The sequence below is a fragment of the Xenopus tropicalis genome, chromosome 8, assembly GCF_000004195.4.
Source record: "Xenopus tropicalis strain Nigerian chromosome 8, UCB_Xtro_10.0, whole genome shotgun sequence".
Taxonomy (NCBI): Eukaryota; Metazoa; Chordata; class Amphibia; order Anura; family Pipidae; genus Xenopus; species Xenopus tropicalis.
In genome coordinates this window covers 63,747,108-63,891,286 of record NC_030684.2, presented here as the reverse complement: position 1 = coordinate 63,891,286, position 144,179 = coordinate 63,747,108, and the positions used below count along the sequence as shown (strand labels likewise).

At 37.6% G+C, this 144,179-nt stretch overlaps 1 protein-coding gene and 1 long non-coding RNA gene across 2 annotated transcripts; one reads left to right on the top strand and one right to left on the bottom strand.

Moving 5' to 3' along the window:
• Nucleotides 1–95,948: 95,948 nt before the first annotated feature.
• LOC101733301 lies at nucleotides 95,949–119,161 on the bottom strand. The gene is made up of 4 exons (XR_208918.4): nucleotides 118,444–119,161; nucleotides 105,819–105,912; nucleotides 97,652–100,188; nucleotides 95,949–96,223 (listed from the first exon to the last, which is right to left on the bottom strand). It is a non-coding gene; the product is annotated as an uncharacterized LOC101733301 (long non-coding RNA).
• A 708-nt stretch (nucleotides 119,162–119,869) lies between these two features.
• pou3f4 (POU class 3 homeobox 4) lies at nucleotides 119,870–122,569 on the top strand (the record flags this gene model as incomplete). The annotated part of the gene is given in 1 exon segment (NM_001097259.1): nucleotides 119,870–122,569. A coding segment is annotated over 1 exon segment (1,083 nt). The 5' UTR covers nucleotides 119,870–119,885.
• Between the last annotated feature and the right edge of the window lie 21,610 nt (nucleotides 122,570–144,179).

Genomic DNA, 144,179 nt, shown 5'->3' with positions numbered 1-144,179 from the left:
CTCACCTAGAACTCAAATGTTTACAATGATAAGCCTAATGCCAGCAGCTTTACATTTTTTATTCTTTGGTATGAGCATAAGCAGAATATATTTATGCACAGAACTTGGCAAAATTACCCCAACCCTCCCAGCGTCATAGAAGGCTTAGGGGGAGATTTATCAATCCACGAACGCTCCGAGTGTTCGTTCGATCAGACCGTTCATATTTTCTGCGACATTTTCATACCTTGCGTATTTTCGCCGATTTTTGCGTTATTTTACGTGACTTTTTCATACTGTGTGTTAAAAATTACGCGACAAAATCGTGTTGACGCAACGAGTAGGAAAGTTTCGGATTCATTCAAGCTTCGTTATTGTGACTTTCCTTGGGCCAGGTTGGACCTGCAGAGTGCCATTGATTTCTATGGGAGGCTTCCAAAATCGTGCACAGAAGGATCAAAGTCGGAAAGGTTTTCCTGCATGTTACGATTGTTGAATTTTACGATTGAATTTCGGATCGCCAATACGATATTATCGTGACTAATACTTTTTTTACGTAAGCATATTTGTGATATTTGCGATCTTCAGAAATTATTGTATCCAACTCGAACTCTTGTTTTAATGAATCACCCTTATGTGTAAAGAATAATACAAGAAAGAAGGGCAAAGGCTTTGTGGGGCTGTACTGCAGCATACTATTGGGTGGCTAGGAATTCAGTGGTGCATCAATAGGGATGCACATGGATGCACAAATCCAATGGTTTCATGTATACAGATTCATTGATAGGCTTGATTTTACATCTGTGACACCTAACACCTAAGCTAGATATCTATTTATCCACAAAGTATTTGTATGGCATTCCCATATAAGATATGTCTTCATAACTATTTGTACCTTTCCTAACCTTGGGCAGAATAATTAAACCCTTAGCTGCCTGCTGAAGCCCCATTCTGTTTATTTACTTCTGCCCATTTGCCATTTGTTTTACGGCCTGTCAATTAAGCCTTTATCTAACCTCCCTCAGCAACATTGCTCAGTATTGCAAGGATTGCAGATGAGCCTCATGCTTTGAGAAAAGCCTTCTATACACATGGGACCCATGTAAACAGTAAGAGATCAGCCTAGAAAAAATACATTGCTACTGGGTTCTAGGGATTGGACTTCAAAATTAGAATTGCATTAAGGTCAACTGTGTAAACAGAAACATTTTCTTGGATTTATCTCAGTGTCCTCTTAATGGAACACTATACCAGTAAAATCACTATGATTTTCCTCTGTGTTTTCATACATTTATATCTTGAGGCAGTGTAGCAGTTTGAGACACTGGAGACTTCTAACTTCCCAGTGGCCTCAATACCAAACTAAGAGGCAGATTTATCAACATTTGTATTTTTTCCAGCAATTTGCTTTTTGTTGCCTTAAAAATCGCAAATTTGAATAATAATTAACAAACATGAATTTTCAATATTAAGTGGAAAACATAAATATAAAACCTCGGCATCTAAATGCTTGCAAGTAGTGATGAGTGAATTTTTTCACCAGGTATGGATTTTCAGTGAATTTCCGCATTTTACCATTGACAAAATATTTTGCGAAACTTCCACAGAAATTTGCAGCAGAAAAATTTGTTGCACGTCAAAAAAAAGTTGCGATCGTGTCTAAAATGGATGCAGTCACGTAAAAAATAGGTGCAGTTCCGTAAAAAAGGTGCGGTTGCGGCAAAAAAAACCCATGACAAATGTGTTTCGTGAATTTTCCTCTCATTTTGAGAATTTTTCAGTGCAGCGAAATGGGACAGATTCGCCCATCACTACTTGCGAGGTCATGTCGAAGTCAATGGGAGCTGTCCTGGATAAAACTATTTAGTCTATTCAATTTTTCTGAAAACATTTTGTAGCATTAATAATACATAAGTACAAAGTATTACAATAAACACAAATTAATAAAAGATACAGTTGCAATAAGATAAGAATCAAAGACACAAGAGGATGGAGGTCCCTGTCCCGTAGAGCTTAAAATCTATATGGGAGGGTAACTTACAGACACAAATAGGCAAATATAAGTGCTGTAGGTCACACTACAATGTGACACTACAATATAAGTGCTGGTTCCCAGACCAGGTGCTAGGTGAGCAGATTTTTACTGTATCTGGTAACAATTCTCACCAAGCCTTAATTTTTTTTGACAAATTTTCACCTGTTTTTACTGATTCTTCTTGTAACAGTTTTGACATACTCAAATAATTATTTTTGTCATCTTGCAGCTGTTAAACACTTTTAGATGTGTGTGTATTAACACAATTTACACAACTTGTCTTTTGATAAATGGATAAAAAGATTTGCACTTATCACTGTTTTTGCTGATATCTTACTAAAAAATGTAATGTTAAAAGTGGCTCCATAAAGTTTAAATAGCAATACTAATGTGCGGAATCTTTGTGTTATTTCATGTGATACTCAGCAATAAGTATTTTATTTTCCTAAATTTCAGTGGTATATTTTTCAAGAGTACTAAAAGCAAATTGATGGGCTGTTGTTATTATTTTATCTTGTCCTTTGGTCAATAGTTTTTAACAGTTGGTAGAGGGACCTCTTCTCATTATCTCATTCATTATTTTTATGGGTTAGGGTTGTTTATGCTATGAGATACATTTATCAAAGGTGATGAAAAGGGAAATGAAAAAGGAGATGAAAAATTGAGTTTGATATTTGCAAGAATCCTGATAAATGAAGATTTTTAGATATTTATCAATTTTTCTTGCATCTTTTTACTGCTGACTTTAAGAGAAATATATTCAGCAGCTCAAATCTTCTGAGACTCATTCAAATCAATGGACACATCAGGCATGTGAGTTGTTATGGTCAACAAAATACAAAAGGACGAATGATAAAGCTCGACAATGAAAAAAAGTGAGAAACTTTACATTTCTGATGGGTGAGATGCACCATGAATTTAGAAATTTTGATAAACTTGCCCTTATGAGTCTAATATACCCTTTGGGCATGTAAAGCGTGGCCTTGCCTTTGCTAGTGTGGCCTTACACTTGCGAGGATACCCATTATGAAAGTAGCACATCTAATAATCTGGGGTGCTGACATATATAGTTGTTTGGTTTATATATCACACTAATTGTAAGAAGTAGTGATGGGCAAAATAATTCACCAGGCGTTTGTTTTTAAAGATTTCTGAAATGGGACAGATGCACTCATTACTTGTAAGAAACCTTCTAAGTTTCTAGATCCTTTTATTTTACATGCAGGTAGTGACGCAAACAAATTACAACTAGCCCAATATCCTACAGGAACCAACTGTAGGATCAAGTAGTAACATTTAATATTGCACTTTAGTTAGAATAAATGATTGATATAAACGCCACATAGGATTTCATCTTGTTCCTGTTACTACATAAGACCTAAAACATATCCTTGTAATATGCCAATAGAGTCATGTCCTGTATATGTGACAATTAGTGGATTTAAATTTTACACACAAATTTTACTCTTCACAGTTGGTAACTAAGGGACTGCAGTTTTAGGTTTGGAAAAGTGGGTGGGGCCACCCACAGTCAATCACCTATTGAATTTTATTGGTTTAATGCCAGGATTCCCAAACTTTGCACAGTTTGTCACTGGGAGACTATGTCCCAAGTTTAGAAAAGTGGGCAGAGCCAACAACAGCCAATCAGATTTCACCTTTAGACTTTCATTGGTTTAAAATGAAACTGCTGCCATTCTTTAAAAATTAATACTAAGGTCCCCAAACTTTGCAGAGTTAGACACCAGGTAACTGCAGTTCAAGGTTAGAATTAAAAATGCTGCCATTCTTATACTATTTACGCCAGGGTCCCCTAAGTTAGTCACTGGGTGACAATAATTCAAGGTTTCATCAGATTTATTTCATTGATTTTAATGGGGAAATTTTAAATGCTGCCATTCTCACACATTTAATGCCAGTGTTTCCAAACTTTTCACAGTTGGTTACTAAGGGACTAAGGTTAAAGGTTAGGAAAAGTGGGTGGAGTCACCAACAGCCAATCCATTTCCACCCATTAAATTTTATTGGTTTATATTTAAACTGATGCCACTATTTAAGTATTAATTCTACTATTGTTAAACTTTGCAAAGTTAGTGCCTTGGTGTTTGCAGTTCAAAGTTAGAAAAAGTGGGTGGAGCCACCAACAGCCAATCATATTTCACATTCCAATGGTAAAATGTAAAATGCTGTCAGTCCCACAAACTTTGCAAAGTTGCCTGTTTTCACAGCCAAATAGGGGTTACACACTATTACAACCAGGGTCCCCAAATTTGCACGGTGGTTTTTACTATATAATTGTGGTCCAAGGTTAGAAATACTGGGTTCAGCCAACAACAGATCAGATTTCATTCAGGAACTTGACATTTTTCAAACAAACATGAAGTTCATTTTCAAACTTCCCTTTCTAATTATACTGTACATCCTTTGAGTAGTATGAAAAAAATATATTAAAATAACACATATTATCAGTATGCAGTTACAGTATTAGAACCTTTCAAGACATCTGTCTGCTTGTTTATAACTTTTTATTAAATTCTATGTGCAATTTTTAGATAAATCAGGGGGACAAAATATTGTATTTTTGCATAGTCTTCAAAAGACATAGAAAGGAGATTTTCAGCATCTCTCTGTGGCTTTAATTGGTTCAGTAACAGGTCTCTAGAGATAGACTAACAAGAAAAGATATAAGCTTTTGTAGCATCAGGCTGTAAAGCTCAGCTATTAATTATAAATGCCTGTAGAGCGCATGGTTGTATAAAACCGTTTTCTGAATCTTATTTGTAATTCAGTGTTCTTGGGTGCTCCCATATGTGTTTCTTTGCTGACTTGTATTTTTGGATGTCATTTTCCTGTGCTGGTGTCTTGTTTTTTTTAACTACAGATGGGACTCTTTCACTCATATGTTGTGTCAGTCTTGCATGATTTTGCATAATTTGTCACTGTTTAAAATATAACTAACACTGCACTGTACTGATTTACCCTTTGCTGATTTGGTCTGGCAGCGTGATAGCAAAAGGAGTAAAAATTGCCTAAATTTCAAGACGATGAACCAACAATAAGAGTATTGTTTAACTTTAAGAGTAGAATAACCATTGTCCAAAGTAACTAAATTTAATGTAAGTGGTATAACTTATAAAACATTTAGGCAGTGCTTATCTATTGCTTTATATATTTTTGTTTTAGTTGTTTTACTCAATTTAAGTTATGGGGCAATTTGTAAGAAATATATCTGTTCTCAAGAGAGTTTCTAAGTTTGTACTAATGCAAGATTCAGAGTTTTCAGCTTTGGTATAGAAGAAACTTGGTTGTGTTTTAAAATACCGTTTGAATGTGACATGTATGCTCACAAACTAACTGGACAGTTATATCCCATGTGGCCCCCTCAAGTCGCTGACCAACTAAAAGGTTAGATAGCTGAAAGGTGGAAGCAGTGTTCTGGCTATTATGTTAGACATCTGTTCACTCCATTCTTTAAATATTCTTTAAATGTATTATTGGAAATAATTTTTATTTTGCACAGCCTATTTACCCAGTTTTATTTTTACACTAACCTGTTCCTTTAAAGCCATTAAAGGAATTTGTTATGCCAACATCCTATAATTTTTAGACTGATAACTGGATCACTTTAAATAATGGCCATTAGCAATTTGCCTATCCCTTGGCATCATACTAGACATCAAAGAACCCTGGATGATTAAGTAATGTGACTTGGCAACCACAGAGCCAAGCTCTTTTAGTACCCTTGGGGAGAATACAATCAGGTCCTGGAGCTATGTTAACTTTCACATGTTCTAGTCTTAATCTGGTATTAATGATTACAGGATCCAAAAGAGCATCTTTCCTTCTAGGGTACTCAACTGACTGAGGCAAAAAATGCCATATTTACAAATGTATGTGTTTATTTCTACTTGACTACACAATTACTCCAGTCAGTGTATGGATTGCTCCTAATTACAATTTGACCTAACTGTTGCACTTTTCAATTTGTTATAGTAGTTGAGTCTTATTCTTCTCAATTTTACTAGGAGGTTTATAGCATACAACCATGATCATTTTCTTAGCAATATTATATTCAAATGATAGCTCGATCCATATGTCCTCTACACACACCTCCAGTGCTATCCTTGGAATTCTCTTTAGTGCATAGCTTTAATTCTGATTTTTTTTATAAAGTCATATGCCTCCGTCCCTCCTAAAAAAGTATAGATGTTTAAAGTCACAGACGAGTCATATATTTCACACCACAAGAACTAAATAATAAAATTGTAATTATCTGTACATGTAATTAATGCCAGCTCTGTTATTTGGCCTGTTATTCATTGGAGAGTTATATCTGTAGTTACTGTTCAATAGATTTATTTATAACAGTGGGATCTCCTTATAGAACATTATAGAACTGTTAGTTTGACATTTGGGGTAGGAAAGCTTTTGAAAGGAGGAAAGAATATTAGAATAGATTTCAAATTACAATGCTGTGATACAATACAAGTGAATTAGTAAATTGTCCTAATGGAAGATGTTAGGATAACAAATTCTACTATTAATGACCAGCCATGCTAATCTGTCTACCACATCAATCAACCAAATGCAGAACTGAGTCCTTAGGCCTAGGCCTTGTCTCATCCCCAACACTACTTGAGGGACTGTTCTCTATGGGGCATATTTATTATGCTGTGTAAAAAACGGCGAGAAACTTTGGCACACATCGCAAGGCTTCACCGTGTCAAAACGGCGTAAAATCAGCATAATTTTTTTACATGGTTTTTCTTCCACCGGCAAAATATCCGGCGTTCAAATGGCAATCTTTTACATTTATTTTACAAAGCTTTTTAAACCAATTTTTAAACGAAGTAGTTTTACACAGCATAATAAATATGTTGAGTTCATAAGTAGCACTATATAAAATATATATATATACAGTATATATAGACAAATATAGACAATACATCCTAACCTATACTCCTAACAAGCTCAAACATATAAACTAGTATTAATACATACTCCGTTTGGAATGAATCTAACTATGGATCAGGACTCAAGTTGCATACTGTATAAAATGAGTACACAACTTAAAAGAAATCTATACCCTCAGAATGAATACTTAACCAACAGATTTATGTCATATTAAGCGGCCCATTAAAGAATTTTACCAAACTGGAATAAATATTGCGCCATAGCATGTTTTCCATTGAGCCACCATTTTTTGATGGTCTGTGTGCTCCCTCAGAAATCACCTGACCAGAAATAATGCAGCTCTAACTGTAACAGGAGGAAGTGTGGAAGTAAATGACAGAACTTTGTCCATGAATTGGCTGATGTGACCTAGCATGTATGCGTGACCTTGGTTTGTTTGTGTGCCCCGCGAATCATATGATCTTGTGGGTGGCCCTTAGTTCTTAAAATAGTAATTTTCTATTTAGGATTGCCCAATGGCACATACTACTAAAAAATAATATTTTTATGAAAAAGATTTATTTAGATGAAGCAGGATTTTACATAAAGGCTGCTTTATGCAAAATATTTGTATACAGACCTACATTGTTCGGGGTATAGCTTTCCTTTAAAAACAATTACATTTCTCCCTACAATAGACAGCAGTAGTTAGACACATATGGTGTTTGCCCAGGTGTAGTAACCAATAGCAACCTCAACTTGCCATTAGCTGGCATACAAAGTCTTGTGCTGCAACTTATGCAACAGTGTAGCCATACTTTATATTGTATGTGTAATTAGCTGAACACTCTGAGTTAAGCTATGTATGTAATTAGCTTAGCCACTCTCTCAGCTAATTTATGTATATACTGACAAGCAAAGGCTTTCTGTACATGGCTTCTGTGAAAATGATTATCCTATACTAAATAAATTGAGATGAACACATTGCTGCTTGAGACCAGGTAGAAGCTCACCATGTGTACAGTAATGGCTGCTAGAGGCCGATTTATATTACACATTGCATTAAAGTTTGATAAGCTTTAATCTTTCCAGAGCTAAATAATTAAAGTTGGAATTTGAATTACAGAACAGGTATAGGAACTGTTATCCAGAATGTTTGAGAACTGGGGTTTTCCAGATAAGGGGTCTTTCCTTAATTTGGATCTTCATAACTTAAATCTTCATAAAAATCATTTAAACATTAAAAAATAGTATTGTTTTGCCATCAGTAAGGATTAATTATATCTTAGTTGGGTTCAAGTACAAGGTACTGTTTTATTATTACAAATAAAAAGGAAATAATTTAAAAATGTGATTTTTTTATTAAAATGGACTTTCTGGATAACAGGTTTCTGAATAACAGATACCCACACTTGTATTTAGAATGAATTATTTTTTTTTCTTTCTTCTTTTTGTCTAAATATTGGTGTATATTTCTAAACTATATTGATTATACTCAGATATGGATCCTTCTATGCAAGGGGAAGCATGTACCATACACCTTGTAAATGGAATTTGCAAAGCACCACACTCGCATTACTATACGCATCAGGCCCACTGGAGGTAGACACAAGAAAACAAACATGCAATTTCCTAATTATAAGCCATTTTAGTCAATGCAAACATGCATGCAATATTGCACTTAGCACTGCATCTGCTAACAGTAAATATTCCCTGTGGGAATATTAATAATATAATTCAAGTTTTTAATTTTGTTGTTTAATAAGCAACTCTTTTTAGATAACACAATGACATTTGTTTACCTAGCAATGTATAGTATGATTCCATTGTAACTGGTTACAATTTATTAAGAAAATACTACATTACCCAGCTAATATTTAAACACTATGTAAATCCTATCACATCAGCTGATAATTGTATTTTATAATCACAAAAGGTCAGGCTGTGGATCATAATTCATCTGTATATATTTATATTTCAGTAAAAAGAAAAGGAAAGAAAGAAACACTCGAATCCCAACCTTCTTAGTACACCAATAAAAAGCTGCAGGCTAGCAAGATCTGCTGGATTGCCTAAAGCTAATTCAATCAGAGGATGATAAAATATTAATCATATTTTTTGTTCTCCCAGAGAATGAATCGGTTTCTTTAATGCGCCCTATGCAAATACTGTTAACAGAGCCAGAAACTACTGCAAATAAATGTTGTTGCACAATCTTTCAGGAATAAAGAAGAGGAGAAAAATCCTTATCAGAAAAAAAAATATGAAATATAAATGAGAAAAACTACTTAAAATAATAGTATCTTTGTCATTTATATATAAACACAATTGTTGTGATGAAAGTGCACATCTCAGTCTAATCCGTGTTGGCAATTTCATCTTTGTATGAGCAAGGCCATATGTTATTTGCTGTGGAATCACCAGTTAAAATAAAGAGACAAACTGCAGTATCTCTATGATTCCATTGGCTCTGGGGGTTTCCAGCCTTAAGCCGAGACCATTTTTACAATTCTAACCACATTCTATTTAAATACCAGTAAGACCACACTCTATAAGCCACCTTTACCACTTCATTGCCGCTGAAGTCTTCTACATCTGGCAACATTCGTCTCACTATACGTCAGCAATAATTCAGTTAAACAGCTGTCTTTTTTTGACAAGCTTAGTGTCAGACTCTAAAACGAGAGGGTGACAGTTTTGCTTTTCTCTATAGCAAATAGTGCACATTAACCATTTGGTGTATGGATGTTGAATGAACCTAGCCAAGCAGTTTTGTTTCATACTGTTCTGAAGATTAAGGATCTGGTTGTGCATTAAGTAGAGCTGGGAGCCAGAAATTCTATCATCATTCTTCAACGCCACTCACTTTATGCAAATATGGAGACTCACAGGTCTGAATGACTTCTGCTTCAGTTCAAACACACAGTACACAAAAACAGAGAGATAGAATGTTTCATATTTTGTTATACATGCACATGCTGATCTATCTGACTATAAAAAGGCCATAACAAAAAAAAGTGTTATTTAATAAAGTTTGGTAATAATAATACTCTCAAATTCATCCCGTCATTAATTATCTGGGGGTTTTACAAGTCACCGGAAAGTATATTTCGACCCATCTGTCAGTGGAAATAGTGCACACTATATAGTTTGCCCCAGTGCAGAGTGTATGGAAATAAAATTTCCTACAAAGTAATTATATTTGCACCAAAACAATATGCCACATAAAGCGTTTCTTTAAAATGTGCCATGTGCAGTTAACATTCACAAAGTAATATCTGTCTAATGAAGAATTATACATTGAGAAATGCAGATTTTTTTATTACTTATGTGATTATTTTTTTCCGTTTATGACTTTTATGATGTTTCCCTATTGGATTCATTCAACGACACGACTGAGAGCGATCATTCTTGTTCAGTGTTTACACCGATAACGAAATAATTCTTCTGTCAATTAAAAGGTCTTTCAAAAAAACACTCCCTCTGTGTTTTCTGATAAAATACTGTCTTAAAGGGATACTGTCATGATTTTTATGGTGTACTATTTATTGCTAAAATACACTGTTTACATAGCAAATAATTCTTTCTACCATTTAAAATGTTATTCATGAACCAACAAATGTTTTTTTTAGTTGTAATATTGGTGTGCAGGCAGCCACCTGCCTGAGCAGTCTGAGCTTTCAGAAGGAGCCAGCACTACACATTAAAACTGCTTTCAGTTCACTTTTCAATCTATTGTTTCTCCTACTCTCATGTAACTGGAGGAGTCCCAAGCCAGACTTGGATTTGTTACTATTGAGTGCAATTCTGATATCTACTGGGAGCTGCTATCTTGCTGCCTTCCCATTGTTCTGCTGATCGGCTGCATGGCTGTGGTACCCTGGAAGATGAAGAATATGGCTAGCCCGATATGACATTTGAAAATTAAATATATAAAAAAATCTGTTTAAGTTTTTGGAAAATGGATTTAAATGCAGAATTCTGCTGGATTTTGAAAAAAACATGTTTTCCCATGACAGTATTCCTTTAATGTCCAGTAAATAGGAAGTGGAGGAAAGTCAAATGTTGTACCATGGACATTAGTCACTAGGATTATCAACACAACTGAAACACTATTTGGGACCTTTTTAGGGCTGTTACACACTGGCACTTTATTTGTATTTATACAAGCGTGCTAAGTGCATAAAACCTTAACACAAATATATAAATGTAACCTTAAAGAATATAATGGAATTAATTAGCTAATGCGTTTAGGTATACTAAAACCATGCCCCAAACTTGTATCACTCTCTATGCGTGTAAGAAGCCTGAATCCCCAAATAAGACAATTTAACCATGAGTTATATGTCAGGCCTTATACAATTAAACTGAGCACTTTAGTACAGTCAATAGCAATGTACTCACAATATTTAATATCATTGCCACTTTTACACCATCTATAGGGGTCATGTCCTTTGTATTGTTGGAGAACATGAGATTACCAGGTCCCCAGCATAGACTTCCTGTTCCCTGTGGCCTTCTGGCCAGGGTTGTGAAGTTGGTACATAAATCCTTTGACTCCAACTCCTCAGTTTATGGTACAGGTATGGGACCTTTTATCCAGAATGCTCGGGACCTTGGGGTTTCCAGATAAGGGATCTTTCCGTAATTTGGATCTCCATAACTTTTTTTTTTGCAATGTTCCTAGCAAAATTTAGTAGTGGTTTGCAAGAAAATTTGGAGATGGTAAAAATTTCCCTCAAATCCATGCCCGGTGAACAATATTGCTCACCACTAGATGCGATACTGAATAAAAACTACAGTTTTTTACAGTGATATATAAAAGATATTAAAATAACACAACATTGATGAAGTTAAAGACAAAGAGCTATTTAAGATGTGCAACAAGCATGAGATCAGGTTTTGGAGACATGAAGTTAACCAAAGTTAAGTGATTATTAAACTTTTTCATCTTTTGTAAGCAAAAGTCTTTTTATAAAGGAAGGCTTCCATGTAGAAACAAATATAGGTCAAATAAACAGTTGAGACAGTTCTAAAAAAAACCATCTTGTTGAAAATGTCAATGGCCACCCAAACTTTGGGGACATGGAAGTTCAACAATAAAATCTATGCTTGAATACATCAAATGGCACAGTGGAAAAGACAAGGGCTGCAAGACGCCACACAAAAAGACATCAGAGGAATTAAATAAGGCACATCTGGTACTTTTGCAATTTACATTCCTTTTCTATTTTAAGTGGTTTATAAGATATTAGGAACTCAACAGCTTTTTGAAGGCCCAGAGCGTAGGTGACCCTAATTGTCTATGCACTTTCTGGATTCAGTTAACCCTTAAAGGAGAAGGAAAGGCTAATAAAGAGTTAATCTAAAGCTGCAGGCATACCTTCAGTTGTCTCAATAGTGCCCTTAAGTCTCCCCATGTTTCACCTGTTCAGATGATCAGAAGCCAAACAGGAAGAAAAAACGCTGAGCTCCTGTAAAGAAAGTTCCCTTAATGCCTCACTCCTACACCGAGACCGATGTGTACATGCTCAGTTTGTAAGACTATGAGCAAGCTTCCTGCTGATTGGCTCAGATCCACATTCCTAAGGGGGGGGAGTGAGTTCTTAGCATTCTTGAGGGAGGGGGAAGCAGGAGAGGGGAGAAAGCAGAGAGCTGCATGTCTCTGGCACATGAATTACAGACACAAGAAATCTTTGGACACAGCATTTCTGTGAATGCTTATGGCTGTATTTACATAGACCTTTCTGATAAAGCTTACTTAGTTTTTACCTTTCTTTCTCCTTCTAGTTACTGACTCCAGTTAAGCTAAATAGCAATCTAAAAATGAAAATTTTTCAGAAAGCACTAAAAACACAAAATGAAAGTCACTAGCTGATTAGCATAAATTATTTTCTTTGGGGGGGAGGGGGCAGGCTTTATATTATTGTTTTTTCCTGGAAGACAGGACATAACCTAAAGGGCATAACAATACATTTATAATACCTGTTTTAAACCTTATTCTACTCATAGCCATCATTAAGCCACAAGTTGATCAATTACAGCAATTAGTGGTAGAGGTTAGTGATTTTAGTGATCTCTGTAGCTGATGAGGTTTTTAGTTTTAGTGTGATGTAGAAAATGGTATTCCAAGAAAATTTGCAACTGGTCTTCATTTTTTGTTTTTTGTGGTTTTTGATTGATTTACTTTTTTTTGTTGCGTAGCTGTCATACTTGGAATTTTAACTGTTAGTTTGCTTACATTTGAGAATATTCCTAAATCAAAACATTAACTGCTGTTAATATTGCCTGCTGAATACACAAGGTTGCCACTGCGCATTCATTGCCCCCACAAAATACTTGTGGAATTCTGGATCAATCTGCATTATTTCAGGGATTAAACAGTCGGAGTTAATTCTTTTTATTTTCTCATACTATTGCCTCTATACCGTTCCCACTTTATTTGATGCTTGTTGCTGCTTTTTTATCTTATGCATCGATGCTGTGAACCACTCTAGAATGCTACTATAAACAGTAATCAGCAAAACAAATGGAAACTCCTTCTAATGCAGTAATCAGATATCTTAATGTTAAAGACTATTATTTACTTTGCATCTGATAATAAGTTGCGTGATAGCATACACACAAACATGACTGTCATGAGCAAAACTACAGTAACTCTCTTTCACAGTGATCCAAGGGCTGCTAATACTAATACATCATCCTTTCTAAATAGTTGCCATGTAAACTGAATTGTTGTTAGGTGATGCACATTGTAGGGAAACTATTGCAAAAAGGAAAATATAATATGAGCTTCATCTTATGGAAAAACTATTATCAATTAAAATTCACTGTCATCTCTGAAAAAAATCACAATAAATGTTAGTATCCCCGTCCCAGCAACGTTTCTCTCTTTTTTCACTTTTCATGCAGAAATCAGTCAGATTTTGATTGACATGTAGCTATACAGTTAGCTCTGATATATCAATTTGAATTCTGACTCCAACTCCTGCATGAATAAAGAATGAAGTGAGACAGCTTCCTGAGAAGGGGATACTAAAATGGTTTTTTAATAATTCCAAAATTGATTAGAATTTTAATTTATTTACAAAGTGTCTTATTTTTATCAGATTGTGCTTATATTAAGTTTTCATTTTCACAATAGGTCCACTCCATATGTAATAACCAGTATACTATACCTTGTCCTTTGCATTTGGGCACTAATATATCTGTTTATTTATTTATATTTCTATATATACATGTGTTCTTCCCTGAATCCACAATGCTGGGTAAAACACTTTTTAAAAAAATTCTTATTTGTAGCAGTATATTCCTATTCTCTTTAAATCCCTAATATACTGTACATGACCTTTGCATTTATGCAAATATTAAAGTAAAACTATGACCCCAGAATAATTACTTAACCAACAGATAGTTTAAATTATATTAAAGAATCTTACTTAATCTGAATATATATATATAGCTCTGTATCAGGAACTGTGTCCAGTCAGTGACTGATGTGCCCTAATATATGGGGCACATCAGTCACTGACTGGGGCCCATTTATTAAACAATTTTCAGATAAATTCATACTTTTTTTAAATTATAGAACATTTCGGAATGTATGCAAAAAGTTTGTTAAAATTCCACAACTTTTTTGTGGTTTTCATTAAATTTCCACACAAAAACGTACTTTGCACAAAGAATACGAACAGTTCGGAATTTTGTTAACGCTTTGGTTACACTTTCATCTGGACTATCTTTTTGCAGGTTTGATCTGTGGAGTGCCATTGAGTCCTATGGAAGGCTTCCAAAGCCAGACATGGAAGGCTTCAATGGAAGAAAGGTTTACGTGGCGTTTATGAACTTTACGGTCCAAAAATTTGTGACTTTCTGAACTTTTGTACAAACGATAAAAGCATTTTAGAGACATTTTAGAACATCAGAAATTATCATGGTTACTCCAAATTTATACCATATCGTGTTTTAAGCCCAGAAAATGTGTGCCTAACCTTTACTTGAATGAAAGGTTAATATAAATTAAAAGTAAGCATAAAGGCATTCTTTTTAAGTACTTACTGCATATCTAAATTCCCAGATCCCTGCTTGCTTCTCTGAGATATGGTGCTGGCAGCCTACAGCAGTGTGAAGACTACAGTGACTACAGTGACATCACTGAAATCTCTTTGTCCTTCCTGTAGGCTGCCAGCGGCAGCCTTCCTATTCTCTGAGCATGTGTGTAACTTGATCCTGTCTCCTGTTCTGAGCTACATATGCCCACCAGCCAATCAGAAGCGGATCTGGCAGAGGGGAGGGGGGAGGGAATGAAACACACGTGCAGTATGAAGCAAGGAGGGAAAGGAAGGGAGAATACCTTTTTAGAGATGGCTGCCTGTTCTAGAAAATGTGAAGTAAGTGTGACTGAGTAAATATTTGATTAGGTGAGCCAAAAGTGTGGCGTTTTTACTAAACAATAAGACCCAATATACTAGGCAGGCTGCTTCTTGTAAATTAATTTTAGTAATGTTTCTGTTTGTGTATCAGATTTTAGTATCCTTTGTTCGATAGCTGGGCTGTTGGCATGTATTAGGAATTGTTTCGAACTTCTATTGCTTCAGCGGTCAGATTTAGGAAAGGCTGTACTGAGGCAAATTAAAACTGAAATATTAGATTGCAAAAAAAGCCCTGGAAAGCTGCTTATACATATTAGTACATTTTTAATATGTGGATGTGTAACTAATTCCGCTGTCCTTTTTTATTTTTATTTTTTTTGCCTGTCTTCATTGTACGTTGTCCATAACTATCCTTATTTTCTCTTTTATACCATATATAGTATATATACTATACCCTCTTTTTTTTAGCCTTACCATATAATTTGCAAGTGTAGTCTGCCTATATGAAGCACCAGAAAGCAGGCCCCGGCCTGAAGACCAGTTAGGATAGGAGTCTGGGTGAATGATTATATGATTTTGGCTATACAGGAAGCCCTGAAGCTATAAACGCAGGGGCTGCATGACAAGGGATCCGAATGACCGGCAGCCAGATTATACTGGTTTATGTTTAAAGATTGGAAAAATCAGATGCAGCTGTGATTGGGTGAGAAGCAGAAAGTTAAGGAGGGGGAAAGCTGGGCCGGGGGGTGGAGAAGGATAGGGATGTGATGTCACAAAAGAAGGAGTTCACTTCCTAATCTTCTGAACAGGTAGAAACATATATATATATATATATATATATATATATATATATATATATATATATATAAACACTATACAGTATGAATGTGAGAGTCTGCATGGTATTAATTTTGTTAAATAAAAGTCAAATCCTTGATCCAGGGAATTTTCCGATCGCCAGGTGGGGTTAGGAAGGAATTTTTTCCCTCTTGAAGCATAATTGGCACAGGCTGGGTTTTTTTGCCTTCCTCTGGATCAAAACAGTGGATATATGTTAATGTATTTTAAGTTGTTTCTGTCACAGCAGCGGTAGGACCTTGCCAGAGTACTGCACAGGAAATTTTAGAAGAGGGAGAAAGGAGCTTCTCTCCTTTGACTGCACGGTGGGTTGATTGATACAGACGCTACTACTGCTTGTGCTAGGTGACAGCCTGCTTGGATTTCCTATCATCGAGGCACTGCAGATTCAGGACCGACAGCAGGGCTGCTGAACTTCTCTCATGGTGAGAGATGCAGCTCCTGCTGGTAGCAGAGCTTGGGGCCATCCTCTCTGTAGGTAGAGGCAGCCTAATACTCAGTGGTGGATATAATGACATAGTGCTGATCTCTCAAGTCTTCAGTAAGGAAGAGCAGAGCATAGTAGCGATCTCTTATGGAATTCTGGCTTTGAATATTGCCTTGGGGTGAGGCTGGCAAGGTCCTATTTATTTGATAAAATGTAAATAAATGCTGTGGCCTCTTTTTACCCATTTCCGGCTCCTGGTGTTTTATTAATGTATGTAACAATGGGGTTCAGAGGGATGGCTGAAGGCGAAGGGAAATTGAGGAGTCCCCTTGTCATGAATATTCTTGCTACTAAACCACCTGTGCGATTTGTGTAATACCCAAATGCAATAGGCAATGATTCTGGTGTAAGTGTATAGTTCTCACACAATTGCATGGATGTTGGGCCTGAGAACACTGTCCAAAAAGAGAAAGCCCAATTAACTTTAGTTGTTAGCCATTAGTCAACATAATTAATATGCACAGTGGCAACACTTTATTGTTCTTTCTCTTGTTTTCTAAACTTTTTAGGGGATCACTAACTACCACTACATTTAACAACTAGATCGGTTAATCCAACAAATAAGCAAGCAGGAATTAAGTACAGGTATGGGACCCGTTATCCAGAATGCCTGGGGCTTTCCAGATAAGGGGTCTTTCTGTAATTTGAATCTCCATAACCAAAATCCACAAAAAAAAATCATGTAAATATTAAATAGCCCCAATAGGATTTTTTGCCTCCAATAAGGATAAATTATATCTTAGTTGGGATCAATTTTAAGGTTCTGTTTTATTATTACAGAAAAAAAGGAAATTTTTTTTTTAATTTGAATTATTTGATTAAAGCGCAGTCTATGGGAGATGACCTTCTTGTAATTCAGAGCTTTCTGGATAACGGGTTTCCGGATAATGGGTCCGATATCTGTACAGGGCCCCCCCAACCCCTTACGTCAATAGATGCTCCTGCTAGGCACATGCAAGTAAGAACCACACACGTATGACCTTTAAATTGTACGTGTTTTTCACTCAAAATGAGTCCTTATTGTTTCTATATTTATAAAGAAATACTGTATTTACAGCACTTTCCCTCAGCTCCAAAGATGAATGTAAATACACCTATAAATATGCATCATTGATTTGTGGTGAATATGAACAATAGGATGATGCAGAGAAATAACAATATACATTTGTGCTTTTTATTAGCGATGAATCTGTAGTTTGAAAATGAGATGCACTAACAGGTACAGGTATATGATCTGTTATCTGGAATGCTTGGGACCTACGGTTCTTGGAATAAGGGGTCTTTCCGTAATTTGGATCTCCATACCTTAAGTCTGCTAAAAATCATTGAATACATCATTGAATAAGAATCACTGAAACATTAAATAAACCCAATAGAATTGTTTTGCCTCCAATAAGGATTAATTATATCTTAGTTGGGATCAAGTACAAGGTATTTTATTATTACAGAGAAAATGGAAGTCAGTTTTAAAAATTAAAATTATTTGCTTATGATAAACTCTATGCTAGATTGCCGTAATTTGGAGTTTTCTATATAATGGGTTTCTGGATAAGAGATCCTGTATTTGTACCTGGCATACTTTGTACAATTTACTTAAAATAAAAACTGAAAATAATACCCTTCCACCAGGGATACTGGACATCTTAATGAATGTACCAAAAAATAAAGCGAAAGGATTTAGAAAATAAACTTTTTTTTTTTTTTTCTAGTGCAATATTCACAGAGCAAGTGTGTAAAATCATTGCAGCGGCTTAAACTTTGGCTACAGATTTGTATTCTACAAAGCCTGTTTAACGGGATGAAAAAATTCCTAAATTTTAGATTTGACTGATTTTTTTCTTAAAGGAATAATATGCCACAAAAGCTATTGATGCGAAATGACAGCATCATTAATCATCCTTATTCAGGGCACAGAACTAATTTTAAAATTAGACCAATATGTGCTGTACCCATTGAAATTAGATCTGCTCTTTTTATTTTACGGGAAATTTTGAATCATTCCTATATTTGACATTGAAGTTTTTGGCTGTTTAGAAGGTTCTATAATCTGCTCTGGGCATAAAAGGTAACTTTATACTGTCAAGTTTCATATCTCTCATGAAATTAAAATCCTTTTTCTTTGGAGTTCTCAGTCAATCGGGCTGATTTATAAGCCTTTGCTATCTCTGAAACAGACTTTGGTGGGTTAAAAGCTTTGTACTTGATGTAGTCTCAACATTCATTTTCTCTGCAGTCTATTTGCTTAACTTTAACTTCCTTCTAACTTTTAGTCCGCACTTAATATAATAGGTTGTTAACCAAGATTCTTATGCTTCATGCAGAGAAGCTCATCATATATTTGAAGTATTTTTTAGACGAAAAGAAGAAAAATGTAGGTTCTATGTTATACATGAAATGCAATATATCTTTTTCTTTTTCTTTCTCTGTGTATCCGTTCCCTGAATTAATCAGTGACACAGTGGATGGGGAAAAAAATCACTTAAAATTTGAAGATAGAAACACACAATGATTCTGACAATTTGCTGGTCCATCTCTCTTGGGTTTAGCTTTATATCACAAAACTCTTTTTTTTCTCTTGTACTCGAAACATTTATAGATAATTATATATGATTACACAGTTTTTCTTTAATGATTATAACAAATTTTGTGTGTAATGTATGTATGTATATATAACTTTATTTATAAAGCACCACAAGGATACAAAGTGCTGTACAATCTTACAAAATACAAAATTAATCACAGGGAGGACAAGTGTTATAATAAATACAATAAATATATATAAATGCACAGGGAATAAGTGCCATGTGGTATGAGACACAGTAGGAAGGAGGTCCCTGCCCCATAGAGCTTACAATCTATCTTACAGTAATGGATGTGCTCTACCTATTCCAGTACTAGATAAAAATAAATCAATTTGGATGATGTTCCTTTTGGCCAGGTTGGTTTTAAAAAAAAGTACTGCCTACTTTGTACACACACACACACACACAAACACACACAAACACATATATAAAAAAAAGTGACTTTTGGAAGGATAATGCCAGGAGATAGTAAAAGGCAGGCTGACAAATCCAGTGCTTTGGTTATCAAAGAATAAAAGAACCAGTTTGGGATATGCTTTTAGATCCTTAGGTGAATATAGAAAGGAGGACCAAAACAAAAGGGTTAAGTGAGAATTCTTGATCCAGTTTTAACCCAGTTTTTTGGCTAGTATGTATATATCTTCTTTCATAATTTCTTTAGCCAATTTTCTTGAGCACAACAATGCCCAAGAAAATTCTTCTCCACTTGAGGGAGGTCCCTATAAACTTCTATGGTAATGCAACTTCTTCAGACTCTGGGGAGACACAAATATCTCATATCAAAGTTATGCTGATGTGGCTGCTGGACCTCAGGAGTTCTGTGAAGATATTGGCAAAAAGATGTGAGACAATTTTAGGAGTGGTCAAAAATTTCAATCTGGGAATGAAATGCTTTCTATTACTCAAGATTTAGGGGCAAATTTATTATGCTGTGTAAAAAACGACAAGACACAATTCACCACACATCTCCAGGCTTGTTCCCTCACATGCGATTGAACTGGATCAGTAAGTACTCACACCCCTTTAAAATGAATGTTTTTAACTGCCCAAAGCACTTGAACACATTCCAATGAACTGTTACGTGTATGGCATAGTCATTAATAAATGTGCCCCTTAGTATTAAAAACTAAAAAGATTAGCCTGTTTGTTTGTATTTTTTCCTTTGTATACCTCAAGGGGGAGAAATTGGCATTCAGAAAACATGGCTGGATAGCATTGTCTTTAAAGCTTCCAAGATTTTATTGTCTGCTTCTTAATTCTCTAAGCATGGAGTTTTACCAGGGAATGATGTAGGGTGATACAGTTCCTGGGGCAGGCTTCAGGCTATAAACAGGCCAGTATATCATTTGTTTTAAATTCTCTGGGGAATTTAAGCAGAAGAAGCATAAAAATAAATTGATGGAGGGAGGATAGAACATAGGTCACTCTCTTACCATTTAAGATGTGCAGTTGTTCAGGCAAGTACTCCTGCATTTTTTTCTATGTTTTTTTTACCCACACACATTAGGTGTATATTTCATGAATAAAGCAGCTGGATATGTCCTGTATGCAAAAGCTGTATATTTCCTTCAATTTTATTTTCTTTTGAGCAAAACACCTAGAATGTATTGATTCATTTCCAGTACATTTAGAAGTTGTTTATCTGCAAGTGAATCTCCTGCATCCCATCAGTTTTATAAACAACAAGGTGTGTTAATGGGAGCCTTTGCCTACATTGTTCTGATTAGTATTCAGTTGTTGTATGTCAATAGCTTGTATCTCCTCTGTTACTGCAGCATTTCTGCATTTCACTTTTCTGCATTTTCCACTTTCTCGGTGGTGTTTTTATGAGGGAAACCAATGTGTCTCCTCTTTCAATGTATTTTGTGGTTTGGTAAATTATCATATTTTAAAAAATCATATACTTTTCAGAATAAACAACAAGTGAACATATTATAACATTTTTGGTTTCTACTTTTTACCCTTTCCATAGAGGACATTACATAAGAGAACTTAGTGTGTGGCTTTCATCCTGCAATGGCTGCCAAACCTCCTAGTGCAGGAAGTTCTGCCGTCTGTTGGCTGCCTTAAATTGTGAAGTCATAATATACCCATTATAAAACAGTTGTTGATGTGTTTTGCAATACATTTCATTATAATTAATAACTACTTGAGAATATTAAAAGCAGATGATGGATATTACATTTAAGTCATTCTAAATTGTCAGAGTGAATGGCTGCTGAGCTTTGCTTGTCACTCTTTACTTTTTACATGACTTTCAGAAAAAATAATGCATAGTATAGACCCAGCAGCAGTGCAGCATGGGGATGGCAAAATACAGTCTGTAACTAACAACCAAAAATGTATTATACAATATCTTATATGTTAATCAGGTAGTTCTCCTTAAAATCTACTTTTTAACATTTTATTTCTTTTATACATTTGTAAATCAACAAGCAGAAAAACTGTCAGGTCAGTTGGGCAGGAAATTAATACATGAGTTACCATGGATAACATCTTTAGCTGAGAGCGAATAAAGGGGAGTAAAAGTGCGGACAAGTATACATGTTCATCCCTAGTAACTGCAGCTTTAACATCATACAAGGTACTTGACATATCATTTAAAGGAATACTGTTATAGGTGTTAAGGCTGGGACATTGGCAGCCAGGAGAGGAGATGGGACAGGTTGCAGATGGGACAGGGGTGGGAATGGCGAGGGGTGGTAATCTGCCCCTGGCTGACATCAAAGCGAAATCAGTTAAGTCTATCAATTGGCAGAAACTCATTTTAAAGGAGAAGGAAAGGCTAACTCACTTGGGGGTGCTAAAATGTTAGGCACCCCCAAGTGACTTGAATCGCTTACCTTGTAAGGAGAATTGCCTTGAATTGCCTACCTTTTACCCCAGGCTGGTGCCCCTGTTAGGAGAAAACAGCACCAGCCCGGGGTACCTGGAGCGATGCGCTTGCTCCTTCCGCCTGCGTTACGCTAAGACTAACACAATAGGCGCATGCGCAGTAGAGTTTGCTGTTAAAGTTCGGCTTTTCACTCTACTGCGCATGCGCGCGCGAGCGATGCAGGAAGGAGGAAGCGCTGCAGGTACCCCGGGCTGGTGCTGTTCTCTCTGTACAGGGGCACCAGCCTGGGGTAAAAGGTAGGCAATTCAAGTCACTTGGGGGTGCCTAACATTTTGGCACCCCCAAGTGACTTTGCCTTTGCTTCTCCTTTAATCAAATAATTGTAACGATTTAAATGTATCTCCTTTTCCTCTGAAATAGCAAAACAGTACCTTGTATTTGCTCCTAAATAAGCTACATAAATCCATAGTGATTGCAAAACAATCCTATTGATTTTATTTAATGTTTTAATGTGTTTTAGTAGACTTCAAGTTTGGTGTGATCCAAATTACAGAAAAATCTCAGTCCTAAGCATTCTGGATAAAAGATCAAATGCATGTACAAGGATATCGTTATGTACAAATGTAACTGTGGGTACCTCTTTGCATGATTTATATACTGGTGAGGATTTTCTACCAAGGCCACATTCCAGAATGTAAATCTGACACTTTGGTCATGGCCTGATTCACTCAAACCTGGCTAGGTCAGGACTCTATTTGCCATTTTTGCCCTGGGAAGGTGTTTTTTTCCTTTCTGATTAAGAGTTGTATCACTGATGAGAATTCATTGCTACAGAACATCAATATACTGCAAACTGTAAATTAATTCACCCAACCTGATTCACAGTCATAGCAGCAGTTCACAATTTTCTTTTCTACTTTCTTTTCCAATATGATGTTCATCCTCTGTCGCTGCTGGGGTCCTTGTTCAGCTTGTAGTAATTTTTTCCCTGCCATCCCTCCCGCTGATATAATTAAAATTACCATTCATAAAGGAAGGAATTGCATGCATGATATTTTTGCACAAACTTTACAGGGACATCTTTGGTTTACACATCCACAGCTCTTTGTTTATTGAAATACATGTTAATACACGGACCATTTCTTTATCTGTAGACCATATTACATGCCAACCTGATTTTCTTTATCTACACTTTATACATTTTAACAACCTGGATTAGGTAGAAATAGACGTACCAACGTGCCATCTCTACCCATGTGTAAATGTTACAACAGTTCTTTATTGATGGCATGGCTAGAGATTTTTTTATTTTTTTTAAATGAACTGCTATTCTGCATTTTTTCAGTTCCCCCAGAATTAGTTTTTTGACAGTGGAGAATTGAAGTTTGCCACACGCCACAATCTGAAAGGCCCCAGGCCAGCAAATGTTCTTAGCAAAATGTAATGACTTAGACTTACTTTACTTACTTGGTTTGATAGGCTTGATAAAGGGTCCAGGAAGGGCCCAAAACATTGCCTTCTGTATTTGTATATGGGCTAAATAAATACCCTTTTCACTTTATAACCTACTGATGTGCTACTGGATTTGCTCTATATCCTGTGACCTACAGCTGTAGCTTAACCTCAAATTTAAACATGCCACCATCTGGTAAAAAAGAGAAGGTACTGGGAGTTGTTGTTAAACAGCAGCTGCATGGGGCTTTATTGAGTAACATAGAGCTGTAGTTCACTGAAGATTGGACACTCTTGGTTTAGACTGCTGGGTGGGGGTAAACTTCCATGTTCCATGTCTCAGTCCTCTATTCTTTAACATGGGGTGCAACTTCAGCACCTGTGGGAGGCAGCAGTTAGCAAGGATAGGTTTAACCAACTTGGAGGCCGATGGTTGATTGGTGGACCATCGAGGGATTTTTCTGACCCCCTGTCTAGTATATGCAAATGTATATTATAACTAGAAATAAGAAAGCTTATGGAGCCTTTTGTAAAAATATTGCTTAGTGATTTCTTGTTTTCTAGTACAAAGCTCAATGCATATTATCTCTCTGAACTTTCTGAATCTCTCTCCATGGAATGTTATTGAATTCTATATGATAAATGTATATGCATTCATGGAAAAGAGCTCACACATTCAAAATACCAACCATTTCCAAAGTTCAGACAAGCAGTAGTGCACCAGTGCAGTAGCCCATAGCAACCACTCGGCAATGAGCATTGATTAGTTTAGTGAAATTAGAGTAATGAAAGCCAATGTATGTTTGTCTGCCATGAATCACTGCACTCCAGTAATTCTTAGCTTGTAAATAAGCCAGACAGTGCTTTTCCTGTAGAAGGACAATTAGCGGTTGAAATCAGCCTGTGCAAAGATTACGATGGTTAGAGAAAATCGACAAGCATTACTTTATTACCTCATCTAGAAATCTGTTCGGGGTCTGAGGAATTTTTTTTTCATAAAAGTTGATAAATGAATCAGTATACAAAACCTTTTCATTCCAGATGCAGGGATGTGTGGTAGCCAGTGTAACAGCTCCTGCGGAACTGCATTTTATGTCAGAGTTGAGAGTCCAACATGGCTCCTTGACAAAACCCTGAGTAAGGTAGTGTATTTTCAGCATGGTTCATAATTAAGACATACAGGTATGGAACCTGTTACCCAGAATACCTGGGGTTTTCCAGATAAGGGTTCTTTCCACAATATGGATCTCAATAATCTAAGTCTACTAAGAAATCATTTAAACATAAAATAAACCGAATATAATTGTGATGTCTCAAATAAGGATTAATGGCATCTTAGTTGGGATCAAGTACAAGGTGCTGTTGTATTATTATTAAAATCATTTTTTGAATAAAATGGAGTCTATGGGAGATGGCCTTCCCATGGGCATGTTTCAGCATACCAAAGTAAGTCACACTGATTTGTCATTTAGTCTAACCGGGAAATGCTCACCCACATTATATTAGGCTGCAGTGTATTGCTGTGTAGCAGTGGTACCCACATAGCAACCCCAAACAGTAGCTGTAAAGGTTCTGCACTAAAAAACAACTAAAATAAGGTTTGGGGTAGATTTTTATTAGCAATACTGGATGCTCCTGAAGCTATAGCAATGTAACTGTGCCAAATGATGGTTTCATTTGTAATGATTTATTATTGTATTTTATTTTTCATCTGTTATTTATGATCAAATGTTGTTGATAAAAACTCATTGAACTCTGCAACTTTCGTACTAGTGACATGGGTTCTGCATTGTTTGCAGGCAAAGGATTAATGGTTACCTCTTATCTAAACAATTTACTTGTGGGGGAAAAATTGCATGCACAATCATAAAATGTAATAATTGTTTGTATTATCCTTTGTATGGCGCTAAGTGCCAAGCTTCTGTAAGTTCCATTTGATTCTTTTTATTTATTGGAAAGAAAATTAGAGTTGCCATTTTCCTTAAAACTCTTAAAATCCAGTGGCAACATTTACAGATTATTTGCTATAAGAATAATTTCATTTAATGAAATGTTAAAATGAACAAAAAACATGACTTGAATGAATAATTTGTACATGTAAAAACTCCAGATCTGCCTTTCACCGACTAGACTGTGCAAAGTGCATTAATATCTCCATTAGAGAGGAAATGCCCTAATTTCTGCTGTATAAAATGACAGTGTATCATTGCTGTGATGATGACATTTAAATGTTTCTTCCAGTTAGCAAAAAAAAATGCATTTCTTATTTAAGTAAATGAGGTTATGCGAAGTAGACAACATTTTGGCAGAGAAAGTGCAAAAATAGTAGGAGTCATATATCAAATGCATAGGATTTAAACTGTCATAAAACCATGCATTATAACTGTGATTTACTACCGACCTTCAGCATATGAATCAGATATATTAGCATGAAACATCTGACAACACTTCCTAAAGTAAAAGAAAAGTTGAAGGTGACACAAAAGAGTTGAGGTAATAAACATTACACAGTAGCCAAAGCCAGAAAAGAGATATATATCAGTAGTCCTTACAGCAATTTCAAATGAGTAAAGCGTAGTGTGGTTGTGTATGTATTAGTGTAGTGGATATTCTACATGCAGAATTGATGGAATGTAATAACAGGTGCAACAGGTTATTATGGGGTTTTAAACACTGGTAATTAATAGGGATTATGTAATAAATAAAAACTAAATTTGGCCTGGAGCAGTAACCTAAAGCAACCAATCAGCATTTACTGGTCACCTGAAAACATGTTATTGGTTGCTACTGGGCAAATTTAGTGCCTTTTATTATATATGGGTAAGCAAGATGTTAATTTAATAAAAATAAAAGATAGAAACTTTGCATTAGATCTAGTAACCTTTAGCAGGTAGAATTTACTGGTTACATATTTGAAAGCAAATATCTGATTAGTTGCTACAGTGCTACTGGTTATTAGACCTGGCATAATCTATTGTGAATAATAAACAGGTTATATACATATATATATATATATTTTTTTTTTATTTTTTTTTCTATAAAATACTCTTGTGCTGTTTAAAAAGCAGACATCAAATAAGTTGTTTTGGGTCACTTTAATCTGAGTATACTTATGGTGTCCTGCCAGCAATTTACCTTGAGAAGGTGAGAAGGAAATTGTGAATGTGCTAGAGGAGATTAAGCATGGACAACACAACTTCCTGTGTAACAGAGAGACCTTTAACCAACAGGGAATGCAAGTAGAAATAAAAGGTAAATGCTGTCACCAGAGGGTGATACAATGGTACCAAAGTACTCTATAAATGTTGCCAGTCACTGAGCTATAAAAAACCATGAGGTACAAATATGAACAGGTTACCAAGATGTGGGTTAGGATGTGGGACATATTATATGGGATCCAGGATATGGGTTATATTTGTCCCAACCAAGCAGCCCCCCTGACCGGGGTATTTATATAAGCAGCATTCTTAATTTTTTAGTTAAGAATGGGCACACATTTTACTTGTAATCTAGCTATGCCCAATCACATTTGCTACTGAAATTTTAGTTTTAAAGCAGATACTGATGTATCTAGAATGCTAATAGGTACTCAGTCAAGTTCAATAGAATGCAGATAGAACCTCAGCACAAGGCAGTTATCTGAGTTACAAGAGCATTTTTAAGACAAACGTTTAGACCGATCATTGAAAACATTACAGCATGTCTTTTTAGATTTAGATGATAATGATGTTATTTTTAGTTATTAGCAGGCTCCTTCTGTTCTATATTTTAATTTTTTAAGCTTCAGGGACTTCAGAGACCACTGGGAACTAGGAGTCTCAGGGGGACCCTTGGGTATAATGAATTTGCTCCTTCTGTGGTAGAGGTTCCTTTACAGATTTTACTGACGTTTGTACGTGTAGGAAAAATCGGCTTACGTTCTTATGGCAGAAAATAGTTACTATTACAGCTTAATTGTAATATAATGTGCAAAATTTGCTACAGTTAGTATACACCTATAGCAACCAATCAGCAGATAGCATTTCCAAAGCAAACATCTTACTGGTTGCTATGGGTTGCTGCACCTGGATAAACTTTGTGCCTTTTATTACATATATAGGTAAAATGTTTAATCCTTAAGGAAAACATGGTTTCTAATGGTTTAACCCTAGTTTTGCCATGATCAAAACAGAAAAAAATATTTGTAATTTCTGAGAACTGTTTAGGAAAGGAGAGAGACACAACAATGAGAAACAGAAAGATAGAGATTTTTGTGTTGGTCAGTAGAAGTTGGAAAAGACAGAAAAGAAGATATGACAGATATCTCAGGAAATCATGTTAATGCCATGGGGGGGGGGTAATTTATAAACTTTCACCTTAGAAGGTTAGTCCTAGCAACTAGTCACACTTGCTTTTTCCAGCCAGCTCCAGGTAGAACAATGAAAATAAAATTGTGATTGGTTACCGTAGTTAGTGCAAGGTGCATATTCGGCCACTGACAAATGGCTCCATGTAACTCACACATTCATATGTCACACATTCCCATTAGAAGTGTAGGAAATTTGCATTATAAAGTGCCCAGAGCATAATTATGCACACATAAGTTAGGGATAAGCAACCCTTTTAAAAAATATTTTAAATGATAGTGACTATCACTAAAAATGACATACATCTCACTCAACCTCAGTCTGACCTGTTTTCCAGCAGAGATCGTCCATTTCCTGTTCCAGCCTGAAGCTCCACCCCCTTTATGTTTGCTGTGTTGTCTTTACTGAGCTGCCTAAATAGCCCTCATGTCAGATGTCTCTGGAGAGACCTTAAGCAAGCCAATGAACAGAATCCTAGCTATGAAACCAATATATTTAGTAACTGCACAAGTTTTAGGTACTAAACAATAATTCAGTTTACATCTCCTTTCTGTTAGGGCTCTGTTATCTGCTAAACCATGGCTAGATGTAACTGCCAAGTTTTGTGAATAAATTACATCTGTTTCACACGTATAAATTACTAAACGGATCATTCTCATGTCTCAGTATAGTATTTTAATTTTCTAATATGTTTATAATTTTATACAGACACATTAAATGGAATGCCTGTTCCAGCTGGAACTTTCCTTTACCTTTTAACTTAATGGTGCTCTGACACATGCAGGGCTGTCCCTTGGCTTTGCTCAACATCCCAGTTTCAGTTTCAAGTTTTATTGTCATATACAAATAACAATGAAGCATCATCACTGTAATGAAATTTTTTGACCCATGTTCCTCCCAACTTTACAAAGACAAAAAAAAAATACAAATATGAAATATAATAAAAGTGAGCAATAAAGGTACAAGTATTTACAATAAAAAAATGCAATGAAATATTTGAAATTGTGCAGTGAGGAGGCCACATAAATGGGTAGGAAGCCACTTGTTTTGTTTATCCATATTGTTTAGTGAGTTATTTGTGCTATGCACATCTCACTGCTTATTATCAGATATCTATGTGGTAACACATTCATATACTATGTTGTATTATCTGCATGCAAATTTTCAGTCTGCGACTTTAAGTTCAAGGGGCCATTTAGCATTGAGACAGTCCTGAAGCTCTGCTCAGATTTTATCTGTGCATAGAAGGGAAAATACACATTAAACTGGTAAGACTGGCTTCCCTACATATTGCTACTCCTTTGAACTTTTCTGTGATTCTAAACCACTAAAATGAAAGAGGCCATGCAGTCCTGCTGCTGTTCTGTTCCAGTCCCTGCACCACCCTTGCCGGCCTTGCTAAAATAAATAAAATAAGGTGCAGAAACTAATTGAATTTTGCATTTTTAGATTTTACTGAGCGTGTAACTGAACCCCCCTGCTGAGTCACCTCCTAGCTTTCTCCGTTATACAAGGTCACTTTAATTCCTGTGTTCAATCTATTAGAGCCTCAGATAGATTGGTAAGAAAATAAAGATACTAATTGTATTTATGACTTGTTGACATGTTGTTTTATCTGGTGAATTATTTCTAAAGATCCTGTAAATGTGATAAAGGCCAAACCTATTGCTTTTGCCACTGTTTATATTCCACAATTTTACTCACAACAGCTGTCTCCTTTAGGCAATCAGGTTTCTTAAGACTGATTAAAGTTACAGACAAAAGAACAAGACAAAATATTGGAAATAAAGTGCGTCTGTGTCTACATTTCAAATGACAACATCAAGGGGATTCATGATGTCTATAAATAGTGATTAATGTATTAACAGGTTCTTTAACATTTCTTTACAATGAATTTGTGAGCACAGAAATTAATTTTTTGGCCATCACTTTTAATACTAACGGAAAATCTATTGGAAAGCCCCAAGGAGGAATGATCTATGGAACCCATTAAAGATGGCTTTGTTGTAATGAGTAAAATGTTATAAAGTATACAGAACATGAAATATATTTTTCTCACCGGCTTCTCAGCCTGTGAGCAACTGCCTTTCCCTACATAAATCTACACCTTTGGAGAGGAGTATTCAAGCAATTTTTGCTTAAGTTATCTAGTACAGACCTTTGTTTATTCAAAAATCTTCTGAAAAAGGTCAAAATGGTTAAAATCAGCTCAGTGCCATAAAGCAATATTTCTGTTATTTATTTCAGCAGTTTAATTAACATGCACAGTACTGCCCTAATGGAGAAGGTAATGGCCACATTTTGGAGAAAATGCAGACAATTTATCATTGTTGATAATATTTGGCAAATGTGCCTGGTTTCCAGTGCTATGTTAATAAGACCAAAGGTGACATCAGAATGGCCTTTACTAGCCTACGTAGTCTGTCATACATTATCTATTAGCAGAAATAAGTTTGTTCCTATAAGCCGCATCCCTCCATCAGTACACACAAATGAAGAAATTCAGAGGCTTTATTCCCTTCTACATTGATGTTCTCTAATACAGGTATGAGACCTGATATCCAGAATGCTTTGGACCTTTAGTTTTTCAGATAAGGGGTATTTCTTTAATTTAGATCTCCATACTTTGTCTACTAAAAATCATTAAAACATTAAATAAACCAGGCAGGATTGTTTTACCTCCAACAAGCATTATTATTTTTGTTAGAATCAAGTACAAAGCACTGTTATAGTATTACAGAGAAAAAGGATATATATTAAAATTTTAAATTATTTGATTAAAATGGAGTCTATGAGAGATGACCTTACCGTAATTCTGAGCTTTCCAGATAACAGATTTCCAGATAATGGATTTCATACTGGTATAATAACACACACACATGTAGATGTTAGATGCAGGCATTATTGCAGAAGAAGGTAATATTGGAGAGAAGATATTATTAAAGGCAATGGCACAGGTGGCAAGTTAATGTTTACTGTCCCTGTGGGTGGAGGACAAAACTATCCAAATTATCCTTTATTTAACTATATTCAATCACCTGCAATTGCTTATCAGTCAGCTGTTGTTTAGAAACACAAATTTTCTCATAACTGAGGCTACTGTTCCCTGTCCTTGGATCTACTAATTGCAGTGGGGTCAGTGATCATTTTTACAGAGAGGTAGTGAGAGTTACGTCTCTGTACTCCACTTAGTGGAGGGGAGTGGATAGTACAGGACGCCTAAAGCAATGGAAGCATCAGGGAAGAAGACAGGACCAGGAAAAATGCACATCTCAGTAGAAGAAGTAAAGGAGGGAGCTCCTAAAAAAGGGATTACACACCACTGAAGAGAGTAGACTTTTTAGTATCCCAGGTATAAGCCACAAGTTTAAGAACCCCATTGTTGGAGTACTCTAGCTGAATCACCTGTGTCTGTAACATTTATGAGCTATTAATTGCTTACCATCTGCAAATAAGATATTTTACAACTAGTGGAAATGTACCTTAATGGATTAGTTAATGAACACATTTTGAAGGAAATGAAGCACATTTATTTGTTTTGTTATTTTTAAAGACCACTGGTGCCCACATACTGTGGGCCCATGGCATCAGGGTGGAAACCCATTCTCTAACATCATATGTCTGTCTGTGTTTTTTCTTTTTTGCTTGATAATTTTTTGTTTTCACAAATACAGGCATTTTCTTATTTTCCAGTAATCCTGTGATTTGTTTTTTTTTCCTTCATAAGAAAATCTTGCTCCGCTTTAGCCTTGCATTATAATATAGTTGGGGTATAATTACTGAAAATTATTAGAATGCACAGACCAAAGAAGGAAATCATCATTCATTATTTATATTGGGTTATACGTGCAATGCAGCACTTTACAAAGATTGCTTATTGTCCTAATCAGTCTCTGACCCAGTGCAGCTTAGAATCTTTGTTCCCTTTCACATTCATACAACACACACCCTACATCAACTTTTTTAAGAGCCAATTTACCGGGCTGAATATTTTTGGGGGGGAAATGCTTGCAGGCACAAAGAAAGCATGCTCCTTGCAGAGGGCACTTCAGCCTCCCAGGACTGCCAGTGACCACTAGACCACTGCACCCCTCCTAATATAAAAGGTTAAATTCAATGCAAAAATATACACATTCATGTAAAACTATACTTTTATTAAAGCTTATACATTATTGGATTTTATTTCCAGATGTTAAACAATTTGGTGTCTCTATTATATTGGTTGGATGGTTTGTCATTGCTGCATAATTATATGTCCAGCACTTTACATACCTTATATTTCTACTGTCTTGCTCTTAAGCAATGTTGTTAATTTTCATTACGTTCCTTAAGTGACTATTTCAGCAGCAGTTTTATTGGTATTCTCTAGTTTTGCATCAGGTCAATTGAAAGCAAGTGGAAAACACCCTGATCTTATAAGTAGTGGACTGCCTTTTACTTGTATAATCTTATATGGATGGGTGCCTGAATGAGCAATAGGCATGAATATCAAATGGGCCATGTGCTGATGATCTACATTATGCTCCATCCTTTTAACATCATGTGATGATTTAAATGATTTGGAAATCACCTACAGTGCTTACTTCATACTTTCTAGTGTCCAGAAATAATATCCAGATCTATTCATGTCCCAGAGAGCCACATATTTGTTACAGGGTCCATCAGGTGCCTTTTATTGTGAAATATTGTTCCCAAACAGGGAAACTACATATCTTTGAATAAGCTGAACACTGGAAATGATTGATATATTGCAATCATTTCTGTTATTCCTTCAACAGCTATGCCTCAATCTCTTCCCAGTGGTATTGCACCACCACTTATATACATAAATCAATAGTCATGCTCTGTCATGAAAGGTCATGAACACAGGGGTATATGAAGTGAAACTCATATATACAGCAGGACTCACAATAAAGTTACAGACCATGCCACTTTGTGTGTTCAGCTTTAGAAATAGCTTTAACTAGGTATCTGCCAACATCTATCTATCTATCTATCTATCTATCTATCTATCTATCTATCTATCTATCTATCTATCTATCTATCATCTATCTATATATTATTTCTGTGGAACAATTTTTTTGTTAGGAAAAACAAAAGGATTTTATCTAGAAAGTTAAAATAGCTAGGTATCCTCTGTCTACCAATTACTACACATCTAAAATAAATGACTGGCATCTTTTGGTCTGCAAACGAAATTGCTACTTTTCTTTGAAAATCAAAAACTCCCAGCTCCCATTTTTTTATTCTTAAGTGGAGAGCTATTATGGTATTGTTTTATAGAACAAAGAACAGAGGTGCAAAGTATTCTATCAACTGTAATGGTAAGTTGTTAATGTTGCCCTTTAAATGCATTCATAATATAATTGTTCCTAAGGGAAGCACAACATATACAAACTGTCAGATGCAAATTTCCACCCGATAATGACATCATCATTTCTCCAGAAAAACAAGATCAACCTGTGATGCTAAAAGCTTTGCAGCTTAAGAAAATCTATTCCCAGGCAGGTAACATTCCTCAAATGTATGATTCCAAAGAAAAGCTTATGAGAGAATACTGTTCTCCTTGTCAAGGGCAAAATATTACATCTTCTGTTAAAATATGTCACAGAAAATTGTTTGCTGTGTGCTTTTGTTGTAATTCTTACTTCTAGTTACCATTACTGTAATCTGTAAAGTTCATGCAGAGTTATTAACAATAGATATGGCCTGTACCCCTGGTTGAGACTGATATATTCTGCACATTGTGTGCTGTGTATATTTTGGAGAAATACTGGATGTTGCATTACGAGACAATAACACTATTTCACATCTTACACATGGTGCTGTTCAGGTTCACCAGTTGTGGGCAATATAAAGCTCAATTTAAATAAGTGATGCATACATAAGGAATGCGCTTCCCTGCACAGAGCAAGGCATGCAGACAGCCCTGTTTACTAGTTCATTCATTCACTTTAATGAATCTTGTGTGCCACAATATTGTAATGTCATAAAAATCACTGACTCATGTACCCTTTATTGCACTATAGTCTGTAGTCACCTTGTGGAGCTCAGTCTGTTTTCTACTTCATTCAGTCACTGGAAATCATGCTCATATAGTTCTGTATTTTGCAATGCCCCCCACCCCCAGCATCACTATGTCTGTTGATGGACATTTATAAAAACAAATGTCTGACAGTTTAAAGAGACCATTTATTAGTATAAAGGTGTAGGCAATTTGGTCTTTGCATTGTGACAAGTAACTGTAATCCATAATGCACTTGTTTGGGATCATATTCTTTATTACAAATTGATGATGGTTTCTAGGCTGTGGTACATCTCTACTAGCAATGCTGCAGCGCGGTGAGAGGCTTCTGAGGAGCATCAGATGCTGCAACCCTCAGGCTGTCTTGTACAAACAAGCAATGGCTACATTTCAACAGAGCAATTGTACAGAAATTATTTATATGGGAAAAATGCTGATAAACAGCATTGTACTGTTTCATATGTCAAACATCCATTTCTGCATTGAAAGCTGTCACTATTATCATTCTGTATAAACTGATTTTGTACATGTACATGGTTTGCCCAGTACTCAATACTCATTTGTACTCAGTAGTGCTCATTAAAGATTGCACCCAATCTACTATGTTAAGCATGCTTGCACAGTCAAGGTGACTTCCGCAGAATAAAGCAGTTTCTGATGCAACTTGTGATACAACTTGTGCATGGTTTACCAACACTGATGCTATTTTGTGTCTGCTCTAAAAAACCCCATGTAATCTGCAGCCCATGTTGTTTTGTACTCTAATACATAGTCACATATTTAAGTTAGGTTAGAGAGAGACCAAAGTCCATCCTTTCCAAACTAACCCTACTGCATGCATACTTATACAGACCTACGTGTATCTATACACTTACATATATAAACTATGTATTCCAGTAACTCACATATAAAAAGGTAATTTTGGCAAATAAAGATTCATTTATTAATGCAGCAAATCACCATGTTTTTCCCATAATGCAGTGTTTTTCCCAAACAGCTGCAATCGTGCACAATGTCTCAATATGTGCATGTTTTTCAATGAATTATAAACTGGTATGTTCAGAGACAAATATCCTCCATTGAAATTGTATGAAATAATCCTTAGCGTAAAAAATATCATGAGTTTCTTCCTTGCTAGCTTCAATAACATCAGACCGCTCAACAACTAGCCTTGACTAGTACATTCTATGGAATGAGTTAACAGAATTCACATATAAGATATGCAAAACAATTATTCCAACAGGCATCTGTAAAATATATCTGACATAAACTACACCCACAAATAAAATTACATTGTGGAGATGTCTCTGCATTAACAAATGTTATTGTGTGAAATGAAACCTTCCCAGGGATTTTATATTTTATACTGTAAGCTTAGTGAGTCTAATGCGTTGAACAATGAATATTCATGTCATACATGCACATTCCTCCAAGACGGCCGGCTACCCACAAGAGGTTTGTAATGTCCTTTCCAGTCTAATTCCCCCAGGTCTGTGGCTATTTTTTATCCCATCCAATTGGAACCCATCTGTAGCATGGGCAATTAATGTGAATAAAACTGATTTGGTGGCATTACCTCAGAATATGCATATACATAAATAACACTCTGAGCCTTTTATTTATCCCCACGCCATATCCATTGGGAAGATAAAACGCCCCTTTTGAGCAATGTGTCAGAGTTTGCAGTGTAAACAGAAGCCCCAGCAAAATAGGGCTACAGAGACCATGTTGGATCACATACAGAAAATTCATTCAAATATGTCTCAATCACAGTGTTAGGTTTGGATTTCCCCCAAATTTTTGCAGATGGAAAGTCAAAGGATATGCCAGTGTGTGGCTGGTATGGATACTGTGTTTAACCACCCTATTAAACAATGCCTACAGGAAAGGCTGGTTTAACTAGCGCTGTGCTGAACATGCCTGGCACGTCCACAGCACTGAAAGTGTTAGAATCATTACAGCTTAACGTGAAAGCTCATGCTTCCTACTGCTTTGTAACAAAAAACCTGTTTATTTCTCAATATGGGATATTTCATTTCCACCTGAGTGCATTTAAAAATGTAACAGTGGAAATGTAAATCTTTGCTTTCTGCTCCCCTTTATCATTGTTCTCGGGGAAATATTCCCGTGCAAATGAACAATGGTGGTGTTTAAGTCTTGCATGGAAAAGCTTCTTCAGCTGCTTAGCTCACAGCATAAATTTGATCTTCTAATTAGTATTCAACTCAGCATCTTGGATAGAAACCAATGTTGCAGCCAAGAGGTGGTTTAAATCACATAAATCATAGATCAATGACAGAATTCTAAGCAATGGATATATTACAAAAGTAAGCTTTAGTTAAAAATAGATTAACCATTTCCCGGCAGAAAAGCATTTGAACTATCTAGAATGGAAGACGCATTTAAAAAAAATGAATAGATTTTTATATTTTCATTTTCTGTAAGCTAGACACTATGCCCATTATTATCAAAGAAAAATAGAAATGCAAGGGGAAAAAATCAATAGACATTTAAAAAAAGGCTAATTTCCCTTTTTTGTACACCTAGAAAAATTCCTGATTACAGCTTCCCCATTCTATGTGCTATCAGCAAATCTTAATTAAATTGTTTATTATAAGGATTTAAATTATTTTAGAATAAGCAAATTATAAATTCTGCCAAGATAAACAATTGGATTATTTTCCCCTAATGTAGTCACTGCAGAAATAGCTGTAGTTGGTAACATTCCATCTTAGTCCCATTCAGTTAGAAGCCATTTTGCCAAGAAAACAATATGCTCACTTGTAAGAAAGCTTAGAGCCTCAAACAATTTTGTTTTATTACCTTTCATTTTGGGGGTTTAAAAATATTCACCAATGTTAGGTAAAATGACCTGTTCTGGTATCCTCCCAAGATGTTTTGGGTTCTTCTTGCTGCCACATCCATAAGTGTCTTGGAATAAACATAACTGTAGAAAGCATTAACCTGAGTGCCCTTGGATTCTTTGAATCAGTCACTTAGCGTATGTCAGACAGTAACGACTTTCTCTCACTTTTGACCTATACTCGATTTCCTTCAGACACGTGAAGGTGCAGGATTATCTTACCTGAGACAATCCACTTATAGTTTACGATCAATGAAATCCACGTGGCTCAAAAAATATTAGAAAACTACCATACTATGACCAACATATGTTCAGAGTTTTTAGTGTTCTATTAAGTGTCTAAGCAGCACACCCACTTCATTGGTTTTTAGATTTATCACATCTTTTCACTTTGCAGAAAAGTAACAGAACTTGGGCTGGTTGAAAAATGTATTAGAAATCATTCTTTTTATACTAGTCAAATCTATTTGTCAGTCAAACCTAAATGGTGCAGTTCTGCAGGTCATAAATCTCTGAGATTGGAGACAACAATTAGTGATGATTGAAAGTGGTGCATTTCGCTTTGGCAAAAAATGTGCAAAACTGTGGAAAAATTAGCAGAACGGCAACATTTTGCAAAATGCAATGAAGCCAGTGGGAGTTCCAGGTGCCACTTTTTTTCTCACACTAAATGCATTGGAGTGAATGGATGTTATTTCTCGTGTCTTTTCTTATGCCAAATGCATTGGAATCAATGGCCATTTTTTCTTAAACTTTTTCTCATGTCAAATGTATTAAAGTCAATGACATTTTTTCTTGCTCCAAATCCACTGGAGTCAATGGACATATTTTCTCAAGTATTTTTTTTCCTGGCTATACAAAACACATGACAAAATTTATACATAGCATGAATTTAGCTGTGACTCTGTATCAGCTAAAAAAAATTGCTCATCGCTAACAACAATAGTTTTCAAGGTAACTTAGAAAAATTACTTATTTAGAGTTCATAAATAAGAATTAGTGTTGAAAGACATAAAGAGACAAAACAGCAAATAATATGACATGGGATTTCTCTAATATGTATAACATTGGGATCCTTTTAGAATTTAACTTATGCATTCTTGAGAAGGAATGGTAGGGGATTATACAGGCACTTTTAAGTGCCTCCAGAGTTTAATTATAGTAGAGAAGTCAAGGCTTTTCTAAAGGAAAGGAAATGCTACAGGGCCTAAATCAGAATAAGGTTAACTTGGGCTATGAGAATGCTATTCACAGAATACTAAAATGAAAAAACAGCTTCCCAAAGAGGCTATATAATTAATATTTTTTTTAAAAATTGTATATGTACAAGACAGCAGACTGACCAGGTCTTGTAGGATTCAGATGGATCCATGATGGCCAATGCCACTTGATAATGAATAATTCTCTATTGGTTTTATAAACAAAACTAATTTGTAGCTAGTTTTTTTTACCATTATTCATGATTACTTTTATTTAATTTTATTTTTTAATTTGGGCCATAAAAGGAAAATAATTTACAGACATGGTAACAGCTCCCTTATACTTTATAAATAATTATATTAAGGTCAATACATTGTGCACATTGTATGCAAAGTAGTTGGAGAATGATTATGATTTATTGATAAAACTATGGCAATCACAGAAAATTAAATAAATTGGAACATTACCTCCCTTTGTGCACCAAGCTCTTTGAAAGAGTGGGTATGATTTGTTTGGGGTAGGTCTAATGAAAATTAGACACAAACCTTTTGGTCAACTACAGGTAAGTTGTGAATACAAACTTCCCACCAGAACATCAGATATATGCAATGGAATACAAACTTCCCACCAGAACAAACTATATATATGCAATATGCAATGGCAACAAACTAATTGCTGATTGTTTGCTATTGGCAATTGCAGTGATAAATTTAGCTCCTATCTTTGTAAATCAACCCTTTTGTGTTTATCATAGTTACATATGTACATAGTTAAGTTGGGTTGAAAAACATTGCATTAAGTTCAACCCTTCTAAACCAACCCCAGTACACATATATACTCATTCATATTAAACCAGCTCATTAACATCCTTATTAAGGATTGGAGCCCAAAACTGCACTGATTTACCAGGGACCTATAAAGAGGCAAATTTATGTTTTCATCCCTTGAGTCAATGCCCTTTTTTATGCAAAACAGCACTTTATTTGCTTTAGTAGTCAATAAATGACATTGCCTGGAATAAGGCAACTTGTTACCTACAAAAATTACTAGATCCTTCTCTATGCTGGCACACAGGCAGCATAAGGCAGGCAGAGTATTGCCTGTGTGTGCCATACTCTGCCTGCCCTATGTTGCCTGTGTGTGCCATACTCTGCCTGCCCTATGCTGCCTGTGTGTGCCATACTCTGCCTGCCCTATGCTGCCTGTGTGTGCCACACTCTGTCTGTCCTATGCTACCTGTGAGAGGTGAACCTGGCATGAGTTTGTTCTGGGAGTTTGTTAGCAGATGGGAATAGTCATTATATGGTCCCTAAGGTGTGTAATTATGTACTGGGGGTTGCTGTGCTATCTATAGGGGAGGAGGAGGCATATGGATTTAAGGTTATGTCCTAATATGACATAATATAATTATCTCACATATGAATGAAGGGTGATATCTCTACAGTGAACACCAACCATTTGGGTTTTGCTGCACTACCACCATTAATGTGGGCATGGTCTTAAAAGCTCTTGTGATAACATGGGTGTGGTTTGAACTGGCTGTGATTTAAAAAAGAGATTAGTTACAACTGGCTTCTTTTAGTGGCCCTCCTCCATGTAGGCCAGAAAAATTCCGGCCCTCGGTACCACAGAAGTTGCACAGCACTGATTTAGTGTATTACTCGCATTTATATTATCAAGGGGGATTTAAGAACCTCTATAGAACTGCCCCACTGCATCCCTAAGCTTTCTAAAGAAGGTGAGCAAAAACGTCATTGCAAAATACAATAGAATTGACCAATGGGAATTCTTACCAGTACTTTGTCATCCATCTTGCTGTAATCATACTTAGTTAGTTAGTTAGTTAGTTACATAGGGTTGAAAAAAGACCATTGTCCATCAAGTTCAACCCATCCGAGTAAACCCAGCACACAACCTATACTAACCAATCTATACACTCACATACATAAACTATATATATACAACCAGTAATACTAACTGTAGATATTAGTATCACAATAGCCTTGGATATTCTGCTTGTTCAAAAACTCATCCAGGCCCCTCTTAAAGGCATTAACAGAGTCTGCCATTACCACATCACTAGGAAGGGCATTCCACAGCCTCACTGCCCTCACCGTGAAAAACCACCTACGCTGCTTCAAATGGAAGCTCCGTTCCTCTAATCTATAGGGGTGACCTCTGGTGAGTTGATTGTTTTTATGGGAAAAAAGAACATCCCCCAACTGCCTATAATCCCCTCTAATGTACTTGTACAGAGTAATCATGTCCCCTCGCAAGCGCCTCTTTTCCAGAGAAAACAACCCCAACCTCGACAGTCTAACCTCATAGCTTAAATCTTCCATCCCCTTTACCAGTTTAGTTGCACGTCTCTGCACTCTCTCCAGCTCATTAATATCCTTCTTAAGGACTGGAGCCCAAAACTGCACCGCATACTCAAGGTGAGGCCTTACCAGGGACCTATAAAGCGGCAAAAATATGTCCTCATCCCTTGAGTCAATGCCTTTTTTTATACAAGACAGCACTTTATTTGCTTTAGTAGCCACAGAATGACACTGCCTGGAATTGGACAACTTGTGATCTACAAAAACCCCTAGATCCTTCTCCATTAAGGAAACCCCCAACACACTACCATTCAGTAGATAGTTCGCGTTTATATTATTCCTACCAAAGTGCATAACTTTGCACTTGTCAACATTGAACCTCATTTTCCAGTTTGCTGCCCAGTTTTCCAATTTTGTCAAATCGCTCTGCAAAGCGGCAGCATCCTGCATGGAACTTATAGTTTTGCACAATTTAGTGTCATCAGCAAAAATAGAAACAGTACTGTCTATGTCCACCTCCAGGTCATTAATAAACAAGTTAAAAAGCAAAGGACCAAGGACTGACCCCTGCGGTACTCCACTAACCACACTGGTCCAATTAGAAAATGTTCCATTTACAACCACTCTTTGTACTCTATCCTTCAGCCAGTTTTCTATCCAATTACAAATATTATGTTCTAGGCCAATATTCCTCAATTTGATCATTAACCTTCGGTGAGGTACTGTATCAAACGCTTTAGCAAAATCTAAGTAGATGACATCAACTGCCATTCCAGCATCAAGGTTCCTGCTCACCTCCTCATAAAAGGCAACTAAATTAGTCTGGCAAGATCTGTTACGCATAAAACCATGCTGGCACAAACTAATAGTATTGTGAACTGCAATGTATTCAACTATCCTATCCCTTATTACCCCTTCCAGAAGCTTTCCTACTACTGATGTCAGACTAACAGGCCTATAGTTTTCAGGCTGAGAACGAGATCCCTTTTTAAATAATGGCACCACATTAGCAATCTGCCAGTCTCTCGGCACCATGCCAAACCTCAACGAATCCTGAAAAATTATGTGAAGAGGCTTGGCAATCACAGCGCTCAGCTCATTTAATACCCTGGGATGAATCCCATCCGGTCCTGGACCTTTGTTTACCTTTACATGTTCAAGTCTCTTTTGAATATCCTCCTGAGTGACCCACGCGTCAGTAGCTAAATTACTAGCACTGGGTATATTAAAAGGGAAGCCTTCATTATCTGGCTCCTCAGATGTATAGACAGATGAAAAATAAGAGTTCAAAATTTCTGCTTTTTCCCCGTTCTCATCAACCAACGTACCCCCCCCGTGATAATAAAGTTCCCACCCCTTCTTGCTTCATTTTTTTACTATTCACATAATTAAAAAATAATTTTGGATTCTTTTTACTCCTAGCTGCAATATCCCTTTCCATCTCTATTTTAGCTTGCTTGATAGCTTTTTTGCATGCTTTATTTGCTTCCTTGTACCTGATGAAAGTTTCTGCTGTCCCAGCTAACTTGAATGCTTTAAAAGCACGTTTTTTATTACCAACCTCGACCTTAACTCTTGAGATGATACTTGTATGTATGTATGTATATTTTTATTTATAAAGCGCTACTTATGTATGCAGCGCTGTACAGTAGAATACATTAATACAAACAGGGGGTTAATAAGATAGTAGATAAATACAAAGTATAACAATAAATACAAATAAATACAAGATACAGTTACAATAAGTTAAGAGTCAAAGACACAAGAGGATGGAGGTCCCTGCCCCGTAGAGCTTACAATCTATATAAAAAAGATTATTGTGTTCCCATGTGTAAACATGGGAAGGGAGGACATATTTCTTCAGTGCTAGGAATAGAGTTTAAAACTTCCAACAACAATTGCAGAAACAAAACAAAAACACGTCAACCCACATTTACCCAGGTTAGGTAGGAACTGTACTGGAGGATTATATTGCATTTTAATGTAGCTGCTGGTTATAGAGAGCTAGGGATATGTTTCATACAGCAATGTGTCTTTAAAACCTCTTATGTTGCTGGATGACAGCTCATGGCATGTTTAACCCATGCAAATATGTCACTGGGATTTGTAGTCCACCAGCATTAATGTGTTGTTTAAGTGTGGTAATTGTTTTCATTTAAAGGAAAACTATACCCCCAAACATATGCTTATATTGAAGGAACATTTTGTAGGACAAAATAAAGCTAAATTAAGTTGACTTTGTTCTAAAGCACATACCAGCTCAATAATTATCACAACGGTTTAAAAGGGAAATTAGTTGTGTTCCTAAGTTTCCTGCAAGGTACATGCTATTGTATCATAGAAAGCATGCAAGATAAGTTTAAAAACCTAAATGGTTTCACCACATTGTCACCTATAACTAAATGCTTAATACTAACATTCTGCTGAGCCAAAATTAATTAACAAAAATGAATGTGACCCACCTTTTTGATTGATAATTGTTTCATGTTATTAAACGGACAATTTAAAGATATAGAACATGCCAATGTTTATTGATTCTTAAATGTAGCAGTTAGAATTACAAACCTATTGCTATACCCCAAGTAGCTCCTCTTGCTGCATTAGTTATACATCAGTCACTTTAGATTGCTGGCTCTGAAACAGATACATGGTACAACTTCTTATTTGCATGCCATTTTGTCATCACCAATTTTAGAATGTGGTCTATAGGAGGCTAGTATATATATAAATATATATATACACTTACACACACATATATATGTATATATATATATATATATATATATATATATATAGCAGCGAAGAGATCCGCACTCACAGGACTTATAGAATTAATCTGGTGTTTATTGAGAAGACTAACGTTTCGGCTATATCACTAGCCTTTTTCAAAGTGTATATATATATATACACACACGCACACAATCGGCAAGAAGTTGTTCTCCTTTGTTGACCATGGTTTCCTCCCACGTTCCAAAAGGGGACAAACAGGTCAGCTGGCCACTGATTAAAATGACCCCAGTATGTATGTATATGAGTATGTTAGAGAGTTTGGAGTGTAAACTCCACTGGTCTGACCTCTGTATATGGAATATAGAATACAGAGTATGGAATACGTTGGTGCTATATAAATAAAAGAATAATAATAATTACCTGTATATGTCTTGAATTAAGAATTTATTTTAAAATAAATATAACCCATAACAAAATACATTTAGGCATCAATATGGCAAAATGAATTCTAACGCTTCAATAAGCATAAGGAAAGACAGATGAAGGGAGCTTATAAAAGATGTGCTCTGAAATGTACATGTATGGAATCAAGAACAATTTCCTGCCATTGTTTTAACTACAGAGACAACAGAGTCAAGAACCAGCCTCCTCCAGATCTGCACTCTTACTAAGGTGAAATGTTTTGATTTGTCCTTGTACTGAAATTAGAGATGATGGTAATCTTGTTGTCCTTGAGTCCACATTTATCAAGGTAATTCATCTGTGGTAGGTTTTCCTCATGACTGCCTTTCACGTACAGCAAAAACAAAGTCCAGAACTGTATTTGTCACCAAATATCATGCTTTTAATTTAAATTAGATATTTGAAATATAAGTTTAATATGAGAATGTTTAACGTGCCAACATACTCTGCAGCAATGTTTAATAGAATAAAAGTATGCAACAATGAGTGTTACAATGCAGAATAAAATACAGATTTCTGTAAACCAAATCCCACATTTTATTTAGTATGTGTTCTTGATTTAAGAAAACAATTAGAGGCATATTTATTAAAATTCACAAGTGTATAATTTTCATATTTTTGTTGATTAACCTCAAATTGTAAAAACAAACTAATGTTACCTTATTTATAAATAAAACAATAGATTTCAATTTTTTTTAAAAAACCCTCAAATATTTAAAATTCAAAATTTCCACAAAATTTGAATGGGTCGCAAAGGTCAAAAAAAAGAAAAAAAAACTTGAATTTACTAAATAGTTAAAATTTGGATACACTGATGAAATCGCCTGTAATTTCCATATTCTAGATAGAAATATACTGTAAGTGTATAGGAAATATGTATATATTAAGATGCAAAAGAATGACTCCCTTGCTGTCTGCTTTCTTAGATAATATAAACATTTATGCTCATTCGGGGATGAGCTAAGCCAATGATAATACCAGCCCAATAATATATTTATCACCTCCCAAGCATTCTGTACTTGTGCCTAGATTGTACAATGTGTGCCTAGCTGAAGCTACTCTTCCTGATGTCAGGTATCAAATGCATTGGTTAGGCAGAATACCTACTTTTTGCTGAGCGCAATTATCCAAATAACGACAGTGGCATCTATTAAAATGGCAAACAAACAATCATTTAATATTGTCAATTTGAACATGAATGTATTATTGCAGTTAAAACAAACATTTATAGTCTTTAGATAAGTAGCTCCTAGGAAAGCATTGTACAAGTGTACTTAAATCATAATTCACCAGAATTTACAATGAAACAATGATTTATCTTACTTTTAGTATTTAATTTATTAATAATGATTAGATGAATATAAGGCCTTCACTTTGCATTATTGTTTCTACTGTAGTATACAAGCATTGTTAATATAGAAACACCAGCAAACAGTGGGAATCTCTATGAAAATAATATTAAACAACTGAGGTGCAGCTTAGCTCTAAATACTGCTCTGAAATCAGTAACTTGACATTATCTAGTGGGCAGAATTATTTAATTAAGAACCTTTATAAAATAAAGATAATATTTAACTTTGGAAAGAGTGACTGGTAAGGCAGTAGAAGAATAATGTTCTTCCAGTCAATACCGAACTGATCTTCCATAAAGAAGTTTTTTTCTGGGGAATCTAAAAGTTGCTTACACACAGAACATAGAGCAAACAACGATCAGTGAGCAGTTCTGCCTTAGGCCTAGAAGGTAGGATTCCCATTGAGAACAGCTGACTCAAGTGGAGCTCTGTCTTAGGCTTCATGTGCCACCAGCTTTAGGCTAAAACTGATTTCAAAGGCTATGAATGTCTATGAATGAGCATAATGAAGAGAGCCTCAGAGTGCAATGCAAAAGGGAGTCAGAAAATATGTCATTATTAGAGTCACTCACTAAGGGTAATGTTTATTTTTTTTCTTCTAGGAAACCCAGTATGAGTGCAGTTCGGATAAAGGGCAAGGAGCAGAACAGTACTGCTTCCATGCCAAAGGAATAGTTTGTCTATACACAACATGTACAGTTATAACAGAGAGGATGCATCTGTAGGGAAGGAGGCATTTGATTATGTACTGCTAGCATGGGCCAGCTTGGGTTACAGAGTACATGTCTCAGCACAGCATGAGGTAGTGGGCATCGGCATGTGTGTATAGTAATGTGATTCTTACTTTGGAGAGGGCATCATGAATGGACAGGGGAGATGATATCTGCTGCTGAGAAAAATGACATCACTGGCCCAAACTGGAGAATTGCCATTTTCAACATATCCTCGGGTTTTAAATATACTAATATAATATGAAAATACATAAAGTCATTAAAGAATATATGTTTTGATAATGGATTAATATTCACTGCCTGTGTGATTTGGATTATCACTTTAGTAACACCAACAATTTTTCCATCTAATTAGTAGAGATGATTACTTCTTTCTCTTTTACTCTATTTCCTGGGCTCAGGTTGCTATATACAAGTTAATGCTCTGGGTAATTTGGTATAGGTACTTTTCAAACCAAACCTTTCCATTGGGTGTTTTAGTTGCAACCACTAGAGAATGATCTTTTATGGGACATAAATATAAAAATAAAATAAAATATAGCTATGGGTAGGTTTGTCTAGGATACTACAGAGAAATACTAAGGGGTTAAATCTGTATGTTCCCATGTAAGCATGTAATTGCTAATGTTAGGGGAGTGAAATATCTTCAATTTGATTTCTAGACCAGTGTCTTTAATGAAATGGTTTAAGATTCATACAGCTGAACCTGCAGGGCATTTTATAATGTATTGCACATGCATGCACACTGGCACATTGGAGAACAGACCTAATAAAACTATTGATATTACAAGAACTTTTGAAGCACCTGGGGTTATAGTGCAAAAAAGGGATGTTATATTGCCACTTCATAGGTTACTTTATCGGTCACTGTTGGACATAACCATTAAAACTGTTTAACTCTGCAAGTCCTCTCTATAGAAGTATGTTGATAAAACATCATCATATTGTCTTATATCAGGTTAAATAAAAAAGGTATACAGCAGAAGACAATAGGACTATCTATCTATCTATCTATCATCTATCTATCAATGTGCAAACAGTACTGTAGGAAGAAATACATTAAGCTGGCTGTGATGATATGCATCAATAGCTGAGAGCAAAAAAAATATACTGTATATAGTTGATTAAAAATTGATATTTTACAGCCTCATTGAAAATGAATGAAATAATCACAATTATTCTGTCTGGTTTTTTTGTCTTAGTTTTTCTTAGGCATCTGAGCAAAAAAAAAAAAAAAAAGTTGTGTTTTTTTATTTTCCAAATATGCTAATGTTTTCCCCCTCAAATTAAAAAATCCATAAAAATGTCCCTCCAATGCAAAATCACATCCCCTCCTAGCCATCTGGATGGTCTCCTGATTTCACAATAATCAACTACAATAACACATTATACAATACTGAACAGCTAATGAAAACCTCTTAAGGGTATTAATTAAGGTTGCTTTGCTATTTGAGCCACCAGTCAATTTTAACTTTATAAAATGTTGGAGCTGAGGTTTGCCCAGTAACTCAGGGCCATAGCTGTAACTGGCAAAATGACACCACAGTAAAAAGGGCAGTCTGTGGCACTTTGCTCCTTTTGCAGAGTGATGCTCCTTTGGTAGAGTGACAGTCAAAGCAACTATGACAATACATCACAGTTTAGGGATTCTGCTGCATATAAAAACTACTTTTTAATATCATGTGCTATCTAAGCATACAAATATATAGAAGTATATTTGTACATGCAAAGAAACATGATATGGCAAAAATTTTCCTTACAGTGAGACAAAGTGAAAGGAGCACCCTGACTCCCTGCTTTTGTTCTGTTAGGAGATTGGCCTCCTTATACTAAACTCATTTTCTAGAGGATGAACTTCAGGATATTTTTTGTTGCAAGATACAGTATGTCCATAGTGCCATAAACAGAGAATCTGTGATAAAATGACTGACAGAGATAGCCTGGGAGTGCATATAAAGATCTCCTAGGTAATTGTTAAACGCCAGGGGCAGAAAATTATAAATAATGATATTGTATCAAATAAACTGACAGAACTCAATATTCTGGATTAGACGTTCAAACAAAGGGAAGAATAAGTACTTGAAAGATATTATGAAAAATTGCTGATAAATCTAATGATAAAATAGATGATGCCCAAGGTGTTCCAATGTGTCCCAAGTACTCAAAAGATATAAAAGTCGGCTTCACAAGCATTCAGCTTTATTCTAATTTTCTATCATTTTGCAGCTGACTTTGCAAAGTCAAAGTAGGTTTTTAAATCTGCATACTAAACACTGACTTTCAGGAATGAGAAATTAAAGATGTTATCGGTTGGCAAAAAGTAAAGTAGAAGCAGCACTTTTTATATTCAATCTAAAACATGTTGCTCTAATTATCTCTCTCCTATGTTCTTTGTGTAATCTCTGATCTTCAACAGTAGTAACCTCTTATAATGACATCCAGCTGGTAATCAGTTAACTCTACTAGTAAGGCTGATGTCAGACGTGGTGTATTCTCGGCAAGCCGAAAAACGCTTGCCGAGAATACGCCCCGCTACTGTAAATGCATCCTACCTGTGCCTGCACCCGAATGAATGAGATACGCTTGGGTGCAGGCACATGTAGCTGAAATACGAATAAAGACGGGAGACTTTACATTCTCTATAAATAATAATAAAAATTATACTATATTTATTTGTTTGTTTCCTAATATTTATATAGTGCTGACACATTATACATTGTTTACTGTCCCAAAGTCCCAATTACATTACACACCATGGTCAATTTTATCAGGAGCCAATTAACCTGCCTGTATGCTTGGAGTATGGGAAAAAACTGGAGTACCCAGATGAAATTAGATATAAAGATGCTGGCGCAACAAGGCAATAATAATCAGGGAGAACCGTGCGCGTTTATTTAGTGCAACACAGTAACGTTTTGGGGCGAACCCCTTCATCAGACTGAAGGGTGCTGATCCCTTGTGATACTGTGCACCAGGCGAAATACATTTCGAAGGAGTCAGGGAGTGATGGTGAGTTTTTCTTTATCCGTACCCAGATGAAACCCACACAGACACGGGAAAACGTACAAACACAGTGTAATTATTTTGCACTAGAATTTCTCCACTTTTATACATACTTTATCACCCAGTGATGAGCTGGTACAATATAAGTGTACAGCAGTCCCCTTACAAACTTGACATGTGTATATTAAAAAGAAAATTTAGTCTTATGCAAAAAGTTCCCTCCCAAGGATTTTTATCAGCCTTATCAATCTCATAGGCAGTATTACAGACCTTCCCTGTGGTACCTTTCCTTGGACCAAAGAAAGAACAAACAGTAATTTGGTTCCTTGATGCCATGCCTCTGTTAGATGTGAATAATTAATCAGGTGATGCCTGGCCGCCTTGCAGGAAGCATGCCTGCATTGCACTGGGCTCTTGGGTAAACAAGTGGTCTTTAGTGATGGTTAAATCATTTTAATCCAAACCGCCTAAGTAGCATCTCCGCCTGTTAATAAATCAGCCTTTGTAAGCTGATCTTTCTGTTACCCATGCTCTGTAAGATTCACTTCCCTTCAGAATTCCAAGACAGTGTGTTGGAGACCCAGTGAAAATTCATTTCACATACTGCAAATTTCCACACAATATTTAAACCATTCTGAAAGATCCTTTAATCATTTTTAGAGCAGGATTTGTAATGCAGACGCAATGCATTATTCATGAGCAGATAAAATATAGGATTAATTGTGCAGTTGTATGTGAGGCGTATCACATGTCCATTGGGTACTTAAACATGTTGTACCAATCTGTTACAATTTATAGAACCAGGTTTCCTGTCCTCTGAATGAGCTTGTTTCCAGATGCACTTAATAAATATTACATACTGAACCCAATTTATGTCCTCTTCTCCTTCTTCTCCAGGCTAGCCCAAGGTGCAAATATAAGTAATGTCTCTCAGCAAGGCTGTGGCAGGGCCATGCTAGAATGTCTGCCCAGTGTATTATATCTATGAGTCCTGAGTTTTCCTATTATGACATGAAGAGTAACAAAGAAAGACATCTAAAATAATGAATGTATTAAATTTGTCTGACAAGGTTTGAAGTAGAAAATTAAAGAAAATAAGCATGTGTTTCAAGGAGCTATTCTGAAACCTTGACTTTGCCTTATGTTCTAGAGAAAGATGTTCTGCAACAGTTAATAAAAGGAGACATTCATTTGTGTAGGAGCAAATCTGTTAAAAAACTGACTGAAACTCACTTTGATATTAGTTTGTTTGGTCGAGAAGCATTAGGTTTAGTTATACCATAGTAAGTCAGTTGCTTACACATCTCTAAAGCTAACTTTTATCAAGCATAGTTACTTTGATGCATGCTGCCAGTATCAGGCTTTTATATGCTGCTTTATAAGATATATACTTCTTAAAATGTGGCTATAGTAAAACATTGTTCTGTATATCCCTGTATTTGGGATTTATTAGTCCAATCCATAAATACGGCTATAACTTATTGCCTATTGTTTTAATCATGAAAAGTCAATGTTTTATGTTATTTTTGGGCTAAAACTCATTTACCAATATACAGCCCAATCCCTCCACTGCTTGTTGTGACTGTTTTGACTTTTCTGTTTTTGCAGTCCATCATGCCCTGCTAATCGAATTATTTACCTTGTAAGGCCTCTTTAAGCCCAACAATCAAGATCTAAAGCACAAACTAAGGGGCACATTTACTAACCCACGAATTCAAATCCGAATTGGAAAAATTCCGAAAAGTCCGAAAACGAACATTTTGCGACTTTTTCGTATTTTTTGCGATTTTTTCGGCGCCTTTACAATTTTTTGGAAATTGTCGCGACTTTTTCGTTACCAATACGATTTGCGCGAAAAAATGCGAGTTTTTCGTAGCCATTACGATTCGCTCGTATCTTGTCACGACTTTTTCGTATTGAGCGCTCGTAAGCGGCGGGCGAAACTTTCAGACTTAGCATGATTTTGGAAGCCTCCCATAGGACTCAATGGCACCATGCAGCTCCAACCTGGCCCAAGAAAAGTCACCATACTGAAGCTTGAATGAATCCGAACGCTACGAAAAAATCGCCAGATTTTGCACAACATTCTGAATGGCAACGAAAAAGTCGCGATAATTTTCCGAAAAATCGCCAAATACCGATCATTACGAAAAAAATGCAATTGGACGCATTCGGCCCGTTCGTGGGTAAGTAAATGTGCCCCTAAGTGTAGGGGTAAATTAGGCCAGTATGTAACATTCAGGAATTTAGCTTGGAATAAAAAATACTGCCTGTTGCTATTCGGTAGAGGTCGATAAGGCTGTTCAAGAAGACAAAGGAAACTGAGGATTTATTCATGAAAATACCCTACTGGTAAAGTTTATAAAGCCCTTGCCCCATAACTGACAGGGGATTATGACATAAAACTTGAGATCAGGTCTGCTGGGCATAATACCTAACCTTAAGGTCAGTTCCTTATACTTCTTTCTCAATGACTCATGTTCTCTTATGGCTTTTATCCTTCCTTTATTAATCTCCCTTTCAGTAGTACTTTCAGTGGTCACATTTTACCCATATTATCTGGTCAATCTGGCTATAAAAATAAATATATTGCCAGCCAATTAAAGGTGACCAGATTTAGCACATTTATTGATCAATATCTGTATGGAATCAATTAGATATCAACCAAGTAGGGTTGATGAATTATTGTTTTGGTCTTTGTATGCTGAACTGAATTAATTTGCCATTATTTGTGCCCAAATTGGCTGCAGATATATTTGTTTGAGGGACCAGCCAGGAAAGCAGATCCCTCACTGTATGGACAGCTTTACTTATAAGTCATGTGCTCTATATCAGTGCTGTCCAACTGGCGGCCCGCGGGCCGCATGCGGCCCTCGACCCCCCTCTGTGTGGCCCCCCACCTCTCTGGCTGCTTACCTGTTTACCTTTGTGTAAACTTTAAATGGTATCAGTACTGAGATTAAATGGCCCCCTGCATGGTTCTCACCTCAGATTCAGGCTGTAATCCCTCTGTATTGTTTAAAAATGTTATCCCCTGTGTTGTTCACACCTTTTAATCTTTGCATTGTTCCCACACTGCAGTGTTCACACCTCAGGCTCAGGCTCTAATCAACCACATTGTTCACCTCTTCACACCTCATTGTATGTACTGCCTGGACTATGCTGCCTGTGTATAGGCAGCATAGGGTAGGCAGAGTATGGCACATAGGTAGCATAGGGCATGGAGGGTATGGCACAAACAGGCAGAGGATGGCACCCACAGGCAGCATAGGATAGGCAGAGTATGGCACACACAGGCAGCATAGGACAGGCAGAGTGCTGCCTGTGTGTGCCATACTCTGCCTACCCAATGCTGCCTGTGGGAGGTGAACCTGGCAGGGGTTTGTTCTGGGAGTTTGTTAGCAGTTGGAAATAGCCATTAAATGGTCCCTAAGGTGTGTAATTATATGCTGGGGGTTGCTGTGCTACCCACAGGGGAGGAGGAGGCATATGGATTTAAGGGTGTGTCTTAATATGACATAATAGAATTCTTTAACATATGAATGATGGTTGATATCCCTGCAGCGACCATTGTGATAAAATGGGTGTGGTTTGAAGTGGGTGTGGTTTAAAATGGGGGAGTGGCCAAAACTGGCTTCCATTAGCGGCCCTCCACCATGTATGCAAGAGAAATTCCGGCCCTCGGCACCGCAGAAGCTGGACAGCACTGCTCTATATTATTATTTTTTTACAAAAACAACCCTTTATCTATAACACCTGCCAGACATTTTATCCCTTCTGCTCGCTTCCTTTTAGTTGTCCTTTCACTATTCTGTTACTTACCACAGCCAGAAATTAAATTGACCATAAACACACAATTTACACAGTTCCTAGGGTCCTCCTACTCTAGCCTTTACCATTTTTCCACTTTCAATGTAACAGCCAGTTTTCAAGTACTCTGCAAAATAAATGTATTTTTTAACACACAAGATGTTAGCTCTTGATCCATTATTTTATATTATTCCGCTTCCCATAATGTAACTTGGCTGTCCACTTAGTAATACATTGCACTTGTATATTCTGCATCTGTGTTCTGTGATCTCAACACAAAGGCATATTCCTCAATCATTGACTAGTCATTTCCCTATTTCCTTAAATTCTATAATGTCTTAATTTTTCCTAAATGGTAGTTTCACCTGAGTAGGCATAGTGCCATAAGCACTCACAGAAAAGCTGCATTGAGTCCTCTATCAAAAGAAACACAGGATTTTTTGTTTTATTTTTTGTGAACATGTTCTTTGGTATTAGACTTCCTCTCTTTTAGGGCTCATTCGGGTTTGGGGCTTGAGTCTGTTCAGTTCTCTCCTCTCTCACTCTCCCCCTCCCCTCTCCTGTTTCCCCCTCCCATAAGAATGCATAATAACTCATTGCCCCTACCCTTAGGAATGCGTGATCTGAGCTTCCAATGGCTATAACTGCAGCAGGAAGTTACCAAGACCAAGCTAAAATGGCAGCTGCTATCAGAGGGAGCTTTTAGGGCTCTTTACACAGGTATAGTAAAGCTTTCTGCTGAATAAATATAATGTTCTAGGTGGCACTAATGTGGCAAATCTATTGGCAGCAAAATGCCAAAATGACTTTCCTTCTCCTTTAAACTGCCCTGAATGAGAGTTATTTCTAGTATATTGTGCTCTGATTCTCTAACGCTCCAGTTTTCTTCTTTTAAAATAATGCTTAGAAAGGTTTACTTAAATGGGAGCTTAATAACAACTGCAGAAAACACAATTCATATTTAAAATTACGAATGTAAAAGTCTGAATTAAAGCTGCACTATAATGTACTGTATAAAAGCATTTGGTGGCCTATCCAGGATAATCAATAAACCTGTATTATTTTCTTTGTTTTAGTCTTTATTAAGATTTTATTGAGATATCCCAGCTCTTCTTTTTATAACCCGGAGTATTTTCTGCTGCAGAGAAACTGCAATAAGGGTCTTAAATGCTGTTCTAGTCATATTCAATTTTCTATGGCCTTTCACACAAAAATCCCTAATTCATATGCAAAAAAATACATTTTCTGATGTCCGTGAGATCAGCTGTGATATAATGGTCTTGCTTGCATACTACCTACAGGAAAGTCTCCCTATACAACAGTGAGAAGATTAGAAGCTTTTCAAGTTGTTATCTTGGGAAATTTCTTTCAAGGAAATTACTACAAAGACTTGTTTTAGTGGGTCTCCCTGCTGTGCATCCTACTGTGCTTTTTTAATAAGCAAAGCTATCCAACCATAAAGGTGTATCCTGTTCTCCATGCCTGAGTGTCTAGCAGCAGGGACACACTCACACCAAGCTTCTGCCTCTTTCATTTTCACTCTGTAATGTTAGTGGTTGGTTTTGCTGACTGATACGTGTCATTTAATGCCCATTTAAATGTGGGTCAGCAAAGGATTTTAATTGTTTTCTTATCTTATAGGGAAACAACCCTTTAAAAGCCAAAGAATAAAGCTTGTGTACTCTATTCTCTACAAGCTGTGCGTAAGTGTATTTTTACCAAGTGGCAATATAACTCTATCTATAGCTCCATATCTATCTATCTATCTATCTATCATCTATCTATCATCTATCATCTATCTATCTATATCTATCTATCTATCTATCTATCTATCTATCTATCTAACTATCTATCTATCTATCTATCCTCTGTCTATTTATCTAGCCAACTAACTATCATCTATCTATCAGCATCATCTACATATCTCTTTATCTGTCTTACTATAATTTTGTCTCCCTGCATTTGTATCATCTATATATGTCTGTCTGTCTATGCCTAATGTTCAAAATCAACTGTTTTCAATTTGTTGAATTCTAATTTATGGCAATTAAACAGAACTTAGCAAAATATGGGTAAAGACACAAAGGAACAACTCATGTATGGAAATGTCCTCTTAGCTGATGAAAATACAAACATTTGTTTATAAATATAAAAAACATATATACATATATTTCTAGATATGCATTTTTAAATGTGTGTTATTATGATGCTTTGGTCTGTCTGTATAAAGAAAACATAGTCTTTAAATAGGTGTATACTATATCAAGTAAAACAACAACACAATGTAAAGACTTCAAGACCAAACTGAAATGAGTCAAGGCGACATCTGGGTTTGTTGTTGTCACAAAGAGCAATGCATGGGCAGCAGAAGGGGACATTTCTTGCAGATGCAGGGTACATGCAAAGAACATTTAACAAAACTGATGTGGCTGTTAGAAGGTGAGCTCAACAAAAATAAAGATGATATAAATAAAAAATGCATTTTTGTACAAATGCATCCAACAGCTCCCTTACCTTTAACACTACCCCACTGTTGGAGTATATAGATGGTACTTCATTATTACAATAACTTGTCCTAATTGCTGCATTAAAAACTGTATGTATCTGAATTAGGCTTTAAATGCAGCATACAGTGAGGAGCGATTCTGTCCTGTTTATTCGTGGATACTTTTCTTACAGTGACTTTTTCTGCACGAAATGTTCTAGAGTCTATGGGGGGAAATAACAAAAATGGAGATAGCCCTTTTTTGGGCCTAAATTCCAACTCAACTACCACTACAACTGTCAGGGGACACGTTTCTGTCTAACCTCTAATAGGTGCAAAAGGCCTCCTTAACATTAGTATAAACAAATAAAATACTGATTAAACAAAAAAAGTGTAATTTACAGGAAATACAATAATAGTGTTTTGAGTTAAAATATTCTCTAAATCTTTATTTAAATGAGAACTAAATTTGCCTTCCTGGCAAATTGTTAGCTTTAGTACTAGTACACAGCCCCCTCTCAAACATGTCACTGACACTTGTTCCAACTTATTTGTGTCCCTATAGCATGTCCAGAAGTACAGAGCTGCTCAGCAGTGTTGGCCACTACCTTTAGCACTGCCACTTCTGTTCCCACTATACCTCTGCAGGCCCAACTGGGCTACAGCACATGTTCCTTGAATCGATAATGGGAATGGAAGTCACTTGGCCAAAGATAGTGGTGTGGCTCTGCAGTTCTGGGCCACGTTTATGTTGATGCAAGCTTAACTGATATTGGGAAGGGAGGATAAAGGATCTGTGCACTGGCACTAAAACTAAACATTTTTCAGAAGGTTTTACTTTCCACTTTCCACTTTAACAGGAGACAACACCTACTGGATATAACTCATATGGTGGTACATTCACCACCCGAGAGATGAGAAATTAACTGAAATTTTAGTTTATAAAGTATGTGTTCTTCCACATCAGCCCTTATAAGAGGCAGGGACTCTCTTCCCTGAGAGGCAGAGTCATTAGTACAAGGACAGAGTCACCTGATCTGACAGAACTGACAGGATTAGGAAGAGCTAAAGACACATTCACAAAACTTGTGTAAAGTTTTGTTTAAAATGTTGTGTGATAAACATAATCTAAAATATGTCTGTTTAAAAAACAAATTCACAGAAGTGGAGATAGAGGTTTGTGAATAAGGTGGTTAATGTGACAAATGTATCTCCATTTTTATTTTGTCTTAGTATCATCACTTTTGTGAATTCCCCCCAAGGGCATTTTTTCACTTGTCACTAGCAGCATAACCATGGCCCACAAAAACATTTTTTTCTTCTGAAACCTTATAATAGAGCAGCATTTTAAGCATTGTAGCATATAATTTTCCAAATCCTGGATTCCATGCAGGCCTATTTGTCATTCTCTAGCATCGGGGATTACTCAACTCCACTAACAAGTTTATGCAAAGTAATGTGACCCTATCAAATAAAAACAGTTTCAGTTGGTCAGTTTGCATTTTGTAAGGACATTCGAATCTCACTGATTGTAAAGGAGCAGCTTTTATAATTAGACCACTGTAAAACAGCTCAAGGTACAGTTTCTAAGAAAGGTTTTATCTGAAATGAATACTTTGTTATACATTTTTTTTGATAGGTCCTGCTGGGAAATGAGCTGGGACATCTTTCAGAATCTTCACAAGAAGATGTAAGCATCTTATTGTTTACTGAAAACCAATCATTGGCATCCCCCTCCCTATCGAACCTTCTTCCTGTTCCCTGCTCATTGCCCAAGCAGTGCTAGTCTTTACTGGAGCTAATGCTTTTTCTTTGCTGTGCACTAAACATTGGGCTTTTTTGTTTTTTTTTTGTACCTTTGATTCTGTTCTGCTTTGCATGTAATACCAACAGTGCTGATTTCCCTGACCTTGACCTGTCTGACTACGAATTCTGACTACTTGAACAGCACTCACAGTAGACCTTTGTTAAATCTCCAGTTTGTGGGTTTGCTTCCTCCCTGAGGATTACAGTTCAGACTGGGACAAATTAATTGGGAGTATAGAAAAATTTACTGGTTTCTAGTCCCATGCAGGGTAGTTTGCACAATCAATAGTGGTCCAGCTGTTGTTTAACCACAGTTCTACTATCACAGTATTATGGCAGTAGTAGAAGTATTAAACTGCATAGTCACAAATTATAGATCCCTGTATAGAATATAGCATTAATATCCTATGTATCCCAAACCCTGTACAGCATATATCCCAAAGTGTTTTTCATTAAAACATATATACATTATATACCCTTTCTACAAAATCTAAGCATAAGTAAATCTGAATTGTGCATAATAATCCCAAACATAGATAGATCAAATTCAGGCAGCATTTCTCTAATGGCACTTTTTGTTTCTTATTACAGTTTGATTGCAAGCTGTTTTAGACAAGACCCTCTTTATTTCTTGTATTGGTTATTAATTATTGTTAATTATTATTAAATATTGTTTTTTGTATGCAGTCTGTATGTACATCTGTATGTATATACGTGTTAAAGATAATAATAATAATATCTGTAATATTAATGTTTACCACTAGCAGTAAAGCTTGCTCCCTGGTAACACACAGTAACTAATAACATATTTGCTTTCAGTAAACCAGTAAATGCTGTGGGCTTTATTTGCTTTCTGTGGGTTACCAGAAATGGAACTTTGCATCTTTTATTAATTTATACCCATATTTTGAATTAGCATCGGCAGCATCATGGGGGGGTTGATATTTTGAAACTTGTGCAAAGTCAATAAGTGGGTGACTAATGTAAGAAAAACGTGGTATGCCATAAATGATACTGCAAATATTTTTTTTTAGAAAGAAGAAAACGAAATTTGCTCCTGACTAGGACTGCCCTTCACGCCACAGTATACAAAGTACCGGCTCTCCTGTGACCTCCTAGGAACACGGCATCAGATATCAAACACATTTATTTCTATTTTACATCTCTACTATGTCATTCCTGGAAAAGGGAAAAAAATTATATATCCAGTGTGGCAAAAACAATTTTGGATATAATTAAATTGAAATTGGTAGATAAAAATGAGATTGTGCAAAGACTGTTGGTTTACAGCCACGAGTATGAGGCTGTGCTGAATCCATGACAACAGGCTCCAAAGTTGCATTTAATGCTATTATCTTACATATCCGCTACAGAATGCTAATGCGTCTATATTGAGAAAATCAGGTTTCACATCTTGAAATGAAATGAATATACATTTCAGCCAAGACTGGATCATTCCACTGGTGACCCTTGGCTTTAATCTTTGATAGTTGTTTAGCACTGTAGATCGGTAAATAAAAAGACAAAACAATCCACATTATTTAACTCTTTAAGTTAAAAATGTAAGTACTGTGGTGTGGATCTACAGCAAGATAAAATATTAAATGATATATATATATATAAGCAAATTCTCCAACTAGGAGACTAAAGGTATCAGTCACAAGAGCACTAAGGAGCACAAAAATGCAACCCTTAGCCTTTATTTAAAAAGCACTGGCATCAGGGCTCTGGCTGTTCTCTGCCCCATGCTCTGGATAAAAACTTCAGTGTGATACACAAGGATAATTGAGGCCAGCACACCTGTGTAAAGGTGGAGAAGAGCTTCATGATCCACAACATGGTTCCCCATTACCCAACCAAGATGCTTCAGACTGGATCTGTAAAATTCCATTATATCTGATACAATAGAGAATCCTCCTCTTCTCTTATTCAAAGAAAACAAAGAAGCATTTACCTCCTATTTTAATGTTGAACAAGCAGAGAAAAAAACAAAAAAAATAGGTCCCGAGGAGATATACCCTATTTTCCCACATGTAGCCACTGAGGCTGTGCAGCTCATTTGTGCTTGGTTGAGCCAGCTGATAACTGATATATTCCGATTTAAGGCTTTTGTATATATCTTAATTTCTATAATTATAATGCTGGCATGGCGGATTTAATTTTTACCTAGGAGGCACATAAGCACAGCTTTCATAATTACTCTTAATGTATTTCCACAATACAAATAAGAGGTTTTTTTTCAGAAACTTGATAGAATTGATAGAAATAAAACAAAAATCACAACTGACAATGTATTTATATATTTTTTATAGATGTACAGGGGGAGGGTGAAATATTGTTTGGGACAATACCAATTAAAGGCTTTCTGCTGGAGAACATATACAGTAATTATATGTGTATATGTATATAGATATATATAGCAGCTGCTTTCTTTTTGTAATAAATGGGTGACCTTTTTTACTGTTGTTATCAATTATTATCAATAACAAAGTGATGAAAATATGCAGGATCAATGATTACATTCTCTGTACTGCTAGTTAGTGATAACTTACACATACGTATTATTAGAATTGAAAAACATTTACTTCATTTAGTTTGCTTCATATGAGGGTCGCCAGTTCAGCATTAATGCACCACACTTGAAAAGCCTGGGCCCTTAAGTTCCCAAGTATCAAGCAATGATTCAAATTCACATGCACATTTCATAATGTAGATCCCTCTACTGACTCATTAGCAATACTGAGACTAACTAAGACAATGGATTCTACCATGATCACGCATGTTTTTATTAATAATGTATCCAAACTTGCATAACTGTTCCTTTATTGCATGTAATATGCGGTTGTTTTAAATGTAGGCGAATAGCTCAGTGCTAGGGTAATTTCCTTTATTATTGAACTGGTTTGAGCATGACTTTCTCCTACTGATGTCTGCCAGTCCCCTGACCCTTTGTTTGTCCAGCAGATTAGAAGAAATTCAAAAAGCTGAATAATTTCAGAGAGCGCAGCACATATGGTTGTTCCCTCAAAGGGTTTATTATTCAGTTGTTGTTTCTTTTTATTTAAGACTTCAGTCACTTGATTCTGCCTTATTGCTATAAAGTCCCTTTCATCTCCTTGCCATCCATTCTTTCAGATGCATGTGTTCAATGCATTGTAGAAATATATTTCTGGTGTGAGAAGCATCCTCCTTACATTAAAATAGCACTAAAATACTTGTGTCAGAATTAAAGATGCAGGAGTCAGAGACTGTCAAAAAGCTAAATATGTTAATCATAATAGTATCAAAACACATTTGTATGTAGCAAGAACAAGCAATAGGATTTTATTAGTATTTTGATTCTTTTTCTGAAATCTGGAAAAGGTTATGTTTTGAGAGACAAAGAAAGCACTGGTACTGTCTCAGTAGTTGGGTCTCTATTTGTTGGCTGCTCTAGCTCCAGAAATACAGTACTTTGGACTGTGTTACTCACAAATTAGAAAATAGTATATCTATTTAAAGGGGTGGTTCACCCTTAAGTTAACTTTTAGTATGTAATAGAGTGAAATAGAATAGAAATTAAGCAATTGGTCTTCATTATTTATTTTGTATAGTTTATTAGTTATTTGCCTTCCTTAAGAAAGAACTAAAGTGTCAAAATGAATAGACAGTTTTTGTCTATGAACAGAAATATATTTTTTATGGGTAAAAATGCTGTATTTAATATATTTAAACTTACCAGAGGTTCTGCAGTTCTATAATAATAATGATACATTCTCAGTGACACTGTGGTTTACAGGGATCATTAGAAATCATCAGTCCATTAGCAAAAAGTAAGCATGTGCATACCATAATACTTTCAAACAAAAATTACTCAATGTAATGCTGTAAAGTCATTATCATTAACACCGGCAGAAAGCAACATAAACAGTACAGAGATACATTATAATCACTTGTAACGGCACACTGGTGCATTTCTGAGCAATTATGAATTGCCCTACTACTCGTGTTTTTTCCTTTTGAATGTAACCTGTTCAGATCACCATGTTCCAAAGGCTTTAAATGGGGAGAAAGTTATTATAGTATTGTGGAAAGCAGTTTGTGGCTGTTTCTCTGGGTTAGGGCTTGGATATTAATAAGAGAGGCATGTCTGCTATTTGTATAAATAATGTAAACCAATGTGCTTATGTTTCCTTCAGCATGTGTAAAATATGTTTGTTTTACTCTTGAAATAAAGCTTAACAATAAATTAGGCTAGAAATGTTACACCTTATGCTCTAGGCTGCTTGGAAATCTACCCTTAGGGACTGACAATATACAGCATGTTCAATAGACATTCCAAATCCAATACTAAGCATTTCATTCATGGAAGTCTAGAAACTAGTGAATTTTACACCAGAATTGATTGATATCACTCCTATAGCATTAGCTTCAATGACAGATGGAACCTCAGTTTTTGGTAACATTTTAAAGATTTCTGACTTACAATCTTCTGTTACTGGCACTAAGGGGCACATTTACTAATCCACGAATCCGAATCACGAATGGGAAAAAATAGGGTTGGAAACGAAAATTTCTGAAGATCGCAAATATCACGAAAATGCTTACAAAAATGATCGTATTAGTCACGATAATATCGTATTCCGAAAGTCACGAAATTTGCGTACCAAACAACTGTAAACAGCGGTAAAACCTTTCCGATCTTTTCGTGCAAACGTCCGAAAAAGTCGCGCGGCGTACGAAAAAGTTGGCAAAAATACACTCTGAGTATTCGCATGAACACTCGAGTGTTCGTGCTTTTGTAAATGTGCCCCTAAAAGAAAGGTCTAAAAAAATCAGTAAATGGGGAGTTGCTGTAGATAACTTAGCAGGCAATGGATTGTTACTGTTATTTGGCTATTCTCGACTGATACAGTAAGTTCTATACACATATACAGTAGCATGTAACATAAAAATGTAAAGCCTTATTGATAGAAAGCCTTAAACATAAGGCCTTACTTTTTTCCTTTATTGACAAATAATTTAGTGCTATGGTAAAATATTTTTATTGCACCTAGTGCTAATATGATTTTTACTTGACTTTTCTGGTCCTCTGACCCTAAAGGGGTGGTCCAGTGGATTAGAAGGAATTCAGAAAGGATTTCCTTGGAAGATATTATATACAACTGATTTAGCAGCATATATAGTTGTTCCTCTGAAGGAATAAGCAGTTGTTTTTCTTAGGTCAGCCTGAAGTAATTTTCTGTGAAAATGTCGATTAGTTATATGTTATTAAATACATTGATCTCTGTGATATACAAGCAAAACTCATTGTAGAGAGTATTTTATCACTCAAATAAGTAAACTTCTGAATGACTTCTTGTGTGCAGGACATTATTATAGGGCCAGTGGTTGGGATAGCTAATTTTTCATAGGCACAGTTTGGATCAACTAACATAATTATAGACATCACATTTAGCCCTTACACATGAATAATGTCAAATACAAATCATAACAAATAACATACAGCATACATCACATGATAGAAGATACTAATCACATTAAACACAGGAAACAATTTAAGCCCACCTTTTGTTTAACCCCTTTTCTTAAGTTTGGTCTTCAAGGTAAAATTCCCCAAAAACTTTGCTGTGATTAATAATTGCCATAATAACTCATCTCACTAAATGGGTTGCTATCACCTGTGTCTTCAAAAGTACTTCATAAGAGTAATTTACAAGGACCCCAGGCAGAAGTGCAAGAGTACTGAGTGATGTTTGAGCATACCGCTTAGAACTCATGCAGACTTTATAGGGTTTGGCTGTACCTTGTGCCTCATGCCTGGATTAAAATGCAGTACATGATGATGATATGATATTTCTTTACATTCCCTAGGTGAATTACTGACATTGTATTACAAAATACAAAAATGGCCTTAATTATCATATGTCCTACCAGAAACTTTAAAAGAAAATTGTCTGCAATTTTCAATCAGTTAACAACATATGCACCATCTGACCTCTCAACTAAAGGTATAATTTATATCAAGTCAAGTATCTTCCATACTGAACTTAGTACTACGTTTCTATCTATACACATGCTTGGAGATATGTTGCCTAGAGTGGGAGCCTTTTTGAGTTTAGAATCAAAATGAACATTGGCGGAACAGTTCCACCTAACACATAGGAACTGCCAAATTGGTATGCTATTAATTGGATGCCATGGGTGACAACTGTGGGTATACAGAAGGGCGTTACTAGAAATATATTTTTGAAGCAATGTCATTATTAATAACATAATCTGCCTTATCCTCTAAGATAATGTCTAAAAAATCAATATGACTAGCTTTGCAAATTGAGGTAAATGACAGATTCATATCATTGACACAGTTTAAAATGAGAAAAGCTATTTCCTTAACTATATTAATTATACAATCTAAAATGAACATGCACTTGTATAGTATTAAAATACCTTTAAAGCTTTGTGTACCATATCTTGTTCTAATTAAAACTTAGAATAAGGGACATTCTAGGTTTATAGGAATATAAGGAGCTGATGTCACCCACTGACCCTTTAAGGACTGCCTTGAACATTAAAATCCTCAGTGGTTTGCTTGGAAGATATAATCTCAAATTAAGTTACAAAATAGCATGGTCTTACAATCCCCAAGTATGAGATAATTGTTTCTCTTATATAGGACTTGTTGAAGGACACTGTTCCAGTTCATGCTTGTCTGCTGGATGCCTGTTTGTGAACCTATTTACATGCAAAAATTGTACTAGATCCTAGCAGGTGCAATTACAAGCCTTTATCGAGAATGAATATACATGGAGACTAATACCACTTTTTTGTACATTCAGAACAGTATGTAAATCAGTCCTACTATGTGCCCCAAAAATGTGGGAGTCATTATTTCATCACACTCAAAAAATCAGTCTAGAGTTAAAGGGATTCTGTCATGATTTTTATGGTTACTTTCTAAATTACAATGTTTACATAGCAAATTATTCACTCTACCATTTACAATTTGATTCTTGAACCAACAAATGTATTTTTTAGTTGTAATATTAGTGTGTAGGCAGCCAACTCAGTGCATTGTCTGAGCTTTCAGAAAGCGCCAGTGCTACACATTAGAACTTCTTTCAGATAACCTACTGTTTCTCCTACTCCCATGTAACTGGAGGAGTCCCTAGCCGGACTTGGATTTCTTACTATTGAGTGCTATTGGGATATCTACTGGGAGCTGGTATCTTGCTGCCTTCCCACTGTTCTGCTTGCAGCTCAGCAGTAAAGTGTGGCTGAAGTTTATAAGAGCACAGGTCACATGGCTGTGGCACCCTGGGAAATGAAGAATATGGCAAGCCCCAAGTGACATTTCAAAATTAAATATAAAAATATCTGTTTGTATTTTTGAAAAATGGATTTCAATGCAGGATTCTACTAGAGAAGCTCCATTAACTGATGTGTTTTGAAAAAGACATGTTTTCCCATGAGAGTATTTCTTTAAAGTAGATGACATTCCTCAGACACTTTGACATGAGAAACTGTTGTAACCCCTCTTTTCCAGACCAAAACAATAAGTTCCGTTATGGTACTATATGGCCCAATCGCTTGTATATTTCTTTGTTCATGTTGCATTAAAGAAAGGGTTATGGATATAGTGACTGATACTCAAGAATCCAAGTAATTGAAGTTCTATATATGACATGTAATGCATTTCACATATTTCATTTTCTGGTGAGAAGAAACTGTGCCTGTGCCTCCAACTGTTAGCATAGGCAAAATTCTGTTTTATTGCACAATGATATTTTACTCTGCATGAAAAATATAAAGCAAATCTTCAAAACAAAAGCAATTCAGCGTTAGATAAAAATTAACTCCTCAAGAGCTACTCTGGGGATATCAGAATGGCTAAAACACATCTATGAAGAAACTGTCAAAATAGAGGATTTAACCTGTTGTCTATATTCACTTTCTGTTTCTACCACACTAGTATGAGCTTGTGAAGGGATCTGATATTAAATGAAGCAATGTCAATTCTCAAGAGAAGAAAAAAGAAAGAATTATTGATCTATTAAAGGAAAGGTTTTACATAGAACACGTTATTTGTTTCTTTCCTCTTGAACCTTTCATGATACTATTTCTGCACTAAAGGAATATAAAAAAAAATAAAAACTCAGATTTTCTTTAATTATATTTATATTTTACAATTTAAAAATTGCATGATTTAACACCTATTTTTCAGTGAACTAGGTGTTGTTAAAGTCTCCACAGTAAACATCTGGTTAAAGGTAATTCTTTCAACCACAGAATGGAAAATGCTGACCTGCAAAAATCCGAAGCTGATGCCTCAGGGTATGATAAGTTACCTAAGGTTATAGCAGTCAGCTCAGTTCTTGTCAAGTTAAATGAACTGATTTTGACAGATACGGAAGAAGGATTTAATAAATGTATATTTTTCTTTAGAAATGTTTGGAATATTCATTTAGAAATACATTATCACCATTCTTTTTACATATGCGTTGCTTTAAAACAATAAAGGTAGTAAATAGTGTACAGGGCACTGCAACTTCTTCCAAAGTAAGAGCAAACTGGGTACAACAGAGAGGTACATACTGTACATACAGGCATATATTTTTATAGTGCAAGGATGTCAACATTTCGGACAAAGTCGGTCCTCTTAATTTTGTATGAAAATATATGTAAATATTACACTCCAACCAAAATGCCAGAACTTGAATGTCTTTAAAGGCAAATTGCAATTTGAGTTGAGTTTTATATGTAAATGACAGAGGATTTAAAGCACTGGCCATCCCAAATAGTTTTGGGGATATTATGGTATGATTCTTTAAAGGAGAAGGAAAGGTACAAACTAAGTAAGCTTTATCAGAAAGGTCTATGTAAATACAGCCATAAGCACTCACAGAAACGCTGCACTGACTTCTCTTTCAAACGATACAGGATTTCTTGTCTGTGCCAGAGACATGCAGCTCTCTCCCCTCTCCTGCTCCCCCCTCCCTCAAGAATGCTAAGAACTCCCTCCCCCCCTTCCTCAAAATCTTACTAACTGAGCATGTACAACGGTCTTGGTCTTGGTGCAGGAGTGTGGCATTATGGGAAATTTCTTTACACAGCTCAGCGTTTTTTTTTCCTATGAGGCTTCTGATCATCTGAACGGGAGAACGGGAGAAATATGGGGAGACAACTGAAGGTATGCCTGCAGCTTGAGATTAACTCTTTATTAGCCTTTCCTTCTCCTTTAAATTTGATTTCTTTGGTTTCATTTAATCATATAGCTAAAATGTGTTGATTTAATTATATAGCTAAAAGAGTTCATAATATCTACAGAACCTGCATCAAGCTCAGATAACTATCTGGAATATCCCACAAAGTCATTTAGGATAGCAGGCATTACATCTTGGATTTTAGTATTCTCTACTCATAAACAAGTTACCTGGGGAAGGTAATATAGGATGAGGGTGAGGAAAAGGTATTAGCACACCAATCATGGCACACTACTTTTAGACCAACCTCCATTTTCCCCAGGTACATGTTGGTGGAAATGGGATTTGGGAAAGCAATAACTTGTTTACCGGAAGCAAGAAATGTGTTTATCTCTTTCTCTTTGCCTTGATTTTTATCAACAGCTGCATAACTCTCCACTAAACTGTATAACAAAACTCAGCCCATTGACCTGACTGTCACCTCTCAGATTGGGTAATGATTACATTTGTGCAAACAATGAATTTACTAATTGGTGTTGGCTTTTCACAAACTACCTGGTTCAACAATTTCACATTTTGTTGCCTTCCTCCATATTGTATATGTTTTGTTAAATAACAAGGTTTAAGAAAGGTTTTGTGTTTAAAATACATATAAAGGGTCTGCAAAAGCAAGTTGGCATGCTGAGAAGAAAATTCCAGCAAGAGATCAGAAAAAGGTACAAAATGAGTAAAGAGAAATTTCCCACACACTGATGAGAACATTCAGTTAAGGCTGGCTGGCTGGTTCTTAATTTAAAAACAGGTACATTGATATATTGTTATATATGAGTGCATGGGTAGGAAAGAGGTGAGGGAAGAGTCAATATAAAAGGGTGAATTATATGAAGGGGCAGTTTCAAACAGGGCTGTTCATAAGTATATATTTAGCAGGTATCCAGGAATAAAATCCCAGTCTCATAAAATTATGTACTAGTTTTTTTTTCATCCAAAGGAATGGTCTAACAGTAGAGAAGAATAAAACAGGGCATAAATAGAAGGATACTCTGCCATTATAATTTGCAGATACAATCTCAGATAAAAAATGTTCACAAACCTATAAAATGCTATAATGGCTACATATGGAGAATCAGGTGTATGTGCTCTTGTGAGGGAGCCTCAAAGACATGTCCTCCAAGATAAATTCTCCAACACTATGGGGCAAGATCATCAGGTATTAATTCCCTTGTAATCACCTGGATGTTTTACTGTTCTACTGTTTTACTTTACTTGAAAGCTAGACAGTAGCTGTGAAATTGTTGCAGGTGGCAGCAACGTTATAAACCCCCCTTTATAAACCAAACATTTAAAAATGTACATTATATGGCAAAGTGTCTAATCAGAGACTGCTTTAAAATATGAACATATACTGTAGGATCTGTTACCTGAAAAACTGTTTTCCTGAAAGTTCAGAATTTCAAGAAGCCCATCTTCTTTCAAAAGGCTCATCTTCATTTGTAAGAACTAGTCTGACGTTAAATGTCTATAACCTAGATTAAGTTTGAAATTGTGTTTACTAAAGTTTGTATGCGATGGTATATATCTGGGCTTTGTTTTGGTATTTTCTTTCCAGATCCCTGCAGTGCCTATACATTGTTAAAATCATGCGTTCCTGTTGCAAGATATTTGGACCAAGGCACTGAAGCTCATAAGCTATTTGTCATTTGTGTAAATTTCAACATAGCCAATTTTTAATCATTTAGTTAGTGTTTTTACTTCATTGCTTTTAAAAACATTTAAAAATATTTTAGTGTGTGTGTGTGTGTGTAATTATTCAGTATTTTAAACAGGTTTGGTTGTTTGCTCATAGGGACACTTTTTTAATTTCTCCCTATTTTGTTCAGGCCAAGCCAACAGTGAGATTTTATTGTTTCACAAAACACAATGATTAAAAATTTACCAAGAACCATGAATACCGTTTCACTGTCATTTCCTTTGATTAACCTTCACCCGACCTCTCTGCCTGAGGCTATTGCTCTTTCTGTAGTTTTATTTCTGTTAATGTTCTTGGTCTCAAATTTCCATGACGTGATAACAGGTCGGTGGTTCCACCGATACTCATTCATTTTACTACATATACATAATCTACCAGCCTGCTTGTGAAAGTCTGCAGGCAGCAGATATATTGAATTTATATGACATGACTAAAGGACCTTCAAGCCAATAAAATAGAGGAACATTTTTATTTAACATGGCTAATATTCTTAGTAGTAATGGGGAATGGCATTTGTTTCTATAAAGGGCTTCTAAAAAGGGCACTAACACTAAAGGAGTACTATAGAAAAGTAAAGGTTGTGGGGACTAAAGGAGGAATATGGAATGGGAAAGGTTGTGGGGACTAAAGGAGGACGATAGAAAAGGAAAGGCTGTGGGGACTAAAGGAGGACTATGGAAAAGAAAAGGTTGTGGGGACCAAATGAGGACTATAGAAAAGGAAAGGTTGTGGGGACTAAAGGAGGACTATGGAAAAGGAAAGGTTGTGGGGACTAAAGGTGGACTATGGAAAGGAAAAGGTTGTGGGGACTAAAGGAGGACTATAGAAAATGAAAGGTTGTGGGGACTAAAGGAGGACTATGAAAAAGGAAAGGTTGTGGGGACTAAAGGTGGACTATGGAAAAGAAAAGGTTGTGGGGACTAAAGGAGCACTATGAAAAAGGAAAGCTTGTGGGGACTAAAGCTGGACTATGGAAAGGGAAAGGTTGTGGGGACTAAAGGAGGATGATGGAAAAGAAAAGGTTGTGGGGACCAAATGAGGACTATAAAAAAGGAAAGGTTGTGGGGACTAGAGGCAAACTATGGAAAGGGAAAGGTTGTGGGGAGTAAAGGAGGACTATAGAAAGGTAAAGGTTGTGGGGACTAAAGGAGGACTAAGGAAAAGAAAAGGTTGTGGGGACTAAAGGAGGACTATGGAAAAGAAAAGGTTGTGGGGACTAAAGGAGGACTATGGAAAAGGAAAGGTTGTGGGGACTAAAGGAGGACTATGGAAAAGGAAAGGTTGTGAGGACTAAAGGTGGACTATGGAAAGGGAAAGGTTGTGGGGACTAAAGGTGGACTATGGAAAGGGAAAGGTTGTGGGGACTAAAGGAGGACTATAGAAAAGGAAAGGTTGTGGGGACTAAAGGAGGACTATGGAAAAGGAAAGGTTCTGGGGACTAAAGGAGGACTATAGAAAAGGAGGACTATAGAATAGGAAAGGTTGTAGGGACTTAAAGAGGACTATAGAAAAGGATAGGTTGTGGGGACTAAAGGAGGACTATAAAAAAGGAAAGGTTGTGGGTACCAAAGGAGGACTATAAGAAAGGAAAGGTTGTGGGGACTAAAGGTGGACTATAGAAAAGGAAATGTTGAGGAGGGCTATTGAAAAGGAAAGTGCCCGGCTTGTTCATTACACACGTGTGACATAGATCATTTGGCACATGCCCTGAGCCGGGGTACTGACTTATTATGCACATGCATGTGCCCCAACATAATTTGGGGGTCAGAGCACCAAATTGGGTATAATTATTTATTGTTTCCCTGATGTGGAATACTGGATCTGTTAGGCCACACCTACAGGTGGGAAAACAATTTTTAGGTAATAGTCGCTTTAAGTTTTTAATATTGGGATTAATTATATTAATCTTTTACATGGGCCATAAATCACATATAATATAATATTGCAATCATTAATGTAATACATCCAGTAAGTGAACTAATAAAATAACAAGCACCCATTATACTTTTTAGAAGAATGTATTGCTGACTGCAGGGATAAAATATACTGGTTTCTGAAAAATAATAACTGTTCTTTTGTTCTGTGTGCAAAGTACCCTATGTTCCCTATATAATCATTGATTTATAACCCTTAGCTTTCTGTACGCTTACAAGGGTACAGCAAGTGAGATCTGTGGAGATTTTATTGCATATAGAATGTGCCCCGGCCATCTGTGTTACATATTAATATGTACGACTGGTTGTTTGATCAGATGAAGATTTCCCCTTTTATTTCTGTAAGGCCTGGTGCCAGTGCTATAGTGAAGCTGTAATGGAGATCAAAACAATCATTATCCAAACATTTTTATACAGTCGTATGAATGCAAACCCTATAGATTTCCCTTTGCAAGTATTTGTGAAATGTAATATACTACAGATTCATTAGAATGATTTTTATTTCCTTTTTTTCCCACCCTTTGACATTTATGTTTTACCACCTCAGCAATCTGTCATATATACAGTGAAATATACAACTGTCATCTTGAGGCTACATGTGTACACCATGCTGATAAGAAGGGCTGACCCCATCACATCAGTCTAACAGTGAAGAAACCAGAAAAGGAAAGACTTTAGCAGGTCAGGACATTCAATTTCCTTGGCAACTGGATATTAAGCCCTCTGGAACTATTTAGGTACAGCTTAACTAGATCACTAGGAACCTACTAATTAGAGCATTTAGTAGAACATGGTTGTTGTGTATAGGTCACCCACTTCCTGCTCTGGGAAACACATCGTTTACTGACTGTCTTTCATTCCCCAGTAACTGTTAAGTGCAGCACAAAGCATATTTGCATGCATAGCATGACTCTGCAAAGCATATTGCTACATTTTTCAGCAGACTCGTTGTTCTGTAAATCATGGTTCTTGATTTTATTTAAGATGCACCTGTTCCTTTTAGTATTTGCCAAGAATTTGTATACAAAGCTCAAGGAAGCCGAGCTATGTGTGTCTAACAGACGCTTTCTGAGCTTCCTGCAGAAGCTTACGGAGCCAAAACACGTCTTTTATATCCCACTAAATTGGTATTTGTAGATAGAAAATGCAGCTCTAAAGATATATTTCTAACTATAGAGGCTTAGACAAAGCAGCCAAAACAATATGGACTGAGGATGTTGAAAATTGTACCACTGGGGTTTTACATTAGTTCAATGCATGTACTTATAAAAAAAATATCCTAAAACTGCCACAAGGGCAAGATCCCCAACAACATATAAGTCCAAGTAGCATCTCACTGCAGCTGAAACAACACACATTATTTTTTTTATATTGGCGACAGTGTGTTAAAACTATAAAGTCATACAAACAGCAAGAAAATTCAACACACATTGTTAGGCTTTACCTCGTCGAAAACAGTGTTCTTTTTAAGGGTCTTTTCTTAAAGCGACTTGCGCCTCAACTTACACAAGATCTGAAGTGGCATAAAACAATGGCACCAAATCTGGCATTCAGACAGCATAAAAAAACACACCTTGACGAAGTTGCCATTTATTTTACACACCTTTTTACACCATTTTTTTCACGTCTACAGGACTCACACACTTTTTCATAGTTTTTTTTTTTTAATTAAAACTCTCCTCTGTAATACATATCTAAAAAATGACACTGCAAAAATTGTCAAATCTGGAGAAGCTGTCTGACAAAGAATTAGGCTGCTCACATCTACCAAAAAGACAAAAAATGTTCTTCTACACGTCTACAGGACGTCTACAGGACTCACACACTTTTTCATAGTTTTTTTTTTTTAATTAAAACTCTCCTCTGTAATACATATCTAAAAAATGACACTGCAAAAATTGTCAAATCTGGAGAAGCTGTCTGACAAAGAATTAGGCTGCTCACATCTACCAAAAAGACAAAAAATGTTCTTCTACCTGAAAGAAAATGTAAGAACTTTTTTTTTTGTGTTTTCCCTAAATCAGCACTGTACTTATGGTCCTAACATTACTTTTCTAAAAAGGTGCCCAGACTAGATTATATCAATGTGTCAGCCAACACAATCTCCCATGGAGAGAGAATTGAAACTGCTTTACAGCAAATAACCTTTTCCTTTGTTGAATTGCAACTTACCTTTTTCTAATATCAAGAGATAACCTTGTGTCATTTGAAAAGCTCCAGGGGGAAAAGTTTCCAAGGGAGTAATTTGCATTAACCTTGAATATATTATTATTAACTGACACAAGCAATAAATTGTCAGAAGGGAAACAAAAAAGATAGAGTGTTAAGAGACATTCTTGCCAACACTATGTAATAATATCAGGAGACCTTAATGCGGCCCAGCAGTGCTACTATAACTATAAAATAGAAATTTGCACATTTCTCAAACATAAAGCAAAAGAATAAATAAGTTATGAAAAATAAGTGCACAAAGCACTGGTCAAAGGAGGACAGGCAATAAACATATAGCAGACTGATCAAATAATATCATTTATTTCCTTTTTATTTATTTTACATAAAACTCTATTGCAATCATTTGGGGGTCTGGAATATCCATGTATTTTAGGTGTAATTCAGACTGATGCAAAATCTTGAACAAATAACATTTATTTCCTTTTAAATTAGAGTAGAGTTCAGAGTATTACAATAATTTGAAAAGCCATAGAAAATGTTAAGCCAGGTAATTACTTAGCACAGTTTTGCTAAAGAAGCTTATGAAGATATGTCCTGTGAGGATCCTAAGGATTTATGTTTGTTTTTAAGGAAATCCCTATCTAAAATAAGCATTGGGCCCCTATTAAATAAGCCATTGTTCTACTGACATATGTGAGCATCGAAAACCTTTCATACCTTTCTAACTCTTAAGATTTTTGAATATGAATTTGCCTCTTTAATCAGAGAGGCAATTATCCCTCTGCATGGCTCTCTGAGCTTTCTAAGAACTTTATTAGCAGAAGGCCGCTCAGTAAGTGTCTGCAGAAAGTGATGGATATAAATGAAGATTTATTTTGTCCAGATGCTAAAAAATAAATAAAAACACCATCAGAAATATGGCTTTTTGCAACAAAAAAGACAAAAATGGTTGTTCTATATGTATCTGTGTTATCAAATAATCTATCTTGGCCCACAAGTGCATCAAATCTACAGTAATTTCCTTCTCATCATTTTCCCAGTTTGATACATATCTATCTGCTTTAATGTGGTAATTAACTTTTTTTCACTGTGCATATGTTTCTTTTAAATTTATGAAAAAATTATATACAAAAGTCTTAGAAATGGCTGTATGGTTTTAGCTAGCACACATTCCGCAAGAGGATAGTCAAACTAATATTTTGCCCGTGGCAGTTTTTTCTGTATTTGATTTCAAAATAAAATTTATCAGATCCCAAATACGTCCTTAAGGACTGTGATGCTGTTTTTATGTTGATGGGATAACGCTGCAGTATCGCTAACAGCATACACAAGCACTTAAGGGAAAAATAAAATTAGTCAACAATGTGTATAATTATGCGCTTTACTGATACAACAATAAAAAAACAGTCAAACCCACCCAACTGCACACTGAACCTGATACAACAGGATTTACAGCCATGGATTCACAGAACCTGATTCACAGCCATGGAATAGTGTACCTAATAATTTAAGAATTACACCAATTACACTACTGAACCCCAAAAAGGAGAAACCAGTCTGTAGTTGTGATATGACCAGCCTTTAACCTTGCGTAAAGCTGTCACAGCTGTTTGGTGGGGGGGAATGCTTGGCAGAGTGGGAAGGGGTTAGTATTTGTAATTGAGTTCAGTTCAACCTCTTTGAGTACTGGCCCTGGGAGGTAACGGTTTGGAGTGAGGCCTACCCTGCTACTTGCCCACCTTAGTGCAGTTGAGCTTGGTGGCTAGCATAGCAGGTGGCCCATTAATTCCAGGGGAGTAGGCAGACGTTCCTTGGGTGCAGATTACGAAAATTATTGTATATTAGGCTATAGTTTTCTAGATTAATGATTACTGTATTAATAAACTGTAGCCTTTCTTATTCCTCTTATATTGTTAGTTTGTGTTTTCCTATGGTTATAAAATTAGGATATGGGTTGTTGCATTGATTTAAAGGGGATATGTATGACTGAGTGCATTGATGCTGCCCTGGTCAAAGCTTTTAACAAAGAGCCATGAAATCTGATACCTGTGTCAGCACAGGTGAGCTCTATCACCTGACTGAATCCTTGCTCCCTGATGAATGCCAAGAAGAACCAATATGAAGCACCCGTAAACATGTATTGACACTTAATAAATCTCTCCAATGACATTTCTATTTATTGCTGTGATGTGAATACAGACCACAAGTCTTTGGCCCACTCTGCTGCATGACTGCCAGTACACCTTGTTCCCACACTGTTTAAAAGAAACCTGAACTGCAAATGTGAAGGTGCCATATGAGTTAAAATGAACTTATATAAATAATACTGAGAAAAAGAAGCTTTAAAGAAATTGTATATTACAACACAGGAAAATAAAATTCTAGGCATAAGGCACAGTATTACTGTATTGCAGATCTTCAGAGCACGGTTTTAGCAAAATAGTTACCGAAAAGCATACTTTTATTTTCTGTAAATGGAACATTTTCTTCTAAAACAAACAAATATAAAATATGGTGCAGAGTTGAACCCCAGAAATAACAAGAGAGAAAAAGGGTATTAAATTCCAGACATCCCAAAAGCAATAATTTTGCAAGGCAACTAAGTACAGTTTGATCAGCATGCTGTCCAACCAAAACCTCATTCATTATTACTTAATATTGAATGAAGGGTAATCGTATGCTTTCCCAGACAAGTAAGTTGCCTGCTGCTATCATTCAGTGGTCTGTGTCACTTAACCTAATCCTAGTAAAAAGCAAAGAAATAAAACTTTTATATTTAAAATAGTAATGTTGTTTGACTGATGCAACATAGGACATACACTGTATTTCATTTGACTGAAGATTTTGACTGAAGATTCTGAATATTTTGACTGAAGATTGACCAGCAGCTTCTATTCACTTAAATCGCAGCCCAAAACCCTTGCCGGAATGTAGACCTGCTCTTCTTGACTCTACTGATAGGAAAAAAGCAATCACGGAAACTTTCCGGGCACCTGATTGAAACATGCCAGGGTGAAAAGTGCCACACTGCGCTTAAGGACAACTATAGCATATAACTAGGTCCATTAATTAAATGTATACCAATATTAATTTCAGTCTGTTTCTTACCTCTTGTATTCCATCAGCTTGCCCAACATTTTCCTGATAATGTTGAGGCACCATCTGGGAGGAACAATGAGGTGAAGTCTGATCCAAAGAAATCCAGAATGTGTACCAGCCTAGGTGTATCTAAATTTTGGCATTATTTTTTCAACGTGCTCATAATTAATGCTCAGTCAGCATTCAATAGCTCATTTACAAGGCACAGACCAGGATGCAGAGTGCAAAAAGTGGTGCAAACTACCATGTTTTTGCACTTTGCACCCATAGGCACAGTTCTTTGCACTCCAAAAGCAATGGAACACTAATGGTAAGGATTTAAGGTAGCATAGAACATAAACTGCACAAGCCACTGCCCACTGAAATTTTTAAATATATGGTGAGGGGTTCTAAATTTACATTTGCCACAGAGCAGATGTAGATGTGTATACAAATCCCAATCTTAACTGAATAAGGCTTTGGAAACATTGCTAAATAATATTAGAATATTAAAAATAATCCTGGCCAGGGTTGGCATTTAATCCAGTAACACTGCAATGGGCAAAAAGTATTAACATATCTTTTGGAATGTGGCGATTCTTACCATATAGTTGGCATTGTCTGTGTCGCACATTAAAGGTGGTGATAAGATGGGAGTTTTCCTTTAAAATGCATTAAAGCTGCTAAAATAGCATTAAACATTAATGTATTATGACACATCTAATTAATAGCTGTAAATATTAAAGTGAAAATTACAGTGTTTCTGTGAGTGTGTTTGTGTGTGTATAATTATGCCGTGTATTTGCATGACCCGGCCCTGTCACCCTTCAGTCGTATCTCTATATATTCAGGATCTGCGTATGCCTACAGTACAAGCCAACTCAATTCTGTAGTGAACTAAGCAAAACAATTACCTCTAATTCAGTTACTTCTTTTCACTAATCTGATGAGCATACTAAATAAATAGAATTAATAAGCTGCCAAGCCTTCGGGTAAAGTGTCAGGAAATGAACAAAACTGCTGTGAAGTTAGGCTCTGAACTGAGCCTCTCAAGGGCTGAGTTTATAATCCTGGTAGGTATAAATCTCAAAACTACAGGTCTGGTCTGGCAACATTCATCAATAACAATATTTTTGCAAATATTAAGGATAATTTATATCTGCTTCAAATGAATCTCCTTGGAGCAGAAGTCATGTTTTGTGTCTAGGGTTTAAACCAGTTGGTGGGAAGGCAGTAATAAAAAGGCAGCACTCAGGTCCAGAACTAGGGTTAGGCAGATGAGGCACGTGTCTAGGGTGCAATGGAGGTGGGTTTGGCCCGGTTGGCTTGGCCTGGCACTTGAAACTACTTTGGAAATTTTTTCACTGCAGTAAAACAAAAGTAGTATTTATATTGCAGTATTGTAGTATTCATATTTATATTGCCTCTATTTAGCCACTCCTACTAACCACCTACTACACGCATGGGTAACTCTGTCTGAAGAAATTGTCTGAAGAGGCACAAAATGGGGCCAGTCTTTGCAATTTTTATAGAATGTTACAGTATTCTTAGCATATTCCTGCTGGTCTAAATTGTCTGTTTATTTTATGTTTGTTTTCCAATTCTGCCTTTTTTCAGAAATCAATTTCAAATTTTGGTTGTCAAGGTCACCAGTAGCCACAGAACTGATTCTCTGGTGTTATCATTACATTTTTGTTTGTTTGTTTTTCTATAGAGGCCCCTTGCTATTCATCTACTAACCTCTCAACTCCTGATTGGTTGCAAGGCACTAGCAACCAAACATTGAGGTCACTGTATGAGGTCACTATAGAGCTGCAGAATAAAAATGTCAAAATAAAAAAGAAGGGTTTTTTACACTTAATAAAAAAACATAATTTAAATTCACAAGTTTTAGCACAAAAAAATGAATTGTGGAAAAAAAAAAATTGTTGATAAATCAGCCCCTTACATTTTAAAAATGTCTAATATGTTCAAGTAAAAATACTTATACCCTTAAAAGAATACTATGAACCCATAATTATCTTTTTTTTATTTATTTATTTTTTAAATAATTCTGTTGGGGTCAGAACAGAATGAAATGTTATTAAGACAGCCATAAAGCATGACAGAACTGCTGCTCTGTAAAAGGAGCAAGACTCTGATTATAATTCATTATAAAAATACAAAAGTCACTGTAGCTTTTTTTGCAGGATATAAATAAATCTCTGTTTTTTCCCCAGACTTCCCTATGTCGCATCATTTTCAGGCACAAATACAAAGGTTATACTTGGATGCCCCTTTAAGAAACTTCTTTGTCATTTGTTCACTCCGTATTATATATGTGCTGTTATAAAATGCTGGAAATACCAAATAAAAATAAACTCATAATAACGAAATAGAGGCTCCCAATGCAATTTCAGGTATTTCCCCAAAGGCAACAAAATAAACCATTTAATAGCTGGAGGAAGTGTATGTTCCGAGACCGTTAAATGCATCGCTCGGGGACACATTTGCAATCTCGCTTTATTCTGTATGGATTGATGATTTGTCAGAATATCCACAAATCTGCAGATATTCTAGCATAAACTCTTTAATTTATTTGTACCAAACCCACAAATTATTTTCAGGACAAATTTATAGACTACTTAAATTTCTGCATTCAAATCAGTTCCCTCTAAGCAATACCCATGTTTATGATTTATATTTATAAAGGTATTTTAGTCCCTAAAGTGCTTTTTGTATTTTGTCCAAATCATAAATGTTTGGGTTTGGAGTAAATTACGGCCCCTGTCAAACTCTTGCTAATTACAAAAGCAGGAGCTGTTTAGAGAAACTTTTTAATATACATACTACATTCTCACAAAGTTGGAGGCCGTTATTGAATGCAGGTAATTTTCAGTGTTGTTAAAGTTCTCTAATCAGAAGAAGGGAGGCATACATAGTAAAGGAAGAGGATGGAAATGGTATGATAATAGGCAGGAAGTTTGCTCTTTTGCTTTCAAACATCTGCCCAGTAAAGGCTACCTGCTAATTTGCTGCAGTGGTTTCTACTTGTGGACCAAATTTTGCACTTGTTTTTCTATGACCCTTTCTCATTAGTGATGAGTGAATCTGTCCCCTGGACAATGGGTGTTTTTTCCACACAGACCTTTTCTGTGCAGATCAGAGTCTAGGGGTTGTTTTTTCGTGGTGAGTTTTTGTGGCAGTTTCACTAAAATATTCACAAATGCCCTGTGAAAAAATCCACTCATCACTGTTTCTTACAATAAAATTGATGAGTAATATATCAGGAGCAAATATTGACCTATCTCTATTAACCTGTAACAGCCAATCACGTGGTTGCAATTATTGAATTGTTTGAAGATAAATACTTCATTAGATGCTATGGGTAACTAAAAACTATTTTATTATTATCATCCATTATTTTTATAGTGCTGACAAATTCCACTGTGCTTTACAGAGATTAATCCAGTCCAACATATGCCCCAGTGGAGCTTGCAGTATAAGGGTGCAATGATTGCCCAGCCCTTCTAACCGATAGCAAATAATCAGCAGGTAGCATCTACTTGTCAGCTGTTTAGGAAACAAATATTTGTGCCTCCCCCTTTCCATTTTTTTTACTCCTAACCCCTCCATGCCCACCCCCCAACCTTTCTAATACTACAGGTATAGGACCCATTATCCAGAATGCTCGGGACCAAGGGCATTCCGGATAAGGGATCTTTCCGTAATTTGGATCTCCATACCTTATGTCTACTAACAAATCAATAAAACATTAATTAAACCCAATAGGAATGTTTTGCATCCAATAAGGATTATTTCTATCTTAGTTTGGATCAATTACAAGGTACTGTTTTATTTCTACATAGAAAAAGGAAATCAGTTTTAAAATTCTGAATTATTTGATTAAAATGGAGTCTATGGGAGACGGGCTTTCCGTAATTCGGAGCTTTCTGGATAATGGGTTTCCGGATAAGGGGTCCGATACCTGTACTGTTATTTTGAAGTTGGTATCAGATTTACTATCATCTGCATCGTTTTTCATTGCCTTTCATTGTAGTACTGTTTTCTTCCTTTGTCTTGATAAAAGTTCAATAAAAAACTATGATTGGAAAGGAAACAAATATCTAATTGTTTGCTATGGGTAACTAGACGATGCAAACATTACGCCATTTATTACATGAATCTGTAAGTTCCTATGACATTCACACTCTACACAACAATCAAATGTATTAGGAGAAAATCCTTCCTGTATGTTTTTGGAGGAAACACACACAATTATGGGGAAAACATTCAAATGTCTTGCAGATATTGTCCTAGTTGAGCTTGGACCTAGAACCCAAGCGCTACAAGGCCATAATGCTAACCACTGTGCTGCAGGGATGCCCAGTTAGATTGAAAACTCTATTTATTTATTCAGTACACTTGAGAAAGTACGGTACAATGTCAGATCATATGTCTACCCAAATATAGCAGCAATATGCTAAATTTCAAGTTTATCAGACAAGGACAAGTATAATAATTAGCGTCTTTTTTAAATACTGCATCACAACAGAAAGCAGACATATGTACCAATGCACCAGTAGTTTGTTCATTGGCATGTATGAAAGTGTGAAAATACATCTTTTTGTTGAGGAAATGACTATTAAGTAATGAATGGCCCAGCTGTATATGGGATATTTATAAGGTATGTGTGCAGTGTTTACATCCCACTGCTCCCTTGAAGCATTTTTGCCATATTAATGTGTTTGCAAGAAAAAAATGGGCATTTTTTTTATAGCTGCAATATTCCATTTTTTCTAGTGAGAAAAGTATGTATGTCATTTGTAAATGCATGTGTGTATGCAAAGTACTGTAGATGTGTAATAAGCGTGCTTGATTTATAATGACCTCGACATGGCTTCCTGGCTAAAGCAAGTAAATGAGATGTGAATTCTGAATGAGCTTATTGTGCACTATGGCTTGGAGAGCGGTAACATTAGATTAACATTGCCTTGGTTAATGTTAGTAACACACTTAGGGGCTGATTTACTTACCCACGAACGGGTCGAATGGAGTCCGATTGCGTTTTTTTCGTAATGATCGGTACTTTGCGATTTTTTCATATGTTTTGCGATTTTTTCGGATTCTTTACGAATTTTTCGGATCCAATACGATTTTTGCGTAAAAACGCGAGTTCTCCTATCCTTTACGAAAGTTGCGTAAAAAGTTGCGCATTTTGCGTAGCGTTAAAACTTACGCGAAAAATGCGCAACTTTTCGCGTAAGTTTTAACGCTACGCAAAATGCGCAACTTTTTACGCAACTTTCGTAATGGATACGAAAAACTCGCGTTTTTACGCAAAAATCGTATTGGTAACGAAAAATTCGTACAGAATCCGAAAAAATCGCAAAACATACGAAAAAGTCGCAAAATGTTCGTTTTCAAGTCGGAACTTTTCCAATTCGGTTCGGATTCGTGGGTTAGTAAATCAGCCCCTTAGTATGTAGGCCTAAGAGAAAGGGCTAGGGTCTTCATTCAAAGCCATTCAGAGCCTTGATCTTAGTGTAGATATATTTCTGGACAGACAGAATATTCAGTACTAAGGTAATTTATGGGTATATATAAATGTGTGTGTGTTTGTGCATGTGTTGTTATGATACAAGACTACACAACTCAGGCCCTTTGTGATATCTTACATTCAACTATAGCTCAGCCTGTGAGCTCTATGCACAGATTTTATAAATCTTACACAAGGACTTCACCATATTCACCACAGGCTTTCAGATTTTGTCCAATTTAATGTGAATTTATAAAAATTGCAGTTATTTACAACTCATATCCACTTTCTGAATCTTACAGTTATATCTTCTGGCTAGTTTATTTTGAAGCAGAATGGGTGCCTGGGGTTTAGCCAATCAAAACGGCATGACATTTATTTTCCTGTTGGGAGAAACTATAGGGGGATACTAAAGCATGTGGTATCTAGAAGCAGATTATTGAAAAATAAATGTAAGGGTATCCACAAACTGGACGAGTTTGAGATGTATTATTTTGCTTTAAAAGTAAATGTCATGGGGCAATACAGCCGAGCTGCAATATTCACCTTACCTTCACCTTACCCCTTACACTTTTTCCCACTGTCCCAATAAATATCTAAAGACCAAGGTACCGGAGCCCCAGATTCCCCCCATCAATGATGTCCCTGCATTACACTGCATAGCAGCCTGTAGCCTTACAGTAATTATAGTCTTTTGGTGCTAATGCAGTACATGCATGGCTTACCAGTGAGTCTGAGCTACACAGCTCTCAAGTGCCCTGAAAGAAAATTGCATTTGCAGTATATTGTGCACCCACAAGGGAGAAGTGTGTCACCGCCATTGCTGCAGTGACATGCCTCCCTATCATTACCCCACGGCATCTCCATCTGGCAGCCCAATGCCCTGCTCTGCAAGCCGCATAGATTTCTAAATCACAGCTCCTGCACCCCTTCCCTTATGCATTGTATTACTCGGTTCCCTCTTAGTGAATCTATAGATCCTCCTTTTTCTGCCCCTGCTTTTCTTGAGACTACCTTTCCTTCTACAAATTTTTATTTTCTGTTCCCCTATAACTTTCTTCATCCTCTCCACATATGTCATTGCTTTCTCTTTCCTTCTTCTCTCTGTCTGTAAATTTTTATTCTCTTTCTATCATTGTGGTATTCAGTTCAGTCGAGAAATGATTGTTCAACCTTCAGATGGCTTCAGTTGGCCTGTACGTACCAGAGGCATCCTCATCACTTCGATCATGACTGCTAACACAATACATCCAGGGTGCAGGTCTGAAAAGCAATGATGTTTTATATGGCTTTTGATGCTTAACAATTGAATTCCCATTTATGATAAACACTTAGGTGTTGCTTTGTAAAGTCAGACAAGTATTTTCCAATACCATTTCACATTGTGTCCACTAGAATAGTTTCAATTAAATCTATTGATGACTCTCTGAATTCCTCAAAGAAAACAGCAAACTCATATTCTTTTTACATTTTCACTTGACTCTAAATGTACTATAACCTGAACAAAATGTACTAATGGTAGAAGCATATTTTGCATTATTGAGCATGTTCAGGTTATATTTTTGATATGTTTATATTGTGCCCTCACTTGCACTCATATTGGACTCGCTTAGAAACATATGAGAGCAGAGGGGAGTTCAGATAGCCTAGAAACATGACTGCTAGCTGCTCTAAATATCAAAATTATTCTGTTCTAGTTCATCCTGGAAAATATTTCTGTCATTCTGCTACTTAAAATCTTTAATTCTGCTGTATTAAAGGGATAGTTCACCTTCAGGTTATCTTTTTGCCAATTCTTAACGATTTTTCAACTGGTTCTCATTTCTTATTTGTTCTAGTTTTTTAATTATTTGTCTTTCTCTTATGACGCTTTGCAGCTTTCAAATGGGGGTCACTGACCCGAACAACCAAAAAATTATTGCTCTGTGAGGCTACAATTATATTGTTATTGTTACTATTTATTTTTCATCTTTCTATTTAGGCCTCTCCTATTCATATTCCCATTTTTCTTTCAAACCACTGCCTGGTTGCTAGGGTAATTTGGACCTTAGCCACCAGGTAGCTGCGAACATTCCAAACTGTAGAGCTGTGGAAGAAAAAGATAAATTATTAAAAAACACAAATTAAAAATATAAGAACAATAGCTTATTGTCTCAGAATAGCTCCCACCACACCACTACAAGTTAATGTAAAGGTGAATAACCCCCTTAAGGGAAGTCACAGGCCTGAAAATACAATACTGTGGGGGAACTGTGAGATGCACAGCAGGGATAGAGTCATACTAAAACAATGTACAGGGAAGCATAATGCAAGATACCTCTAGACACTATTGACACACTGACACAATTGTTAAAACACATTAATATCAATACATTAGCATGAAAGCAAATAGTTTACATAAGAAATGTATTGGGTCTTATGCCTGGAACCAATGATGAATAAATCTGAACACTGGGACTGGACTCCATCTGCCCAAATGCTCATCTGGCCCTGAAAATTGCAAGTACAAAGATCTTTGACATTTTAAAAGTAAATTCAATTTTTCCTGTTTATTTGCATTTGGTTTGATGTAGGAACCCTAATATCATTTCTCTTCCAGTAATAAGACAAAACAGAGGCGCCACAAGGATAAAATTAGCTAAAAACACTTAAAAACCCAATGGGTAATTCAGAGGAAGTAGTAGTAAGCTTGCCTCCTCCAGGCAGACACCAACAAAAGTGGTAATTTTCAGTAATAGTTTATTCACAACAATATTGCAACGCATTTCGCAGGCATTTCCTGCTTCATCAGGCAATGTAGAATAAGCACAAAAAAAACAGTGTCTTTGTATATACACACCAGGAGCCTCTCAGACACTGTTTTTTTTTCTATTACTGAAAATTACCACTTTTGTTGGTGTCTGCCTGGAGGAGGTAAGCTTACTACTACTTCCTCTGAATTACCCATTGGGTTTTTAAGTGTTTTTAGCTAATTTTATCCTTGTGGCGCCTCTGTTTTGTCTTATTACTATACCGAGTCCACCCCGAGTGGAGGGGTGTCATCCCCATTTTTCTTCCTTCTACAGAGAGCGACTTCTTATTCCTGAGTGGGGTCAGGACAATCTCCCCACCTGCCTATACAGTGGTTGCCTATTGGTAACCCTGGCTTGTGAGTATTTATTTGTTTATTCTACCATTACTCCTTGTAAAAACATATTACACTATTGGGGCTCTTGGTGTTCCTTTTTGTCATCATTTCTCTTCCATTCACTATTTGTACACAAGCATTGACAAAGGGGAACCAATTGAGCAGTCTATATGGCTGATGGGAGAAAAAGGAATGATGGTGGCACCACTTGGCCAAAGAGACTCTTTACTACTCATTAAATTATTACCAAGCCCTTTTATCAGAAGCAGACCAATCCGGCAACTGGTTCCTGGTAATAAAGTGTTTTTTAAAAAGTAATGCTATTCTTTAGGTAAGCACAACTACTTTACTTTCACGCATATAAGTATCGGTGGTACAGAGGTATAAACAAAGTGCATCATGGCACCCTCTTTTTTGGGACTGTTTGTGCCTAAAATAGGAAAACTAGTAATATAATAGTAAGCTATTTGTGCCTAAAATAGGGACTGTTTGTGCCTAAAATAGGAAAACTAGTAATATAACAGTAAGCAAATGCTTTTCTAAAGCAAGTGTTGAAAAAAGATTAACACATTGGGGTATTTAAGGCATTTCATGGCAATATGTGCTCTGTTATGTACTAATGACATGGCTAACTTGGGTTTTTCTATGATTTATAATTAAAGAGCATTTCCTTTCAGCACTAAATTACATACAATCAGATCCCTAGAAATGTATTGAGGAATTATGTTTTTTCAGTTTTCTGGTTTACAGGCAAATATCAGAAGAATTAGCAGAAAATATTACTGGAAATGGAACAAATGTCAGGAATGCATTATTGTGTTTCAAAGTTAGTTTATCATAAATCTGCCCTATGACACATAATAACCAGTAGCGTTTTGAAGGTTATTGGATGGCAAGTTCAACAGTGTAGGTGAGTGAAATTGTGAGCAGCATGTTAATGAGACCCCGGGGAAATCAAGCTTTAGGATACAGGGTGAGAAATCCATAGGCTTTTATTCAAATGGTAAAACCATATTCAAAAGTTTGTTCTTTGTCACAGAAGAGAATGAGCTCATTTGCAGGCTTCCAATGGAAATACATGCAGCATCCAGTAATTGTCTCACAGTAACATTTTATCTGCACCATGTGGAAATATTGCACCATTCTGGTGTCGAGGGGCATATAAAGTGTTTAACATTCTTATGCTTTCATTGTTAATATCTCAGTATTGTTGATACCTTTTCTACAATCTACAATAGAAGATTAAAAACGAATCCATGATCGTTAACCCCCTTGGGTAGCTGAATCATTCCCAATGCAATAGGATTAGGATTTCTGCACTAAACACTGTACAGAAAGATTTTTTTTTCTTCTTTTTAAATCTAGATCTCAGCTCACACTCCTCAGTAATTTGTAAGGTGACAGGGGGAAAATTGCTTATTATCCATTGTCCTCTGTGTTCTATCATAATTTCTATTTTTTTTTACGGGTATCAGGACAGAAAAAGTCACTTCTTGTACATTGGTTATAAGAATTCTACAAGAAAAATCTTTTTCTCTTTCTTAATGTAATAACCTTAAATGCCAAGGGCATCCAGCATTCCACATTGTTAGTGACACACTCGCTGGCAGCGCGCCACGCAGCCACTCACGCACCCTGCTAGAGTCCAGTGCTTAACACTCTACCTCCCTGCAATGCTTTTTCATCATAGAAAACAGGGTTGTGCACCCACTCTATATAAGCTACCAAGGCACTGAATGTACAAACCCTTAGAATTCTGTTTACAGTTCTATTGATAACACTATCATTCAACCTGCCACTTATATATATCTCACTTTGCTTTTATCATTCAGATCACAAGGTAGTTGTGAAATACTTTGGTGTTATTTCTGAAATCCCTAATGGCTGTATTTTCAAAAAACAAATGAGCTTTGCCTGCTTTTTAGGAGAATAAAGGCTGCAGCAGATGAGAGGATATTACAATATATTGTGTACAGAGAATGAATAAACAATGTGCAGAGCATGAATTTATTTCTGCTTTGATACAGTAACAATGCATTTTGAGAACCTTTATAAGAGAAGTAGAGAAGTGAACAGTGTAAAAATCTGGTAAAAGAAATTGTCACAAAGTAAAACAGATTGGGAAGAAATCCCTCTAGTTAACTGGAGAGGGGAGCAGAGAATATAGTGCTAGGGATTCATGTTTACAATTAATTATATTTCTTACTTTTATGCCATTTGAACACAGCATGACATTCCTGAAGGTTTCATAAGGGTGTAAAGCACAGAAGAAGACTGAGTTGAATTCTTATGTACAGTACCACCACTTCAAGTTGGCCTGGTGTTCATGTTAGAGCTAGTGATGAGCAAATTTTTTCACCAGGCATGGATTCGCAGTGAATTTCTGCATTTTGCCATTGGTGAATTGTTTTGCGAAACTTCCATGAAAATTTGCCACAGGAAAATTTGTCGTGCGGAATTTGTTTGTAGCGCGTCAAATTGGGCGTGGTCGCTTCAAAATCGGGCTCGGTTGCATCAAGATCGGGCTCGGTTGCGTCAAAATTGGCCGCAGGCAACAAAAGAGACGTGGGCGACAAAAAAAATTGCGCGACAAATGTGTTTTGCAAATTTTTCGCCGTTTTGCAAATTTTCTTGCCAATTCATGAATTTTATGGCGAAGCGAACAGGACAGATTTGCTCATAACTAGTTAGAGCTTATTTATGTCTGCAATTGCAGAGAGCAAAGTGCAATTGCAAGTGCTATGTTTTTTTTCGCACAATGTAGCATCATTGTGGGCGCAAAGGGGTGTTGAATCTGACACAATTGTGCTGCTGGGTTTGATATGCCAAAATTAATAAAATTGCACACGTGCTTTGTTGTAAATCAGGTTCAATTGCACAAAATATTTTTGGTCTTTTCCTGTGTTCATGTGAGTGAAGTGTGTTCCCTATTCTTTTGGCAAAAGTGTGCTGCGGCAGTTGACGCAGGGCACTAAGCTCCAGGGTTTCCTTGCGTCAATAGGCGCGGCAGCAGCCAATTTAAAATGGAAGGCAGCAGAGTGAGTGGTGCAGAGTACAACTGTACAGAGGAGCAAGGCATCTAGTCAGGCCAATGTTGTCCCCCCTTCAGTCTCTCAGCTCTATGGTTTCTCTGTCGTTGTAATTTCTCACTAAATTCAGCCCTTTAATTGGGCCTTAAAAACCACCTCTATACCGTATGCCCATCCAGTATTAAATATTCATAGAGCCTTATTTATCTATTTTCAAACTTGTAAATGTGATTTAGTTTTTCTAAATGGATCAAACTCGCATACCAAATGTTAACTTATTAAAGTAGCAGACTCGTGCAATTAAAAAAAACTTGAATACTCGAATTTAAAGTTTGAAATTGAATACAACTTATAAACTCGAATTACAAACTCAAATAAAACTCATAAACTCGAATTGAAAATATGACTTGACCTTGCCTAGGACAACTCCCATTGACTTCTATAGAAACTCGCAAGCTTTTAGATGGTGAAGTTTTACAGTCGAGTTTTCAGATTGTTTGTACTTAATAAATACCTGACATTTGAGTTTTCAAAATATAACTCGAATTCAAGTTTTTTAAGCACAAAAACTTGAATCGAAATAAAAAAACAAACTCGACCATTGATAAATCATCCCTATAATTAATGTTAAAAACATTTTTAGGAGCAGAAGAGATATACCTAATCACACAACTGATGCCATGTGCAGAAACCATAATTCTTTGAGCCCTGCTGTCAAAGAGGCTTTTGGTGAAATGAGACAACAATATAGTTACTATTTTACTGCCAATAGATTTGCCACATTAGTGCCACCTAGAACACTATATTTATTTCTGCAGAAAGCATTACCATACCTGAGTAAACAGCTTTAGAAGCGCTCTCTGTTTGCTTAAGATAGCAGCTGCCATTTTAAGTTGCTTCCTTCCTGCAGTCTCTAGCCGTTTTAGCCGAGATCACACATTCCTAAGGGAGGGGGAAGGGAGTTCTTAGCATTCTGGTGGGAGGGGGGAGCAGGAAAGAAACATACAAAAAGAAGAAGGGATTGATCAATGCACATTCCCTTCTCCCCTGTTTCATAAGTAAATTGTTTGTTAGTTTCATGCTAGTGCATACAGTATATTGACAAAAAACAGGGGTTTTTAGTTACAAAATTATGATCATAAGATTGGTAAGCCACCATACCACGTCAAGGTAAACCCCGTATGGTGGTCCTATCTATTTACCTCTGGTCATATTTTTCAAAGGCTGGCACTCCCGTGCACTATTGCCATTCTTGACCTGGGGGCTGGTTTGAATCAGAGAGCTTAGTCACTCCCATGCCTTTTGCTTATATAGAGAGAGATTGCCTGGTTCCCCAGGCCCAATCCTCCCCCGCTTGCGGCTTGTAAAGGAGAAGACTGCCCATTGACCAACACCATTGACCATTCTTTTTAAAGGCATAAGACCACCATTAAAGGGACGGGTGTGGGGGTGCTGAACCCACATGGAAGTTTGGCCATTCTTCCTGCAGAATGAAATCTGCTAAACTACATAAATACACAAAAAGGGGTTGTGGGAGCACTCCAAGGCTAAATAAAGTATATAAATACAATGGAAGTGCAACTGATCTGGCCAAATTAACTACAAACATACAAAAAGAAGAAGGGATTGATCAATGCACATTCCCTGCTCCCCTGTTTCATAAGTAAATTGTCTGTTAGTTTCGTGCTAGTGCATACAGTATATTGACAAAAAACAATAGGAGAGAACTGCGCAAACTCTAGCCACGGGAATTAAGGATGTTTCTGAGAGAGGAAGTCAGACACTGGAACCTCATGTTTACAAAAAAAGACAAGAAATCCTGTGTTTCTTTTGACAGAGGACTCAGTGGAGCATTACTGTGAGTGCTTATGGCTGTATTTACATAGACCTTTCTGATAAAGCTTCCTTAGTTTTTACCATTATTTCTCCTTTAAGGTACAATCTGCAATCAGTGCTTAAATACCTTTATAGAAGAAAAAGAGAAGACTGCAACTCGGATATAATTGTAAGGTAAATAAGCTTAGCCTGCCTTTACCCATCCTCACTTGCACAAACCAGCTCTTCTCACTCAGAACTGTGTAAACAATGTAAACTATCATTGAAAAATATTTTCTTTTGAAATATTCAATTTCTACATATATTTCAGATTGCATGAGATTTACAAACCTGCACCCTGCAAATCCACCCTATGGCTGATTTTTTTTATTCTTGGTACCCTTCATTACACAGCGCCAATTTATTCACTGTATGCATCACTGCTTAGTATGCTTTGGGGATGCCTATTTATGATTATTCTTCCGATGTGTGGGGTTTTTTTTCACTTCAAATAAACCCCACAGTTACAGAATATAAGTATGTATATTGATTAATTTTTAGAGACTGCAATATTGAAATGGGATCAAATTAACTCAGACTGCTCTGCAACATTTTAGCATTCTCGCCCCAAGAACTGTTAATATTATTCATTATTTATGAAAATCTAACACATTCTGCGCCATAGTACATTAGGTTTCTCTATTACATATTATTATACTTATTATTACAATGTTTTATGTAAAAAAACACATAATTCATAATGCTTTAAAGTAATATTATTCAGTCCCATAGAGAATGCAATCACTGTTAGCAGTAATATCATTTATTTATAAGACCCAGCACATGCTGCAGCATTAGACCACTATGGAGCATTAGATGAGCGATAAAAACATAAATACCAAGCGAAGAAAGATTTGTAAGATGACTTTTCAGCGTTCAGGTGATCTAGGCTTTAAAACTACCTTTTCTTATAAATGAAATAGCTTTAATTATGTTGGTAATTTTTCAGAAGAATAACAAAAAGTTTTGGGAATGTGTTAAGGAGTATTTTACAGATCTGCTACAAAAGAATTGAGAAAAATATGAAGCTAAGTCCTGTTTCATATCGTATAGAATAAGTCAAATTATCAAGTGTTAATTCTTTGGTCCCAGCAGAGAAGTGACAAAAGGTGAACCAGACTCTGCAATTGCTGTGGGAAGGAGAATATAGAGGAGCAAGGAAGGGCCTCGCCTCATGCACAATATCAGTACAGGTATTGGACCTGTTTTCCAGAATGCTCGGGACCTGGGGTTTTCCGGATAAGGGGTCTTTCTGTAATTTGGATCTCCATACCTTAAGTCTACTAAAAAAATCATTCAAACATTAAATAAACCCAATAGGACTGTTCTGCCCCCAATAAGGATTAATTATATCTTAGTTGGGATCAAGTATACGGTACTGTTTTATTATTACAGAGAAAAGGGAAAGGAGTTATTTGTTTATAATGGAGTCTATGGGAGATGGCCTTTCCGTAATTCGTAACTTTCTGGATAACGGTTTCTGGATAAGGGATACCACACCTGTAAACATTCTGTACTGGAAAAGTTCCAGCGCACCTTGACTTAGATTGGTTGTTCAAAAGAGAAAGAAATGTGGCAAAACAGTCTATGCATCAGCCATTGATATGAAGTTTTATAGAATTTTAAATTATAGTGTAATTTTCGTGCTATGGGTAACAGTCCATAGGGCTCATTTACGTCTACTAACACAGTTGCACTTTTTCCACATTTTCCCCACAGTGCATTAAAGTGGACCTGTCACCCAGACATAAAAAGCTGTAGAATAAAAGTCCTTTTCAAATTAAACATGAAACCAAAATTCATTTTTATATTAACACATCCAAACCCATTATAAAGGCATTTAAAAATCACAGCTGTCAATCATATATTGCTTGCCCCGCCTCTATGCCTTAGGCATAGAGGCGGGGCAGGCAATAACTTTAGCTTTCCATTCAGCACTTCCTAGATGTCACTGCACATCTCACTTTTCCCCTCCCTCCTCTTCATCTAATTGTGTAGCCAGTGCATGGGCATGTGCATCAGGCCCCCCATTCTGGCACATAAACAAGATTTCCTTAATAACAGTGTCCACAAAATGGTGCCTGCCTGCTTGCTTTGATTGAGTAATTCCAAGACGGAAGGAAACAAGATTTATATTATCCAGAAAGTTTAGAATTACGGGAAGGCCATCTCTCATGAAGTCTATTATAATCAAACAATTAAAATGTTTAAAAATAATTTCCTTTTTTTCTGTAATAATAAGAGACCACCTTGTACTTGATCACAATTAAGATTAATTAATCCCAATACCTTTATTTAATGTTTACATTTTTGGGGTTGTTCACCTTTGAGTTAACTTTTAGTATGATGTAGAGAGTAATATTCTGAGACAATTTGCAATTGGTCTTCGTTTTTTATTATTTATAGTTATTTTAATTATTGCAGTTGATTATTTCCGTTTGTTAGCAGCTCTTTAGTTTGGAGTTTCAACAGCTATCTGGTTGCTAGGGTCCAAATTACCTTAGCAGCTAGGGAGTGGTTTGAATGAGAGACTGGTATGTCAATAGGAGAGGGCCTGAATAGAAAAATAAGTAATAAAAAGTGACAATAACAATAAAATTGTAGCCTCACAAACTAATAGTTTTTGGCTGTTAGGGTCAGTGACCCCCATTTTAAAGTTGGAAAGAGTCACAAGAAGAAAGCAAATAATTAAAAAACTATTAAAAATAAATATTGAAGACCTATTGAAAAATTGCTTAGAACTGGTCATTCTATAACATAAAAGTTATAAATAGGTATGGTCATCCAAATTACAGAAAACCCCAGGTCCTGGGTATTGTGAAAAATAGGTCCCATTTCTGTAAACAGTGCATAATAAATATTATACCATATTATTATTATTGTTATTACTAACAAGACACAGCTGCTAACGTTAGCAGGCAGCCAAAAATTACACTTATATAAGTGCATTGTGCTTATAATCTAAAATACGTACCAGTTTCCACAATTCCTAATTTAAAGATAACAATAGCAGGCAGCCAAAAAAGATGGCAGGCACCAGGAGAGGGTTGTAGCATTTTTGCAAGTACCCTTGTTGTGTGGTGCAATGTGCTGCAGGGACACTGAGGGGCTTTCTAATGTATTTCAGATTCCCTTTTTTGACTTTTTGCTCTCTCACCCAGAATGGGCCTTCGCTAAGTGGAAGAGGAAGGCGAGGGTGTTGTGCAACTACACCTCTTTTGCTGCTATGCAGAAATATAAAAACAGAGGGCGCCAGAGGTTCTTGCAAACAACAAAATAACAAGTGTTTATTGAACATCCACAAGGTTTACTCACAATACAGCTTCTCAGAGGCCAGTGGTAGAGGCAAAATCACATGCAGAGCGTAATACAGACTTATATTCCACTCCGGGAAGATTTGGCAGGAATCTCACTTTACCTCTGCGACACACCCCATAGTGGATCCCTCAGGGAATTCTCTATCCTGAGTCCCTATTCACTTGGATCCCTACATTACAGGCAATATGGCCTGGGAGAGATACCTACAAAACTGCCTCTCCTATGTATGAGCTCAGAACTGCTCTTTCTAGCTCAACCCTAACTGCCTTACACTCCTAGAGAGTACTATAAACGGAGCTACACCTGCCAGTATCTAATGCCTCATTCACGGGGCCCTGTTCCCTGACTTCAACTGGGCCTGTGCCCGGTGCCCCAGGCTCACAGCACACATCCACATTGTTTCTCAGGTGGAAGCAAAGAGGAAGTGCCACTCCTTTCCCAGCACTATACCAAAGTGAGACAGGATGTGGTCACCTTACCTGCTAGCCAATAGCACACATATGTTAATGAACTTAGATACATTCCCTTCTGCCCAGCAACTAAGGAAACTGAACCTGTAGGGATTTAAAGCCATAGTGGCCATTTAACCCAGTGGGTTAAATTACATTAGCTTAGCAAACCTGGATTTTACTATAGTTTAATGTATGTGTTTAACAAGAATGTTCTTTACCATAAATAGGCTAAATATACCCAGAATAACTACAGTATATCATTAAGATTTACTTGTTCCATTACTTACACCTCATCACCCTCAATAGTATGCAAATTATTTCAAGAGGTGAAAATGTTTGCATGTGAATGTAGTATTATTTCTCATTCTATTTGCTGCGTAACATAAACAGACACCCGGTCTGTATCTAAGCAATTGTCAGCACAATAAGAGTTTCGTAATTCCTGCCTCTCTCACCCAACGAAATGCAGATCATTCACCGGCTGCTAGTTATCATGGCTATTTACACACATCCAAACAAGCAACCAATCCTGCCGGCTTTCGCTGTGTGGTCTTTCAGGAACGTTGTTATCAGCTTTCTGTTTATTATTGTGTTCTGTTTAAAGGGAATTTGCCAAGTGATCCCTGGACTCCAATCTTTAGGCCTGTTGTCAGGACAAATTAATTTCTGTGGAAACCCCACTGTGCATCCGATACCATCTCAGAAATGTAGGATTAATGGAGTCTCCGTACAGCATGTTTTATATTGAAGGCGCTGGGGGAAGGGAACTGATATTGAGAAGAAACCATAAAGAAACCCTAGTTACGGTTATGCAAACTCCTAATGCACATAATTAATACAACAAAGAAAATTATCTCTGGTTTTCTGTAAACATAGAAATCATTTTATTCTTGTCAGTGCAAACATTGCTCATTAAAATATGGTTGCAAATAAGGTTGAAAATCTCTTCGTCAAAAAGTGGAGCAGTCCAAAAGGGTTCATTTGTATGTCACATGATCCATATAGAGTTTGTAATGCAGATTGTGGTAATTTATAAACCTGACATGGAGACAAATCTAAAATATTTGTAAGCATCATTTTCTGTAGCATTTAGGGACCATTATATTCACATTTTTAATAACTCTAGATATCTACAGGCATTTATAATTGTGTTTGTTGTGTGTGGAGTATTATGTTCCAGCTCAGGGCAACTCAAGTGTTAATATTCCTGTGGGACTGTACCCGTTGGAGCAGTGGCGTAGCGAGGGGGGTGCCGAGGGGGCCATGGCCCCGGGCGGCGTATCAGAAGGGGCGGCGGCGGCTCCTTCTCTCTTACAGGCAACAGGCGCTTTTATAAGGTTGCGCCCGTGCGTATGACGTCACACGTCAGCGACGAGGCGCAACCTTATAGAAGCGCCTGTTGCCTGTAAGAGAGAAGGAGCCGCCGCCGATGGTCTGTTGGGGGTATGTACTATGGGGGAAATTGGGGGCACTGTGTGGGGGCTACTGTCTATGGGGAAATTGGGGCACTTTCCATGGGGGGGCCAGGTCTTTGTGGGGTATTGTGTATGGGGGCACTTCCTATTGGGGGCACTGTGTATGGGGCAATTGGGGCTCTGTGTATGAGGGCACTTTCTATTGGGGGGCAAGGTCTTTGGGGGGTATTGTCTATGGGGACACTGTGTATGGGGCAATTGGGGCACTGTGTATGGGGGCACTTCCTATTGGGGGCACTTTGTATGGGGCAATGGGGGCACTGTTTATGGGGGCACTGTGTATGGGGGCACTTTCTATTGGGGGAACTGTGTATGGGGCAATTGGGGCACTGTGTATGGGGGAACTTTCTGTGGGGGGGCAAGGTCTTTGGGGGGTACTGTCTATGGGGACACTGTGTATGGGGCAATTGGGGCACTGTGTATGGGGGCACTTCCTATTGGGGGCACTTTGTATGGGGCAATTGGGGGCACTGTTTATGGGGGCACTGTGTATGGGGGCACTTTCTATTGGGGGAACTGTGTATGGGGCAATTGGGGCACTGTGTATGGGGGAACTTTCTGTGGGGGGGCAAGGTCTTTGGGGGGTACTGTCTATGGGGGAACTGTGTATGGGGAAATTGGGGTACTGTGTATGGGGGCACTTCCTATTGGGGGCACTGTCTAAGGGCAATTGGGGGCACTGTGTGGAGGGGGCTGTCTATGGGGACACTGTGTATGGGGCAATTGGAGGCACTGTCTATGGGGAAATTGGGGCACTTTCTATGGGCAATTGGAGGCAATGTGTGTGGGGGGCACTGTGTATGGGACAATTGGGGGCACTGTGTATGGGGGTACTGTCTATGGGGCAGTTGTATGGGGGGACCGTGGCCAGAATAGCGTTAGGGGGGCCTGGCCAGCATAGTGTTAGGGGGCACTGTGGTAGGGTGACCCTAATACTTTTTATGTCTGTGTGATGGGAGGGGCCCCGTGATTTCTGATGGCGGCCCTGCCACCATGGGCAGCCACGGACGCACAGCTGAATCCACTTTTGACAATTATGACATGCGCACCGCATTTCAAATTCAATCAAAAAAAAAAAAAAAATTTAATGCTGCTTTTTTTATTTTGTCTATTTTTTTTAAGAATAACTAAATAGAGGGGCGGCAAATTTCCGGTCGGCCCCAGGCGACGAAAGCCCACGCTACGCCACTGCGTTAGAGCAGACAACCACAGTCAATGCAGAAAAAACTTGGCCTTGACAATGTTTTTCTGCATTGAGCATTGATGTCCATTCCCACCAAAATCAGATCAGGTTATTATCCGATAAAGGGAATCTCTGCCCTGGTAAAACACAACAGAGACTTCCTTTATTCTGGCCCTTACTGGCAATCTGTGGATTCTGGCAAATGCCAGGGGGCCGCTGTTATATGGCATAGACAGTCACCATTTAGTGGGCAGGTGGGGCTGTTTGGGCCTTTGTCTACTTGAAATGCCAGAGCCTATTTTGAATCCCAGTCCAGGCCTACTTTTATCTTTGCATAATGTGTGCAATCTCCATGTACATCTTTCATGCAATAAAATTTGCTCCAAATTTGCCTTTGTAAATAAGTTCCAATATATAACAATGTTGCACCAAGATCATTTGATACAAATGATACATCCGTTAAGGCAGCTGGTCGATATTTGAACTGTTCGGTCTGTGGGCCAGACAGACATTATACAATCGGCCATTAACATACAGAATTACATTTTCCTGCATGTCAAATCAATTAAACAACCAATAGCTATAGAACCAAAATATCATCCGGGATTGTTGCCCCTGCATATACACACTGAGAAACTTACTAAATGACATTTTTATTAGTACAGTATATGTCTGGGCAGCTTTAGATATTCCACTCAGTGTTTAGTTCCCTTTTATGTCTACACACATGGAGGGCCAGCAGAAGAATGAAAAGTGGAGACAGCCACCCCTAGGGGAGCCTGGTTGCATGTTTCCATCACTGAAAATTTCACTTACTTTTAATCTCACAAGCAGATTTAGCTTTCAGTGGGACCGACATGCCCATTGTCATAAATATGTGTACATTAGTCAGTCTGTGTTTCATTAGTATCAAAATTTCCATAGGCTTTTTCATGCATCTAGTATATATGGGGTTACAGAGAGGGGGCATGTTTAGGATTATGCCGGATTGTGGGGTGTGACAGACATGCTGAACAATGGTCGAGTTATTTGTGCATTCAACAAAGCCATTATCTGTGGTTCCCAGGAAATAAGCCCAGCCAAACACAAGCATTGCCCTTTCTGTGAATGATTGCTGCCTTCAAGATCCAGCAGCAGAAAATACATTTAATGCTGGGATTGCTCACTCTTTAATTATAAAACAAATATAACACAGCAACAGATTAAAACTACAGGAGAGGCACACAATAATGTTTATTTGCTTTCCTTTATTGTGAGATTTAGGATTCCTGCAGGTAAACTGTGGTAAAACAGTATCTGTTTCTTCAATAGAAATGAACTTGGAGTCGGCTGGACACCATATCCTGGTTAAAATTGCATTTAGTGCAGTGGCAGGCAAGATGAACAGGATCCATTTTTTGATGAATGTGTATATCAAAACAGAGGAATACTGTTATATATCTCTCTCCTTCTGTTCTCTTACCTTGTATGTGCTGCATGCTCTGTCCTTAACGTTTGGAAAACTGTTACAGGAATGGAAATTCAAAAGCACATGTTATTTGACTGCTTCCAGCTTTTGTCTGAAGATATAGGCAAATATATAACATTTTTCAGGTTTCTTTTAAAGGAACAACAACCCTACAAGTACCAATTTCCCTACCCATATATATTATAACCAGCCTTTGTGAATCTACCTAATGATGAAACAGGAAACAAAACCAGTGATTGGCATGTCTTGTGAATTACAGCCTTCTGTAGGAGCCCTCAGTAAGACAACAAGGGATTTTGGTTGCAGTTTAAGACCATTCATTTTTCACTATTAAAAGTAAAGACTTCAATAGGAAGGTGGGCAGTGAGTCTCTCTGTCCATTTACAAGACTGTCATATCTTACTAGTAATTATTATTTTTAGAGCTACAAATATCCCTTCTCTTAATAGGCAAGTTACCCTTCAGTATATAATATATTACTTTTGCATTTATGAAATAGGAAGCACTGGAATAATGTAAAAAGAGCTGGAAAGTTTAGTTATGGGTTAGTCTAGTAACCCATAGCAACTAATATAATATTTGATTTTAAACACTGAAATGCTGCCTGCTAATTAATTGCAATTGGTTGCCAGATTTGCCAGATATGGCCACATTTGTCCCAACAGTAATTTAAATGTCAGCATATGTTAGTCTCTTCTGCAGAGAACATATATACTTTATTATTTATTCTGCCCTTTGGTCTGGATTTGAAAGTCCCAGCTACTTATGGCTGCATTGATAAGTGATGTAGTCTCATTGCACATGCATTGGCAAACAACCAAATTATGAGTGTGGCTACATTTAAGAGTGATGAAAATGATAATTTCAAAATCAAATTAGGTCAGGGCAATTCCTAATATTTAAACTGAGCACTTTGATAATCTTTAACTATTTTAGTCATTCAAATACGTTTTGAAAATGTAAAATATATGTAGTTTAAAAATATTTTTAGCATAATTATGTGCAATGTATCAAAATGTCTACACTACCACCTTGAAAGCCCTGGCTGCTTCTAGCAAAGATGTTGTTATTCTCAGCCATACCAAATGAGACATCCAGTGATACAGAGCAAGAATTACCCCATATTCATGACAACTGACCAATGGAGGGCAGTGTTGTTTGGGATTAGAGTGCTTTATCATGGCAATTATGGCTGCTCCATTTCAAAGAAACAGGATTATCCTAAAGTCTGCTTGTAAAAAGATTATACTTTCCCTTTAAACTTATGGTCAACCATGCAGTTGCCTAATTTGTTTGAAACCTTTGTGACTTATCTAACAACCTGAAAACGCTGTGTCTGTTCCTACTGAATACAATATCTGCCTTAATATTGTGTTGGCCATGTTTTAGTATGTGTGGACTGTTCTATCGTATGCAACAGTGCTATTTGCAATTTTTCAATAACTGTAAATAAATTTCATACCTGTAAAATGTTAGATGTAAAAATTCATTCAAATCTTTAGAGAACTTTGTCAGGCACTTGAATATCCAGAATTCTCCTTACATCTTTATGTCATTTGCATGTCCTTTAGTTTGTTTGAACTTGTGGAATGATACTTGTAGTAACTCCCATCTTTATGGTTAAGTGTCAGTGAAACACATCCAGGTTCTGTAGGTTCTGTAGGTTTGCAGTTTCTGAATGCGAGGATGATGTTGCATAGGCTGCATTTTTTCTACCTACAGGGAAAGCACTTTCACTTTGTATTTTGGAAATTGAATGGATCACCTTTTCTCTGCCCCAGTCTAAGTTTCCAACTCAGGCCCACATGCTAGACTAAGTGGTGTATGTGTCTATATAGGCTTTGGGGTAAATCTATAGCAAACTTAGGAAATCAACATAATGAAAACTTAGAAAGTCCTAGCAGATAGAACCATTGCTGGAACGGAACCCAAGGCTCCCTCCATTCCTTCCTGTTTCCTTCTTTAAATGGATACACTTTTTACAAAGCAACATTGCATGGTGTTCTGGCATATAGTTAATGCCAAGAAAATGTTACTTATTTTGCATTTCTCCCTTTGGGTGCTGAACTTGGTCTGAAGAGATGGACGAAATGATTTGCCATTGTCTGTGTTTCTAATTGATAATATTATCTATTGACTAGACCATGTTTTAATTGTGTTCTGTAGCCCAATGCACAGGTGCATTTAAAGGCCCATTGCAAACATTTACCATATACTCCAGCAATACATCTATAAAATAAAAGCACTAAAACCTTCTTAAGTCTGAAACAATTCTTACTCCATCTGTAAAGCTAATAGCATTTTATCACGAACCAAAAATGAAAAATTACACTGATATATATGCATAAGCGAGGGATAATTAATAACAGTGTATTTATACCTTAAAATCTATTTTCTAACTGGTAATACGCATGAACTAGGTTGTCCTATTTTTTTCTTCAGACCATCAGTTTGGTAACTTATGAACAAACCTGAAGAAAGACAAAACTAAATATTGGGTCAAGTTTATAAAAACACAAGTGTTAACAGATGGCCTGCTGGGACCACAACAGCTTTAGTACTTGATAACAGTTTTCCTGACAGCTACAATAACAGCCAATATCCATCTAAAAGATGTCAGCTTCCAAAGAACGATACTGATATTATTGAGGGGCTATCAGTTATGAGGACTATAAGAATATTCTGTAGCTAAAGAAGACAACCATACTGATGCATCTATCTATCATCTATTATCTATCTATCTATACACAACACAGACACACAGTGTGAACAACATATTGTGGTAGACAAATGATAAATGAATATGCATTTATAAAAACAAGCTTTATCAAAGTAGTTCCCAGTATGCTGTGTATTTGTACTCCTTTACTATTTTATTCCTATATGTGATGTTTGATAATACCACAACAGATTTAAAAGTGGCCATACACATGCAGATTTGGCCCATTTAGGCCCAGTCAGCAGTTTATCTGGCCATAAATGGGGCCCTCCGATCAGCCAATGGGTTTGATTCTCCCATTGGATGGACCACATCTGCATGCTAAAGCGGTCCTTGATCTGAGGGGCTGTATAGCATCAATTATGACCCAATCATTGGCCCGAGGGATCAGCTCAATACTGCCCACAACAAGGTGGGTATGTTGGTGAAAGATCCGCTCATTTGGCAACCTTACAAAATAACTGGATCTTATTATGTATGGCCAGCTTTACAGTTAATACAGTCCTTGTCCCAATGCCCTAAATACCTTCTTTGTAATCCAATCGTTCGTTTGGTTCTCGTGCACAACTTTGAAGGCCTAGATCATTTGTGCATCATTTAGACTTGCAAGATAAGAAACTCCCTGTATGGACAGGATTGCCCTGCCCCACTGACACTGTGCTCTGCACCACAAGGCACCCGCAGACAGAAGTGATCCTTGAATGGACATTAAGGGACGTGCTTTTATTTGATCATGCCATCAAAAACTCTACCCCTCTTTTCTGTAAGCAACCAAGCTACAATATGGACACCAATTACACAAAAGCTTTTAGAATCTGGAACATCTATCACATTGCTTTAAATTCTTAAACCTAGGAAAAAAATATTTAAATCAAGGTTTCATCAAGTGTCTTAAATTGTAAATATGTGCTGTGAAGTTTCCCCTCCTTGCCATTTCATTGGTGACTACATACCCAAAATTTGCACTACATTTGGTGAGAATTTCTTTTGTATCAAAATAAAACAGGAATTCTAACAATTCTTCATATTCTGTGTCTGATTTAGTGTGATGGATTAGATACATAAATTGCTGCAACATTTACTTAAGGAAATAAATCAGTATGCATTTTATTGCTTTAGCATTATCTAATCTGTGCATCATAGTTTAGAACATGGACAGTCACAATTCTATGGAAACGGAATTACTGGAAGTCCTATTGAAAGTGTGAAGTGGCACATTTTCTAGTCTGGCACTGCTTGCTGCAGCCACTCTCCTCATCCTGATATTTCCCACTGGACACCTACAATAATAAAGAGAAGTGGATTAGCTGGTTTGACATTATCTATAGTGGTATTAAATGCATTATGGCAGCCATATGATGATATTTACTTAACTGTTTTCTCCATTCCCCTGTGCTTTACATAAAGAGCTGGAAACCTTTCAAACTACTGAAGCAATATAACCTTACTATACAGTTAGTTAAAACTTGTATCTATACATTGTATTTATGTAATAATCATTGTTTAATGATGTTGCATAGTGTTTTCATGCTGTGGGATGCACATTTCATTGGAACAGCCACATTTCAGGCTAGGATAAAGCTCAAGTGCAGCTGATATATTTTCTACAGCTGGAGGTTGTCAACTTGCAGAATGCATTTTAGCCTCAACCTCCTACTTTTCCCGCACCCAAAATCATTGTGTCCGCCTGGGTGCATACACATGTGGCAGATGCCGGCTTGAAATATGAACTCTTGCTTTTTTTTCTGGGTGCAGGAAAGGTGGCTGATGCCAGAGGAGGAGCTGATTCTTGCCAAGCTTTAGCATTAGCCTTATAATGAAATAAATGTAAGCTACCAAAACCAGCAAAAACTTCCACATTGACAAGCACATACTCAGACACACAGAGAGATAATGATGATGGCAGTGCTAAAGAAGACAGACAGACAGACAGATCTAGGGATAGTACAAAGAGACAGAGATGCAAATAGTAAAATACATATATTTTAAATGAGTTGAATGTTTAATAAGAATATAAAATTTTTCACAACTGCTACTGAATGTCTGAATTTTATGAATCTCTAAAACCATACTAAATGTTATGGAAGAGTATAGAGTCCTGTGTTCTCACATACACATGTAACTGATTATTGAATGGAAGAAGCTTATCAATAGTAAGAACAGTGTTGGACTGGCCCACCAGGATACCAGGAAAACTCCCGGTGGGCCCAGGTGTCAGTGGGCCCTCCTGCTGCTAGCCATTTGGCCTAATTCATGGTCATTTCCTATTTCTCTATGGGAACAAATTGACTAAATATAAAGAAGAATAGATTATAGTATGTAAAAAAAAAAAAAACTAGGAAAATGTAGAGGCTGAGTAAGAATAGCACTTCTTCTTTACCTTTAGCAGCACAACATTATTTGCTTATACAGGTATAGGATCCATTTTCCAAAAAAACATTATCCAGAAAGCTCCCAATAAAGGGAAGGTCATATGCCACTGACCATTTTATAATCAAATAATCAAATAATTACATTTTTAAAATGATTTCCTTTTCCTCTGTAATAATAAAATACCTTGTACTTGATCCCAACTAAGATATAATTCATCCTTATTGGAGGCAAAACAATCCTATTGTGTTTATTTCAGGTTTACATGATTTTTCAGTAGACTTAAAGTATGGAGATCCAAATTACAGAAAGACCACCTTATCTGCAAGGCCCCAGGTATTGAGCATTCTGGATAACAGGCCCCATACCTGCACAAAACACTATTTGAACTGCTACACAGATATTTAATTTATACTGTTGGGCTGTAGTTGGTGGAAACTACAGCCCTACAGTTGGGCTGTAGTTGGTGGGTTTTCATCTGTGCATTGTTCACTTCACAAAAGCACAGGGTTGGACTGGGCCAGTGGGGCATCAGGCCCACTAATCTGCCTCTCCCGATGCACCTAAGGTAAGAATAAAGTATTTGCACTCATAGGAGAGGGTTGGGTGGGTGGCAGGGGATGTGGAGGCCATGACGGGTCCTTTGGGCAGCCCCAGTAGGCCCTGCACCCCCCAGTCTGACCCTGCATAAGCTGGAGAATTTTCCTGCCTGTGACAGGCAATACATGGAGCCTCAGAGGAAGTCCATCCTCCTGACACTCTGGATATCAGAAAGAGGACTGAAATCAAAAGTGCGAAGAATATGTAAAATAACAACATGCCCATTAATTTATAGGTGTCAAAAACACACTAACAATTAACACAAGGGGGCAGGTATTCAACATATGCTCCAAGCTAAGTAATAAATACAGGCTGGATGCTATAGAGTCTGAACTGTAATAGCAAAAACATTCCAACAATCAATCAAACAAATAACATATGATACCCAGCCAGCCTCTGCACATTAACCCAGCATGCTGTCCTCATATAAAAGCTCTTGTCATAACAAAACCAGCCAAGTGCCAGCCTCCACCATTGTATTCTTTTCTTCCTGTTATTCATAACAAAAAGCTGCCCCTGACCTGCTATTGTTAGGCTATTAAAAGCACAGCTAGTCTTGGAGATCATGCAGAAATACATTAACCCTGTTCGCTAGTGAAAAAGGACACATTCATTTGAGATATCAAGAATTGTCAAATTATACAAATGTAAAGAGGAAAATAAAATAACTGCCAAAAATATTTTTTCATATAGGATGAACATAAATGACATGTTCAAAAATTCACAAGGAGGTAATTTTGCAAATTGTATTGCACATACACATATATATAGTAACATAGTAAGTTAAACACGTACATCCATCACATTTAACCATAATGCCTATATATAACCTGCCTACATATATAAATGTACTTGATCCCAACTAAGATATAATTAATCCTTATTGGAAGCAAAACAATCCTATTGGGTTTATTTAATGTGTAGATGATTTTAGTAGACTTTAGGCATGGTGATCCGAATGACAGAGAAGCTCCTTATCTGGAAAAATCCAGGTCCCAAGCTTTAGGTAGCCTGCAACAAATTATGGATGAATTTTTTTTTCAGTTTTCAGTGTTTCTGTGAACTCTAACCATTCCCAGCCCTTGTCCGATATTTTCTATGCATCTAAATGGCTAAAAATATGAATTCAACAAATTCGCCAGATGAAATTCATGTAGAAGTCAATGGCAAAGGCCCCTTCCCTTTCCTTGAAGTTCTTTCCTTTGTTTGAAAACTTTAGAGATTTCGCTGGGTTTTGTCCCAAAATCACGACTATTCGATAAAGTTGGGATTTTCGCAGGGACATTTCGAAATAGCCAAATTTTTTTATAACTTTTCTCAGAATGACTTTTTCTTGCAACCTTTTTTAGTAAAAATGTAGTCAAATTTAGTTAAATTTAGTCAAATTTGAAAATGAAAAAAAAAAAGAGAGGAATTATGGAGTTTTATTAAATCTGCCCTCAAGTGTCACATCACAGAAGCATCCCCTTTGTGTGGCAAGCTTGCAACATAGAACTACTCTAGTTATATTGAAGGTATCAGTCAAAAAATGAGGGCCTATATCAGGCCCCCTGCACAATTCATAGACTTTCAGCAAAACAGATGGCAATGCTCAACGGTACATAAACCGCTAAAATACAACAATTAAAGCAGAGTATTCAGTCCAGTTTACTTATTAAAGGGGAACATAAATCAAGCAACTTTGCAATATACATCAGTCAAAAAATGTGCAACCTTTTCATGATTTTTAATGTAATGTTTGGAACAGTTACCTAAGCCTGGCCCCCTGTTCTCCTGCTGATCTGGCTGACTACTTTGAGACTGTAACAGTAGTTGACTGTCCTTCAGTTGCATCCTTCAAATTCCCTGCACACGTGATATCAATAAGGAAAGGAACATCACAGTGCCATGCATTGTAGGTTATGTAGTTCCTGCATGTTGTCTGTAAGCTTTAGAGAAGTTATTACAATTTGTAATATCAATGTTTTAGTCCCTCCTCCACTACCAGGATTTCAAATGATGATGAAAGAGAAGAACTGTTTTTCATCTGGATTTCAGCATATAAAAATTATTTATTGATTTATTTCCTACTTTGTTTCTAGATTTTCCCATTAACTTAAAGAGTTTTCATGAGATAAACCACAATACAAGTTTCTTTCATCAAATAGAATCCAACCTTTTGTATACAGGTACAGGATCCGTTATCCAGAAACCATTATCCGAATTACAGGAAGGCAATCTCCCATAGGCTCCATTTCAATTCAAAATTTTAAAATATTACTTCCTGTTTTAGCTGTAATAATAAAAGAATACCTTGTACCTGTACTTGATCCCACACTAGGGTATAATTAATCCCTTCTGGCGGCAAAATACGTTTAATGTTTAAATTATTTTTAAAGGGGTGGCTTTAAGTTAATTTTTAGTATGTTATAGAATGGCCAATTCTAAGCAACTTTTCAACTGGTCTTCATGATTTCTTTGTTATAGTTTTTCAATTATGTTCTTTCTTCTTCCATATCTTTTCTGTTTTTAAATGAGGGTCACTGACCCGATTTACTTTTTGTAACTTTATTTTCTACTCAGGTCCCTCTCCTATTCATATACCAGTCTCTCATCCAAACCACTTCTCTATAATAGCTCAAATAAATGCTGAAACTAAAAATAAAAAACAACAAATAAAAAATGAAGAGCAGTTGTAAATTGTCTCAGAATATCACTCTCTACATCATACTAAAAGTTTACTTGGGACTTAAAGTTCAGCCAGAGATGAAAATTCCCATCATGATGCTGCTGATTAACAACTGGATCACAACACTATGGGGCAGATTCATGAAATCACGAGTTCGAATCCCGAATGGGATAAATTCGGATTAGATACGATCATTTCTGAAGATCGCAAATATCACGCAAAATGCTTACGGAAAAATCGTATTAGTCCCGATAATATCGTATTGGCGATCCGAAAGTCAAGAAATTTTCGTACCGAACGATTGTAAACAGGTGGAAAATCTTTCTAATTTTTTCACGCAAGTGTTCGGAAAAGTCACGCAAGCGTATGAAAAAGTCACACTGGCGTCGAAAAGTCATGCAAGCGACGCAAAATTCCCCCGCAAAATATGCTTGGAGCATTCAAATGAACGCTCCGAGCGTTCGTGTCTTAGTAAATCTGCCCCTATGATTTTAGTCCCCCAACCCAATATTTTGTGTTTGCCTCCCATTCATTCTACTGCTGTTCTCCTTGCAGGTGCAGGTAATGGCTGTGACAGGTCAGTAAATGACAGTGCAAGCAGGGATCAATGAACCTGCAGGGCAGCTCTGTTGTATGGCCTTAAAGGAACAGTTCAGAGAAAAATGAAACTGTATAAAAATATTTTTGGAATTAAGTTAGTTAGGCAAAAATGTAATCTATAAAGGCTGGAGTGGGCAGATGTCTAACATAATAGTCAGAACCCAACTTTCTCCTTTCAGGTCCCTTAGTTAGTGGGGGGGCAGCACATGGGACATAACTGTTCAGTTTGTTTGTCAGCACGCAGGTCATATTCAAAAGCAAACTTACTGAACAGTTATGTTCCATATGGCCCCCCCCCCCTCAGGTCACTGATTGGTTACTGACTGCTAACAGCTTAGAGAGTTGTAAAGGAGGAAGTAGTGTTATGGCTATTATGTTAGACATCTGCTCACTCCAGCGTGTATAGATGACATTTTTGCCCAACTATACTGAAAACATGTTTTATTTTCACAGTCTATCTATTTTACCCAGTTTCATTTTTATACTGAACTGTTTCTTTAACAGTGTAAAGTTACCATGGTCCAAGAGCACAATAAATGACAACGCCTCCAATCAAGTCTTTGCTCAAAAGCCTTGGGGCTCAGTTTACAATTGAACTGCAGTGACTAAAATAGAGACTCTGTATCGTACGTCAGCTCCCTAAAAGGAAAACTTAATTTACATAGGTATTACCCAGAAATGTGCTGCCATACAGGTTATCTTGCATGTCCCCAGCAGTGAGTCCCTCTGCAATTGTGCTGCTTCTCCTCTGTGAAAGTCTTCAGAGCTTTCAGAGAGAAAGGAAATTATTAGGCATTCTAGAGGGGGGTTTCCAACAAAAACTAAGATAGAGGTCAATGAATAAGTATGTGCAGGCTGGAACTTAAATCCTCTGGGGTGACTGTAGGCTAATTAATAATTAATGCCAGAGACATGCTGTTTGAAATGCAGATGTGATAACTGGAGGCCTGGCAGAGCTGTTCAGAGGAAGCAGATTTGGATGCAGCAGGGAATAGACCCTCCCTTGCCGGCTGCCTCTGAAAGCAGACCTGGGTGCAAAGCGAGGCCTATGGTTTAGATTATATTCCCCTCAGCTCTTAATTACCTGAACACACTTTGATGTTCCTCTCTTTTTATCCCTTGCATAAAAAGAGATTTGTTCAGCCAGGGGACTAGAAGAAATGATCAAATGCATGGGAAGGAAATGGGATCAGAGGATATATGTGTGTGTGGTGTCTATATATATATATATAAGAATATACTGTATATATATACACACACATTCACGCGCACACTCACAAACACAAGTCTTGTGACACAGTGTCTAGCACCTCCCTGCAAATGGAATATGGATGGATAGATAGATAGATAGATAGATAGATAGATAGATGATAGATAGATAGATAGATAGATAGATGATAGATAAATAGATAGATAGATAGATAGATAGATAGATAGATAGATGATAGATAGATAGATAGATAGATAGATAGATAGATAGATAGATAGATAGATGTAGATAGATAGATGATAGATGATGATGATAGATAGATAGATAGATAGATAGATAGATCAGATTAATAAAAAAAAAATGATAAATATATAGCTCATAACACTAAAATAACAACCAAACCTAGAAAAAATATCTTTAGTGTGATTTGATGGATGGAATATATGGAAGAAATTTACAACCTATTTTTAATCACAGGAAAAATTCAACATTCTGGTTCACTGTTGCTGGATTTTCTAAGCAGTTACGCTGTGATGTATAAATATGTTTGTATTGTAAAGCTTCGAGTTAAAGAACAATGAATTTGCCAGTTAATAGGAAAACAGCACGAATGATTAAGCCAGCTGTGAGGGTAAGATGAAGAGATATGGCGGTTGCACAATTTAATAATTGCTGCTATGGGTCAAGTCAAGTATTTAGCCAGGAAATCAGCCTCAGCTAACAAGGAGAGATTTGTTTTTCCACTCTGCCCAGTATCCCAGTGCATCCCCAGTAACTTTACATAGGTTAGTCCCTATCCTGGCATTCACTTAGGGTACAGGGGTGCTTGCCAGTCATTGTACCCCACCCTATAGCACAGGGAATTTGTCATAAGTTTAAAGAAACAGGCAAGCAATTATCAATACCAAATTAAAGCAAGCATCCAGTTGTTATGCCTCCTGTAACCCCCATAACATGTATTGTTGCAACACTGTTATTATTACATACGCATTAGTAATGCTAATCTGCATAGAACATTCAAATACCCTTTACAATCAAGTCTGGTTTAAGAACATTTTGCCACCACTCTAAGGTTGTTATGTAATAAAATGCACTAAGTTTGCCCAGGAGCAGTAACCCATAGCAAGCAATCAGTAAGCAGAATTTACTGGTCACCTGTTTAAAAGTAAACATTTATTTGCTGCTATGGGTTACTGCTCCAGAGCAAACATAGCACCTTCTATTTCATATGGGGGTTAGTCTGTAGTAAACTGAAGAGCAAAACCTTAATGGAGTTTAAATACAACATTTTTTTTTAGGGTTGTACACAAGATTCTGGGGTTTCTATATATTGTACAGGAATCTGTCCAGTCACACAGAACCAATCCATGGCACAGATTCACTTTTTGTCTTTAGAATAATATCTCCCAATTCACTTAGCATTTTGGTGGTAATATCATGGGGTGTTGGATCAAAAGTGATATTATAACTCTGTTCCTTAAGCTTATGAAATGAGATGTTTGCGAGATATTAACACCAAAAAGTAACGCCAGATTATACAAATAGAAATCCCTTTAACAATCCCAATCTTTCTCTCTACGTGCAGGCTTGGAGCTGGAGTTGATAAACAGTGGAAATATTGGCCCTTGGTGATTTAGTTCATTTTTCTGCATTTTTATAAATCATTAAAAAAATGCAGATTAAAAATAGTAGAGAATGTTTGAGCCATTAGTGTATGTAGGTCCTTGTGAGCATACTTTCTCAGAACAATAATGTTTACCTCTGCCTAACCTGTAGGTGCTGAGTGCTCAAAAGAGATGAGGATAAGAGGTACCAGATGGATTAGTGCATGTTCTAAGGCAGGGCCATGTGGTACATGTGCTGGGATGGACAGTGATGCTATTAAAGGGAATGTATGCAGTTTTAAAGAAACATCTTGTATGACTCTTTCAGTCTGCCACCTCTGGGAAATGATTCAGTCTAAAGTTATTGCAGTCAAAATGGCTGATGGTGGGGCCCCTTCTTGGTGGGCCCTGAGTAAATGTCCTTTTGTCCATTAATTAAAGTGGTTAGAAGTTCTAAATATGTGAGGCTTCCGTGTCCATTAATTGGCAGGGCTGCACTGTTGGCAAATAAATAACATCAGCAGCCCTCGCCACTTGCATATTGCAGAATTCCCCACACTTATCTGATCAATCACCCTACACAGTCCTGGGTATGGGGAGCAAGTAACTGGGGCAGCTGCTCCTTGCCATTCACTAGAGAGTGGGAGAAGGAAAATACTGCTACTTATAGAAAGTGGGCTGGCATAAGCACTCATATTAGTGCTCATATAAAAATCAGATAAACATCTGTTTTTTTTGTTGCTGTTTGTATGCTTTTATCTGTCCCAGTACTTTTTAAAGTGTTACAGTTGTTGCCCTATCCTTTTGGCTACAATTAATAAGCTCCTTAGTGCACAACCCCAAAAAACATTTGATTTCTGTAATAGCACCCTGTAATGGCACCCTATATAGAAATACCTACCTTCCCTGGTTTCTCACTATATATATTCAGAGAGTGCCTAGACTATGAGGAGACACTAGGAGGGTGGCATAGGCATAGCACTGGGGGGTGGCATGGGCATAGCACTGGGGGGTTGCATGGTCATAGCACTGGGGGGTTGCATGGGCACAGCACTGGGGAGTGGCATGGGCATAGCACTGGGGGTGGCATGAGCATAGCACTGGGGAATGGCATGGGCACTGCACTGGGGAGTGGCATGGGCATAGCACTGGGGGTGGCATGAGCATAGCACTGGGGAATGGCATGGGCATAGCACTGGGGGTGGCATGAGCATAGCACTGGGGAGTGGCATGGGCATAGCACTGGGGGTGGCATGAGCATAGCACTGGGGAGTGGCATAGGCATAGCACTCAGGGGTTGCATGGGCATAGCACTGGGGGTGGCATGGGCAAAGAACTCAGGGGTTGCATGGGCATAGCACTGGGGGGTGGCATGGGCTTAGCACTGGGGAATCGCATGGGCATAGCACTGGGGGTGGCATGGGCATAGCACTGGAGGTGGCATGGGCATAGCACTGGGTGGTGGCATGGGCATAGTACTGGGGGGTTGCATGGGCATAGCACTGGGGGGTGGCATGGGCTTAGCACTGGGGAATCGCATTGGCATAGCACTGGAGGGTGGCAGGGGCATAGCACTGGGGGTGGCATGGGCATAGCACTTTGGGGTGTCATGGGCATAGCACTGGGGTGGCATGGGCATAGCACTGGGGGGTTGCATGGGCATAGCACTGGGGTGGCATGGGCATAGCACTGGGGGGTTGCATGGGCAAAGCACTGGGGGTGGCATGGGTATAGTACTGGGCACCGACAGCTGCATCTGAAACAAACGCAGCTTCTTTTCTCTGTACTGATCAGCATCACCCGCTGCCAAGCACACTGCCCCTGCCTATATAATCACCACTGGCAGCATCTCAATCACACTCTAATCACTGGCTAATTGCTCACATTCACACTGCCTACAAATGTACATCGCTGGGCAAAACTGTATCATCATACTGCGTGTATATTGTAGCACAGGGTCCGCCAATACATAGGGGATCTCCTGCGCATGTGATACCTCCTGAAAATCAAATTTCCAAGCTATATAGTTGTTTTTTTAGCTTTTTTATGCCTGTCATATTAATCTTGCCAAAACGGTCTTTTTACTTGTTTTTCATTCTATCATTAAATGTGTATATGTATTTGTATTGACTGTATATATATATATATTAATATATGCACAAAATATGCACAAAACATACACCCAAGAAATAAAAATATTGAGAGCACTTAAAAAGTCTTTTTTCATTATTTTTTTGTTTCGATGTATTCTGTAGCTAAAATAGAGGTGCCTTTATCGCAGCTACTATTCCAGTTAGTATTCTCGTTTAAATTCATCGAAAGAATCGTGTATTGATGTTTGGTGCTGCTTTCTAGATAGAATGCAAATGGAAAGTAGGTGGTCTCAGAATAAATACTGCAGGTGTAGGAAATAATGTGTCAGTAACAGCTGAATATAGTGTTACTCCTTGTATTTAAGGGCAGGTTACAGAAGCGTTGATAAGAATCTAGGGACGGGCTTGTTGTGGAATGCTGTGTGGTTAAATCGCTGCTGACTAATAATCTGCCATAGGAAGGAATGGTACAGATAATTATACATTTAAATAATTCAATAAAATACAGGAAAAAAGTGCCTGGCGCACTGAACTTGCTAATGAGCCCTTGCGCTTTAGCGCCCTTTCAATAATCTATGTATTATTGTCCTGTATAAGATCGGAGACGATTAAGGCTGCCAGCAAATGAATAAGCCCCGTCACACTCCTTTAACCTAATTTAGAAAGGTCGCGCAACAGGGCACTGTACTGAATACAGATCAATGGGGTTAAACACTGCCAACTGGCTACTTGGGTTCTAATAGCCTTCCACCACCCTACACAGTCAAATTGTCATATAAAATGATGAATATTGGGTACTCCTACTAACAGGCAAATCAACTTTTTTTTATAGAAACCACTAGGCTTACTGGATTATATAACGTTAATTATATAATTACCACAATAATCCAACTCTAAAATTTATAAACTATAAATAATAATTATTCATGATTATAATTTCTCATCATCACACTGGATTTGTATACATTTACAGACACGGCGTGTTCCCAATTGCTAAGGAATGCCAGGGAAATTAGTAATAACCCCAGTTATCGAGATTAATATCTATCCAGAGGGAATAACAAAGTCTACTCAAATATGTGAATAGCAAGTTAGAAAAATAAGAAGCAAATATGAAAGTGACATTAACAACAGTACATTTTACTAAGGCTTATTCCAACAAAATGTGTATACGTATACGAATATACTGTTTGTGTTGTTGTTAATAATAACAAACATTTGTCATAAAAGCTCAAGACGTGAAGCGAATTACAAGGTAAGGCAGGGAGGTATGTAACGGATTTATTTGTTATGAGCAAAGGAAGCGCACCTGGTGTTTGCGCCACTGAAGCAGCAACAAGTGATCAGTATTTGCAGCCATAACTGTCGGATGAAAGGTAGCAAATGGATAATTGGTGAGGTACATTACTACCCTCGTCTGGACTCAACTAATTCTAACCTTATAAATAGACATTATGGAATAAGAATGATTTGTTGGTCCGATTTACTGTACTTTGGACATGCGTTTTACTGTTTTTATATATTGAAATCCGGGCTTGAATTAGATGAGTAGAAGTAGATTAGTTCTATGTTATTGTGCTGCTATTGAGTGTTAAATCTTTAAAACTCTTTATAATAAGGTATTTTTAGAGAAATAAGTATTTTTCGGGACTGGGAGGCAAAGCAAATAAAATGGTGGAAATACTGTGGGATTATAGGTGCAAGGGAATTAGTGGCAGCTATGTATATTGTGGGGTTATAGGTGAGAGCAGGTAGCGCTTCATACAGTTGAACTGAGGGGGAGACAGATTTGTCGGATTGAAATTACATTAAAAAAATCTGTGAAAACCCAAAATAGTAGAAAAATATTGAATCATCAGTATGCCATGAAATGTGGTCTAAACTATAATAACGATATTAATATTTTATGATAACAACTGTATCAACACTAATGAGCAAAGCACATTAATGATAGGTCTGTGGGATTATGGGGTCATCAGATAAACGGAATCTCTGTATGCTGAGGGGTAACTGGGGGCAGAGTAGGGTACCTATGTCTACTGTGGGGTTATGGGGGGCAGATTAGCGGTAATTCTGTATACTGTGGGGTTATGGGGGAGATTAGTAGTAGTAGTTTTGTATATTGTGGGGTTATGGGGGGCAGATTAGCGGTAACTCTGTATACTGTGGGGTTATGGGGTGCAGATTAGCTGTAACTCTGTATACTGTGGGGTTATGGGGGCGCAGATTAGCGGTAACTCTGTATACTGTGGGGTTATGGGGGAGATTATTAGTAGTAGTTTTGTATATTGTGGGGTTATGGGGGCGCAGATTAGCGGTAACTCTGTATACTGTGGGGTTATGGGGGAGATCAGTAGTTTTGAATACTGTGGGATAATGAAGGGGGTCAGGTGAGTGGCACTGGAACTTGACTCTGTATAATGTGGGTTTATAGGGGGAGCACATGGCAAATCTGAGGAATTATGGGGCAGCAGAGTAGCAGCTCTGTATACTGTGGGTTTATTGGAAAGAGCAGATTATTGGCATCTCTGTACATTGTGGGATTGTATCTGTACAGGGGTAAGGAACTTGCTGCACAATTGAAGTGGCAATATGAAGAGAGGATCAGGGATTGTGTTGTTACCATTATACTGAGAAGCAGTATACCTATAAATCTAACAAAGTGGCATTACCATAGAACGGTAACTTATTAGGGCAGATTTATCAAAAACTCACCCACGTTCTATAAATTTCAATGGAAAGTTTAGAGGCATATTTGTCAATGGGCGAGAGTTAGAGTTCACCATTTAATAAATACGCATCTAAAAATCACACAGGAATAAATAGAAAGTGCACAAATGTTTCTGTGGTAAACTCTCATCTTGCATTTTGACAGATCTGCTCCTATATGTATTAAAATCTAAACTCATATTTTGCTCATTCCGCCCCTTAATTTCTCTTCCAACAAATGTACAGCATGCAAAGTCTACATACTCCGGGTGATGAGGGTTTCATTTGCCAGGTTTGGCCACAAGCCTCTCCATATTACAGCTGCCAGCTGAGTCCTGCAGAGCCGGCTAGTAAGGGAAGGGTTAAAGTCTGTACCGGTGTAAATGAAAGTGAATAGGGAGCAAGGACTTAAATGAATACAGAGCTCGTTCTAGCAAATTGTCCATAGAGCTAATCTAATTATACACCACTAACACCATTCCTGCGCCCAAGTAATGCCCAGCTGGAGGGGGAGACCTGGGGCAGCCAGTTACCTGGGTGGGGGTGTTATAAGAAGGTGTAGTAGGGTCAGAAGCAGGATTTGAAGGAGAAGGGTCCCCTAAAGCTTCTGGCTAATCAGACTGGACCTATGTGTCACCCTGTAACCAGTAATATACTGCCCTTTGCTCAGTGCAACCAGCGAGAGATGTTCTCATGAATTTCATTTTTCCTTGCCACTATTTCTTTTACTTTTGTTTTCCTTTCTTTGTCTTACTTGAACCGAGGTCCGCTTGCCCATAAGCATTTATAGCACCCACTTTATCTCAGTGGAACCCCTTCTGCTTTCTGAACTCACTGTATCAGCACCCAGTGCTCACACAGGCATGCTAGTGCCCTCAGCCCATGAGAATATACAGTGTTTCTTAATCTTTAGGGAATAATTAGGATATATATTTACCTTTTATACATAAAAAGAAAGAGTCCGATATTGTTTTCTGTCTTTTTTGTATTTTGTTCACAAAATCTGTGCCTGTAGCTATGTGTACATATATAGCAGAACAACACACACAGGAGGACTGAGTTTGTTTATGTAGGGCACTGGGCATTAGTTGGTTGCTAATTAATGAAAGTCCTGGTTAGAGTGTGACCCTGCTGCATTCCGCTCAGGCACCGACTTCCAGTGCATCATGGGGCAGCGCTTTGCGAGTAGGGGCAGGGGCAGGCAGCCCAGGGAGAGCAAATGCTTCCAGCTCCAGCCCTTCTGCCAGCAGTTGTTCCACCCCAGTGAGTGCGACCCCAGCAGCTCATTGTATCAGCAACAGACCTGCAGGCTTCTCATGGCACTGCCATTGTGCTCCCTCTCTACTCTTGTTCTCATCGAAGCCAACCCCTTGTGTCCTGCATCCCAGTGAACTTGTGCTGGAGGTGAAAGTCCCTCTATACATGTCTGGCACTGAGTGACAGCACCGACAGCTCTCTGCTCGCACATTCCTGCTGAATGAAACAATCACACACAATCGCACTGCAGCAATCAGTCAGCGGGTCCAGGGCGCAACACATACACAATATAGGAGCGATGGATGAATGGATGGATGGGTAGAGAGGGGAAACGTGCTATAAACGGATATACAGATGGATATAGATGGCTATACAGATGCTACATGCCAATGTATAGATGGACAGAGAAAAATAAAAAAAAAGAAAGAGATAGAATGATGATGATGATGACAGATGATTGATTTATAGATAGATATATATTTCTTTTATTTTAAACACACATACACCTTATGCAAAGTGTATCATTAACAATTCCCTGTGTTTACATAGTGGGTGATTGTCACTGCATTACACAGTACTTTGTGTGTGGGGGGGGGTTGGTGTTAGAAACGGGGCCCTATGGTGGGAGGGATATCCAGTGTTACTCCAGGCCGCAGCAAGACTCAGTAACCCCCCCCCACCAAGACACACTGTATGACCCCTGAGAGATCTTCTATAATATTCTTATTGTGACGCTTTTAGCGAAACGTTAGCAAAAAATGAAATAAAAGCAAATCTGCACTTTTTTGTAACAGTATCTTCACTGCAAGTTCTTTCTCCCGTGTCCAGACGGGGTCGTCTATTGAAAAAGGCTTCTTTTATTCTGTGCAGGGCAGGGGATTTGTGACCATGGTCCCCCTTTATTCCTCTCTCTATGGAAACCCAGATCCTGGGGAGAAATATGCGTGGCTGAATAAAGGAAAGCAGCAGAAAGAACCGCTTGAGAAGCGCATCTGTTACACTTGGGAAGTTAGACTGACAGCACACAGCTACAGAAACCTCTCCTCGGCTTATTAGTGCAGAAAGGAATAGGGGGAGCAGCACAGCCTCAAATCTTACAGGCAAAATTGGGGAGAGAGGTGCAGGCATGATGCCGGCCCAAATACATGTGTACTAACACCTTGATTCTTAAACGCATGAAGATCATCACACCCAACAGCCAGGATCATTATATCAAATACCCCTCCCAGCCTGGAACATAATAAATGGGAACCTTACAGGGTGAAATAGCAGTAGCACTATAACAAACTCACCTCACACTCACAGCCTGTAACATACACACAAATACGTTATATACACAACTCACACTCTATAATATTGAGGCAAAAACATGATATAAGCCCCAACTAACAGTCTGTAACATACAGGCACAAACATTATACAAACACACCTTCTAGCCCGTAACATACAAACAAAATAGTATTTACACAAGTCAAAGTTTATAACAAACAAGCAGAAAAATATATTAACGCACCCCACATTTTAGACTATACCAGCAAAAGACTATACCAGAAACAAACTTTAACTATAACATACAGGAAAAAATAATATACAGAAACAAATAATACAGAAACAATAAAGAAATTCTCATCTCGCAGCTTGCAATATCTAATTCACTGTACCACATGGAACACACAGAACACACCTCAGAGCCTGGAACACAGTCAAAGACCACAAGCCACCATTTATTGCTTCTAAAATAGTTTATCAGGCATAATAGATATGCAGCCTAGAAAATATATATATAATATAAATGTACTAACATGACAAGCCCTAATTTACACCCACAAGACCAAGTATCAGTCTAGAAAGCAGATCCAAAACATCACAGAAATCGTCTGGAAGGTACTCTATACAGTCTATTTTTGAGACCATAACCTTTTAGCTTTTTGTTCTTGAGTGCTACACAACCAAACCTGTCTGTTTGAAATTTGGACAATGTTCTCTAATCCTAAAGAATAAGAATATTTAGCAGCATGAAAAATACAAAGTTTTTGCTACAACCTATGCAACCTAAATTCATAATAAAACCACAGCCTGGAACACACAAGTATAACATTATAATATCACACTGGAGCTTGGAACTTATTGTGCAGGCATAAATATACAAATACAAGCTAGAGCATACAGGCAGAAATATTTACAAATACAGACTAGAATTCAAACTAGAATATACAGTCTGAAATATGCACTGTACAAATACAGACTAGAAAACAATCTAGAACATACAGGCAGAGATATATACATACAAACTAAAAAACAAGCTACAAAATGCAAGCAGAACTATTATAGAAATTAAGAATAAAACACATTCTAGAACTTACAGACAGAATTATTCAGATACATCCTAAAATACAAGCCACAACATACAGGCAAAAATATTGTAAAAATAATGATTAGAACACAAACTAGAACATAAAGACAGATATATATATGTACAAATACAGCCTAGAATACAAGCTAGAACATACAGACAGAAAGATTTTACAAATGTAGAGTAGACCAGAAACTAGAACATACAGGCAGAAATATTACAGAAGTACAGACTGCAACAGAAGCTAGAACATACAGGAAGGAAAAGTAATTAAACATATGTCATAGACATGGAACTACTGTTACAAATAACTCATAACTAATCATCCCGGAACCTACAGCTTAACATATACTAGAAGTTCCTTTAATACCAAATAGTGTTCTAAACTACATAATAAAGTACACCTTCATCATCACAATAAATTACACATCACTTACTAAAAATAATATTATAACAAACGGATCTTTTAATAAAGAAACAAAGGTTACAGAATGAAATAACAGGTTTCGAAGGCCCTGGTCGCAAAAGCTTACAATCTAAAGATACAAACTGGAATATAAACTTCACATTCCAGCCTGGGTTATTTCGTTTCAGAAAGTATAAGGACAATCATTCTAATAACCCAGAACCAGACCAAGAGAATCTTTCAGTTCCTGGTTCATATAGAGCGTTCACAGCATCTGCACAATAACACTTGCCTAAATGCAATAAGCACCAGTAATCAAACTCCAGAAACAAACTTCTAGAGACCTGATAGACTCACACATTACATCCTAGTGTATAAAAACAGGCAAACACTGGAGTCTATAGCATTAGAACCTTAATAACTCACCCAGTACCCCAACCTCCAGCTCACTCAGTTACACATACAGCCTCTAACTGGAATGTACAGGATTTAGAGTGAGCTGCTATGTGTAGCACACAGATAGCACTGCACCACAAGTAACCCTCACAAAAGCAGAACCCTAAATTAGCCCAACAAGCAGTAGGCTCACGGAACCTCGTCCTCTTATCTTATATAAATATATATATTATATTGAACTAGTACCAGTTGGAATCTAACTGCACTGATGCAGAGTTCAAAGAGTCGCATTCCATAACATAACAGGACAACAAATAGATGAGGTACAAAAGGAAAATCTGGATACACCGAAGCGCAAATTTAACGCAATTTTCTAGAGGCTGCATCAGCATCATGCTCATAAGAAAAAGACAGTCCAATCCAACTCAGTCACCACCAGTCTAGATACCTACACACAGATCTATACAATAGGCAGAGCTGCAGGCACCACCCAATATAAGGAATGGCAAGATGTAAAAACTGATTCCCTGGAGCTGCTGGGAGAATCATTCATTCCCAGGCTGAGAGAGCACAATAAGCAATAGGGAGGCAGGGTCACAGCATGGGAGTCCCACCAAAGGCTTCTGCCTCCTAACAGAATTGGCAAATTCGGCCCAGATTTTATAAAGTCTTATATACAGAGACATCAGCAACTGAACAGCCAGGCTGCATTCATATAAGAGGCATGGGAGCATATGGGTACATCTTCCCAGAGTTTGTAATTACCGATTTGAACACAGTCTTTATAAAGGCTAAAACGAAAAAGGCATCTTTTGTGGGTAGAAAATACGATTTTTTATCAAGCGAAATACTATATATAGTATTTCGCTTGATTTTTTATCAAGTGAAGTACTGTATATATATCACACATATACATATAGTAAAATGTACCTATCACAAAACATATTATTGATTGCTAAAACAATGTGAATGACAGATTTTGAATCATTTTTTGTCGTCTATAATATTATTCTAATTATTCTCCTGGCAATAGTAAGTTGAATCGATAGGGCTACAGGTTAGATAAATATTAGATTGCACACCCCTTAGCACTGCTTCCATAACAGAACCTTAATTTATATGAACTTACAGATTCTACGCAAAATAATAAGCAAATCCTCTGCAGATAAAAAGAAGCTATTTTCCCCACCACCAAGAATGAGAATTATTATTATACAGAAAAAAATGACTGTACAGCTGGGTCAGAACAAGGCTGCCTTCCCAACTCACCTTAAAGTAGGCATATTGCCTTTTCCTGGGCAAATTCTTCCTTTTCTTCCAGCTGCCTTCTACTAGAATCTAACGCCTTAATGACTTGCTGCTCGCTGCTGCACTTCTTTTATTTCTGCTAAACAGATGAAAATGTATGCAAATTTAAATCAAGCTTAACCTAGGAGCGCTCACAATATATTTAATGGAATTTCAAACCAATAAGAGGACTGATGCAGTCTCATATAAGTGCAAATATAATTAGGCAGCGAGGTTACTTGGGATATTATGCAAGAAAAGGTCATTTTTTAACTGGAGAGATTCTGAGAGGTATTAAACAAGTGTCTGATTTCCACAGCTTGAGCAGAGCTCTGTGCCTGAGCTGGCTTCCCCCCCTCCACTAAAAGCATTTACTTTGCAAGGGATATAAACCTGGGACATTAAATTACATCTGTATGAAGCAGAACTTGCCAGGATATTACTGGTTTAATAATAGTTTATCCAATCACTGAAGCACCATTGGCTAATGTGGGCAGAAAGGGGTCACTTGCAATATTTGTTGGTACAGGGTGAAAATGGCACAATGGGGAGAATATTTGTGGGTTTAATGTTATATTGAAAATATTATGTAAAGTGAGTATATGCCCACATAATGTGTGTTTTATAAAATGATGGTGTCTCTGCCTCTGTGTTCTTCATCTATATGTCCCATTTGGCAAGTGATCTCTGACTGGGAAATACTTGGCTCTGAATGGACTGTGACCAGCTGGGTTCAGAAGTAAGATTTCCTTTTAGTCTTTACAATATCAGTTCAGTGTGTGTGTGTTTGTGTGTGTGTGTTTGTCCATGTGTGTGTGTATGTGTTAACGATACACTGTACTTAGATTGCCAGTCTGAATGAATGTGATCAAATGATTGTGGCAGAATATATAATGGCAGCATTATTCTTATACACAAGAAGAAGAGGCATTGTCATATTCAGAATTTCACAACTATAAACACTGAAATGCATTCATTTCTCCCAAGCACAAGGGTAGAAGGGGCAATAAACATGAGAGGCGCTATGCCCCATTTATGTGCGCATATTCAGCGAGAAGGCGCTAGCCATTCATCATAATTATTGGCTGACTTGTGACATGATGTTTTGGTTGGGCATTTGTCTTGGGGGCGGCAAGTCATGAGTTAACAGGCGCTGTGTGACCAATGGTGCCTCCAGCCCCGCTCACTTCCTCCTCAGCCACTTTAACTCTTGCCATTGCCAGGCAGCGCCGGCAGAAGCGTCCCTCCTCCAGGAGGCCCATTGGCGGGAGATAAAGCTAGCCAGCAGCAGGGAAGGGCTCGATTGGATGCCGCGCCTGTCACTCAAGCGCCGGCTGCTGATTTGGCTCCCTTGCCTTGTAGATGTCAAAGGCTGAAGCTGCTCCCTTTGCCACATTAGAAGTGGTAGGGGATCCGCAGCAAGCATGGCCACGGCTGCCTCTAATCCCTACAGCATTCTCAGCTCCAGCTCCCTGGTCCATGACTCTGCGATCATGCAGCAAGGCAGCCCTTTCAGGAATCCGCAAAAACTACTCCAAAGTGACTACCTGCAGGGAGTTCCCAGCAACGGGCATCCTCTCGGGCACCACTGGGTGACCAGCTTGAGTGATGCCAATCCCTGGTCTACCAGCCTAGGCAGCAGCCCATTGGACCAACAGGATATTAAACCCGGGAGAGAGGACCTTCAACTGGGGGCCATCATCCACCACAGGTCACCCCATGTCACCCATCACTCGCCTCATACCAATCACCCAAACGCCTGGGGGGCCAGCCCGGCTCATAACTCCTCGCTAACCTCCAATGGGCAACCTATCAATGTCTACTCCCAGTCCGGCTTTACGGTCAGTGGCATGTTGGACCATGGGGGGCTGACACCACCCCCACCATCAGGCACCACGCAGAGCCTGCACCCTGTGCTGAGAGAGCCCGTCGACCATGGGGACCTGGGCTCCCATCACTGCCAGGACCATTCGGACGAGGAAACCCCGACATCGGACGAGCTGGAACAGTTTGCAAAGCAGTTCAAACAAAGGCGGATCAAGCTGGGCTTCACCCAGGCAGATGTTGGCTTGGCTCTGGGGACACTCTATGGCAATGTTTTCTCCCAAACCACCATCTGCAGGTTTGAAGCCTTGCAGCTCAGTTTTAAGAACATGTGCAAACTGAAACCTCTTCTAAACAAGTGGCTGGAAGAGGCAGACTCCTCCACAGGTAGCCCCACCAGCATTGATAAGATAGCAGCCCAGGGTAGGAAAAGGAAGAAGAGGACCTCTATTGAGGTGAGTGTGAAAGGAGTGTTGGAAACCCATTTCCTCAAGTGTCCCAAACCCGCAGCTCAGGAGATTTCCTCCTTGGCAGACAGCCTGCAGCTAGAGAAAGAAGTGGTCCGGGTTTGGTTTTGTAACAGAAGGCAAAAAGAGAAAAGAATGACTCCTCCAGGAGACCCCCAGCAACACGAAGTCTATTCTCACAGTGTGAAAACAGACACCTCCTGCAATGAGCTTTGACTGAGGCAAGGCTCACATAAGTCGGGACTGAAGGAAACTGGATTTTTAAAGGGTTTCTAACTTATATTTTGGCGGAACAAAATACAAAAAATGTGACTTAGGAGCTAAACGTTCCAAAAATATCCTGGGCAATATATAACTGACAATTACATACTGTTTACTCTAAACAAGGTTCGTTCTTTTTGGTGCCCTACCAGAAAGGAGACATGCGTGCCTCTGATTAACCTCCCAGCGCCTTGGTTCCATCAGCTAAATTTCAGGTGATTTTGTTTCACAATAGAGTAGATTTATTTGCATATGGAGATTATCTGGGATTTTTTTTTAATGTCTAAGGTGTTTTACTACAGCCTGTACACAATATTTGTGACAAAAATACATTGTGTTCTCCAATCAGCCCTATGGATAATCATCATTCCTCATTTTATTTGATTTTTTTTTCTGCTGTTTTGTTTTTTTTGCAGTGTTAGAAGGTGTACATGGATATATCTGTAACTAGTTACCAGAACCATGGAGCGTATATATTCATATAAATCCTTATTTAACCAACTGGTGGATATAATCATTTCTGCATGTCATTTATTGGACAGTTATTTAAGACTTTCCAGTCTTACCATATCATTATGCATTTATATATGTCTTTTTTGCCTCTTGCTTTTTCTTCTTCTTTTAATAAACTGGCACTTTCCAAAAAAAAGGATAGAAAATAGACAAAGAAACATGCAGATGAACATGTATTGCAGTAGCTTTTGATGACAAGTAATAATGTGGTATGTTATTACCTGCTAAGGGTTAGTAGGGCTTAGGGATGGTGGAAGGTACTGTATGTAGTAAAACACCAGTCTATATGGTAAATCAATCTCCACTTTGAGGTTTGGCAAATGTGCTCGCTTCATCATCAGCCTGTAGATTGGAGACATCCATTTCATTTTCTGTGCATTGTGTTCACTGTGAGCAGCCAGAGGGGATCTAAGCTGAGCCTGACAGGCACCACTGATGCTGTGTCCCTCAGTGAGCGACAACTGTGAGGGGAAGGCTTGCACTTCACAGGTCAGAGATTTGCACTAAACATATACTCCTAGCTATATTATCATAACAATGGCTTCTATATTTGTATTTCAGCCACTTTTACCATCTTTTATTTTTTGTTGTTGTCAGGCAGAACATTAGCTTTCTTGCTTTATGGGGTGTCTAGCAAAGTATCATGCATTTCTATTCTATGCATAGAATAGAAATTATTTGTATACTGGGGCCTAATTTTTACTCCAGCACAGAGCTATTACCTATATACAGACACACTTTATAAAACATAATAACACTGGGGCTTCTTTCAGTGCTACTTTTATGTAGTAATAGTCAATCAGATACACACATTTCCCTGTGTGTGTATATACATATACATATATATATATACACACACACAGCCACATACACATACACATACACACAGCCTTTCATATCTGATTCTACTGTTTAAAGTTGAGATCCCAGGCTACCCTTACATACTCTGGCCCTGCAGTTCCAGAAAGCAGAATGCACTTCCACCTAATTCCACCATTTCTTTACCTTCCCATATTCAAGTCTTCTCTATTTGGAGCTATATGTCAGCCCCAACAATCAAAAAAAAAAAAAAAAAAAAGATTTCTGCCAACTTTATAAGTGTACAGTTTTGTATTATAAACCTTTTGGAAGTTATTAATTTAAAAGAAAAAAATCATTTACTTTATTCATTTAGTACCTGATGTATAATAAACACTATTTTCATTAAAGGTTACTTTTTTCAACAATTTTATTCAAATTGCCTATTACAGTTTCCAATTATTTATTTTCAATAAATTCTGCATTTTGTTTAAAATGTCTGAAAACGAATTGAGTGTATAAACAAAACAAAAACAAAAAAAAAAGATGCTGTCGATGTTCGTTTGTCAATCGGTTTTAGTTTAGGGATTTATATGGATACAATATTTTATTTGTTGTTTAAAAAAAAAGATTTAAACAAATAAACACTTTTACAAAATGATGAGTAATTGTGTTGTATGTGAAAAGGTGATTGTTCCTTCGGTAAAACTAGAATTGACCCTTTTTTCTCTATGAATTTGTAGTTGATTCTAGGAATCAGAAAATCTTAATATCAATTACTTTTCCTTTTGCATCTGAAATCATTGTATATTGTTCAGATTAATATTTATGTTTTTTCAGCGATAAAGATATACATGTGTATGATGAGAAAGGGCAGTAAAGCAAGAATTTTAATTTTGTTGTGGTTTTATATGAAATATTTACATTTATATTTGTATTTATGCTACAGGGCTTTCTGTAGTTTACTCCTGAAATCTTTATTTTCAGATGTGCACCTTGAGATGGGTTTTATGGGTGTTATACACCCTATTTTGTATGTGTGCATGTTAGGGTGTGCGCGGGGCTACATATACATAAATATATTTATACACACACAGCGGATTTCCAGATAAGTCAGGAATCCTAATTTCTGTTTATGTACAAAATGAAAGAAGTATTATCAAAATATCCATATGTACATATGAATAAACCCATATCTTCTTATTGCAGAATGCTGTACATCTGCTGTATACATAAAGCACTATAACATCAGGTATGACAGGGCATTATTTCTTATTTATTTGAAATGTGATTGTTGACGTTTAATTAAACATTGAATTGCTGGTTAGAGATATATAATCTATAAACCCTATTAATTGCAAATCGCAGATATATAGGCTAAGGCATTTTTAATCAAACATATTGCAGTTTCTGGGCCTCTCACAGGCAGTTATCTCAGAGGGTTTGTGACAGTTATAATATAAATAGCTTGTGTTTTGATACAGGGAGGAATTGCCTCTGCTGTGGCCAGTAATGTGCTTTTATTTTTTCCATTAGAGGATTGAATAGGGATATGTAACAGAGGTTGGACGCGGGGGTTTGTCTCTCTTTCACCTCACAATGTCATGTGTATATATTCCTGAAAAGAACATGCAGTGTTTCCCTTCACCTCATATTGTATTCAGCGTTCACCTCTCATTCTTTCACTCTGCGCACACAAAAGAAGGGAGCCAGACAATGGCACGCCGAGAGGTAGCTGCCGTAGAATTTTGGCCTAGCCTCTGGGATACTTTCTCTGCAGCTGCCATGCTTGTCCCATGTGCACACAAAATGTATTGCTCCAGTGAGGCAATAACACAAATCAGATTTAATGTGAGGCAACTGGGAACAATTGATTACTGTTACTATTAACAGAAATATGTATCTTATATACTGGCTAAAAAAGGGAGATGGCATACTTATTTGTTTATATGTAATATCCCTATATCCATGTTGTAATACAGATGTTACAGAATTATACACTTGCATTAAAAAGACAGCACAAATAGATACATGGAGAAAATAACAACATTTGTGTTGTAAAAACCTAAAATAGTTGTAAGCTTGGCACTGGCACCGGGGTTTTTCCAGATAAGGAATCTTTCTCTAATTTAGAACGCCTATAGGGTACTAAATAATTTCAACATTAAAAGAACCCAGTTGTTTTTCATTAAATCTGATACATGTTAGTTTAGATAGCATCAAATTGAAGGTACTGTGTAATTATTACACAGAAAACACAAATTAGTCAAAAATTGACAGCTTTGTGTTTCAGCAATACTCTACATGAAATGGCATCCTTGGTGTTTTTTTTCCAGTTTTAAAGGTAAAGTGTTTCCATATTATAGCTCTCATACCTGTATTTAATCATATAAATCTGTTCCTTTTCCCATTTGAATTAAGTAGTGGGCTATAATATTTGTACAATATTACACAAGGAGAATGCTAGTTTGGGATTTGTGTTTTGCTAAACAAAACCTTCCCCCATTTGTTCTGTTTAATGTTTATAGGCTCCTTCATGAAGCCTAAAATTTGTAATCTCCTTCCCTGTTATATCTAAAGATCTGGTCAAAATCAAGCAAGAATTTTTACAGTTGAGAAGACAGAAATATTTTTCCAATAGCCAAGAGCAAGTTGGCTTTTATTCCCTCTTTATGTAATGTGTTTGATATTTATCTGCACAATAGCTCAGCCATCCACATTTAATTACAGCCCTCAGTAGTACACACAGAAGCCATTTCAATCCACTATACAAGAAATAGACACAAGCTTCACAATATGTGTAAAATGCTTTTAGCTCAAGTCGTTCCCCCACCTTTTTTTAATCTGGCAAACCTAGGCTTTACAGGCTAAGAACATATGACTTTTAATTGCTGTGTTAACCCTTCACACACCAGAGAACATTCAGGGCCTCAGGCTGTGAAAGTGATAATAATTATTAACAGGCAAGAAACGCTGAGCACTGTGAGAATTTTCCTAAGAATATATAAGTGTGCGTACAAACTAGAATGGATGGCGGCCACACAAAATTGAAAGAAAGTCATTTCTATCAACAGTAGCAAATAACTCACTGCTGAACCATTAATAGCTATTCCATCTGTGTTTTAATAGCACAATAAAGGCAACGAGGTCAAATTTAACAGGTGCTTATAAGCAACAACTGTTTGCAGTGCATACTGTGTGTGTATATATATGTTTGTAAATATGTAAATGCATATATAGATATGGGTTCTGTTGTCCAGGAACCTGTTATCCAGTAAACTATGATTTATAGGAAGGCCATCTCCCATAGAGTCAATTTTAATCAAATAACTGATATTTTTAAAAATTATTTCCTTTTGCTCTGTAATAATAAAACAGTGCCTGTGCTTTACCATAACTAACTAAGATCTAATTAATTACTGGAGGCAAACAAGTTCTATTGGAATAATTAATGTTTACATTATTTTTTAGTAGACTGGGTAGTAAGGTATGAAGATCCCTTATAAGGAAAACCCCAGGTCCCAAGCATTCTGAATAACAGGTCCCATACCTCTATTTATATATATATATATATATACAGATAATTTCTTTATGACAACTGGACAGCATCTAGCTATTGGTGTCAAAGGTGACTTAGGTTTTATACGATTCACATGCAATTGTGTAAAATGTATTAAGTCCAAATGAACTGTAGCAAAGTAATTATCCAGACTGGTATATAACTTAATGCGACTAAACTTAGTATGTCAAGAATATATTTAATGCCACAAAATTCAATATAAACATAAACTTATAGAATATAATAAACAAAGGATGGGAATACTATTTTAATGATCACGTTTGTTTTTTTAATCATAAGGCAAAGTTACATAATAGTATACTTAGCAAACATAACTATCCAATGTGAGGTTAAGAACTGCATATGGCTCTCCATAGGTGTTTTCTTTGATTACCTACCTGCCTGAGTGCTCTGTGTTCTGTTCTATGTGACATCATAATTTCCTTAGGATCCAGCATAGAACTGTGGCTATAATAGATAGTCTATCTATTAGATAAGAAAGGTTTAAACCATAATAAAAACCTTAAGGCAGTGACTTAAGGTGGCCATACACGCACCGATATTATCGTACGAAACCTCGTTTCGTACGATAATCGGTGCGTGTATGGCATGTCAGCGAGCCGACCGATATCGCAGGAAGCTGCTGATATCGGCCGACTCGCCGATCGGCCAAGTTAGAAAATTTTGATCGGGCGCCATAGAAGGCGCCTGACCAAAATTCTCCCTTCAGAGCTGAATCGGCAGAAGGAGGTAGAAATCCTATTGTTTCTACCTCCTTACCTGCCGATTCAGCCCTGAATGGTGTGTGGCGGATCTGACGATGTTTCGTGCGACCGACGGTCGTACAAAACATCGTGAGATCGCCACGTGTATGGCCAGCTTTACTCTGCTGACATACAGGAAGATTGGATGCTATTTTTTGATTAATGTACACTGTGTGTGTAAGATTTGCCTTTAAACACGGAAAAGTTTGGTGCACAGAGGCTGAATCCAGTGGTGGGTAATTTATTGTGCAGCTAGAAACTAGGCAATGTCATGGGACTAAAGTCACAGTTTCAAATGGCAGGAAGTGTCCAGACATAAGTCAGTGCTCTCAGTTATGGGTCTCTGCTTCCCATTTCTGGGTCAGTGACCCTCCATAACTCAGACCCCCACTTCCTACTCATTATATCTTACATGGTATGGTAACATATAAACTAACTATTCTGCTCCACAGATACTGACCAATACGCACTCAGGGGCTTTCTCTGGCATAACAAAGGCGGCATCTGGCTAGTGACCAGCAAACAACAGAGAATATTAGTGTGCTGGGCAAGACTTTCAGTCCTGATACTTCAGCAGAGCACATTTATACACTGAGGGTAATTCTGCATGAGACATTTGTTTGCCTAAACTGAATTTACTTAAAAATTCCTGGTTATTTTTTATCATACACACACACACGCGCACATATATAAAAATATATACAGCCAATGTCCAATTGATTATTTTTTTATTAATAATATACAATGCGCCATATACTTAAAATAAAATAGCTAATACATTCTGAAAGTCTGCCTGCTGATATAGAGATGACAATATCAGAATTGGGAGCCCAGTGCCATCTGTGTAAATTATAAGTGAGTGTGTGGATCATAATATTCCCAGATGCAGACCTTGCTTTCATGAGAAATATTCAGAATTAGAGATCTGGGAAATACTCTGAGATATAACACCTGCACTTACAGCAGTGCTTCCCAAACTGTGACGTTGGCAAAGTTAAGGGTAAGATTTAGTGCCTATATGTTGACTTTGATATCCTTTTAACAATATGAGAGTAAGTGTTACAGCTTTATTTATTTGGAACCTTGTTATGAGCTATGGGGGGCCTAAACAATGTTAGAGCTCAGAAGGGACCTGGCCCCTAAAAGTCTGAGGACCTCTACAGGCTAGAAACAAATAAGTTCCTGGCAATTTCTGCATGTGGTGTATTAATGTATTTCTATAAATATCTTTCCATGATAAGAGGGATTACATATACATAGTACTATATTTAATATATATGTATATTTATATTTAAATATATATACCATATTGAATCTTATAATACTTTCTTGAAATACAGCACTGTTTGGCATTCTCTGGTTATTTAGATTTTTGGGCACATGTTGCATTTTATATCATCTTATGCTGCATTATGCTTGAGTGAAAGGTATACTTATATGTACAATTTATAGTAGCATGCTCTATCTAACTAAATCACTTGATCTAATATGCCTTAATGGCATTTTCCTGAACAGAAGTCAAAGAGCAGTTTAATTCATACAACAATTCATAGATTTTTATTGCAGACATTACAGCATTCTTTTTTGGGCACTGAAATTAAAAGGGCCATGGAAAAAAAATAGAAAGGTGCTCAGTTTGCTCACTGGGTACACCAAGTTTTATTGTGTATTGTATTATGTAAGTATTTAGTATATCAGTCACACAGAGCCATAATGCTCTGTAAACTGGAACGCTGAAATAAAGAAAGCACAAATTGTGTTGGTCTTGGCGTGTCAAGTGAATAATATAATGCACTTTTATTTTTCAGTGTGACTGCTTTATTTGTGTACATGTGTGTGTGTATATATATATATATATATATATATACAGGTATAGGATGTATTACTCAGAATGCTTGGATCACCATACCTTAACTCTGCTATAAATCATATACCCAATAGGGTTGTTTTGCCACAAATATGGATTTATGCAGCTTAGTACGGATCAAGTACAGCTACTGTATTATTAAAACAGAGAAAAAGGAAATAGTTTTTAAAAATTAGAATTTTTCACTTATAATAGACTCTATGGGTGATGGCCTTTCCATGAGTTTGAGCTTTCTGGATAACTGGTTCCCTGATACGGGATCCCATACCTTTATATATTTGTTTTTTATATATTGCCAATATATTGCCATTTACACATATTGTCAGCTTGGAAGCACTAATTGGTTGTATTATATATATATATATATATATTATTTTTTCTTTGTTTGTTTTTGTAATTTATTACAGTTGCCAATTTGTCTTGTCAGTTATTGTCACTGAAGGTCTACATAGTTTTTACTCTTCAACTGCCACCATTTTACCCCTCACAGAGACATCTCAGAAGAATTTTTTCTGGTATAATATATATATATATATCATATAAAACATTAGAAGAAACAATTTGAAAAGATCTCCAGCAGTTACAATTGTTTTAATTGTAAAAAAAAAAAGGTGCAAACTTTAGAATAAAGGTAATGTCGATATTACAGACATAAAGAAAATAAGAAATTGCTTGTTTAAATAGGATGTGGCATTGTCGTGTTTGGGAGCTTTATGGATTCTGGGTTTCCACATAATAGATACCCGATGTATTGAGCGCATATAAAAAAAGCCTGGAACAATGTCTTATTTAAACTGGTTTTGCTTCTGGTCAGTATATTCACTACCCATTTAAGCCCTTGATACTGACATTCCATCTGAAGAATGTCAGGCTGGAATGATTCATGTGTATTCTAATACTTAAAACTATTATATCTGGGATTCTCCGTGAAGCATTACTTCTGCCTCTCCTTAACTGAAAGAACACAAGGAATTCTTGTTTGAAACATGGTCAAAAACAAAAATCTTTCAAAAGCCACTTTTAGAACAGTGTTTTAAGTGCAAAAATCCATGCTTGGGGCTAAGCTATCTATCTGCAATAGGTGCTCATGCCTGTATCACAAGCAGAAAGTCCACATCATCAAAGAGCGAACATATGGGGTCATCAGTCAAAGCCAATATGTAAATATCAACACCTCTTTAATATACAGAACACCAATAAAGAAGGTGGTATATACCTTTGATAAAGATCCAAAAAGTTGGAACACACATTGTCAAATAAAAGTTTGAATCACGTTATTTGCACTGATCATTTGACGGACTTATAACAATAATACAAATATAGAACCCACTTTTTTTGTTTGATAGCAGACACATGCACATATATAAATCAATCTTAGATAAAAAATTGCATTTACTGGATGACACTATTTAGGTACTATAGAATTCTATGTGCACCACTGGCAAAATGGTGTTAAAAAAAAAATTCCATTCATGAAGGTACATGTGCTTATATGCACTTCTCTGTACTTGTGCCACATAGTTACTAGTACCTGCTTTGATAAATATGGAGACTGGCACAATGGACAGGGTGCTCTGACACAAGGCAGGCCATAACTCCACGTCACCCACACTGAGGTCAACACAACTTTCTTGTACATTTACCAAAGGGGTCGAAACCAGACATAGATTTTTGTGTGCACAGAATTACTCTGGAATGTTGGGTAAGACGTTTGCATTATTGGTAAATGTTTTTTTTTTGTCACCTTGCACGTGTCAGTTCATTAACCCTCATGTAAAAAAAAAGAAACCATTATGTATAAAAGAGTTTAAAGTGCTCTCCACATACTAGATGGGTTTTTCTAATAGGATGCATAAATCTTATTTGTGGTTAAATGCTCCTGTGTTAAAACCATTTCTATTGCACATTGAAGCAATAGTCGCAAGTAATTTTACCTTTCTCCTCCCCAATTTCATTTTAGGGGTCTAATATATAATGTGCAAATATATACCTCTTAAACAATGGTAGAGGTTTAAGCTGCTTAAAATTAAGGGAAGACCAATTTTATATTAATAGCCTTGGTTTTTGGATGAGATGTTGGGCCAGCAGGTGTCCAGATACCTTTGGCCATAAAAGTCTTTGGAGTGTGGGAAGAAATGAGGGTTTTCCACTTTCAGATTACTTACATATAGAATACAGCCTGAAATTGAACCTAGGACCTAGGGCTCCAAGGTATCTATGCTAACTGCTGCTCATACAGTGGATCACCTGCTATTATTTCTTTTGAAAACATGAAAACCATTCTTCAGCATGGCAGAGAAATTCCTGTTAGGTGTGAAAAAGTGATGCATTTTTATTAGTAAAAGGAGCACCATACTGTAAATCTAACATGATGAATTGTATTTAGAGGAAACAACTAGTTGTATGTGCATCCCTCGTGAAACACACCAGCTGTGTTTTGTACAACAAATAAAATATTTCATTTGTAACCTTTTACTTGATTTGTGTATGTATGTGAGGCTGGCGCGTCCTCTTCTTGTGCTGGAATGCTGATTACCTATGCAAGCTAGTTTTTATAGCATCTCTCTATTCTGTCTATAAAAATACCCTGTCTTCCAGTTTTGACTGAGAGAAAACTATGCTATTGTAATATGTCATTACAGACCTGGACATGCCTCAAATGATGTTGGGTATCACCCCAGGGCCATGAAGCCATAACTACTTTGATAGCCACAAATAAGAAAATTATATTATTATTCCATTATACCAGACATGTGAAATTGGTTTTATTGGAAGCCACAATTGGCCATCTTTCTCCCACTTCCACTACATCTCACTATACTTCCCAGCTACCTCTATCACTTTCATTTAAATGTGTCAGGCTATTCTTTATCTCCTGTTTTAGGGATAAAACAGTAAATTGTAATAATCAACATAAATGCAGTTATCATACACCAATTTATTCTGCTATACAGTAAAGTCAATGATTAAGTGTGTTTGTAATTATTTAACTAATGTAATAAGTTTCTGTTTTGAATAAACGTGGATTCATTCATTGGAGTGCAGAATGAATTCATACATTTCTGCTATAGTACCCCATTGATACTGGGACTTTTTTAAATAAATGTGGCCCTCACTTAGTTCTACTTAGTTTATTCATCCCTCCATGTTGTTTGAATTGGTATTGCTGTATTAGGCAACTATAAAGGGAAGGCAAAATGTATAGGCAATGGTGATCCTTTACTGTGAAGGGGAAATAAATATATCTTTATATATTATATATATTTCTAATGCAATAAGAAGCTCTCAAATGTATTGGTGATTATATGATTTAACCATGAAATAATCACAAGTGCTGAAAAGTGAAAATAAAGGAAAGCTTCAGAATGGATACTAAATCAACAGATAATTTATATCATAATAAGTGCCCCATTAAAGAATCTTAGCAAACTGGCATAAATATCGTCCATTTACATGTTTTCCCTTGAGCTACCATTTTGTGATATTCTATTTGCTCCTTCATAGATCACCTGACAGGAACTAATGCCATTTTATTTGAACCGGGAAAAAGCTTGAGAATAAATGACACAGCTCTGTCCAGTCATTGGCTGATGATGTGACCTAGCATGCACGTGTGCCCTTGGTTTGTATGTGAGCAATGTGAATTATATAAGCCAGGGAGCAGCCTTTAGTACTTATATCGCAATTTTTGAGCAACTGCTTTGCGGTTCATGGACTGCACAACAGAATAACTTTAAAGGAACAGTAACACCAAAAAATGAAAGTCTATAAATCTAACTAAAATATAATGTGCTGCTGCCCTGCACTGGTAAAAGTTGTGTGTTTACTTCAGAAAGTTTACTATAATTTATATAAATAAGCTGCTGTGTAGCCATGGGGGCAGCCATTCAAAGGAGAAAAGGCACAGGCACATAGCAGATAACAGATAAAACACTATTGTATTCTACAGAACTTATCTGTTATCTGCTATGTAACCTGTGCCTTTTCTCCTTTTTTCCAGCTTGAATGGCTGCCCCCATGGCTACACAGCAGCTTATTAAATAAATTATAGTAGTGTTACTGTAGCAAACACACCAATCTTACCAGTGCAGGGCAACAGTGCATTATATTTGTATTACTTTAAAGCTCTTTTATTTTTTGGTGTTACTGTTCCTTTAATTTCAGGGGCATAGAGCATTATGAAAGTCTGGGCCCACTAGGGAGGTTCTGACACCAACTTAAAAGCCCATCATCACAGAGAACAATTTGCCACATTTTGAGTTACTTTCCTCTATGATTTAATCTTTGCTGAAAATGCACTCATTTTAATCTGGCCTTAGAGAGCATTTGATGACATTTGAACTCAACACTGGTTTGCAGAACCTTTACCCTTTTTTGTTGTTTCAGACGGGCTGGCTCTTGCTGCTGTGGCTTGCTGCAGAATAAACCAAAACCAACCTTGTTCTGTAGCTTTGCAAATATACATTCTGTCCAGCCTCCTTTTGCCAGGGACAACTAACTTATTGATAGATTAAGATGTTTTTAAACTGTATTTCATAAGGCAAAGCCACATATGTGTTGTATCCAACTGTGTTGGAGAAATTGGTATAAACTTTTTTAAAGTGTTTCTGACATTCTCACAAAAGAACTTCATTTGGTGATTTAATTAAAAAAATCAGTTTCAGTTTTTATTATTATTTTCCTGCTTTTCCATTTTTTTTTAATTTCTGGAGCCAAAAATACCCAAATTCAGACAAAGGAAAAAGGCATGGAAACATGGTTGCAGCACTTAATAACTAGACACCAAACCCCCAAATGAAAAATATAACCATTTATTTAATGCTTTTTTGTGGCTATTTGTCAACAACATTGTCTTGGAAAATAAAAAAAACCAGAGAATGCTCAAAAGAGTTGTTCAGACTAGTAATTTATTTTTCCATGGTGCTAGTAAACAATTTTTTTAAAGAGTATTTGCAAATCTGACCTTAAATGTCAGGCTAAGGCAGTGGTGTAGAAGATCCTAGGTGAATTGTAAGGTTTCAAGGCTGTGCTCTGAACATTGGAACACCTGAGGTGGCTGGTTTCTGCCTGCAGGGCCAGCAAGGACCAGCCTGGGGACCACTGGGATTTTTCCAGTACTCCAGTGGGCAAGTCCCACCCTAACTTTGGAATCTGGCACACGATCTACACCACCAGAGTAAAATGATGCTGAGCATTCAAACACATATACTATATATATGAGCAAGGTTGTCAGGTAAGTGATATGTTTTTGGCCCTCAGAAAAGATCTGCCTCCCGTGACAGCATTTAGGTACATGTAAAGCTTATACATATCACTTTATGTAGCGCTAAATGAAAATAAACACGTCTTTCACTTTTTTATTTTATTATGTTTAAAATAATATCACAGAATAAAGCAACAGTTTCTGGTGAGTTTATATTCTTTCAAGCCCTAAACACTGTTACATTGCCAGCAAAGCATAGCGATGTTCCAGCATGTAAGCATTTACGAGAGTAGAATATAACTGACAGGTCCTGGAAACTTCCCAAAAACATGCAAGCTGCTGTGCGGTGATTTGAACCAAACCCAGCTGAGAAAGAGTGTCCTGAGAAATAATAAGAAAAATAATATGGGCTTAAAACCTTTAGATATACACAGAAAGGCCTCAATTCTGATCAAGCACTTTGAGGGCTAACAGTCAGACCATGCCCCACACACACTAGCACATAAATACAGGTAATACTGCTTTTTATTTGGAGTAACTTCAGACAGGCAATGTTTCCCATGAATTTATAAATCTAGGCTATTTAATTTATTTGTTAATTTTTGACTAAGCATGCAACATTTTTATATACCCAGGAAAACATTTGTGTCCAGTTCTCCAAAATGGATGAAATTGTGCGTGTGCTTCATTACAAGCCCGGTACAGTTGTGCTGAATATTTTTCAAGTGTTACGTTCTAAGTGTTCAGTGTTTGCGTGCAAATGACAGTTGCACAATATTCTTTGGATGCAAGTGTGCTGTGTTTATTGATGGAGATCTGAGGGAACCCTGGAGCTACTGCTTGGTCAGGAGGTGGCGTTAAGTCCAGGGCTACCCTGCGTTAATAGGCGCAGCACAAAATTCAGAACGTAAGGCTGGAAGAATTGATGGCTGCCAAGCTCAACCTTTAGAAGTGTGAAGAGCACATTTTGACTCAATTACCTCTAGCAGGAAAACTATACCCCCAAACATTTAGGTTTCTATAAAAATATATTACCTAAGGAAGCTCATATGTAAAACCCTGCTTTATCTAAATCAGTGATCCCCAAGCAGTGGCTCGTGAGCAACATGTTGCTCCCAAACCCCTTGGATGTTGCTCCCTGTGGCCTCAAAGCAGGTGCTTGTTTTTTAATTAGTTTTGGTTGCATAAAAACCAAGTATAATGCCAAACAGAGCCTTCTGTAGGCTGCCAGTCTACATAGAGGTTATTAAGTGGCCAATTATAGCTCTTATTGGCACCCCAAAGAACCATTTTCATGCTTGTGTTGCTCCCAACATTTTTTCCATTTAAATGTGGCTCATAGGTATAAAAGGTTGGGGATCCCTGATCTAAATGAACCATTTTCAGAAAAAGATACTTTTGTAGTAGTATGTGCTATTGGGTAATCCTATATAGAAAATTGCTATTTTAAGTAATAAGGGCCGACCCCTTCATCACAAGATTCACAGTCCACAAAAACAAACCAAGGGAACACATACATGCAAAGGCAAATTTGTGCCTTTTACTCTCACACTCCTTCCTGTTACAGTTAAAGCTGCATTTTTTCCTGTCATGTGATCTCTGAGGGAGCACACAGCCCATCACTAAATGGTGGCTAAAGGGATAACATGTAAAAGGGTAATATTTACTAACATATATTGCAGTTTGGTAAGATTCGTTAAAAGGCCACTAAATATAATATAAACTATCTATTGGTTAAGTATTTATTCTGGGGGTATAGTTTTACTTTAATTAAAGTGGTTTTAAGTGCAACCAACTGTGGGGATAAGCACAAGCTGCCCACTGCACTTGCAGAGGTAAATAAGCTTTGATAACTGTGAAAGTCATGGAAGTATTATATACACCCAAAAGGAAGTATTATATACACCCAAAGGTGCAACAACTCACCTGAGTTGTCCAAAGGAAGTATTATATACACCCAAAGGTGCAACAACTCACCTGAGTAGGCAGATAAATCCAAATCCAATAACTGCCACAAGATATTCACCACCATATTAAACATTTTGGGGGCCTAGAGACAATAAACACCAGAAAAACAGTGTTAAAAGCTATGTAAAATAAATGGCGAATTTATCAAAGTGTGTGTTTTATTTTACAGAGTCCAAACGCCATTATTTTAACCACTTCAGACCTCGCTTAATCCAATAAAGTCAATTGGAAAAAAACAAGCACCAAGTAAGTTCTGGCAGAAAAAAAAACCAAGAAAAAAATGCAGAAAAACCCATGATGGATAAAGGACTTATTTTCCCATAGCATTTTTAAACTGCTGCTTCTGTTTACACCAGATTTTTAAACAAAAGCTAAAACATATTGCACAACTTAAAGGAGAAGGAGAGGTAAAAACTAAGAAAACTTTATCAGAAAGGTCTATGTAAATACAGCCATAAGCACATACAGTAATGTTGCACTGAGTCCTCTATCAAAAGAAACACAGGATTTCTTGTCTCTTTTTTTTTTTTTTTTTACAGTATCTTCTTCTCAGAAAAATCCTTCATTCCCGGGGTCAGAGTCTGTGCAGCTCTCTCCTCTTTCCCCTCTCCTGCTTCCCCTCCCATAAGAAATCATAAAACTCACTCCCCCCCACCCTAAGAATGTGTAATCTGACCTATAAAGGCTAAACTGCAAGCAGGAAGCTATGAAGACCAACCTGGAATGGCAAGTGCTGTCTTAAACAAATAGAGAAAGCTTCTAGGGCTCTTTACTCAGGTATGATAACGTTTTCTGCAGAGCAAATATATTGTTCTAGGTGGCACTAATGTGGTGAATCTATTGGCAGTTAAATGCCAAAATGACTTTCCTTTAAGTTCTCCATGTTTTCACAGTTATACTTGGTGATGTGTGGTATATAGTGATGAGCGAATTTTTTCAACAGGCATGGATTCGCAACGAATTTCCGCATTTCGGCATTGGTGAATTGTTTCGCAAAACTTCCGTAAAAACACGCTGCGGAAAAATTTGTTGCACGGATTATTTTTGTCACACGCCAAATCGGGCACGGTCACATTAAAAAAAAGGCACGGTCGCATAAAAAAGGCGCAGTCGCGTCAAAATTGGGCGCGGACGTAGGCGGAAAAAAAAATAGACACGGGCGGCAAAAAAATAGACACGGGCGACAAAGAAGACGCGGGCGACAAAAAAATCAAGCGAAAAATGCGATTCGCTCATCACTAATAGTATATTTTTGCAGTGTTTTGTTTACACAGCAGGATAAATAGGACCTATACTGGTTGAAACTCCCTTTGCTGTATATGTATATAAAGCCACTAAGGTTTACCAGAATATTTGAAGATATGATACTTGAATCATGTGTTCAACAACATAAAAGTTATGTTAAGTTCAGGGCCGGAACTAGGGGTAGGCAGAAGAGGCAGCTGCCTAGGGCGCAAACACTGGGGGGGCGCCAAGCAGGAGCCTCTCCTGCCTACCCCTAGCTCCTTTTTCATTGCCCCCGCTGCTTGTCAATAAGCGGTGGGGGCAATGAACTTTCGCGTAGCCGCTGCCCCCCCCTCCCCCGGAACTGCGCATGCGCGCTGAAACGCGAGGGGGGGGGAGGTGCAGGGGCGAGGTGGCCGACTGGGTTGCCTAGGGCGCCCGGTCGGCTTGGCCCGCCCCTGGTTAAGTTATGAGAGTTTTCTGTATAACTCTGGGGTGAAGAATTGCATTGCTGTAGAGAGGCTAGATTCATGACAATATCTCTGAGAGCTAATTTGGCCGTTTTGATGCAGGATCACCTTTGCAAGTGAAGCACTAAATCTGCCCTTTATTAATGAAATGCCTAGCTTGCTCAGTAAAACCATATGACCATATTTTATGCCCCAAAATCCCAGTGTTGAGTTCTGGTGCTGTTGTGCCTTCATTTGCACTGTGCTCCTGTAATGCAATGCTATTAGGTAGCAATCATTTGCCAAGACTGGGCGAAGACTGCTTAATAAACAGCACTGAAGATTATCAACTGATGCCCATGAATAAAGAACACACTAGCGGTGCACTGAGCTCCTGTATTGCATGACTATTTGGCATCCACCATATAGCTGCCCAGATTGGGGCATACAAATGATCACATTTACCTCAAAAAGGTTCAAAAATTAATTGCAACCTAGAAGACATTTTTTTTTGTAACGGCATTAAACAAAGCTAGCCATGGAAAGGAATTCATGAAAGGTATGTTTACGTAACCATTCCCACAAACACACCAATATTTCCTGTTCTAAAGTGAGAGCCTAAATGTTTGGAAGATTATGGGTCGCTTACGTCTGCATGCATTTCATTTATAAGATATTTATCAGGTAAATATCATTGTTGATATTTTATAGTGAGATATTTTGCAATACTATATGGCACTGAATAACCTTCACTCCACAGGAGGCTGTATTGAATCCCTATTAGTAGCAAGGATATGCCTAAAGCTGAGAAGAACAATCTTCAGAATGTTGCAAGTTGTAGCTGGCCCTTGCTGGATTGATCTCGGAGTCATCTGACTTTTAGTATTGCAGACACACAATATTCTGTTGAATGGTGTAGTACACAATCATATAGAGTTTATATAGAGCCAAGCCAACAGAAAGAGAAGGAACCGCAAGAGAGTCCATGGTTTTTAGGCATTATTGGTCACCAAGCAAAGTATACAGCACTTTGCAATCATTCCTATCTAAGTTGCTTCAGGGCACCGGCGTGGGTGAGGAGAAGCAGGCACAAACAGCTATCTTGGTTGCCTAGGATTGTAGTGTGATAATTGGTCCTTTACTTGTAGGTTCTACTTTAATGGCAATTACCATTGTCCTAATAAAATAAAGGTGAGATTTTTTTATCAAGCATTAATGAGATATTTAAGGTAGCAGAAGAGCTAGATATATAGCTTTTACTAATATGCATCTGTTGTTGCACGTTGATGCGTGCTACTGTATGGGCACCACTCATTTATGAAATACAATCTTTCCTCTTTGAGAGCAATGGTTGTGTGTGACTCAGGCACTTTATGTTTAGCTGTTGCCTTTTTGAAAGGGAGAAAAACGGCTGTTGCATTAGAACGATGTCACATGAATGACAAACAGAAGCAAACAGACCCTTTCACCTCCAGGTCAAGAGATCAGATGGAGGCGCAATCAAGAGAAATTGAAAGCTTCTGTCATCTTCTAAATTCAATTCACATAAACAGCAGAGTGACAGGTTCCCAGCAATAAGTACATAGCCTACCCACAAATAACGGAACAAAATCTGATACTACATTTCTCTAGCGAAACTTACTTTTTTTATAAAATATTAGGTCACAGTGTTCCCATATCTTGTTCAGACCAGAGCATAACAATGTGCAATTATGTATTTGGTTTATATTGCATACGGGTATCCTTCTGTTTTGAAATGGCTATACCATGCTATTCAGTCGTAGGTAAAGAATCGATAAAACATATAATTGGAAGACATTTAAATGCTAAATTATTTATCAGGTAGGCTGAAGATGTGAAGATTCTTGCAAAATGGCAAACATTTTGTTTATTGATTGCCACAAGTATCTTATACAGTGTTGTATATTTTCAGTAAATCCACCATTTGGCATCAGACAGGTCCATGATTCAAGAAGAGTTTAAACTACAAGCAGTTATTGCCTCCTACACCAATGGGACTAAGGTATGATGCATATAAGATGCATATTATAGAAAACAAGTAAATGCTAGTAAAGCATATAAAATGTTCTACATTAATATTCCTTGGTGGAAATAAAGCTAGCACAATTGGTTAAGCTTTGTTGACATCTCTGGAGGATTGGTAGCATTAAATATTTGAGGCAAATAAGTAAATGGGTTAGAGCGTCCTAAGGGGACACTTCTGCTTTCCTTCTCAGCATCTTTTATCAGGAAAATAGATAAATATTTAAACCATCGAAAAAACGGTTGAAGACGAATTTAAAAATAAGACTGTAAGTTAAGTTTGTCTTCATTTATTATTTTACAGCGATGATGATGAAGTATATTTAAGCACTGGCTGCAAAATGCAAAAGACACAGCATTAGACATCTCATGCACAAAAATGTTAATTTGTAGAAAGGAGCCTGAACTCCATTTTTCTGGTTAATGTTTTACTTGCCTTGCAGAGCCAGCCTAGCTATGTAATGGAGCAGAATGGTGCACGTTTTAGTACATTTATAGGAGAAATGTAGAGATGGCTGGGAAGAAAAAGAGAAGATGATAAGGTGATGAGAGAACAAGAGAAAGAGGAAGATAAGGGGAGGCTTTAGGGAGAGTAGTAGGCAAGAAAAAAAAAGAAGAAAGAGGATCAGAAATGATGGGTATGTGGGGAAAATGGTAGATCACCAGGGTAAGTGTAGTGAAAAGTATAGCAGAAGGGGAAAAGGAGGTAGATAAAAATGTCGAGAAAACAGGTCAGTGAGGGGATAAAGATGAAGAGAAATTAAAAGCAAAGACTGGAATGGGAGAGTAGCAGGGACATTTAAATTAAATACACAATATAAAAGCAAAACAGAAATGGAGAGTTAAAGAAAGAGTAGAAGGGAATGGTGAAGGGGAAGAAGCAGGCTGAAAGAATTGGAGATGGGGATAAGATTTCAAAGGAAAGAGAGGAGAGATAGTTGTTAGGAGCAAGAAGTAGGGCAGAGGAGAAGAGAAAAGAAGAGGCTGGTAGTACAGTATCTGTGAGCAGATGAATGGCAAAGACAGTAAAAAAGGAAGAAAAATAGAGGTAGAAAGTTGAAGAAAGAAGAGAAGTCAGATACCAGGAGAAGTGGAAGAGAAAAATTATAAAATTATAGAAAAGGAGATATGAATAGCATGAGAACCATTCTCATCCACTAAAGAGAACTAAAGATAGAAGTCAAAGATAAAAAGTTGGAGAACAGAAATAAGAGGAGAAAACAGATTAGTAGAGAATATGGAATGGCAGGAGAGAAAGAAAGGCAGTCATCCCCATTCCACCCCTTACCTGAATGACACGCAATTTAGGTAGCACCCAAATGTGCCGGGTGCAAAAGCCCTACACCCATCAACATCATGCTCTGTACCTTGAATGAACATTAAAGGGGGGAATGTTGTGCCTCTTAAAGCTCTTGCATGCCGGGCATTTGTAAATGACCCCTTTTTTGTTAGTTAGGGTATTCTGTGCAATGCAGGCCCTGGCAAATACTGTGGAGGTTAACACAGTCATTTTCTGGGGCAATATCAATGGCTTAGAAACCCAGCATATGGATCCAGTATCTTTTTACCCTGACTTTCATCTGCTGCTGAAAGCACTAGAATTAACATACAACAACACAGATTCCCGGTATCATAAAGTTTCCTTAGTTTGTTAGTCACTCACCATCATACAGTATAAAGCAAAGTTATATGTTGGCTAAATCCATTGAAAAAAACACACTGAGACTTAATGGGTGGGTATTTATGCAACAGCAGAATCACAATCGTTTGGCATCTCTACCTTGTAGAAATCTGTGGATGTGGTAAGAACTATATTGGGACTATGTCAGCTAAAGGTTCTAATTAGGGATGAGCGAAAAAATTCGCCAGCGTCGGTTTCGCGGCGAACTTTTGCGTTTCGCCGCCGGCGAAATGTTTCGCGAAACGGCGGCAAAAATTCGCCGTGCGGCTCGTTTCGCCGCGCGGAAAATTTTTTACGCACGTCCAAATTTTTTTGTCGCGCGGTTATTTTTGCGCGCGCGGCCAAATTTGATCGCGCGCGAGCAATTTTTGACGCGAGCAGCCAATTTTAGTCGCGCGCGGGCAATTTTTGCCATGTGCGCCGATTTTTCCGCCGTGCGACAAAAAAAAAACGCGCGACAAACGGAAACGTCATTTTAGCCTTGCCCATTTCTTCCACATCAGCCAATTAGATTGGAGCCCTCCCACTGTCCATATAAGGAGGTGCAGAGGCGGCCATTACTCAGTGCGTTTTTGGTAGTGGATAGAGTAGGAGCTGAGGTGTGTGAGTTGTCTGTTTAGCTAGAGGTAGGAGTTGTTACTGCTTTCTGTGAGTCAGTGCAAGTGGAAGTTGTGGATTTCAGTTCACTGCTTTCCCTCTTCTGCTTGCCTGCTCCCCTGTGAGACCCAAGAGCCCTTGTTAGGGCTACGTTTGTCTGTCTTTGTTTGTGTGTGTGTATCCCTTGTGGGTGCACACTTCTGGGGTTTAGTCTTTTATTTATTTATCTCTACCTTCCCCCAAATATCCAAACCCCCCCTATTTTTTTTTCTTTTTTAGTTGGTCCAGGATGACGGGCCGTGGGAGAGGGAGGAAGGGTGGGATGGGAGGCAAGGGTGGTGGGGGTGGGAGGAAGGGTGGTGTGGGTGGTGAGGGTGGGAGGAAGGGAGGTGTGGGTGGTGAGGGTGGGGTGGGAGGCAAGGGTGGTTTAGGTGGGAGAAGCCGTGGTGCTGGCTGTGGGCAAGAGCCCAGCACACGTGTTATGCCCAGTCTGGGCAATATAGGGCAGCAGCCACAGCAGCAGCTGCAACAGCAGCAGTCACAGCAGCAGCAGCTGCAACAGCAGCAGGTGGCAGGTCGCAGTGGGGCAACTGGCAGTCGCAAGACTTTGCCAGATTTGTTTGCCACCACTTCGCGACCTATTCAGTCGCAGCAGGCAGAGGCAGTTATGGACTGGCTCACCCAGGCTACCTCGTCTGCTGCAGACTCTAGTGAGCAGCAGGAGGTGGCATCACCTGCTAGCTCAGTGATAAGGGGCATGCTATCCCCCTTATTATTTGATCCTGAGGTGGACTTCAGCCCAGACACCCAGGATCTTTTTGATGATCAGACAGGTATGGGGGGGGCATTCCAGTCTGATGAGGAGGAGGTGTATGTGGCACAGCACACCACATCAGCTGTAGGGGATGTTGGGCAGGGTCCCCTAATGGCAGGGCAGCAGGCTGATGAGCCAGATGTGGATGTGGATGCAGGGTCTGATCTGGGGGAGGATGATGGGGACAGATCCTGGGTGCCGGCTCAGGAGGATAACAGCAGCAGTTCAGAGGGGGAGCTGTGTGTTGTTGTTAGTGATGCTGAGGAAGAGCCGGCCCCAAAGAAGCAGAAGACCCCACCAACCACTGCTAGGGGGGGTAGGCAACAGGGCAGCACTGCACCTGGGTCCACAGGTTCTGGGCGTATGGGCAGGGACCTTCAGCCTTCAGGTCCCCAGCCCTCCACAGCAGGCAAGGTGGTGGCCCGCACTTCAGCAGTGTGGGCATTTTTTACGTGCCAGAGTCAGGACCCATCAGTAGCAGTCTGTCACCTTTGCCGACAGAAAGTACGTAGGGGGCAGACAGGGTCACATATGGGAACATCAGCATTAAGTTCCCATATGAAACGTCATCACAGGATGACGTGGGAGCAGCACCAAAGTGGCAGGGCACCGGGCGGCAGCGGTGCTTCCTGTCCACCTCCTCCCATTCCCCAGGGAACAGGTGCTAGCTCCCCAATCCCTGTAGCAAGGGAAGAGGATTCTGAGGCTCACAGTAGGAGGCGGCCACTGTGCAGCTCTGCCTCTTCTGCAGCCCCCTCTGTCTCCTCCTCCTCCTTATTGCCATCTGCACAGCCCCTGACCCGGCAGGTCTCCCTCCCCCAGTTCCTTGCCCGCAAGGCACCTCTTTCCTCCAGCCACCCCCAAGTGCAGAGGCTCAATGCCTGCCTGGCAAAGCTTCTGGCAGTGCAGCTGCTGCCCTATCAGCTGGTTGACGCAGCCCCCTTCCGAGAGCTGATGGCTTGCGCTGCCCCTAACTGGCGGATCCCCAGCCGCCATTATTTTGCCAGGAAGGCCGTCCCTGCCCTCCACCAGCAGGTGGTGGATAATGTGTCCCTGTCCCTCGACTATGCTGTTGGGGGCAGGGTGCACTGCACCACAGACACCTGGACCAGCAGGCATGGGCAGGGGCGATACATTTCATACACTGCCCACTGGGTCACCCTCATGAGTGCTGGGGAGGGTGCAGGCAGCAGGACTCCCCTCAGGCTAGAGGTGCCTCCCCGTGGGGTAAAGGGCAAACCCCACACGGCCACTTCCTCCTCCTCCTCCTCCACTATGGATGAGCCACCCCTGAAGCGTCCCCGCAGTTACGCTTCAGTGCAGTACAAGCGCTGCCAGGCTGTGCTGCAACTCCTCTGCCTTGGAGAGAGGAGTCATACTGCACCTGAGCTCCATGCCGCCTTCCAGACTCAGGTGCAGCGGTGGTTCGCTCCCCGCCAGCTCCAAGCAGGGAATGTTGTGTGCGACAATGGTCGCAACCTGCTGGCCGCCCTCCACCTAGGCCGTCTGACCCACGTGCCTTGCTTCGCACATGTTCTCAACCTTGTGGTTCAGCACTTCCTGAAGAGCTACACAGGGTTGGGAGTTGTGCTGGAGAAGGCACGTAGGGTATGCGGCCACTTCCGCAGGTCCCCCACCGCCAGCGCGTCTTTGTCACGGATGCAGCGGCAACATAGCTTGCCACCC